The sequence below is a fragment of the Drosophila subobscura genome, chromosome J (assembly GCF_008121235.1).
Source record: "Drosophila subobscura isolate 14011-0131.10 chromosome J, UCBerk_Dsub_1.0, whole genome shotgun sequence".
Taxonomy (NCBI): Eukaryota; Metazoa; Arthropoda; class Insecta; order Diptera; family Drosophilidae; genus Drosophila; species Drosophila subobscura.
The window spans coordinates 809,259-931,154 of NC_048532.1; the positions used below are offsets into that span (position 1 = coordinate 809,259).

The 121,896-nt window shown below is 44.9% G+C and overlaps 20 protein-coding genes across 42 annotated transcripts; 12 read left to right on the forward strand and 8 right to left on the reverse strand.

Annotated features, from left to right (window-relative positions):
• The first annotated feature begins 8,705 nt into the window (after positions 1-8,705).
• On the forward strand, positions 8,706-11,017 carry LOC117893680 (endoplasmic reticulum-Golgi intermediate compartment protein 3). Its single transcript, XM_034800369.1, has 5 exons — positions 8,706-8,875; positions 8,945-9,296; positions 9,366-9,703; positions 10,521-10,725; positions 10,782-11,017. The coding sequence occupies exons 1-5, from the start codon at positions 8,779-8,781 to the stop codon at positions 10,915-10,917; spliced, it is 1,128 nt and encodes a 375-aa protein (XP_034656260.1). The 5' UTR covers positions 8,706-8,778; the 3' UTR covers positions 10,918-11,017.
• Positions 9,724-10,360, reverse strand: LOC117893681 (reactive oxygen species modulator 1). The gene is made up of 2 exons (XM_034800370.1): positions 10,072-10,360; positions 9,724-9,968 (listed from the first exon to the last, which is right to left on the reverse strand). Exons 1-2 carry the CDS (start codon positions 10,200-10,202, stop codon positions 9,860-9,862), a joined length of 240 nt encoding a protein of 79 aa, XP_034656261.1. The 5' UTR covers positions 10,203-10,360; the 3' UTR covers positions 9,724-9,859.
• LOC117893679 (U4/U6 small nuclear ribonucleoprotein Prp31) lies at positions 10,927-12,725 on the reverse strand. Its single transcript, XM_034800368.1, has 3 exons — positions 12,550-12,725; positions 11,432-12,493; positions 10,927-11,372 (listed from the first exon to the last, which is right to left on the reverse strand). Exons 1-3 carry the CDS (start codon positions 12,646-12,648, stop codon positions 11,037-11,039), a joined length of 1,497 nt encoding a protein of 498 aa, XP_034656259.1. The 5' UTR covers positions 12,649-12,725; the 3' UTR covers positions 10,927-11,036.
• Positions 12,726-15,701: 2,976 nt separating this feature from the next.
• LOC117893531 (probable DNA mismatch repair protein Msh6) lies at positions 15,702-19,886 on the forward strand. Its single transcript, XM_034800173.1, has 5 exons — positions 15,702-16,764; positions 16,827-17,156; positions 17,225-18,832; positions 18,895-19,380; positions 19,439-19,886. The coding sequence occupies exons 1-5, from the start codon at positions 15,769-15,771 to the stop codon at positions 19,580-19,582; spliced, it is 3,564 nt and encodes a 1,187-aa protein (XP_034656064.1). The 5' UTR covers positions 15,702-15,768; the 3' UTR covers positions 19,583-19,886.
• Positions 19,887-20,796: 910 nt separating this feature from the next.
• LOC117893533 (glycoprotein 3-alpha-L-fucosyltransferase A) lies at positions 20,797-26,192 on the reverse strand. 3 transcript variants are annotated; one of them, XM_034800176.1, is made up of 5 exons: positions 26,022-26,192; positions 22,806-23,003; positions 21,980-22,735; positions 21,713-21,896; positions 20,797-21,618 (listed from the first exon to the last, which is right to left on the reverse strand). In XM_034800176.1, the coding sequence occupies exons 2-5, from the start codon at positions 22,889-22,891 to the stop codon at positions 21,103-21,105; spliced, it is 1,542 nt and encodes a 513-aa protein (XP_034656067.1). In that variant the 5' UTR covers positions 22,892-23,003; positions 26,022-26,192; the 3' UTR covers positions 20,797-21,102. The 3 variants fall into 3 exon arrangements, with proteins under 3 accessions (XP_034656067.1, XP_034656066.1, XP_034656065.1); XM_034800175.1 differs by lacking the exon at positions 26,022-26,192 and adding an exon at positions 23,277-23,448; XM_034800174.1 differs by lacking the exon at positions 26,022-26,192 and adding an exon at positions 23,101-23,448.
• Positions 26,193-26,915: 723 nt separating this feature from the next.
• LOC117894384 (peroxisomal biogenesis factor 3) lies at positions 26,916-28,917 on the reverse strand. Its single transcript, XM_034801390.1, has 2 exons — positions 28,741-28,917; positions 26,916-28,602 (listed from the first exon to the last, which is right to left on the reverse strand). The coding sequence occupies exon 2, from the start codon at positions 28,487-28,489 to the stop codon at positions 27,329-27,331; it is 1,161 nt and encodes a 386-aa protein (XP_034657281.1). The 5' UTR covers positions 28,490-28,602; positions 28,741-28,917; the 3' UTR covers positions 26,916-27,328.
• Positions 28,918-37,993: 9,076 nt separating this feature from the next.
• On the forward strand, positions 37,994-38,837 carry LOC117893326 (pyroglutamyl-peptidase 1). The gene is made up of 2 exons (XM_034799916.1): positions 37,994-38,308; positions 38,375-38,837. Exons 1-2 carry the CDS (start codon positions 38,096-38,098, stop codon positions 38,828-38,830), a joined length of 669 nt encoding a protein of 222 aa, XP_034655807.1. The 5' UTR covers positions 37,994-38,095; the 3' UTR covers positions 38,831-38,837.
• A 6,899-nt stretch (positions 38,838-45,736) lies between these two features.
• On the forward strand, positions 45,737-49,578 carry LOC117893696 (protein disulfide-isomerase). Its single transcript, XM_034800385.1, has 2 exons — positions 45,737-45,984; positions 47,759-49,578. Exons 1-2 carry the CDS (start codon positions 45,840-45,842, stop codon positions 49,093-49,095), a joined length of 1,482 nt encoding a protein of 493 aa, XP_034656276.1. The 5' UTR covers positions 45,737-45,839; the 3' UTR covers positions 49,096-49,578.
• Positions 49,579-52,139: 2,561 nt separating this feature from the next.
• On the forward strand, positions 52,140-56,299 carry LOC117893206. 2 transcript variants are annotated; one of them, XM_034799731.1, is made up of 6 exons: positions 52,140-52,335; positions 52,422-52,694; positions 52,782-53,141; positions 53,214-53,544; positions 53,811-54,741; positions 54,796-56,299. In XM_034799731.1, exons 2-6 carry the CDS (start codon positions 52,426-52,428, stop codon positions 56,049-56,051), a joined length of 3,147 nt encoding a protein of 1,048 aa, XP_034655622.1. In that variant the 5' UTR covers positions 52,140-52,335; positions 52,422-52,425; the 3' UTR covers positions 56,052-56,299. The 2 variants fall into 2 exon arrangements, with proteins under 2 accessions (XP_034655622.1, XP_034655623.1); XM_034799732.1 differs by having other exon boundaries at positions 52,141-52,298.
• Positions 56,300-56,313: 14 nt separating this feature from the next.
• On the forward strand, positions 56,314-58,349 carry LOC117893188. The gene is made up of 3 exons (XM_034799698.1): positions 56,314-56,465; positions 56,522-58,265; positions 58,328-58,349. The coding sequence occupies exons 1-3, from the start codon at positions 56,444-56,446 to the stop codon at positions 58,347-58,349; spliced, it is 1,788 nt and encodes a 595-aa protein (XP_034655589.1). The 5' UTR covers positions 56,314-56,443.
• LOC117893213 lies at positions 58,285-59,764 on the forward strand. Its single transcript, XM_034799747.1, has 2 exons — positions 58,285-59,419; positions 59,487-59,764. Exons 1-2 carry the CDS (start codon positions 58,399-58,401, stop codon positions 59,687-59,689), a joined length of 1,224 nt encoding a protein of 407 aa, XP_034655638.1. The 5' UTR covers positions 58,285-58,398; the 3' UTR covers positions 59,690-59,764.
• LOC117893205 (centrosomal protein of 135 kDa) lies at positions 59,749-69,308 on the reverse strand. Of its 2 annotated transcripts, none has more exons than XM_034799729.1 (12): positions 69,004-69,308; positions 68,772-68,898; positions 68,563-68,715; positions 67,096-68,503; positions 66,822-67,032; positions 66,643-66,758; positions 61,257-61,382; positions 60,943-61,096; positions 60,743-60,873; positions 60,391-60,658; positions 60,052-60,237; positions 59,749-59,988 (listed from the first exon to the last, which is right to left on the reverse strand). In XM_034799729.1, the coding sequence occupies exons 1-12, from the start codon at positions 69,178-69,180 to the stop codon at positions 59,827-59,829; spliced, it is 3,219 nt and encodes a 1,072-aa protein (XP_034655620.1). In that variant the 5' UTR covers positions 69,181-69,308; the 3' UTR covers positions 59,749-59,826. The 2 variants fall into 2 exon arrangements, with proteins under 2 accessions (XP_034655620.1, XP_034655621.1); XM_034799730.1 differs by having other exon boundaries at positions 59,750-59,988; positions 60,743-60,849; positions 69,004-69,307.
• On the forward strand, positions 62,896-65,905 carry LOC117893212. Of its 6 annotated transcripts, none has more exons than XM_034799743.1 (4): positions 62,913-63,841; positions 63,905-64,345; positions 64,408-64,745; positions 64,816-65,718. In XM_034799743.1, exons 2-4 carry the CDS (start codon positions 63,912-63,914, stop codon positions 65,604-65,606), a joined length of 1,563 nt encoding a protein of 520 aa, XP_034655634.1. In that variant the 5' UTR covers positions 62,913-63,841; positions 63,905-63,911; the 3' UTR covers positions 65,607-65,718. The 6 variants fall into 6 exon arrangements, with proteins under 6 accessions (XP_034655637.1, XP_034655634.1, XP_034655631.1 ...); XM_034799744.1 differs by adding an exon at positions 65,747-65,905 and having other exon boundaries at positions 62,914-64,345; positions 64,816-65,556; XM_034799745.1 differs by adding an exon at positions 65,747-65,905 and having other exon boundaries at positions 62,914-64,345; positions 64,816-65,503.
• A 1,161-nt stretch (positions 69,309-70,469) lies between the features above and the next one.
• On the reverse strand, positions 70,470-72,918 carry LOC117893211. Its single transcript, XM_034799739.1, has 7 exons — positions 72,396-72,918; positions 72,180-72,334; positions 71,952-72,096; positions 71,432-71,839; positions 71,089-71,362; positions 70,920-71,026; positions 70,470-70,854 (listed from the first exon to the last, which is right to left on the reverse strand). The coding sequence occupies exons 1-7, from the start codon at positions 72,802-72,804 to the stop codon at positions 70,559-70,561; spliced, it is 1,794 nt and encodes a 597-aa protein (XP_034655630.1). The 5' UTR covers positions 72,805-72,918; the 3' UTR covers positions 70,470-70,558.
• Positions 72,919-73,297: 379 nt separating this feature from the next.
• LOC117893208 (CTP synthase) lies at positions 73,298-85,547 on the reverse strand. Of its 3 annotated transcripts, none has more exons than XM_034799734.1 (4): positions 85,194-85,547; positions 75,550-75,720; positions 74,991-75,492; positions 73,298-74,911 (listed from the first exon to the last, which is right to left on the reverse strand). In XM_034799734.1, exons 1-4 carry the CDS (start codon positions 85,357-85,359, stop codon positions 73,813-73,815), a joined length of 1,938 nt encoding a protein of 645 aa, XP_034655625.1. In that variant the 5' UTR covers positions 85,360-85,547; the 3' UTR covers positions 73,298-73,812. The 3 variants fall into 3 exon arrangements, with proteins under 3 accessions (XP_034655625.1, XP_034655627.1, XP_034655626.1); XM_034799736.1 differs by lacking the exon at positions 85,194-85,547 and adding an exon at positions 77,356-77,605; XM_034799735.1 differs by lacking the exons at positions 73,298-74,911; positions 74,991-75,492; positions 75,550-75,720; positions 85,194-85,547 and adding exons at positions 75,813-77,041; positions 77,129-77,278; positions 77,356-79,908.
• Positions 85,548-85,691: 144 nt separating this feature from the next.
• LOC117893207 (glycine--tRNA ligase) lies at positions 85,692-88,217 on the reverse strand. The gene is made up of 2 exons (XM_034799733.1): positions 88,162-88,217; positions 85,692-88,077 (listed from the first exon to the last, which is right to left on the reverse strand). The coding sequence occupies exon 2, from the start codon at positions 87,856-87,858 to the stop codon at positions 85,819-85,821; it is 2,040 nt and encodes a 679-aa protein (XP_034655624.1). The 5' UTR covers positions 87,859-88,077; positions 88,162-88,217; the 3' UTR covers positions 85,692-85,818.
• A 287-nt stretch (positions 88,218-88,504) lies between these two features.
• On the forward strand, positions 88,505-91,960 carry LOC117893209 (putative mediator of RNA polymerase II transcription subunit 26). Of its 2 annotated transcripts, XM_034799738.1 has the most exons (3): positions 88,505-88,759; positions 88,844-88,910; positions 89,656-91,960. In XM_034799738.1, exon 3 carries the CDS (start codon positions 89,720-89,722, stop codon positions 91,559-91,561), a length of 1,842 nt encoding a protein of 613 aa, XP_034655629.1. In that variant the 5' UTR covers positions 88,505-88,759; positions 88,844-88,910; positions 89,656-89,719; the 3' UTR covers positions 91,562-91,960. The 2 variants fall into 2 exon arrangements, with proteins under 2 accessions (XP_034655629.1, XP_034655628.1); XM_034799737.1 differs by having other exon boundaries at positions 88,505-88,910.
• Positions 91,961-92,931: 971 nt separating this feature from the next.
• LOC117893204 (pericentrin) lies at positions 92,932-115,198 on the forward strand. Of its 10 annotated transcripts, none has more exons than XM_034799723.1 (14): positions 92,932-93,296; positions 97,695-99,824; positions 99,888-100,789; positions 101,112-101,253; positions 101,457-101,690; positions 105,866-105,991; positions 106,074-107,264; positions 107,449-107,616; positions 108,434-108,457; positions 108,616-109,287; positions 111,058-111,762; positions 111,833-113,982; positions 114,054-114,164; positions 114,258-114,366. In XM_034799723.1, the coding sequence occupies exons 1-14, from the start codon at positions 93,270-93,272 to the stop codon at positions 114,325-114,327; spliced, it is 8,652 nt and encodes a 2,883-aa protein (XP_034655614.1). In that variant the 5' UTR covers positions 92,932-93,269; the 3' UTR covers positions 114,328-114,366. The 10 variants fall into 10 exon arrangements, with proteins under 10 accessions (XP_034655614.1, XP_034655610.1, XP_034655611.1 ...); XM_034799719.1 differs by lacking the exon at positions 114,258-114,366 and adding an exon at positions 114,524-115,198 and having other exon boundaries at positions 92,933-93,296; positions 99,888-100,790; positions 101,122-101,253; XM_034799720.1 differs by lacking the exons at positions 108,434-108,457; positions 114,258-114,366 and adding an exon at positions 114,524-115,198 and having other exon boundaries at positions 92,933-93,296; positions 99,888-100,790; positions 101,122-101,253.
• On the forward strand, positions 103,068-105,096 carry LOC117893214 (putative odorant receptor 71a). 2 transcript variants are annotated; one of them, XM_034799749.1, is made up of 3 exons: positions 103,079-104,425; positions 104,487-104,753; positions 104,833-105,096. In XM_034799749.1, the coding sequence occupies exons 1-3, from the start codon at positions 103,592-103,594 to the stop codon at positions 104,884-104,886; spliced, it is 1,155 nt and encodes a 384-aa protein (XP_034655640.1). In that variant the 5' UTR covers positions 103,079-103,591; the 3' UTR covers positions 104,887-105,096. The 2 variants fall into 2 exon arrangements, with proteins under 2 accessions (XP_034655639.1, XP_034655640.1); XM_034799748.1 differs by having other exon boundaries at positions 103,068-104,425; positions 104,487-104,895.
• Positions 115,199-119,615: 4,417 nt separating the features above from the next.
• On the forward strand, positions 119,616-120,299 carry LOC117893794. The gene has a single exon (XM_034800538.1). It carries the CDS (start codon positions 119,656-119,658, stop codon positions 120,265-120,267), a length of 612 nt encoding a protein of 203 aa, XP_034656429.1. The 5' UTR covers positions 119,616-119,655; the 3' UTR covers positions 120,268-120,299.
• The last annotated feature ends 1,597 nt before the right edge of the window (positions 120,300-121,896 follow it).

Sequence of the window (121,896 nt, forward strand, 5' to 3'; positions counted from 1 at the left end):
CAGATCACCGATCCGATTGGATCATTATTATGGCCACAATGAAGAAATTAATTTGCAGTGGCTAAACCCACCCCGTCCCGCAGCTTATTTTTGTTTTTACACATTCTTTCATTCACAATCTGCTTCGCGCAGTTTGTGGCCTCTGCCTCTGCCGCGTCTCTGCCCTGACTCTGCAGTGTGTGGCTCTAGGGGATGGTGGCTAGCTAAAGGAGCGAGTTGGCGTGAGTAGTGTTGTTGATGTAGATGACAGATGAAGAAAAAATGTAAAATTTGACAAAACACCGCTAAGGTGCAGATGTAGTACTGAGTGCCGGGTATAAACGTTGTGACGCTTAAGAAGCGTCTCACACGTCCCTTCTCGTTTTATTTAGGGTTGGTTAACCAATTTTAGCTCAGGCGTCTCTACATAGATTTTGATGAGCAATACCTGTCAATTAAAAAATAGAGAACACAATATATAATTTTTTTCAAATTTTCCCGAGCTCTTTAAATTACAATTTCAAAAAAAAAAACCTCACAAAAATTAAAATTTTTTCATTTCAAAGCTTAATATATTCCAGACGGTATGCTAAAACCACAAAGTGTTTGGGTTGACTTTTTAGCTGCATCAATCAGCTTTTCATTTAAATAAAGTTCTTTACAACCAGATGTAAGATTCTTAAGTCATGTGAAAAAACAAACCGCTAGCTCTGAAAAAACCGTTACAAAAAATTACCCATAATTCATTAAAAAATTTAAATGCCCGATATCTATCAGAAAAAGTCGGTTTGGTTCCTTGAGGAAAAAAAAAAGTTGGATTTAGTCAAGCCATTGTTAATTGAAGAAGTGAATAAAAATTCGAATTTTGTATGAAAGCAGGAGGAGTTTTATTTTATTGTGGATATGGAGCTTGGAGGATAGCAATGCATGGAGAAAGCACCGTAATTCCGCAATACCGCAATTCTAATGGATAATTCCGTTGCAATAAACATGTGTTTTATATCTTTATAAATTTATAAAATGAGTACTGACAATAAGATTAATATATTATATTATCCATATAATCAGTTTCGTTCGAATAAGTTTTAAATCGTCTTCATTTAATGCTCTTTACTAGCGCTTGTTTCCTTCCTTGTTTCTGGTTTCTGTCGACAAAAGATATATTTATTCTTTCTTTTGCTGCCGTATTTCTAGAATTTAAACGTCCGGTTTTCTGGAATATTTTTTGCTGATCTGAGTACTCTGCAAAATTATGGCGGCTATACCTTCTGTCGAAAAAAAAAAGGGTTGATGTCTTATCGTTTGTATGGGCATTTGTGCGTCTTAGTACTGGGCTCTGGTACTGGGAATGATTTTGCAATTGCAGCACAAATTTGAAGGCGCACAAATGAGAAATTTTCAAAAATTGGAACCGACCATTTTAATGTATTGCCGGCTGTGAAATTAGAACGTGTGGTTCTCATTTCTGGAAGATTTTTTGAATTGACTACGCAGTTTTGCCATTTTGGTAGAAGTACAACTAAAACTGGGTTTCCCCAAGTTATTCGTGGTCTTTCAACACTTAATACGCTTGTTTAGATTAGTTTCTGATGATGACTAAAGGTCAAATTACAAATTAAAAAATGTAAGCTAAGGAAGTGAAGCAAACTTAAAATGTTTGTCTATGAATTGAGTGAAATTCTTTAAATCGTAAAGTTAAATTTTTGTCTGTACGTTGATGGGCAATGACTGCACCATTAAGAGACCCATGCGACAGCAAGCCAAAGACTGTTACACGCGGAACCCAGCAGAACGCAGCCCACCTCCCGCCCAACTAACCGAGAGCGCTGCCGCATGACACGTTGCGCGTTTTACCGAACAGGTCGCGAACATGCAGGAAAGATAGATGTTAGGCTAATATTCGCGGAAAAATAAAACTAACTACGGCAGAGGTAGGCTAGCATAAGTGATTTATGAAGAGGAAGGTAGTTAGTGGAGGATATAATTTGATAGAGGGAATTATAATCCGAGCATAAGGAATAATTCAATCTACAAAGTAGAAGGAACAAAGGGCTAAAGTTTCTAGTGGGTCTAATGGGAATCGTAAAGTATGCGTAATGTATGCGGCTCAATAAGTGAGGGCTGTCTACATCCCCCTTGATCAAGTTGTGCATAAAAATTACACCAAGCTGTTTTCTACGACTAACTAAGGATGGAAGGTTTATTAAAAGTAATCTACTACGGTAGGATGGCAGTCTCACAGTTGCATCCCAGTTGAGGCCACGCATGTCAAAAAGTAAAAAGTTGTTTGCACTGATTCAATACGGTCCTGATGTATGTTGCACTGAGGGTACCACACACATTAGCCGTATTCTAAAATCGGACGAACAAGCTAGACATAGAGAGTCTTCGTTATATAGGGGTCATACAATTCCTTTGACCACCTCTTTATAAACCCAAGCACGCCTATGGCTTTATTTACCATGGTAGAAATGTGTTCAGAAAACTTTAACTTGGGGTCTAGTTTAACACCAAAATTATTAACCATTACCTTGGAAGCCTTTAATGACAAAGCAGGGGAACTCTAAAATATTAGTGGTTGTTGATCGTCGCCTTATAAATCCGTGCTGAGCTGGAGATATATGTACATAAGTGATTTGCAGAGATGTTACAAGTGCGGAGTTAAAATTTTCTCAAACATTTTAGGAATAGCGGTTAACTTAGATATACCTCTATAGTTTTAAGCGTCAGACTTGCTACCTTTCTTATGGATAGGAATTATAAAGGATTCCTTCTAGAGGGGGGAAAGCTAGAAGAATGGGTGGATAGAATGAATAGTTAAAGCAAAGGTCCGTACAGACACTCGGCACAGTACTTGAGTACACAGCTGGGAACTCCGTCATGGCTCGGCGAAAATACCCTCTTAACTAATTATAGATCATGAAGTAGGGAGCTTTCAGTTAGCAAAGGGCAGAAAATGACGTTCGACCTTGGAAAACTGTATGGATACACATGACCTGGGTGGCTTTCCTGGGAGGAATAAGTTGTTTGAAAAAATTGTGCAAAAAGATTAACGATTGCCTGAGCTTTTTATGCCGAAGGATTTAGAAATGATAGCGAGGATGGAAGTAGGGACGTTCTACGCTTACTCTTTACAAAGCTTTAAAACTGCTAAGGGTCCTGTGAAAAACGTATTCTGGTCAGAGTAGGTAGTTCTTATAGCACTGAACATTAATAATAGTGAAATTTGGCCTAGCTATTTAGTAACTGAATAGAGAAGAATGAACCTACTTCTTGAGATTTCTTTTAAATAGTCTAGTTTAGGTTCTTTAGACTGGATAACTCTTTGGTGAACCAAGATCTTGTCGGACACGAGAGTGGGACAATTAATGAAATATTTATAAGTCAAAATTGTTTTGCTTAAAAATATAGGCAAAACTATTTTTATTGTTTTATTTAGCATTTTCTAAGCAAAAAAAATTTTCAGAAATAAGAATTTTTCGGAAATAAGAAATACTCCAGGAACAAAATGATTCTAATTTGCGAAATTCTGCTTCATTTTAAATATAGTATTAACGCATTGAAGCGACTTGCGCGCACACTCCAAGACAACCAAACATAATTAGGTATCCGTCATCTGCTTTTGCAAAAACGAACAAAATACCGTTTTTTGCATATGGATCTGTGTCATATTTGCAGTTACGCACTACGCCGGGAAGATAATTGCTGTCATAACTATGAAGTGCCTGCAGAATGCCTAAAGAAGACAGGGCCCAATCGGACGTGCTTAAGTTCAGCTGCAGAAGACAATATGTTTCATGAAGTTAATAAATATAACGTTTTAATACTCCATCGTTTTTTTTAGAAGTCGTCAACATTTGTAGCTTTTTCTAGGTTTTTTCAATTTATCTCTTTTATGACAACACTGATAAAAAACGGAAAAAAGCATAAAAACTTGGGGAATTCTCTCCGTTTGCTAAGCAGTCTGGGAATTTCTCTCCTGTTAGACGCTCTCCCGTACTAATTTTTGCGTTTCAAATATGAGAAAAAGACACACCTGAAAAATACCAAAACTAATATACTTTCACACTTCAAAATATACCGAATCCTAAATCAATATCCTCGATTTTTATATTCCGCTTAGTATTACCATCTAGTTAGGATTCTCAGCCACGAAACTATAATTTTATCCGATTCTTGAATATATGACCTGTAGGCTGTGATTCTTAGCTAGTAATGTTAAAGCCCAGTACTCAGACACGGAAAATATTCCTGAGACAGAATCAGGGATGATTTTCCCATACAAACGATTAAAAATCAACCCTGTTTTTTGTTCGACAGAAAATTTTGCCGCAAGAATTTTGCAGTTTGCAGAACACTTAGCTGATTAAATAGTTCCATCGTTAAGCGAACGATAGATTTGGTTTATTATTTGTCGACAGAATCAGGACACGAGGAAGGAATTAAGCCTAGTAGTCAGATCGAAAAACACGTTTGCTAGCAAACTGTGCAATATATTTTGCTTGCATCAGAGTGCGACCAGAGGTGAAAACCGCATTCCGTACGGTTACACTTCACAGGCAGCTGTGTTGTTTAGTTTACCTTTATGAAAATGTGTGAAAATTGAATAAAAGGTTTATAAAACAATGAATGCAAAATGGATCCATGCAGGAGATTGCTTTAAGTGGGATTATCATCTAATATCATCCCTGATTTTTCTAGCGGCCCCTCTTTTTTCGATCTGAGTAATAGGCTTCAATCAAAACAAGCGAAATAGGGCTCAAAAATAGGGCTAGAATATAACGTTAAATTGTGACGATTTAGAACTTATTAATTCAGATGAACGAAAAATTATTCTTTGGATATATAATTTATTAATCTTATACTCGGTACTCATTTTATCAATTTATAAAGAGATAAAACACATGTTTATTGCATTTCTGTCCCGCCGGACTTATCCAATAATGTTGTGCTTTCTACATGCATTGTTGTCCTCCATGCTCCATGTCCACTCTGAAATAACACACTCCGCTATATTTTATAGAAAATTTGAATTCCTAATGGGTTTCATTTAGTAAACAACCACAAAACAGTGTACCCAGAGATCATGCACTTGGGTCTACTTTGGTCATACTGGGCTCAGAGCGAAATAAATTGAATCTTTCTGTCGCAAGAATATTTTTCGTTTCTAAGTACTTCGCTTTTACATGAGTAACTCCGGTTATAATTGTTTGAACGATGGAAGGTGCACCTTTAGACGTCACATCGACAGTCAAAGTGGCTCTGTGTTGGATTTGACCTTTTCAAACTGCACCGATAATGTCACCTGGAGCTGCAATTCAATTTTTGTTGGAGGCAGCCACCATCATCCTATTTCCATAGAAATTCCGGAGTGCAAAGAGAAGCCCAAGTTCTTTCTTGCTAAGAATAGACTGCTTCGAAGGCTAACAGGTGCTATGCCATCAGGAGACATTTCAAACATCACAGAAAGCTTCACAAACAACATTAGGGCCTCCACCTACTCCTTGAGCAGCAATAGATGCCCCAAGACTTGGTGGAATCCAGAACTGCAACTGTTGTATTCTAAATATACCGAAGCACAGATTCAGGCACAAAGAGTTCCAAGTCTGTCAAGCTACATAAAAGCAGTTAACTTGAGAGTAGAATGGAAGAAGGCAGTAATACTTGCGAAAAGAAACGCTTACGCCCGCAAGATCGATGTACTTAATCAAAAGCCAAACTCAAGGAAAGCCTGGCTTTTCTTGAGGAACATTAAGTCCTTTAATGATCCCGTTAATTCCAGCTTTAATGCGGAATGGTCCCAGCCTTACCTTGACTTTCTTAAAAGCCAAGTCTCTGTGTTGGCGAAAGTTCATACCTTCTCTGTCAGGCCAGCTTCACTCAACATTGATCCCTTTAACTTAAGTGATCTGTCTGCTGTTGTTCTCAATAGGGGCAGAAACACTGCGGGAGGAATAGATAGAATCACATATGACATGATAAGAGCCCTCAGGAGCCCAGCACGGAGTAATCTTTTACAAGAATACAATAGGTTATTTACAGAATGTAGAGTCCCTGATCAATGGCGTACAATCAAAGTCATTCCCATCCCAAAGAGGGGTAAGGATCTCCATATCTATCAAAACTATCGACCTATCTCACTCATCTCGGTATTGGCTAAAACTCTTAATCTTATGATCAAGAGTCGCATAGACATGTTCTTAGAAAAACGTAACACCATGCCCAGACGATCTTATGCCTACCAAAAGGGTAAATCAGCAGCCATGTGCATAAATGATCTCATCAATACCATGGCCTGTGAGAAGAAAAAGGGGAAAATTCGTTGCAATTGTAGTAGTAGACATCGATAATGCATATAACTGCGTTAATCTACAAACTCTACAAATGCTAATGGATTATGAACACATTCCCACGCAATATACTCACTGGATTGTCAATTTCTTTTCGTCTAGATTCCTAAAACTGGGTAACTTCATTAAAGAAATCAATGGTGGGTTGCCGCAAGGCTCCTGTCTCTCACCTCTACTTTTCAATCTATACACCAAAAAGACTGCATCAAATTAATGATTCACATACGTCCATTATTCAATTTGCTGATGACTTTGTCATCATCTCAACAGGTAACAACATAAATGATGCTAGCAAAACTTACAGTTAAAGATCAACGACTTTCACCTTCTCTGTCAAGATCTAGGCCTCAATTTCAACCCCAGCAAATCCTCAGTTATGTTTTGCAGTAGGGGAAGACGTGATAATATTGCAGTTACATGTAATAATATCACTTTCCCAATAAAGGAGTCAATTACCTTCCTAGGCAGGGTCATTAGTGCCAACATGTCAGACAAATTGCACATTGCAAAAATTAGGGACAAATCAGACAAAAGTGAGCTTTTGTTGCATGCTGTAACTACCATCAAAGCGGGACTCAAACCCAAGGTTTCATCCAACATCTTCAAATCCTTCATCAGATCTCAGCAGGAACATGCCATTACTAGTTTTTCGAACCTTAACATTAGCAACAGCAAGTCTCTTAACACTGCACAGACGGACTGCCTTCGCCGTTGCGTGGGTGTGCCTCAAAAACATCTACGCATCTGATTTTTGCTCTGGCTGGTATTTTACCTCCCAAACACAGAGCTAAAATTCTCACAGTCAGAGAACTACTTAAAGTAAAGTCTCTAAACCCGACCTTGTATAATGATGTCACTAAATCCACTGCAAAGACTGCCTACACAGCTGTGTACCAAGAATATAGTAGTCTTTTCGACAATTATAATGAAGCTAAGAAGTACAAACACAGTTCCAAAGCCTTAATTTGTCTGTCAGTCTTTGACAGGAAAAAAAACTGACATCTCAAACGAAGAATGCAATGCGATATATCAAGCTAAGCTTGAAGAATGGGTGTCAGGTGGATGGAACATTCTTTCCACTGATGCATCCATCAATGGTGATAAGACAGGTATAGGTATCTTAGATTACCCTAGTAACTTTAGCTATATGTTTAGGACTGAAAGTAGTTCCTCATCTGTGTTTGCAGAGCTTGTAGGTATATTAACGGCAGTTAAGATATCTAATATAAAAAGATACAGTAAAACTGTAATTCTCTGCGATAGTCAAGGCGCCTTAAAGGCTCTGAAGAGAAATGAATCAAATTCATACTTAACAGACGAAATCCACCTCAACATGGACAATTCCTTCACGAGCAACTTTATTGTGCACTGGATACCCGGTCACAAGAACATTGCCATCAATGAAAAGACTGATATACTAGCCAAATCAGCCACTAATGTAGGCAAACTATTTAATTTACCCCTAACATTCGATGAAGTAATAAGAAAAGTTAAAATAAAAGTTCAGACGGATTGGAACAATGAATACAAGGAAATATCAAAAACAAAAGGAATTTATTTTGCGTCAATCTACAATGAAATTCCAGTCAAACCATGGCACTGGGCTCTCGACTGGAGTGCAAAAAACATAAAGGTCATAAATAGACTGTTAATTAATCGAACCTATGATAACGTTTTTTTTACAAAATCAAAGCCAGAAACACCAACATTTGCGAAGTTTGCAAAGTTCTCGACAATGCGGAACATGAAATCTTCTCCTGCCAACGACATGCTATTATCAGGAAAAAATATAAAATTTTTCATCGCTTTAAAGATCTTAAGGAGTTATTGCTCACAAAGGAGCCTCTTTTTGAGAGAATTGGCCAAATTTATTAATGAGGCTAATTTGGAGTTGTGAATCGAAACACACTGAATTTTATTCAGGTCGGGTTAACTCGGTGCCAACGGAAGTCACCTTGAGGAGCAACCTTCTGTTGCTCCTACTTTCTGAGGCAACCTTCTGTTGACCTACACACCTACACCAACACATACACATCAATTCATTTCACTACTATATATTTTGTTAAACTCTTACACACGACCACACTTTAAACTAAGCATCATATTGTTTAAATTATAAGAATTACCAATGCAACACCATGCACGGTCTCACTAACAACCATCGATAGTCAAGAAAATATCGACAGCCCCATCATCGAACTGAAGTACCTGGTCAATGCGGACTCATCGTCGTGCGACCATCCAATATCGCGTCAGCGATTAAATACCAAAAAAAAAAAAAAGTACTTCGCTTTAAGCTAAAATAAATATCGTTTCACTACTCTAGCGCTTTTTCTTAGCTAACAATATATTTCTATTTTTTATATCCGTGTGGCAACACTGCAAACACGTCACTGCTACAAAATCATGTAAAATGTTTACGTTTTAAATCCATTTATAATTCGTTTTTATGCCCAAAATGAAGTTTGCTGACGTCTTGCGTCGCCTAGACGCCTACCCCCGCACTTTGGACGATTTCAGTGTGCGCACAGTGGGTGGCGCCGCTGGTGAGTGTTTGTTAAACATAAGCTTATATACGAAAATACAACACAACCAACCGGTATTATATTTATCAGTAACTATCATGAGTACCAGCATTATAAGCCTGCTGATCTTCCTCGAGTTTCTAAACTACATGCAGCCCGCACTGAACGAGGAGCTGTTTGTGGACACCACAAGAGGCCACAAGCTGCGCATAAATTTGGATATCACACTTCACAACTTGGCCTGCAACTATATATCACTGGACGCGATGGACTCGTCTGGCGACACACACTTACGGGTGGACCACGATATATTCAAGCATAGGCTCGACCTGAAGGGTGAGCCACTCAAGGAGACGCCCATCAAGGAAATTGTGGCCGTCTCGCCGCCGAACAAGAATGTCACATGCGGCAGCTGCTACGGGGCCGAGCATAACGCCACGCAGTAAGCTAATAAACCATAAAAAAGTATTGCTGGGAAAGCACCTAAAAACGATTATACATGATTTCCCAGTTGTTGCAACACGTGCGAGGAAGTTCTGGATGCCTACCGCCTGCGCAAGTGGAACGTCCAAGTAGACAAGATCGAGCAGTGCAAGGGAAAGTACAAACGCACCGATGAGGACGCCTTCAAAGAGGGTTGTCGCATACAGGGACACCTTGAGGTGAATCGAATGGCGGGAAGCTTCCATTTTGCTCCCGGCAAGAGCTTCTCCATACGCCAGTTCCACATACATGACTTCCAGTTTAGCAATGTTAAGCTCTCCCACACAATCAACCATTTGTCCTTTGGGGAGAAGATAGAGTTTGCCAAGACGCATCCCCTGGACGGTCTGCGTGTGGACGTTGCAGGTGTGTACACATCGGGAGGGTTCATTTAAAGTCTCTATTGAAATAACTTAGCGTAATTTAAACAATGCTTGAATAATTATTAGTTTAAGTGTGTATAGTCTAAAACTTCGCCAAAAATGCCAGCAGAAAGGTATCTCTAGAGGCTGCTATGTGCGATCAGCAGCGAATTCCTGTACCAATGGCCATGAAGGTGCCAAAAGTTCCACCGCCCTGTATCATCACCTTTCCCACATTGTTGATAAGCTCGCGTCCACGCAGTCCGTATCTACAAAAGCGAGTTTCAGTCGTTAGTTAGCCGGCATAATTACATAACAAAGTATCTGAGCTTGCGTCATTTTCCAGAGTGTATTGTTCTAAAGCCAACTCACCTGAGGGCCGAGAAGCCCCCGAATAATGCTCCACTGGCCATGCCGACGCAGAAGCCAATGATAAAGCCAGTCTTCATCTTATCAAAGCATGTGGGTCCCTGCTGGGAGAAGGAGCTCGAAGGCAACGGCATACCGTTCTCTTTTTATTGTCCGTAGATGTGTTGTTGGCGAGGAAACCAAAGTCGCGAGAGTCGCTTCTTCGGTTCGTGTTGTAAAAGCTCGTTGAATTGATCAACAGTCAGTATATTTTCGTTGTATTTTATATTATTAGTTAGGCTTTGTGAACGAACGAAGCGACTGTGAAGTGAATGTGGATGTGAATATATACATATGGATGTGTGTCATTGTGTGTGAGCTGTCAAATGGGGCAAGGGTTGCCACGTTGTTTAATAGCTGCCACTGAAATATCGTACAAGCGATATAACATTTATTAATTTAATTTTTTCCAGAAACCAAGAGCGAAATGTTCAATTATTACTTAAAAATCGTACCTACACTATATATGCGCCAGAGAGATGGCCAGCCAATTTACACAAATCAATTCTCCGTCACGCGATATCGCAAAGATCTTACAGATCGCGAAAGGGGAATGCCGGGCATATTCTTTAGCTACGAACTATCGCCGTTAATGGTCAAATATGCACAAAAGCACAGGTTAGTTAACATCATAGCCCTGATCAAAAAATAATTTGCGGAATTTATTATACCAGCTCCTTTGGCCATTTTGCCACAAACTGTTGCTCCATTATTGGCGGTGTCTTCACGGTGGCCGGCATTTTGGCTGTGCTGCTGAACAATTCCTGGGAAGCAATACAACGCAAGTTGGACGTGGGAAAACTGAGCTAACAACTAGAATCTCCTTTACAGCTTTATTGCAGCTTTACAACGCCTATCTCATTTTAAGCCAGACAAATATATTAATAAAAGTGCTTCATTTGATAGTATAGACAAAAAGGACCATTATTTTAAGTTGTTCGATTTCCAACAGAGAGAAACCCGGAGGTATTGGAAAAGTATTTTGCGTTGGCTTCCGTTTGTGATCGTTCCGCCGCCTGCGGATTCACAATCTCCAGACCCTGCAGTGGCGTAAAGGCTACACTAGAGGCCGTGCCAGAGATTTGGCGCTTCACCGTTGTGTTGCCGCCGTATACCTGCTGTTTCTGCAGGTTTTTGTGCAGAGTCTTGCTGATGCGCACCTTAGTCTTCTCATCCACCTGGGGCAAGCGGATACGGCCAGTTCCGGTCTTTCCAATTGTGCCACGGGAGTAGCCCAAATCGCCCTGGTAGGCATCCTCTTCGATCTGGAATACAAAAAAAAAAAGATTACATCAATTCTAAACGAATCTCGGAGTCCGCCTACATCACCAAAATTCATGCGGTTCGCCTGCTTCCGGAACTCAGTCAGGGCATACCGCTCTTTCATCTTGCGCACGCGTTTTCCTCCGCGCTTTTTCTTGCTTCCCTCAATGGGCTTGGGGAGCGGCTTGATAAACTTCACTGGCGGTGGCTCCTGCAGCTTGTCAAGCTTCTTTTCAATGTCCTCTTTGAACCGCAATCCAATCTCGCCATGGACGCTCTCATGACAGGCGTCCACACGAGCGGCCAGAACGGCTTTAGCTGCAACCAACCTAGCCGCCTTACGTCGCAAATCCGGAGCCGTGTCCTGGACAATCTGCGAGTAATAAACATAGCCCGTATGCGGAAGCATCTGTGTCTGTGAGAAGCCCGAAAGTGTTTTCCTTTGTGATCCCAAGACCTGAACATTGCAGGCCGGCATCTTAGAGATCTTGGTGAGACCGCCAGCGATTCCTAAAAGTTTGGCCGCCGTGGAAGCACCGATTATCATGGAAAGATTTGGGGCTATGAAGGTCATGCGGCTCTCAACGTATTCATAAATTTTAGACTTGAAGTTATTTAGCTCAATGGCCATCTCACAGGCTTCATCAATTTTGGCCTTTTCCGCCGGCGTCAGCATGGTCCCTTGCGTAGTGGAGGCTGTCACAGAGACAATCATAATGGTGGCCTGCGTAAGTATGGCCTGTAGCTTCTCGTTGCTTTTCACCTGGTCCAGGTCATTGCCCAACTCCTTGACCGCAAGCAAATACTCAATTTCGCCAACTATCAGCGAATCTAGTTCTGGGAAGCGCTTCTGATACTTCTCCTTGGTGAACTTGTGCACGATGGAGATCTCATTGTCGATATCTACGGCAATGGCATTGGCCTCCACAATTAGGCAGTATTCCGGGTCGGACTCCACGCTGCCCAGCATTTCGGCGGCGGTCCTCTGTCGACTGGCATAATGTTCGATCTGCTGGAGTGTATCCTGCAAACGCATCGAGTCACGTAACTTGCACAGCTCGCGCACCGACTGCACTGTGACATCCACGTCCGTCAAATTTGGAGCTAGTTTTTCCGCCAATTCCTGTGGGAGGTACACCTTTCAAGCTTGTTACTTTGGGGCATTATAATTATTCTTACGTTTTCAAATTCGGCATTTCCCATTTCAGTATCATCCTCGTCCAGCTCATTGTCGTTGTCCTCCTCAAGGTCAGCCAGTAATTCATCCGCAAGCGACATTTTCCTTTCTTTACAAATTCTTTAGTTAGTGAAATTGTTTTTCAGATTAGATTGTTGATTGTTGACTTAGTCCCGCTTGTTACACACGCTTGTTACATAGGGTTGTCAAAAATATATCAATATATCGATATTTTTTCCAAAAAAAAATATATTTATATCGTGATATTTTTTTGCCGAAATATCAATATATTGATATTTTTTGTTGACTTTTTTGATATTTTACGTTTGTTTATTCAAACCAAATACACATTTCTAATTCTAGTGTTCGTTCGGCAAACAACTCTTTTTTGAGTTCAAAATTTTCAGTAACTTTTTATAATATTCAACATAAGCTGAAGTACCAGCCCAGCTATTAATTGTGTGGTATGTGACACGCGCAGTCGCATGACTGATAAGCATATAAAAGAAAGAAATGTTTTTGAAATTCTTAAAAAAAAGAGTTTTGGATGCTTCCTTGGTAGGTAAAGAAAAAGAATAAAAGTTAGGAGAGTATTATATGTATATGTAAGACGAACTATGGTAATGTTATAAACAATTGTCAGACTGAAATAAGAATAAAAGATGCTATAAACATATGCAAGGGTCTGATTTCTATATGGCAACTATGTATTTCTGCATCGCGGAATCGAATTTCAGCAAATACATTCAAGCAAAAAAATATCAAAGTATATCAGTGATATATTTAATATCATTTTTATATTAAAAAAAAAATATATCATTGATATGAAATTTTTAAAATATTTGACAACCCTAGTTCGAGGTTGGGTCTTTCTTGTCAGGGAAATCCTCTCCTGCTACTGAAAGGTCAGGGAAATCCTCTCCTGCTACTAAACGGTCAAGTGTTTTTATTTTCTGCGGCTCATACCAGCTGTTTGACCGCGGAATTATCGATAAAATATACTGTCAGACCCTCGAAAATATACCCTTTAATTTTCAAAGTATACCGTAAATTTTAAATCATTTTCCTCGATATTGCTATTTTATTTAATACTACTAGCTTGTTAGGATTCTCATCGCTAAAAATATATTTTAATGCAATTCATCAATCAATTTCCACAAGATTGGCTAGTTTACATGACTTATTTTTATTGGATTGCTAACAAAAAAGGATCAAATTAAAAAGGTCAACCAAACTAAAATAAATAAAATATAAACGTTACGTGAGTGGAAATGAAACCGGTAGTAATTTACAGTAAAGTTCCATTTCCCAGCTGAATTCAAACATTGAACCCAGTACTTAGATGCGGTAAACTTTCTTGCGACAGAAAGTGCCATACGCGACGCAATTTTCCATATTTCGTTCTGTGCCCAGTATGTAAATTTTGTATCAAAGCAGGAGGATGTGTGTTATTTCAGAGATGATATGGAGCATGGAAGACAACAATGCATGTAGAAAGCATAGTATTATAGGATAAGTCCGTTCCGGCGGGACAGAAGTGAAATAAACCAGTGTTTTCTCTCATTATAAATTGATAAAATGAGTACCGAGTAGAAGATTAAAAAATTATATATCCAAATAATCATTTTTCGTTCGTCTGAATTAATAAGTTCTAAATCGTTAGATTTTAACGTTATTTTCTAGCCCTATTGCGCTTGTTTTGATAGAAGCCTAGTACTCAGATCGAACAAAGGGGCCGCTAGAAAAATCAGGGATGATATTAGATGATAATCCCACTAAAAGCAATCTCCTGTGTGGATCCATTTTGCATTCATTGTTTTATTAACCTTTTATTCAATTTTCATACATTTTCCAAAAGGTAAACAAAACAACACAGCTGCCTGTGAGGTGTAAACGTACGGAATGCGGTTTTCACCTCTGGTCACACTCTGCTGCAAGCAAAATATATTGCACAGTTTGCTAGCAAACGTGTTTTTCGATCTGAGTACTAGGCCTTAAATAATGTTAATTTTTAGCCCACTTGAGCTTGTTTCGCTTGTTTCTTTCCGTGTTTCTTGTTTCTGTCGACATAAGATAGGTTATTTGTATCTCTCTATGAGGGATTCTAGTATTTAATCGGCTCAACTGCAAAATTCTTGCGGCAACATTTTCTGTCGACCAAAATATGGGCGCACGAATGAGAAATTTTCAGAAACTGAAACCGACCATTTTAATATATTGACGGCTGTGAAAAATGAAAATGTGTGGTCCTGGAAGAAATTTTGAATTGACTAAGCAGTTTTGCTAATTCGGTAGAAGTAAAACTAAAACTGGCTTTCCCCGATTTATTCGTGGTCTCTTAACGCTTGATACGCTTATTCAAATAAGTGTCAGATGATGACTAAAGGTCAAATTACAAATTACCAAATTTTAGTTTAAGAAGTGAAACAAACTTCAAATATCTTTTTATGAATTGAGTGAAATTCTTTATATTGTTAAGCTAAAATAATGAAATATTTATAAGTCAACATTTTTTGGTTAAAATATGCCTGGCGAAACTATTTTAATTAGTTTATTTCGAATTTTCTAAGCAAAACAAATTTTGCTCTTAGAACTTAGAATTTTTCGGAAATTACAAATACCTCTGGAACTAAGTAATTCTAATTTGCCAGATTTTAAATGTAGTGTTAATGCATTGAGGCGACTTGCGCGCACACTCCAAGACAACCAAACATAATTAGGTCTTGGTCATCTGCTTTTGCAAAAACGAACAAAATACCGTTTGTTGCATATGCATCTGTTTCATGTTGCATTTACACACTACGCCGGGAAGATAATTTCGGTCACAACTGTGAGGTCCCTGAAGATAGGACTTACAACAACTTACAACTTACAAATAGGACAATCGGACTTACTTCAGTTCAGCTGCAGAAGACGATATGTTTGACGAAATCAATTAAAAAATAACGTTTTAAAACTTTATCGTTGTTTCTCATCAAGATTGTCTAGCTTTTTTATGTTAGTTTTTATTCTAGTTCTACTGTTTTATGACCCGAAGTGTTGGCAGCACTGATACCATTGCCGACAAAACCCAATATTGCCAGTAAGCTGTGTTTTTCATACAGTGGCAGCGCCTGTCTCTCAGCTGTATCACATTTGTTTGTCCATCTGGTAGCCCCACGCAGATTTTGGCGCATATTTTTGGCGTCAGCGAGGCAGTTTTGTCAGGAATTTATGTTGAAATGTCTAAAAAACTGAACACGAGCGTGGGCGGAACTCCCACAAACACGTTGTTTAACTATTTCACCAAGTCACCAGCCGTTGACAAAAAAAATGTTGTCCCCACCTTAAAAGCGGAGCTAACGCACTCTGCCAGGACAGCCTATGAAAAGGAGAATCTCAAGAACGGCAAGAACTTGGAATTGGAGAATGAGACCAAGCCTTCGGCAAAGAGGAAGCTGCCTGTTTCAGCTGCGTCTGATGAGGAAGAGCTGGGTGGTCGGCGCAAAAGAAAACGCATCATTCAACCCGAGTCGGAGAGCGAAGATGAGATGGAGGAGACCAAATCCGAAGACGACTTTTCCGGCGACGAGTCTGACTATGAGCCGGACGAAAAGGAGGATGCTGCCAGTGAAGAAAGTGAGAGCGGAGACGATGAGGTTGATGAATTTATAGAAAACAAAGACTTGGAAGACGATCTCACGACCAGCAAAGGCTGCAAGAAAGACAAAAACTATAATAATAACAACAATGAGCCTGTGGGACAAAAGGTTGAACTGGCTGAAGGCTCCACTTTCCAGGAGAAGCTAAAAAACATTCAGAGCAATGTGAAACAGGACGCGGCCTACGATGATATAGTGACCACTTCCTCCAACCTTGATGAGCCTGTGGTGTGGCCTCATCAGAAACTCGAGTTCTTGCAGTCGGACAAAATTAAGGACAAGGAGGGCAGGCGTCCAGACCATCCGGACTACGACAAGAGCACTCTGTATGTTCCCGAAAAGTTTCTGAACTCCCTGACGCCAGGCGTGCGGCAGTGGTGGGTTCTGAAGTCAAACAACTTTGACTGCGTCCTGTTCTTTAAAGTGGGAAAATTCTATGAGCTGTACCATGGTGATGCCGATGTGGGTGTACACGAGCTGGGATTTACCTATATGCGTGGCGAGTTTGCTCACTCTGGTTTCCCGGAAATATCCTTTGACAAAATGTCCACCATCCTGGTAGACAGGGGATACAAAGTAAGCATCTTTCCTGATTTTTGTAATCAAATCCATTTTATATAATCATCCGTCTTCCGTAGGTGGCTCGAGTGGAGCAAACGGAAACTCCCGACATGGTGACAGAAAGATGCAAGCACATAAAGGCCACCAAGTTCGAGAAGGTCGTGGCACGTGAGATCTGCCAAATCACAAATCGGGGAACTCAGGTTTTCGGGTCGCAGTGTAAAATCGGTCCCAATCATCAGCCCAACTACATGTTGGCCGTAGTGGAGCAAGACGAGGGCACGTTTAGCAACTATGGCATTTGCTTTATAGATACAAGCATTGGGGACTTTCACCTGGGCGAGTTCGAAGACGATAAGAACTGCTCTCGATTACTTACGCTGCTCTCCCATCATATGCCTGTCCTCGTAAGTCATGCACATACGTCCATCATCTTGCCAGTCTATCATCTGTCAAAACCTTCCTACCGTTTTAGCTTCTCAATGAGAGATGCAGCCTCAGCTTGCGCACCCAGCAAGTCGTACGCACCGTTCTTGGAGGAATACTTAGGGAACAGCTGCCTAGCAATGGTGCTCATGTCTGCAGCGCTGAGAAGACACTAAAGCTGTTGGCTGAGCGATACTATGCCGGAAATGGATCAAATGACAACTGGCCTTTGGTTCTCCGCACTATGCAGTCCGATTTGGATCACTTGGGTCTTACGCCCGCCAACAGCTACAAGCTGGCATTGAAGGCTCTGGGTCAGTGCATATTTTTCATAAAAAAGTGTTTGCTGGAGCCGAAAGTACTTCCTATGGCTCGCTACCAGCTCTATGTGCCGCCCGATCAGCTGGCGGAGGCAAAGCCAGCAGTGGCCTCTACCCTGAGACGCTTGCACATGGTTCTCGATTCGACAACACTTTCAAACTTGAGGATCATCGGCGAAGAACATACCCTGCAGTCCACCCTGGATCATTGCTGCACCAAGTTCGGAAAGCGGCTGCTGCACCACTGGCTCTGTGCCCCCAGCTGCGATGTAGAAGTGATAAAAGAGAGACAGGCTTCCATCGGAGAGCTGTTGCGGCTGCCTAGTGAGCTGCAGGAGATGCGGGCAATGCTGGCTCCCATGCCGGACTTCGAGCGCAATTTAGCGCAAATTCATCTGTTCGGCAACAAGCAAGTCAAACAGATGGCTCACCCTGACTCACGGGCTATTCTCTTCGAGGAGAAGATTTACAACAAACAGAAGCTAGTGGGCTTTATGGCGGTTCTCAAGGGATTCAATTCCCTGACCAAGCTACCTCTGATGTTCCCGCACTGTGAATCTCCACTGCTCAAGAGAATTACACAGTTGGCTCCCTCAGGAGGAGTATTTCCCGATCTGTGCGAGGAGCTGCGGTACTTTTCCACTGCCTTTGACCATGATGCAGCTGCCAAGACGGGAGTAATCGCGCCTCAACCCGGAATGGATGCAGAATATGATTTGGTCATGGATCGCATTGAGGAGATTGAGAAACGCCTAAAGACCTACCTCGTGGAGCAGGAGCGTCATTTTGGATGCCGTGTTACCTACTTTGGTTCCGATAAAAAACGGTACCAATTGGATGTTCCCGAATCGCATGCCCACAAGGCCAATAAATCGTATTCCCTGGAAGGTCAGGCTAAAGGTAAAAAGCCGTCGCGTCGTTACACAACGGCAGAGACCAAGGTCCTCCTCAAGGACATGCAGCAGGCAGAAGAGGCCAAGAACGTAGTGCTGCAGGACCTGGCCCGCCGGCTCTTCGAGAAGTTCTCCTATCATTATGAACTGTGGAAGCAGTGCATCGACTGTGTCGCCAACCTGGATGTGTTGGGCTCCCTGGCGGAGTATGCCAGGCAACAGACTGTCATCTGTGTACCAGAGCTGGTCTCTGGAGTAGATCAGCCGTTCATCGAACTGGAGGAGGGCTATCATCCCTGTGTGAATGCCTCCACCTACATTCCCAATGGACTGGAATTGGGTACCAAATCGAAAGCCCCCCTATCCCTGTTGACTGGGCCCAATATGGGTGGCAAGAGTACCTTGATGCGCGAACTGGGACTGCTGGTGATCATGGCACAGATTGTGAGTGTCTCTCCATCTTTCGGATATGAGAAAAATGTAACTATAATCTATTGTGATTTCAGGGAGCTCACGTACCAGCAGCCAGCTGCCGACTTTCCTTGGTGGATCGAGTTTTCACGAGGCTAGGCGCCCAAGACGATATTTTGGCAGGGCATAGTACGTTCCTGGTGGAGCTAAATGAGACTTCTCTTATACTGAAACATGCCACATGCCATTCGCTGGTGCTACTCGACGAGTTGGGCAGGGGTACAGCCACTTACGACGGAACAGCCATTGCCGCTTCTGTGGTCAATTTCCTTGCGAACCTCAAGTGTCGCACCCTCTTCTCCACGCACTACCATAATCTAATCGATTACTTTCACAACGACCGTAGGATCACCCTCGGTCACATGGCCTGCATGGTGGAAAATGAGGGTACCACAGACCCCACTCAGGAAACGGTTACGTTCCTCTACAAGTACACGGCTGGTGCTTGTCCCAAGTCGTATGGCTTCAATGCGGCTAAATTGGCTGGCATGCCCCAGGCCATTATAAAGCGGGCCTTTGAGGTGGGTGATGTTTGTGTTCTCAAATGAAAATTTATCTGAACAAATTTGTCATTTGCAGCTCTCCAAGAAAGTGGAGGCCATTGCCCTGCAACGCAAGATTACAGCAAAGATCGTAGCTTCCACGGGTGAAAAGGACTTCAAGCAGCAGAAACTAAATACGTTAAAGGACTTATTGCAGCAGTTGAAAATGTGTCATGTCTAAGTAAAATTAGGATCAAGCGGATACATTCTGAGCTTTAATTTGTTTGTACTAATTTTGTTGAACATTGTCAGAATTGGTAATTTTATTTTTGTATTTTTATTATTAATTTTCGAATATTTTCCCAATGCCTGTTCGGCTTTTCCCCAAAATGCCGTTGAGGAATACGTTTAATTTTTGTTCATTCTGTAATCCATGAGATATTTCTTTCGTCTGAAACATGTTCATAATTGTACTTAGGTTAATTAAGATTAATGTTTTTCATTTGAGTAGGAGACTGGATTAAACATTATACTTTGTCCTACCATCAGTTGTTTACAATCTCCGTTCCACGTTATTTCTTACTTAAAATTGATCCTATTTTTTGTTCTTTGAATTTCAGTTGAAATTAAAGTTCACAAGCGTCGTTATTTTTTACATTTATTATTAATTCTTGTATCACAGTAAAAATTAAAAATTAATAAGTTCACAATCAAAATACACACAGACAGATGATATTACTCATAGTTCTTATAAATTAAATGACATACAACAAACATAAACACTAAGTCTAAGAAAAAACATAGCTTGCTCGTTAATCTGACAGACATCATATACATATGTACACACACTCACACACATACAAGATGTAAATTGATTGTGTGTGAAAAGTAGGAATGGTGCTTGCTTTTGGACTAATTCAGAAATGGCTTTTGGCGAAGGACTTGCTTGTGCGAATCGGTCCTAAAATAGTTAATTGGTTAGCTAACAGGCTAAGTAAGCGCGCCGAGTGCTACTAACGGTCCAACCAAGAGCCAATCTTGGTAATATCTAAAACACATATTAGCTTACAACTCATTAAACATATACATTTACACGAAAAATATTTTATGGCCATCCATCAGTTGTTTGCTTGCCAAAAGTGCTTACAAAAAGTCTATTCACTTACAAAGCTACATACATATTTATCGGATGGCTCATCCCCGTTGCAGTTAAGCTAGTAAATACATACTAATGTATGTACATACATATGTATATGTATGTTGCTCTACGGAATACAATTATTTTTAACACGCTTATATTTGCATCAATTTGTCTTTCGTCTTTCCTCTCGTTATGCTCTACATTGGACTTGCTTTTAGTTTAAACAACTATACAATATATAACCTATGTACGCATTAATGGTATATCCACATATAACTAATCTAAGTTTCTAGATTCCCTTATGTATGTATTTGTTGTATTGTATATGTTACATCAAACTGCCGGGAGATCTTTTAGTCTATGGGCTAGTTGGAATACACTGCTCTGCTTCTCTGCTTTTTGATTTCCTCATGCAAGTCTAGTGCTAGTTTTGAGCTCTCGTTAACTTACGGCTAGCTAGTGAAAAAACATTCACTTGAACCTCCCATAAAAAGTAAGCAATTCTTTACACATGTATAGCGCATAATGACAGTGAATAGTGGTGGAGGATGGTGAATAGTGATAACTTCAAACACTGAAATCTAAATACCAACGCCCACTATCTGGACCGACTCAAGCACTCAATCGTCGATGATCACATCCTTGCGCGCCTTGAAGTTCCTCCATGAGCCGTTGGTGCAAACGCCTGCGCCACGCCACCAATCGTTTAGGTCGCTGTACCAGCGAGGCTTACGGAGCTGCTCCTCGTTGTGGAGCGTGGCGCAAACCCGGCACCAGTAGTACGTGTTAATGAACTCACCCGTGCCCTTCCATTTGAAGTACGAGTTGTAGAGTTCGTCGTCTCCATCAAGAATACGCAGGTATTCGGCCAACTCCTTGGGAGAGGCGAACTCATCCACGTGTATGTAAGAGCGACGCGGGGCGCTCACCTCATAGTCCTCCGGCCGGGCACCCATCACAATGGGCAGCACCCGTCGGTTAAGGGCATTGACAAAGAATTTCTCCGTGATGTAGTCCTTGCAGTTGGAGTTTTCGAAGGCCAGGTAGAACTTATAATCGTTGTCAAGTATCTCGAAGCATTTGTCTGCCGTGCTACGCGAGCACTTGAAGTTTCCGCAGGCACCATATATATCAACCTGTTGGGACAATGGAAAAAGTTATTGGATCAGTTAGCCGGCAAAAGTATGTTAGTAAGTATCTTCTCCAGATCCAATCCAATGCCATCTCTACCTCGATGTGTTTTTGCAGCTCGTGGGCATACCGGAGTCGGCCATTCCTGGCGCCACAATTGGACACGAACCAGGCCACCTTCTTGGTTTTGTTCACGGCATAGTTGTGGTCCTGCTCCTGCTGCTGCAATTTGGTATCGTAGTACTGCCACTTCTCATAGGGCGCAACTATGGTGCTGTCGCGTCTGTGCATACAAGGAGAAGCAAAAAAGTGTTAAAGTATGTGCTTATCTGATTGAACAAGAACTGTGGGGAGTCAAGGAGTCACCTGTAGGTGGCCGTCCAGTTGATAGCATCAGGTGCCTTAACATTCTGAGTGTGATAGGGACACTCGAGATAGTAGAGCATGCTGACCTGCTTGGCATTGCTGGGGCGTCGTATTGCCGTTGGAATGTAGTGATCTTTGTAGAGGATCATATCGGCCGTGCTGGCCATGTCTCGGTTGGCAGTTAATTCGCATGTGTCCACCGGACACTTGGCGTTCAGGAAGACTTCGCGCCCCTTCTTCACGTTCCACGGACCCAGGCCGTTGTAAAGGAGGATAGTTTTCAGCTTGCCGCTAGCCTTGATTTCCTCATAATTGTGTGGCACGTACATGAGCTGATTGACAATTCGGTCGTTGTGCGAATCCTGATGCGGCAGCAGCTTGGGAGCATATCGCTTGCGTTCTCGCCGATTGCCGTAGGTCTTGGCTGGGCTGGGATAGTATTCACCATTGCGGAAGAACCAGGGCTTAGCAGGTACCGGCACCGACTCTGGCTCCAGATGTCGGTCGGCGTCGATTTCCTCATCCTCGACAGCCTCCGTCTGTTGACCGTCCACTGATGGAGCTTGAGCTGGCGCTGCTGGTGAGGCCGAAGTGGCGATTAAAGGTGCTGGATTAGAGCTAGATGTTTCAGGACTTTTGCTGAGCTCCTCGGAACAGTCCACTTCCGTCGCTGGAAATTGTTGGGACTTTTGCCGATGTTGCTGCGTAGTTGTCTGTATTGTTCGGGGACTGCGGGTCTTCCATATTTCATATTCCCTGAAGGATAGGTTTTTTAAATTACGCTTAGATAATGACAAAATGGTATCATCACGTATTCATTACTCACTTGAGATTGAAACCATATATGAGCAGCAGAGCACAGATCAGTGTGAAATAAAAATACTTTTTCAACGAAATTTTTGGTCGTCGCATGGTGAATTGTGTACGCTACTCTAATCCTTTGATTCGGCTTGGACTGCAGGTTCGATTCCGATGATCTGACGTCAGTTGCGTCTTCCACATTCAGCTGGCGTTTGTCATTCCGCTGTGCAAAAAGGTAAAGCAAATATTCAAGTAAACACTCTTTGACTCTTTACCCAGCCCTCGTCCCCAAACCACAACAACATTGTTCTACTAATTACTCATGATAATTATCTCGGACTCGTTTAACTCTGCTCTAGTTCTGGCTCTGGTTATACTCCATTACTCTCTACACAGAGTCCATGCTTCTTGCTTAGACGCGCACTGAAAACTGTTCCCGAAATCGACAATGAGAACTGTTTCGACCCAGCGACCGTGTGACGGTACAAGTACTCACGCGTTCATAAACTGGCCTGTGTAATCTATTTATTATAATATTGCGATACTCGTATGCATACGCAATTCTCCAGGGGATGTAGATTTATTTTTTTTATAGTTAGAGTCGTGTGGCCGGTGAGCTGTTACTGATACGATCTCTCACCAAAGCGAAGCCCATCGAATCCATTAGATGGCCGCCATTAGTTCCATTTCGCGTGGCATAGCCTGCCGTGTCTGGAGCGCCTAATAGTGTGGCACACTCAATCAATAAGTATTCGGAATTCTTTAAACTAAATTAAACTGAATTCTTTAAAAACTATATCTATTTACTTATCGTTTGTATTCCACTCATTCGAGTTGTCTTGTCTCGAGGGTTGTGCCACATCGAGCAGCGGGGCGTATACGTAATAAAAACGAAAGAAGAGGCGGAACCAGCAGTGGTGGTTGAATGTGTCGATTCAGGGAAGCTGGGATGCCGGGAGGCAGTGTACTGCAATGAATGAAGTTAAATCAGGCTACTTACAGAAGCTTTTTTGAGTTTGTTCGTAAAGGGCGCCTAATTACGGGTGTGGAAAGAGAAGGACCGGGACATATTCTACTTTATTTGTGGTGGGCACTAGCAGGGTCTTATCCCAGGCAGCACCACCAAGTGTCCATCCGTCTATCGCATATCATTTATGGCTCTATTTACCTCTTGCTCTATGGTGGTGTGGCGTGGTGTGTGTTCTTCTGCTTGTGGTTGCAACATCATGTAAGGATTGAGGTTCCGGGTTAGACGGTGCGCTACTTTGGTAGCTATGCAAATAAAATAGGGGCGATGTATTGGGGTTGGCACTGCACTCAAGTCGACTTCCCCATTCCGAACATTTGCCCCACAGCCACAACACAACTGCTACTTCATTTGGGTCCTCACTATCGCACATTTTGACGTTTTTGACAGGCAAGCAGAGTAGCCGCACGGTAAAGGAGATGCAGGGGAATGGGTTGCAACACAGTTTGCATGAAAAATGTAAGTACATTCAGTCATTCTTGTTGGAAAAGTAGGACTCCAATAAAACACGAGCCACGGGAAAATATATCGCATATAGATATGTAAATATGTACATATGTAAATACATATGTACACATGTATGTATGTCCATGTGTATGTACATATGTACATATAAACGGCTATAAACTGATGGGATTGACTGTGGATTTTGCATTCTTTACAAGGAGTCCAAATTCAGCATAGACTTCTTCTCTTTCCGTTCAATTCAGTTGTCTAGCATTAGAAAGAAAGTATTAATTACTATTACCTAAATGAAGACCTATTTTAAAAATCAACATATACAACTGCAACGATTGCCTTTTTTACACCCGGTACTCGAAGGAAGCGTTTCCGACCCCACAAAGTATATATGTATGTACATATGTATATTCTTGATCAGCATCAATAGCCGTGTCGTCTGTCTGTCCGTGTGGGCGTCCTGATGAGCGCCTAGAACTCGGAGACCATAAGAGAGAGAGCGTAAACAGGTTTTGCATCCAGATTTCTGTAATATCGCACTGTTGCAAGTGTATTTAAAAATTTCGCCTCGGATCGGATATTTATGCAGATCAAACTCGATGGGATCGGACATTCTTTCTGCTGGCTTTTACACATGTACATACACGAGTCTAATACATATGGATGTGTACATACGCCTACACATTGAGTTCGAAAAAAAACCCTTAAATACCTATCCCCAAAATCATCCATTAAGGAAAAACGGTCTTTGCCCAAACGGTTTTTTATACACGGTACTCGAAAAGTAAATAGGGTATATTGTGTTTGTGCACGAATGTGGACGTATGTATGTATGTAACGCACAGATGGAAATGTTTCCCACCCCACAAAGAATATATTCATGATCAGCATCAAAAGCCGAGTCTGTTGTCCGTCCGTCCTGATGAGCGCCTGGATATCAGAAGCAAGAACCACCAAAATTTGCAGCCAGATGGCTGGGATATCACACAAGAGTATTTTAAAGCCCCCTGAAAAGTTACTTAGAGGTTTTTTTCAAATTTTACATTTTTTCTTCATCTGTCATCTACATCTATGTACATCACATCTCATGCCAACACGCTCTTTTAGCTCGTCCTCCTCCCTTATCTAGTAGGATATGGGAGAAGTGCCTACTGTAAAGGCACTTAATCTATGACTTCAGTGTGTCAATATGCCTAGAGAAGAAAAGACTGTGAGCATGGGTGGAGGCCATGCCCAACACTTGACTTGCATGCATTGTTGTCCATGGATATCATAGCCCATAGACGTTTCCTGGGAAATGTTCATTGTTCACCCACTCCACACGTTTTGCCCCAACAAAACCTCTTAGTCGAGTTAAGCTTGGGCCAAACCTGCGGTCCTTTTTGAAGGAGGTTCTAGATTGGAGGACCTCTGACGAGCCCCACTTTTTTTTCGTTTTCTTTATGTATGTACATATGTATGTATGTATGTAGTAATAAAATGTTTTTATTTATACTTATTCGAGTCACATGAATAGAAGCCGCACTGTATGGGAGGGGGGTGTCATGCCTATTCGGCCATCCGTCCGTGTTTTCACCCTGCTCGACCAGGCCACGCCACGCTTTACGCACGCCGTCTGTCTGTCTGCCCTGTGCGTTATGTCTGTCCCGCTCTCCAAATGTACATTGTACATACATATGTACGTACATATGTATGTGTGCGTCAGGTCTGAGTGTCGTGTGTCTTTCTTGGAACCCAGTTGGCAGTTGCACTTACACAATTGAATCAAAGTTGTTGTTCCTCGTATCGCCAGTGCTGCTGCCTCAAACTCTTCTTCTTCCGAAGGCTTTGCTAATTCGAACACATTTTTCATTCTTTGTCATATTTGCACTTTCCAAATGGAGCTTAAATTGTTCCAGGGTTTTGTTATATATTTTCAACACATACGAGATTGTCCGTGCATACATACATATGTATGTACATATGTAAATGTCTATGAGGCGCAGAGATTGTCCTTGCCTTTTCACGTAACTTTTGCAACTGCGCTGCCCACCCAAAGTATAGCTGCGGTGCTGGCATCGTCATCGGCTGAGCTACCTTTGCTTTTGACTAGACAGCTGGCACCCGGAGAGAGAGAGAGAGAGTAAGAGCGAAAGAGTCATTGTTTTCGCATACAGTTTGCATGCAGCTGTTGAAACATCTAGTTGTGCGAAATATTATTCTGTTTATTTATCACATAGTGCTTAGGAACTGCGCCTAAAAGATGCTTTCAAAGTTTATTCTTTTACTAAGTTTTCGTATGAATACTCTGCGCAGGCTCCGTTACCGCCTCACAGCTGTCCGGGGCACATTTTTTCTTATCAACATTCCCAGGGCGGTTTTCTTTTCTGGTGGTGCATTAGAAATGTTATATCTACATAGGGCTGCGTTCTGCTGGGTTCCGCGCGTAACAGGCTTTGGCTTGGTGTCGCATGGGCCACTTGATGGTGCAGTCATTGCATGTCATCGTCCAGACATATGTACATACATATGTACATATGTCGTTCGTACCGGCAATAACTATACTTTCTCTCTAACTGAGGTATTTTCAAATTTTGCTTTTCTTTGAATTTCTAAAGATCCCTTAAGATCTCATTTACGCTTTTATTGTTGTACATACATACATACATATGTATACAGTATTACAGTTTCCGTTTATTATAAAAGGCCTTCCAGTTGCTCGCTTTGTAGGTCCCCCGTTTGCCGGTCAACTTTACCAAAGGATTCCAAAATGCGCGAACTTCTTATTGCTACCTTACATACAAGGTTCTGATTAAATATGCTTAAGAGAGAGTTAGACTTAACACGGAATTTGGGACAATGCCTTTACAAACAGGTTTCTGTAGGTAATTATCATGCTAAAATTAATCAGTAGTATTTCAATGTGTGAATGCATGTATGCATGTGCATACTACCTTACTACACTCAAATCATATGTAGTGCTAAAATTATATTAAGACCCTGCTCAGAACAGAGCTATACATATATAGGTACATGCACATGTATGTTTATGTGTGAGTGTCCATATGCGGTACCGTCGTAGCTTAGGCAGAACTGAAAGTCTCGTAGACATTGGCCCCCAACGTCTTCGACTTCTCCGCCAGCAAGTAAAAGGAGAGCAACTGGGTGGGCAAGTTTGTAGTCCGCGACGCGCTGTCATAGCCTCTTGAAGTGATCCCACTGATTATTGGTATCAGCTTGGCCATGGCCATCAGAACCGTGTTGATGTTGAGCATGTTGTTATTATCGACCGCCTCGGTGCTGGGAAGGGAGCCACAGCTGTTGCTCTGGTTGCACTTCAAGGGCTGCTGGGGCTCCGGTTGCTTCTGCACTTCTGCTGGGGGCAGATGCTGCAGGGTCTCGCCAAGGGACTCAGCAATGACATCGCAGGCCAGCACAAAGCCTCGAGTCACATTATGCGAACACACGCCTATGGCATCTTCGCTCTCCAGGAGGTCTAGAGTCTCGTTGTACATCTGCTGGAGCAACGGCGAGAAGCTTGAACTCTGAGAGGGCAGCAAGTACTTCGTCATCTTGGAGTTGGGATCTCGACGAGTGTCCGCATTGATGGCCATTTGTAGAGACCAAAACAGTTGCTCCAGGTCGTTGAGGGAGAGCTGACGTGAGAGGGGCATAGACGACTTCACCACTGCGATCACCTGAGTCCGTATATACCGAGTGAGATCTCTAATACCGTCTTCTGTAATGAAGTGTCGGATAAGCGAGAGATATTGCTGCTTAATCTCATCGGTGATTCGAGTCTGCTCTAACGTGATGTCACGGTAAATGTAGCCACCTAAGAGATTCATCTGCACTCTGAGGGCAATCACCAACATAGACGAGGCGTAGACAAACGTGGCCAGACGGGTGAACGCCACGACCTTCATCTCTTCCCACAGTTCCACTTTGTTTTTCGGATTCTGGCGAAGCTGCTGGAGCAACTCGTCCGTGCTGCACTCTCTCAGCACAGCATCACACATCTCTTCGCCCATGCCCAAAATCACTTGGTTGCAAGTCTTTTCCGTCGACTCGAAGTGATTCGTTCGCCTCGTCCGCTCGAACATCTCACGCGCCTGCTTCTCGTGCATCTCCACCAGCTTGCGTTGGGCGTACCGGGCCGCATAGTAGGCGCCACCCACCAGTACTCCCGTCACGATAAACTTCCTTCGGTGGCGTGACAAGAAGTCCTGCAGGCGTGACAGCATGTTTGTGATTGAAAAGGTACCCTTTTTAAACGTTCTGTTCAATTGCGTCTCCTCCGACCTGGCTTGTGCGTGTGAAAAGCGCCAACTGCTCGTGCCACTTTCTCGTCCGACGGCTGCAGTCCAAAAGAGAGTTCAAATTGAATACATTTTTAATGTACAAAGTTCATTTGTGTGAGTTAGCTAAGCCCTGACGACGGCGTTGCCGTGGTGCCTTGGTTAGACGCATAGATTAGATTAGCCGGAATACTTACAAAATTCTGCTAGATCGCTGTGGCTTGCTTGCTGGCTCTTGCACGCTTTTTATCGATTCGATTGTAAGTTTTGTTGTTGGTGCATTTGCACGGATTTTTTTTTTGGAATGTTCGTAAATATATTTGTTGATGTTAAAGTGAGCGTTTGCTGCTTTGTTTGTAGTGTTGATGAACGATTCACTTTAGCGAGAAAATTGTATGCGTTATTTTGTATTGGTAACTACACGGTGTATTAGCACAACGAGGTGAGTCCATCAATTTTCAGTTATATCGTTATTTTTGTAAACAATCCAATAAAAGACGTTATAAAAAGTAGGCTAATCTTGTGGCGAATGTATTGTACAATCGTAGAAAATTGTAGTTCCACGGCTGAGAGTCTTAGTTGGATGGCAATATTAACCAGAATATTAAAATCAAGTGAATATGTCGATGACTGAGAACGATTAACCTTCTGTTGACCAATGGGTGTTTAAGTGAAAACTAAGAAATTAATGAAACTTAAGGATTTTTAACTCAGTTTAGCTGAATGATATCGTGTCCATTCGAATTTATTAGTAAGCAGTTGGGATGGGTGGCTACAATAAACATTTACAAGCAGTATTATTTTTCCAATTTGGACAAAGTGTTTAACTATTTAAATGGCGGGCGTTCAGCTGGTTAAATTTGAGCAGTCACTCGGAAGCGTTTGAGCCATGCCCCCAATTCAAAATAGAGATCAATGGTTTATCGGATAGCTGCTGCCCCCCCTGCTCCAATAACGAAATACAAATTAATTCTTTAAAGAAATCGGTGTGGAGAAGACCATAAAGGATTCCCTAAGTTCGGGTAGTTCGTCATAAGGATGACGGTTCGTTTGCAACAGCTGGTGGCTAATTTCTCCGCCTTTTTAAGTAAACAATTTTTCCTCTTGTAGATTGGCATCGAATGGAGGCTGTAATAATGGTGAAACCAGTTGACATTGGTTAGTAAGTGATCATCTGGAAGCGGGAAAGATTAAATTCCTTGTTCATTGACGTCCAAAATGCAGGACCAAAGCATGGCCAAAGGCACAAGCTGACAATGTGCATCACAAGTAAGTAAATGACATCGCTTCAATGGTGCCAAATAAACGTCCTGATCTTCTTATAGGATATTGCTGCTGCTGATGCAGGGTGGGATAGCGCAGCTGATCCTCTTCGCTATCGTCGGCAGAGTCCAAATCCTCCTCATTAATGGTGGCTACCACCATTGGGTGCGACATTTTCTGGCTCTAAGTTGCCCAGCTTGGATGGAGGAGAGTGCCGGAAACAAGGGGCTCCGATCTCCGCTATCCATACACCTGGCAGGAGCAGCAAGTGGGAACCTTGAAAATTAAAGTGATTAAGAGTTTCCAGAGAATACCGTTGTTTCCTAAGTGTTTTGGGGCAATCGCTTTCGTTTCACCGGCAGTGACTTTTGGCCAAGGTCTTCTGGCCTGTGGATCCTCCGGCAAGGCCTTCTCGCCGCTGTTGCGATGTAAATCCAACCACTCCAACTCAAACAATCCAACCAGTGCCATTGAGATAGGCAGAGGCGCGATCCATCCACATAAGATTGATTACTCCCAGCGAAGGAGCTTGAAGGAGTGCCGAATGTTACTCTTCACCAGATTGGCCTGCGGACCTGAAAAAGACAGTTAGAGGGTAACAGTTTGAAAGTGACAGTTTCAATGTAGAAATGACCTGCCATCCAACCTGTTGTCTGCGATCGTGTCCCTCTTTGGCATTAATCTGGATAGCACAAGCAGAGTAGCCACCTCGATTAAGTTATGACCCTAGGTCGAGCCTTGGCCATAAAGAAACTATATAAGGAGGTCTCGTCGGCAAAAATAGGCAGAAGGTGCGAGTGAAAGAGCTCTCGCTGTAAGTGTGAGGGCAACGACAATGGAGTGTGCTGATTAACCATTTGAAGGCAATGTGAAGGAAAATAAACATAATAATTGTTTCATAATTTAATTTTTAATAGTTTGCCACACGACAGTAGTCTTTGTTTTAAATAAATAAACATTTTGAAAATATTTTAAGAAAAATTTTGTCCGCAACCAACCTTCCGCGTCGACAAGCAAACGAGCACTGAAAATAGGCAGATGTAGCGAGTAACTCTGCCACCGACGAGACCTCCTTATATAGTTTCTGCATGGCCTTGGCCAGGCCATGAACTCGCGCCAGCACCATTGCACCGTCCTTATGTCTGGTGAAATTTCTGGAAGCCTCCTACGGACAATTGACGCATAAGACATTGAGTACATATGTACATATAAAAAGCGTATAATAAAATAGATATTCTTTTTTCTTCTCGGTTGTTGGTTCCTCTTTCCTTATATTCGTGTACAGTTTTGCCGCGAAATAAAATATATCATCTGACCATTTCTAAGCCCTTTCAGAATAAGTTGGCTTGTTTCCTTGAGGGAAACGTGTGTTGGGTAGTGAAGATTATGGTTTTCAAATATTCTCTACATTTAATTTACTAATTGTATTTTCCCTTTCATTTTTTTAATATTTTTCGTACGTCTTTGCATGAACTTTCGTTCAGCAAATGGTAACAAATTTCTGTAGCATTTCCCAAATATAAAATTGGCGAAATTACAGAAGATGCAGTTGATCCAATTGAAAATAATGGAGATATTGCGATGGGACCCATTGACATTGGATAATTCCCAATAGTTGATACACATTCCACAGTTGATCCAATTTTTATACCCGGTACTCGAAGAGTCAATGGGTATATTGTATTTGTGCACAAAGTGGATGTATGTAACTCACAGAAGGAAACGTTTCCGACTCCACAAAGTATATATATTCTTGATCAGCATCAATAGCTGAGTCGATGTAGCCATTTCTGTCTGTCCGTCCGTCCGTCCGTCTTGTTGAGCGCTTGGATCTCAGAGACTATAAAAGCTAGAGCCACCAAATTATGCATCCAGACTTCTGTATGCTCACAATGTTACAAGTGTATTTCAAAAATGAGCCTAGCCCCTTTCCGCCCCCGCCAAAGGTCGAAAACCTCCCAAAGCTACAATTTTGAATATAAAAGAAAACTATTCCATTCCAAAACTTTTCCGTAGGGAATGACCATATCTATCAGATCGCCGAATTGGGATCAGATGGGATCATTATTATAGCCACAATGAAGAAATTAATTTGCAGTGTCTAAACCCATCCTGTCCAGCAGCTTTTGTGGTTTTTTTCACATTCTCTCATTCACACACTGCTTCTGCAGTATGCGGTCTCTGCCTCTGCCGCGTCTCTGCCTCTGCCGTGACTCTGTAGTGTGCGGCTCTAGGGGAGGGGGGCGAGCTAAATAAGTGTGTTGGCGTGAGTAGTGTTGTTGATGTAGATGAAGATGAAGAAAAAATTTAAAATTTTATAAAAACCGCTAAGGTACAGATGTAGTACTGAGTGCCGGGTATAAAAGTTGTGACGCGTAAGAAGCGTCTCACACGTCCTTCCTCGTTTCAATTGGATCAGCTGCTATGAGACCCATTATTAATATTGAAACAGATTTAAGACAAATTTATGAGTCGCAGTCCGTCCTCGTACACGAAAGTGGGAGAGTCTGCAGTCAGGGTCCGTCTGTGTTTCGGTGGCCTGTGAGGAGCTGTGAAGGTTGGCTCGCAGATGCACGGCACTGAGGGATCTGGAAATGTAGGAATCCACAAAGTAAATTGTTTTTTTTGTAGTTTGTGTTTAAACTTATCTGACAGAGGGAAGCCGGAGCTCTCAAATGGGTTTAGGTTGGCACTGGCTGAGGAGAGTTCTCAAGCCAGTTAGCAACCGACCCGTTGCCTGGCGGACAAAAGAGAGCCTGGAAAGGAAAAAATACCCAAAGTTAGATAAGATGAAGTTTGTTTTTTTGGTTGTATGTTTGTATCTGAACTTAGCTGACAGAGGGAAGCCGGAGCTCTCAAGGGGGTTGAGGTTTGTCACTGGCTGAGGAGAGTCCTCAAGCCAGTTAGCAACCGGCCCGTTGCCTGGTGGACAAAAGAGAGCCTGGAAAGGAAAAAATACCCAAAGTTAGTTAAGTTCGTGTAGTTTTTTTGTGCTGCTTCCCCTACTTACCGCTGGAGGACACCGAGAAAGTAGTATCTCGTAGAGATTTGTTTTGCTCTAGTTGGCCCGTGGGGACATTAAGTCGGCCACGCTATGCACCTGGAGCAGCTACGGGATCCCGAAGAGAGCTTCCAGTAGAGTAGTGGGCTAGAAGGTAGCAGAGCTAGGTAGCAGTGTGAGCGCCCTTGACTCTTAATCTTCTGTAGAAGATGAGAAGTCAACAGCGCTCGCAACGACGAAGAAGTTGTAGACGTTGGACAAGGAAAGACGTAGGGAACCAGGTGCAGATGGCTCCAGTAGCAGTTGTAGTTACTTTCCCCTCTTATTTCTGAGATTGCAGTATTTGGAAGTTCCGTGTTTAGTTTTTTTTTGAGGTAGTTAGATTTTCTGTAGAAGAAGGAAAAATTAGGTAGATAAAGTATATGAGCACTCATAAGAGACGGCAAGGGTGAAAATGACTCGCAGGACTCTTCAGTGAGGGAACCTGACAGGACAGATGCGAGGAGGAGTTATCCAGGGAGCGGAAGGAGGCGTAAGCGAGAGCTGGAATCGTCCGAAGACGAAAGAATTGCCGTCCGAAATTATTTCGGCCATTAACGTCGCCATAGCTCAGGCGCAGGAGACGCAGAGCAGAGCTATGACGGACACCATCCGCGGGACGTTGCAGGAGGAGTTCCGTCGTGGTTTTATGGAGCTGATGGCTGCTATAACGGAGGCAATGACGCCCCTGCGCCAGGAGGGAGAGATAATCCAGGATCTGATCTGGGAGGATGATCCGAACGGCAGGGAAGGCGGTCAGACGGCTCCAGAATGCCAAAAGCAGAGCACCGGCACCAAGCATAGATGTTCCGGGGAACACCAGGAGCGGATTCCCCAAGAGCCTCCAAGGAAGCCGGAGAAACGGGGACAAGATTGGTCCCGCATAAGGGATGATGGCGAACTGGATAAGAGACCGGGAAAACAGGAACGGAAACCAGCTGGAGACGGCAGACCACGCAGGTGTAAAACGCCCTACGAGAGGCGAGAAGAATGGAGGATATCGAGCCAGAGTCGCAGCTGTTGGAAGGAGAGAAGAAGGATAAAAGGATACTCACGTGGAATCCGAGTGGGTGTGAGCCTACGTTGGGCGCTGCAGCAGCCTAGAGGAAAGCCGTTATTATCATTTCCTTCGATTGTTTGCGAATAATTCCTGCGTCCATGTACGCCTGAATTTTCGCCAGGTGTTGCAGTCGAAGGAAATCAATCGGCAAAATACCGGATTTGGCAGTATTTTTTTTGGAGATTGGCAGGTCGATAGGCGAAGGGGCAAGGCGATCAACGGTGCCGGTGAGAGAGAGAGGGGAGAATTTTAAGAGAGGCTCGAATATATTGCGGGATCCACTAGCCAGCTCACCCACACCCTCAAAAATTACATGCCATGCCCTTGAACTTGGTTCAAGGGCAATAGAAGAGAACAGATCAGCTGCATTATGAGGGACTGCATAGACTCAGCTACGCTGAGCATGCAGTTAGTGGAAGAATAAATATCGGCAGCGGTAGATCGTTTGTGTGTGTGACCGTGGAGAAGAAAATCGGGACCAAATCGGGAAAAAGAAAAAAAACTGCCGGGCTGGATAATCGAGAGGACTTTTTGTTATCCCCATCTGAATAAAGTGAGTCCATTCCAAAGGGAAAGAATCACAGATTTAATATTTTTAAAACTCTTAGGGAAAATATAAAACCTGGATTTGCCTCCTGCATTTGGCCAAATTTCCATTCCCCTGCCCGCGGTATTGGTCACACCCCTGCCCGGGCGCGAGCCCGCCTCAACAGCGCCGCCAACAACAGATAATTAAATTGATTAAATACGCCCACCTAAATACATAAACATGCATACATAAACACCTACATATATTAATATTTAATTTATTAACCGCCCCACATATATTTATCACCCATATTAATGTAAACATTTAAATGTAGTATTTGTATTTATATTTATTTTATTATTTATATTTATTTGCTGTAACCCATTTATTTCCTCCAATTAAGTTTATTTGAAAGGCGGGAGTAGGTGGACGCGCCACCAAATTTTAGTGTAGGGAATATTAATTAAGTATGTGTTAAGTTTTTGAGTTACAAATTATAACGTTGATATGAAGTGCTAGTTTGTTTAGTATGGGGGGGAAAGGGGACCACAGCGGCGAAATGGAGATCGGCCGCTGCACTTGAAAAGGAGATTTGTAGTTGTTCTGCGTCGGAGAAATGATTGTCCGTGGGGTGTAGAGTAAAGTCCGTTGTATGTTTTTGGATTATCGTTTGTTTGTTTGTTTCTCCTTCTTTCAATTTCGCTATTCACCTATTACATGCATGTTCTTCCTCTTTCTCTATCGATATTCACATATTACATGTATGTTCTATAGCACCAAACTTCTGTAAGCATGTCAAAATGCAACAATTCAATATCTTAATGCTACAAATTCATTTTACTTATTGCCAAATACTTATTGCTCCCGGCCATAAGCCCTTTGCGCAAATTTGGCGTAAACAATGCCCTTCACAGTTATCACGGATCACGCCAGCCTGAAATGGCTCATGTCGTTGACGGACCTAAACGGACGTCTTGCGAGGTGGTCATTGCGATTGCAGAGGTTTGATTTTGGTATCGAACATTGGCGGATACACTCTCACGCTGCATCGACGAAGTGGTGATAGATCCAACGGAGATCCTCTGATTCCAGACGACAGAGTTTGAGTCTTCAGAATATCAGGAGCTGAAAGGAGTAATCGGCAAGAATCAAGACATGTTGCCCGACTTACGAGTGGTAGGGGAAATGGACGACCAAGTGGAAGGGTCCATTTGGAAATTATGGATTCCCGCGGCACTGACGGAAACTCTCATCTCCAAGGCCCGCGAAGACCACACAGCTGGACACGGGTGCATCGGCTAAGAAGGCAATTCTACTGGCCAGCGATGAAGACACAAGTGCGGGAGTATGTCCGGAACTGCGATGCATATAAGGAGTCCAAAGCACCCAATTATCGAAGCCAGGTAGGGATCGGTCAGGAATTCGTAACGGAGAGGCCGTTCCAGAAATTATACATCGATTTTCTGGGGAAGTATCCTCTGTCGAAAAGGGGACAAGCCTGGATTTTTGTCATCGTAGACCACTTCTCTAAATTCACCTTCCTGAAAGCGATGAGAGAGGCGACCGCGGCGAACGTAGTTCAATTCCTAGTACAGGAAGTGTTCTACAAGTTTGGGGTGCCCGAGGTGATCCACTCCGACAACGGAAAGCAGTTCCTGTCGAAGATCTTCCAGGAAATGACCAGCACCTTTGGTCACCTTTGATCAGCACATCTGCGCACAGCAGTCTACTCACCACAGAGCAATGTCGCCAAAAGGGTGAACCGGACAACATAAGCTGCAATCAGGACGTATTTAGAGAAAGATGATCGAGACTGGGATATGCACCTACCGGAGATTGAAGTGTCGATCCGTAGCTCAGTGCACGAAGCCACAGGCGTGACGCCGTTTTTTGCAGTTTTTGGACAGCAAATGTTCCTTAATGGGAACTGCTATAAGCTGGCGAGGAAGCTGCAGTCGCTGACGGAGCATGAGGTGCACGCTCTAGACCCCGCGGATAAATGCCACATCATCCGGGAACGTATTAAGGCCAACCTTCACCAAGCGTATGAGCGCAGCAGCCAGCGCTACAACAAACGGGCCCGAATATTCTTCGCCAAACCTGGGCAAGAGGTATACAGGCGCAACTTCACCCTCAGTGACTACAACGAGCTACAACGCCAAATTCGCCCGGAAATTCCTGAAGTGCCGAGTCGTACGCCCAGTAGGAAATAATGCCTAGGAGCTTGAAGACCTGGCGGGGAAGCCGGTGTGGATTTTTCACGCCAAAGACCTGAAATTGTAGTGGGACTAGGGAAAGCTTTAGAAGGAGAAAGGAAGAAGAATAGGGCACTCATGTACAAACCGAGTGGGTGTGATCCTACGTTGGGCGCTGCAAGATCTTAGGGTAAAGCCGTTAGGTTTCAAGTTCCTTCGAGTGTTTGCGAATAATTCTTACGTCCAGGTACGCCTGAATTTTCGCGAGGTGTTGCATTCGAAGGAGATCGATAGGCAAAAGTTTTTATATTTATGTTTAAATATGTGTTGAGTTTTTGAAGTGTGTTTAGTATGGGGGGGAAAGGGGACCACAGCGGCGAAATGGAGATCGGCTTCTGCACTTGGGAAAGGAGATTTGTAGTTGTTCTGCGTCGGAGAGATGTGTATTTTAGATTGTAGAGTAAAGTCCGTTGTATTTTTTTTGAATTATCGTTTGTTGGTTCGAGATGTCTGAACAGTTGGTTTGTTGTGCGTCCTGGGGGCCTGGGAAAAACCTATCCCTGGGATGACTGGCTAGCCGGCCTTGCCCCAACACCAATACAGGTTCGTAACAAGTCTAAGACAAAGTCATTGTTAATTATTAAAAGCAGTATAAGTATAGCAAATATATTTTTTTGGTTGAACTTTTTAGTTTTAACCTTATTATGCAATAAATTGAGGAAAGATTTGTCATACAATCAGCAAATCCTGCGGAGAATATAATGATCATTTGAGTAACCAGTTGGTAATATTATTTTTTTTTTTTTTGATATTTAATCGCTACTGCGAAATTGGTTGGTCGCAGAGATGAGTCCGCATTGACCAGGTACTTCAGTTTTGTGTTCAATATTATAAAAAAGTTACTGAAAATTTTGAACTCAAAAAAGAGTTGTTTGCCGAACGAACACTAGAAATAGAATGGTTGGTAATATTAAATTGAACATAAAAATCGAGGAAAATGATTTTAGATTCACGGTATATTTTACGGTATATTTTGAAAATGAAAAAGTATATTTCGGTATATTTTTGAGGCCCTCACGGTATATTTGATCGATAATTCCGCTGTCAGTAACATTTTATTTCTAATATTCAACATAATCAAAACAAAACAAAATAATAATACATATTCTATTCTAGTGTTCGTTCGGCAAACAACTCTTTTTTGAGTTCAAAATTTTCAGTAACTTTTTATAATATTCAACACAAAACTGAAGTACCTGGTCAATGCGGACTCATCTCTGCGACCAACCAATTTCGCTGTAGCGATTAAATATAAAAAAAAAAAAAAAAAAAATAATAATATTCAACATAAAGTACCTGGTCACTGCGGACTCATCCAACCAATTTCGCTGTAGCGAGATTAAAAAACAAAAAACAAAAAACATAATAATTCCGCTGTCACACTGAAGATTGTACAAATCAAACGATGTCGTCGTCGGAGCGAAAACTAATTGTTGTCTCTGGTTTCGGACCATTTATTGGACATGAGGAGATCAATGCCAGTTGGGAGGCTGTAAAGTTGCTGCCGGAGATGCTCACTCACAATGGCATTGAATATGTCGTGGAGAAGCGCCTGGTTCCCGTCGAGTACAGAGCAGTGGATAAGGCGTGTAAAGAGATATGGAGCCGCCAGCCAGAGGCAAATATGTTTATTTTATCCCTAGATCACGTCAATTGCGTTGCTGACGTTATTTTTTCAACACAGATGGTCATACATGTCGGAGTGTCGGGTATAGCTAAATGTGTTTATGTCGAGAAGCTGGCCTATAACCACAAGTTCAGGCGGGCAGACAATTCCGGTCAGTATTTGTCCAACGGTAGTTGTATCCTCCCACACAATGGCAGGGCAAATGTTTTGCGCTGTGGCCTTGACGTGGATCAGATCGTAGAGGCTGTAAATGCAACATGCGAGGCGTGTGTGGCCCCCGTAGTTTCGAACAGTGATAAGCCTTTGGGTGCTACAAGGGCCTCCAAAAATGTGGGCGACTTTCTGTGCGGCTACATATATCTGAAGTCTCTCGACGTGGACTCCAAGAGGAGTGTGTTTGTGCATGTACCACCAATAAATAGACCATTTAGTACCGTCCAAACGGCGGATATTGTTTTGAAAATCATTCAAGAATGCGTTCAACAAGTGGACGCTTCTGCATGTGTAAATTAAATTCCATTTAAATTAAACTTTTCGAAACTAGTTTTGAATAATAAAATTCATTTCATGTGTAAATATTATTTTCTATATAAAATATACAGTATGCATACATGAAAGACGAATTTTACCATTTTCTCTTGTAATAACGCTTCTGTCTCTTTCGAGTCATGGGACGAAGCAGAAAGAGTCAACGTTATGCGGATAATTCAATTCCGAAAATAAATCCATATTTTTCCATTAAGTCATTTTTTAAACAAACCAACGCTTTTGATTCAATTTACCTCCAAGAAAAAAATATTTATATTAGGCCAAGGGTTCCTCACGGGGCTAAGAAAGGACTTGATTTCGTTGCATAGGCTAAATTTCCGATCTCATCAAAATCAAAATGTAAATTTATGCACATACAAATTGTATGTACATATGTATGTATGTATGTCTCTTAGCTGCATTACAGATAGATATAGATAGTACGAAAATTCGGGAGGACTGACGCTGTTGATAATATTTCATTTGTATGGAATCAAAGTTTGATCATTAAATGCATAAATGGGCAAAAACTTGTCGATTTTTTTTGGGCAAGCTTCTTCATAAAGTCTCAAGTTTGAATGAAGGGTATGTGAGCTCAGAAGCAACACAAAAATGCCAAACGTCTCAAGCGCTAAAACTGAAAACGCATATGAAGTCGAGAATAGATACACGCATTGCCATCATTTATGTATTTGTCACCGCACACATGAAATTACGAAGCAGACTTGAAAAGGAAAAACGCAAAGCGACTCGGAAAAACAAATCCGAGTCGCTTTGCGTTCAATGCTCAAGAGAGCCAACTCCCTCAGCCGAAGGCTCTCTCAGCAAGAGCCGAAGGCACTGGGAGCCAATCCGCTATACTGATTATGCAGCCAGTTTTAAGTCAGTTTGACCTCTCTATGAGTTGTTTGCTTAGTGGTGGTACTACGCAGGGACTAAACGTTATGAAGGCTAAATTGAAGTAAATAAATCAATGTGCAGGATATATATATGTTACAGCAACATAAAATATACCGAAAATTATATTTCAGTCATGGCTATCAATATCAGCCAAAAACTTATATTTACGATTTACATATATATTACAAATTATTTTTAATTCTTATTTTTAATTTTTTCAATAAAAATAAGAATTAATTATGATTTTTAAAATAAAAACGAGAAGGGACGTGTGAGACGCTTCTTACGCGTCACAACTTTTATACCCGGCACTCAGTACTACATATGTACATCTGCACCTTAGCGGTTATTTGTCAAATTTCACATTTTTTCTTCATCTGTCATCTACCTTAACAACACTACACACGCCAACACGTTCCTTTAGCTCGCCACCCTCCCCTAGAGCCACACACTACAGAGTAAGGGCATAGACGCGGCAGAGTCAGAGGCAGAGACGTATCAGAGGCAGAAACTGCGCGGAGCAGAGAGAATGTGTAAAAAAAAAACAAATATAAGCTGCGGGACGGGGTGGGTTTAGGTTAGGTTAGGTTGAGGCGGTCGCCGGGATTTCACAATCCCGACCCACTTAGGCCGGTTTCGGCCCGTTGTGATTCCGCTTGGATCTTTTCCTCGTCTCCTCCCGTTTTTCAGGGTGTGAACAGTGCTCCCATCCAGATGCTCTCACAAAGTTTGCTATCTTCCTGGGGCCTATAGTAGCCATTTCTGAAATGTCATTAAGAAAAGGTGAGCCCAGATATTTTAGCCTCCTTCTACTGAGAGCCGGGCAGGAGCAGAACAGATGTTCTACTTTCTCCTCCTCGTCCTCGTCTCTACAGCTACGACAGTAGTCGTTGTAGGGGGCACCCAGCCTATTTGCATGGTTGCCTATCAGCCAGTGCCCAGTAAGAGAGCGAATGACTACGCTGCACCTCTGTCTGCTGAGTTTGCATAGTTCAGCGGTGCGTTTTTTCGAGATGTCTGGCCACGTTTGTCGGGTGATGCGACAACCCGTGACCATTTGCCATCTTTTGGTTGTTTGCAGGGTATAGTACTCTTTTATTTTGAGCTTGCAAGTGGCCATTGGCATACGTATTTCCTCCTTATCTTGATTAAGGGGGAGTGTAGTGCCAGATCTGGCCAACTCGTCTGCTATGCAGTTGCCTTCAATGCCCTGGTGTCCCGGGACCCATATTAGGCTAATAGCATATTGCCCTGCCATCTCGTGTAGAGATTTGCGACAATTAGCCACTGTGGTCGAATTCGACGAAATCGCATTTAATGATTTCAGTACCGCGTGGCTGTCACTATATATATTCAGGTGAGTAGCCGCGACTGAGATCTCTTGAAGGCATCTTAGCGCTTCATCTATAGCAATGACTTCCGCTTGGAAGACACTGCAGTGGTCTGGAAGGCGAAATGCATGCCTCATATTTAGCTGTCCGGAGTAGATTCCTCCGCCAACTTTGTTGTCTAATTTGGATCCATCTGTAAAGATGTTTATGGCCCCCTTTGGGCCAGGTGTGCCCTCGAGCCATTCCTCTCTGGGGGGGATTACGGCCTCGAAGGGGGTGCATGTGTACTCTCTCGGAACGCAATAATCAGTCCTATAAGGTACTATATTAGTGTCCCTAAAGATCGCTGAGTGACCATATGGTCGTGACGTCCATAGGTCCGAGTCTCGCAGACGTATTGCTGCCCGTTCTGCCTGTTCCTTCCCTGCAAGGTCTATGCCCTGCAGGCATAGGATGGCATTTAGTGCATCATTTGGTGTGGTGCGGAGAGCGCCAGTAATGCAGAGAGTGGCCGTTCGTTGGACTTTTGCCAATTGAGCGGTGATTGTCTTTTTTGACAGAGCCGGCCACCATACTGTGACTCCGTAGAGCAGTATTGACTTGAGCTATAAGAGCTAGAGCCACCAAATTTTTGCATCCAGACTTCTGTATGCTCACACTGTTACAAGTGTATTTCAAAAATGAGCCTCGCCCCCCCAAATCTACAATTTTGAAGATAAAAGAAAACTAAATACGCCGATCCATAGGGAATGACCATATCTATCAGATCACCAAATTGGGATCGGATTGGATCATTATTATAGCCACAATGAAGAAATTAATTTGCAGTGGCCAAACCCACCCCGTCCCGCAGCTTATATTTGTTTTTTACACATTCTCTCATTCACACTCTGCTTCGCGCAGTGGCAGAGGCCTCTGCCTTTGCCACGTCTCTGCCTCTGCCGCGACTCTGAAGTGTGTGTCTATAGGGGAGGGTGGCGAGCTAAAGGAGCGTGTTGGTGTGAGTAGTGTTGATGATGTAGATGACAGATGAAGAAAAAAATGTAAAATTTGACAAATAACCGCTAAGGTGCAGATGTATGTAGTACTGAGTGCTATAAAAGTTGTGACGCGTAAGAAGCGTCTCACACGTCCCTTCTCGTTTTTTTTAATTTTCCCGAACAACAATTTAAGGAAGTTTGTTAATCAATGCAATATTATGCAATGCAATTGCAAGAAAAAGCGTGCCTCGATTTAAAAGAAATATTATTTTAAAATAGAGTTTTTGCCAAAAGAAATGGTAAAAGTCCCATAGTGCATTGCAGCGATGCACTTCTTTATGTCACCTTCTTCGTTACTGAAGTTGTAGCATATAAGCTCTTTTCTCGCGCTCTATCCAACAGTCGCGCTATCCAGTCTCAGTTATATTAATAATAGTGTTATCTCTTAATCGTTGGAGAGTCTCAAGTTAAGGCTTACTAACTTACTGACTTACTAACTTACTTACGCATTGCTTGTGCAGTGTACTTTCCTAACGCGTGGTATAAAGTGAATTTTTCGTAATGGGCCGCAAGCAACATACTATTCAGCGAAATTTTTTCGATTGTGTGCTAGAAAGAAATGAGTGTGTTTGCAAGATCTGCCGGCGCGTATTCAAGGGCAATTATTTAACCAATTTAAAGAGACACCTTATTGAGGAGCACAAGTCCCAGTACGAGAGAAGAAGTGAGCCCGTGGAGAAAAAGAAACGAGAAGGGACGTGTGAGACGCTTCTTACGCGTCACAACTTTTATACCCGGCACTCAGTACTACATCTGTACATTAGCGGTTATTTGTCAAATTTTAAATTTTTTCTTCATCTGTCATCTACATCTACAACACTTCTCACACCAACACGCTCCTTTAGCTCGCCCCCTTCCCTAGACCCACACACTGCAGACTCACGCCAGAGGAAGAGCCAGCGGCAGAGGCAGAGCCAGCGGCAGAGCCAGCGGCAGACGGCCAGTGTGCTGCTATAAGCTGCGGGACGGGGTGGGTTTTGCCGCTGCAAATTAATTTCTTCATAGTGGCCATAATAATGCTCCAATCGGATCCCAATTTTATGATCTGATAGATATGGTCATTCCCTACGGAATGGCGTTTTTAGTTTTAGGTTAGGGCTAATTTTTGAAATACACAGAAGTCTGGATGCAAAATTTGGTGGCTCTAACTCTTATAGTCTCTGAGAACTAGCCGACAAACAAGACGGACAGACAGACTCTATCGACTCGGCTATTGATGCCGATCACGAATACATATACTTTATGGGGTCGGAATCGTTTCCTTCTGTGCGTTACATACAACTGTTATTCGCACAAATACAATATTCCCTATTTACTCTTCGAGTAGCGGGTATAAAAAGTTTAAACTAATTCTCAGATTGCAATTTTTACTTTAAAAGTTATAACAGTTACGGTCTCTGGTACTAGGTACTAGCACTAAGCAAATAATAATTATACTATTATATTACAAATTATACTATTTGGTTAGTGGTACCACTAACCAAATAGTATAATAGATATCCAGCTTTGAAGAAGCAAAACGTCACCGCAAAATGTGCGCCTTGGAGTCCCAGGCCTCTGCCTGGAGTCCCGGCTACAAGTATTAGTGCGTATAGAACACGCAGCAGAAGCCCAAGCTACATGGGTATTAGTGTTTGTAGAGCGCGCAGCTAGAAGCTACATTTGTATAAGTTCGTGTAGCCAATGATTTTGTAGCGCTCCAAACCGGTTTCACACGGACACTGCAAGCAATGTATGTGTTGGTGCGTTGACTTCCTAAACTGTGATGAAACGAAAATTCGTTTTGATGATTTGATTTTGTTTTCGGGGCTTGGCGTATGAACCTGACCTGCATAGACCCACCGCGTACTTATTATTTTGTATATAAATATACATATATATATGTTTATATATTTATATATATATTGTATATATATATATTGTAGTAGTAATAGTAATAGATGAAGAATATATATATACTATATATATATATACTGTATATATACATTCTTGATCAGCATCAATAGCCGAGTAGATTAAGCTATGTCTGTCTGTTCGTCCGTCCGTCTGTTCCTTCCTTCGTCCGTCCGTCTGTACATTATACATACATACATATGTAAATTATGTACACAAATAAAACAAAAAAATAATAAGTACGCGGTGGGTCTATGCAGATTTTAGTGCCTTGCTTGGGCATCAAATTTGAGGTCAGTTGTCCAAATCTCGATTTGCCGATGGAAGACGGAGGAAAATGTGCAAGTGTTAATGTGTGTGTACATGTGCAAGGCAGCCGCCTTGCCATCAAACATGTCTCCATGTCCCGTTCCGTCAAAACTTCTTGCTTGTTCACACCGTGACTCTGAATACTCTAATGGGAAATATTTGTATCGCAAAGTCGATTGCCGCAATTCATTATTTGTATACATATTCAGATGTTAATATCCGTTACCCCTTTCACCCTAAATTATATAAAGCATATAAAGGTCACACAAAACAAATTTATTTTGATATTGAGGGGCAAGCTACTTCATAAAGTCTTGAGGGTTTTCATTTTAAATGGTATGAAAAATGAAAAGGTTTCAAGCGCTAACAATTAAAGCGCACATGAAGTCGAGAACAGAAACGACGACGAAAACAGCAGTTGAAAAGTTGTATGAAATGAAATGAAATGATTTGTCTGTAAAAGATAGATTTGGTAACAATGTTGATAATACGGCAGCAACGAAGTCGAGAAGCGACGGCGTTTCCATAATATGCATACAATTTTGAATAAAGCAGTATAAAATCTGCATTTAAAACAATTACAGCATTCAAATACAATAACAACTTTTATTGGTATATTTATTTTTTCCAACCCCCAAGGGTCTGGCCACCAACCCCCACCCCTCATTCTGCACATGTTGCGGCAGGTCAGGTTCATACGCCAAGCCCCGAAAACAAAATCAAATCATCAAAACGAATTTTCGTTTCATCACAGTTTAGGAAGTCAACGCACCAACACATACATTGCTTGCAGTGTCCGTGTGAAACCGGTTTGGAGCGCTACAAAATCATTGGCTACACGAACTTATACAAATGTAGCTTCTAGCTGCGCGCTCTACAAACACTAATACCCATGTAGCTTGGGCTTCTGCTGCGTGTTCTATACGCACTAATACTTGTAGCCGGGACTCCAAGCAGAGGCCTGGGACTCCAAGGCGCACATTTTGCGGTGACGTTTTGCTTCTTCGAAGCTGGATATCTATTATACTATTTGGTTAGTGGTGGTACTATGCTATCAGTTAACATACATGTGTCTCTCTACATGCTGCATACACTGACATACTGAACACAAATGAATGAAAAATTCAAATACAAATTTGTAAAACATAAGGTATACAATCCAATAAAAATAAGTATTTAAAATACGTCAAATTGATTCCTAAAACGGATTAAATTATTGATTCAGTGTTAATAGTTTTTTGCAAGCTAGTAATATTAAATAGAACATCAAAATCGAGGAATGGCATTCGAGATTACGGTATATTTACAGTATATTTTGAAATGCAATGGTATATTTACGAAGGAATAGGAAATCCCTGACGGGATGTCTTATCGATAATTTCGCGGTCACACAATCACACAGCCCCGAGCTGAAATTTTAGCTAAAAACTGTTGACAGTCAGCCAAGCACCACCATTTGCAACAACGGCAGAAGTGTGTTATATACCCCAACATATTACTTAGCATATACAAGTGCCCGCGATGAAATTCCTAATCTGTGCACTGCTCGCCGCGGCTTTCTACGTGGCCGCTGGCGAAGTCAAAGTTGAGGAGGGTGTGCTCATTGCGACAGTGGACAACTTTAAGCAATTGGTGGCTGACAATGAATTTGTGCTAGTTGAGTTCTGTAAGTATTGCAAATCTTAAGTAAATACATATGTATATTTACGCGCCGGCTGACGCTTCAATCTGGCTGATTCATACGATTTCGCGGCTACGTGGTCTTTCGACCGGGAGCAAGTGGAACGAAAACGAAGCATCAAAAAATGTCTGCGTGGCATTTGTTAGCCAAAAGAATTTGTTGTTTCATGGGAGTATACGAAGCCTGTGCGAATTCGAGGAATGCAATTGGAGCTTAGCCTAAAGAAAGAAAAAGTCTATAGTTATTTTTCAAACCCTTTTATCGTTTTTTAAGCGTTTTTATCTTTCACATCAATGAGAAACGAGAGAGAAATGAGAGTTACGCTCTCTCAGACTTTTTCCTCTCTCTTCGTTGGTTTGTGCAACTGTCATCTCTTTTCCACGCGTACATTTTGCACCTGTGTGTGTAAGGGGAATGGGTGTGAGAGCGAGCAAGCAAATACTGTGTTGTTATTGTTTCTGTTGTTTAGTTCCCATAAAAGTGCCATAAATTCTAAATGTTAAATGCCAATCGAGACAATGCTTATGCGCACTATTAACTTCAAAAAGCCCATTTTTCTAACTGCTCCCTCTGCTTCAGATCCTATGACTTCGTGATTGCATTCTTGTTTTGTATTTTTCACTTATATCAGCAACTTCAATGCTGTCTGCTTCCCTGGGCGTGGCCAAATCTGTGCCCACGCATCCGCTCTATCAATCCCGAATTAGAAAGAAACAAAAGTAAATAAAAGTAGTCGGGCAACTCTTCTTTCGAATCTAGGTTAGATAAGCAAGATATTCTTTATGCGTGCGTTTTTTGCTATTGCTTTCTATTCTGGTTTTGGTTTCCGTTCTGTGTGCCCTTTTCTACGTCGGCGCGGCCACGCAATGGAGAGTTCATTCAACTCTTTCATTGCGCCTGCTTGACGGCGCTGTGGCTGCCAGTGCTGTCCCATGTAGAGGATTAGATTTGGATTAAAAAAATTCCAATTTTACTTGTACCACGGAAACATAATGCCTTTAAGTACTGTATCCGACAGCGAAGAAATAAAAAATCCATCCTTATCTTCCCGCAAATTAACACACTTCAGAGATAAACAAAATTTAGTGATATTAAAAAAAAGTCCCGTCTCCGTAATTCTTCAACCTTAAACATCAGTTATGTTTGGCCGGCATCTCCATTTTCGCCAATATGGCGACGGTGCATGGTTTGTTTATGCTAGGGTTTACGTTTGGTTTGGGTTTGGTGTGTGAATGACAACGTCAGCTAACTTGCTTATTGGTTATGCGGGTCATCCGCATCAGAAATCTTATCTTCGAATATTGCCTTGTTGTGTGTGCCTGTGCCAATGGCAATGCCAAGGCGAATGGCCCGGCCACGTCACCCGAAGCCATGCCAAGCCGGTGATAAGCAGGGCCTCTTAAGACGTTGTCAAGGCGGCATTATGTCATCTCGCCGTTGTGGCTGTGTGCGTGGATGCGTGTTAAATTGCAGCTGGGGCTGAGGCAATGGGAATCCACCACGTGGAATTTGCATAATGTCAAACAGCTGCTGGCTATAGAACAATGCGAAGTGCGATGGGGCCCTGCTCCAGATCCGTGTCAAATGTAGCGACTTCAATTACAATTGACAGTCCAAAATTAGAATTTTCCGTTTGGGCGCCAACTGTAAATGTCCGTTACCATGCATATTACCATGAGATATAAAAAGTACGATTTAATTTTAGATATCGGAACTCTGTTTCTAATTGCACTCTCCCCCTGTTTTGTAATCCTTCCAGATGCTCCCTGGTGCGGACACTGCAAGGCCCTCGCTCCCGAGTATGCCAAGGCTGCTCAGCAGCTGGCCGAAAAGGAGTCTCCGATCAAGCTGGCCAAGGTCGACGCCACCGTCGAAGGAGAGCTAGCTGAGCAGTACCAGGTGCGTGGTTACCCCACACTCAAGTTCTTCCGGAGCGGTGCTCCAGTGGAGTACAGCGGAGGTCGTCAAGCCGCTGACATCATTGCCTGGGTAACCAAGAAGACTGGACCACCTGCCAAGGATCTGTCCAGCGTGGCCGATGCTGAGCAGTTCCTCAAGGAAAACGAAATTGCCATTATTGGATTCTTCAAGGACACCGACTCTGAGGAGGCCAAGACCTTTTCCAAGGCCGCCAATGCCCTGGACTCCTTTGTCTTCGGCGTGAGCAGCAATGACGATGTGATTACCAAGTACGAAGCAAAGAACAATGATGTGATCCTGTTCAAGCCATTCGATGATAAGAAATCTGTGTTCGAAGGCGAGCTCACCGAGGAGACTCTGAAGAAGTTCGCTCAAGTACAATCACTGCCCTTGATTGTGGACTTCAACCACGAGTCGGCTTCCAAGATTTTCGGAGGCTCCATCAAATCCCACCTGCTGTTCTTCGTGTCCAAGGAGGCCGGACACATTGAGGCCCACGTCGATCCCCTTAAGGAGATTGCCAAGAAGTACCGCGATGATATTCTGTTTGTTACGATCTCGTCTGATGAGGAGGATCACACCCGCATCTTTGAGTTCTTTGGCATGAACAAGGAGGAAGTGCCAACTATTCGTCTGATCAAACTGGAGGAGGACATGGCCAAGTACAAGCCAGAGTCTAATGATCTGTCCGCCGAGACCATTGAAGCCTTCCTGAAGAAGTTCCTTGACGGAAAACTGAAGCAACACTTGCTGTCTCAGGATCTGCCTGAGGATTGGGATAAGCAGCCCGTCAAGGTCCTCGTTTCCAGCAACTTCGAGAGCGTCGCCCTCGACAAAAGCAAGTCCGTCCTGGTTGAGTTCTATGCTCCATGGTGCGGCCACTGCAAGCAGCTGGCTCCCATCTATGACCAGCTGGCTGAAAAGTACAAGGACAACACTGACATTGTAATTGCCAAGATGGACTCTACTGCCAACGAGCTGGAGAACATTAAAATCTCATCCTTCCCCACAATCAAGTACTTCCGCAAGGATGACAACAAAGTCGTCGACTACAACTTGGACAGAACTTTGGACGATTTCATCAAGTTTCTCGATGCCAACGGTGAGGTGGCTGATGCGGAGCCAGCAGAGGAGACCGAGGAGGAGGAAGAAGCGCCCAAGAAGGACGAGTTGTAAATCCAACAACAATAAAAAATAACAACAAAAGAAAATCCAACAACAATGAACAGCAACATCCCTACAGCAAACAACAGAACCAACAAATAGCAACGTACATTCTGTAGTTTATTTCTATTTTTATGGGTTGTGCCAGTGCGCGGCCAGAATCTCCTAATCCAGCAAATGAGTTTTTGTCATTTGGCTATTGGGTCAGCTGGTCGCCCGACCGCCATCCCAGCATTTGCCACTCACATTTAATCTTCGCATTATCAATTTTGTTGCTTGTATTTGTACTTGCAACGCAACTTTCAACGCTCTCTTCAGATGTTCCGACGGATTGCGTTAAATTAAAATTCAGTTTTATTGAAGAATGAAGCAAAAGCGATAAATTTTAATATGTAATTCTTAAAGTTTTCTATTTTGGAATTTTTAGAATCATTGAAAGAACTGATTAAGAACTTAACAAATAAAGTTGGTAACAACATTAAAACCAGAAAAAAATACTTTAAGGGCCAAATCTTCTAATACCCTTGCAGATCGATCGATGCAGGGGACACTTACTTTAAGTTATCGTATTACTTATAACAATTTGACCTGCTCATTTAGAGTTCGCGCACAATGTATCTAAAAGCGAAGCTGAATCAGCTTGCTGATAAAGGGCAACATTGATAAATCATCCCATCTTTCAGCTCAGTTTTTGTATTTTTCGGATACGCTTTCAGCTACAGTGTGCACAAAAATGGGAATGAAGTTCTCAGATGATTTCAAAATGCAGATCGACCATTTTCGCTGACTCCTCAGAGTTGCTTTCATCTGCATGTATACGGAAAGAAAACTCCACAGGCTAAAACATCTATAAAGAAAACTAACAGCTCTTCTTTCGTTTCAATGGATGTGTCATCAAAGAAATAAATAAATCAAACTTTAGAATTAAAGATAATTTCGATAAAAACGATTAAAGGGTCGGTTTTCAATTCAGACTCAGGGCAGACTTAAAAGCTACCGCGGAATTGTCGATTAAATACACCGAGAGACCCTCATGACATCCCTTTATTGGAAGATTTTCAAATTAAGTTGAAAACTAACGAGAAGAGACGTGTGAGACGCTTCTTACGCGTCACAACTTTTATACCCGGCACTCAGTACTACAAATGTACCTTAGCGGTTTCTTGTCAAATTTTAAATTTTTTCTTCATCTTTCATCTACATCTACAACACTTCTCACGCCAACACGCTCCTTTAGCTCGCCCCCCTTTCCCAGAGCCACACTGCAGAAGCATAGTGTGAAGGAGAGAATATGCAAAAAAACAAATATAAGCTGCGGGACGGGGTGGGTTTAGCCACTGAAAATTATTTCTTCAAATTTCTTCATTTTGGCTATAATAATGATCCAATCGGATCTCAATTCGGTGATCTGATAGATATGGTCATTCCCTACGGAATGGCGTTTTTAGTAATCTTTTATCTTCATTGTAGCATTGGGAGATTTTCGCCCTTTTGCGGAGGTGGAACGGGGCGGGGCGGGGCTCATTTTTGAAATACACTTGAAACAGTGTGAGCATACAGAAGTCGCGATGCAAAATTTGGTGGCTCTAGCTTTTATGGTCTCTGAGATCCAGGCGCTCAACAAGTGTGTGTGAGCATACAGAAGTCTGGATGCAAAATTTGGTGGCTCTAGCTTTTATAGTCTCTAAAATCCAGGCGCTCAACAAGACGGACGTGCAGACGGACAGACAGACATGGCTCTATCGACTCGGCTATTGATGCCGATCAAGAATATATATACTTTATGGGGTCGGAAACGTTTCCTTCTGTGCGTTACATACAACCGTTATTCGCACAAATACAATATACCCTATATACTCTTCGAAAACCGGGTATAAAAAGGTTAACCAACATAAAATAGCATAAAACTTTACGTGAATAGCCAGGAGCAAGAAGGAGCAGCACAGTTCCTCTTGCTTGCAATTTGCAAGTTGTTGTTGTTGTCCACGAGTTGTTGCTGTTTTGTCCCGAAAAAATGTTTAAAATGTTAAACGGACACCACTGTTTCTGCTAACGTATTTATTTTGAAATTTCATCTTTTTTTCATACAACTAATTTGCTGTTCAATATAATCTGTTAACCATTTACTGTTCATGTTACCTTTAATATTTTAATATTACTTAAAGGATCGGACGGCTGTACGAATAATTTATGTGCGAAATAAAAGTACTTTTTTGTTTAAGTTAATTTTAATAAGGATACCATAGAAGAAAATTAAAAATATAGTAGATATGTTGATCTTCGATACAAAATTAACTTTTTCTGTTTACGTTGACCGTACGCCAAGTTATAGGGGTTCAAACTTGGGTGATGACGGTGTACGAATAATATGTGGTCTTACTGTATGTACATATGTACATATGTATGTATGTATGTATACCCAATCGAGATACATTCTCGGTATCTGACCTCTAACAAGATTTTTGCATTCATTTGAGCCTGAGATTTCAAGAACTCCCTCAATTCGAGGATATCCTTTTTCCCAAGGGTATCATGGTGTTGATCATTTCGTCCCCATGTTGGGGTACAGTGCTGATCACTTTTCGCAGCATGTTGCTGGTCCATGCAATTTATGTTTCTAACGGTAAAACACGCAAGGTGTGATTTAATTCAGCGTACGGATGGAATAAAGACACACTGTTGCGAGAGTGAAACATCCCTCAAGAGACAAATAGAGAGACAAATCATTACGGAGAAGAGAGACTAAATCCTCGAGGATTATTCTCGAATATACTTTAAAAATTGATATAATTTGAAATTCCCTACCGTAAATATTCATTGAAATCATCTTCATAGCTAAAATATCCCCAACAAATAATTTTTAGCGTTTATATGAGATTGCTAGGTTTCTACGGAGGCTTAAGCCACCAACCATACAGTATATGTATGGTATATGGGGTGCCCATATCCGGTACATTATATACTTTTCTAAATATTGTAAGCAATATAATGAGATCAATGTATATTTTGGTATATTTTTGAGGGTCGTGCGGTGTATCTTATCGATAAATCCGCGGTCACACTTTCCTAATCGCTTCTCTTAAAGTATAATAAGTATATATATAAACTACCTTTCTAGAGCATATTACAAAAGTAACATGCCTAAGCACAATCTAATGTGTGCTGTATTAGTATCTTGCCTTGGGGTGTCGAAATTTCCAGTATAAGGCGTACTTGTAAGTACGTCGGTTCTTCGGTCGTATTCAGATTTGGGTATGTCTCCCAATAAAAACTGAGGGACTTTCACTACAATAACGGGTTTAACCTGTGATTTCTTTTTGAACAATTTGCATTCGCAGAATTATGAGCTTAACACAAAGCAGCTGCGAGCAAAGGAGCAGCGGCAGGAACAGAAAGAGTAGTAGCAGCATGTTGGACGACTTCGATAAGGCCAGCATCGTTGCCCATGCCGACGACAATGAGTACATATCGCCGGCCACTCCGGAACCCCAGCCGGAGACGGAATTTGCACATTTGACTGAAACTAAGCGAAAGATTCATGATGCTATAGCTGCACTCAACGATGACAGTTACGACAAACGCATCGCGCGCCTTCTCCCGCAGTACGAAGGGTGAGTGTGGATGGAATAAGGGTGATGTGGAAGGGGAAACGAGCTCGGTGCTTATTCAAATTATTTATTGGATACTTAATTGGATAGAGCCATTCGGGAGGAGTTTGAAATTGCCCAGTACTCGCCACAGAGATGTCGGAAACTGGCACGCATCCTCACCGGACTCACTGATGTTATTCACACCATATTCAGGTCGGTGCGACAGGAAAATGCCTATCGCCAACGCATGTGCAATATTGTGGCCTTCTACATATCCTGTGAACTGTGCTCTGCCCAAGAGCCTGTCGAAAAAGAAGAGTTTATCATCAATCGAATCAGCAGTTGCCTCAAATTTTTTGTGGAATACGGCAACGGCGGCGTTGGCGTCCACAAGGAGCATGTTCTCCGCACTCTTCTTGCCGCACCAAAGCTGTTTAATCGGGCTAGCATTCTATCAGTGTTGTACAGGTACAAGTTATAAGACAGCTGTGTTTTTCTCTATATACGCTCGTTCTATTCATTTTTTTTTATTTTCTACAGCCGCCTCTTTTCTCATTGGTCCATGCCTAGCATAATGATCCAAGCAGAGCTGCCGGACAAACTTTACATCGAATATATTCTAATCTTTTATTACTGGCAACGACTTGAGCCCGATGAGGCAGTCAAGGAGAAGATTGTCGAATTCGCTGAAAAGTTTATGCGGCCCTCGAAAACATTGGCCACAAGAAGCAAATACGCAGAGTACTTGCCCAAATACAGTGCCCGGGGCACGGCCACGCGTTCTATACTAAATCACCTGCGCCAGAATAGCTGCACAAGTCTGCATATGGCGATCAAAGTTGAGAATCGACCGCCGCAATCCAGCGAAGTGGTGAGTTGTGTTCAGTTTGCCTTCCATTACTTTCTTCATTCGGTTTAACAATGATGTCCCAGTAAAAGGTCTGATTCGGACAAGCAGATGGGGCAATAGGCTCTGCCGGCGCAGTTAGTCGCGTGTCAGGCAGAGGCTGGCTCCACTCGGCTATCCCAAAGTGACTACAATCTTAGCTGAGTACCGAAAATAGCCACCTTGTGGTGGCACTAGACATGTCTCTGGTTTCCATAATTGTAATACAAATATTTCCATGATTACTGCAGGTAATCAGTTCGGATGATGAGGACAGCTGCCCGCTGTGGAGCAGCGTTAGGTCGAGGACGCCAACGCCATCGTCCAGCCAGCTTCACCCTGCCTTTCTCCAGAATCTCTGCAAGAATGCCCGCCAACTGGAGCCCTGTGAACGAGCGTCGGCTTTGTTTAGTGGTATCGATAACACCATAGAGATTGTGGATCTTCGTGATTCCGATGATGAAGTGGAAATGTTCTCTCTGGACTTCAACGTGCCAGCCAATGTGGACGGAAACAACTCAAACTCAAATGATTCGGCCAGTCAGTCTATCGCGGAAGATTACTCAGTGCCCGTCACGCGCATATATCCGACCAACCTCAGGACCTATGAGCGAGGTCCAAGTGCAACTGCCATCTCTGTCTCTGTCCCACCCACCACGTACATAGTGCCCCGAATAGTCAATAGCTATAGCTGTCGGAGAGACAGCCTCCACCTGGTGTCCACAACAGCCCCGCATCTCGTAGATCAGTCGGTACAAACAACTGAGGACGAAGAAGAGCTGGAGGAACAAGCACAGGAAAAGGATGCACTGCCCATGTGCCCACTCTGCTCGGACAACCGGCTACCGGCCACAACCACAACTAAAACCACCGACCTGCTTTACTCAGCCCATAGAAAATCCCATAGTCACTTTCAGAGGAGCAGCAGCGCCAGTAGCAGCGAAGCCAGCAACAACCAGCACCAGCACGTACACCACTGCCACCAACCATCTAGTCAGAATAGCAACAGCAGTGGGAATTCGATGCAGAAGAAACAGGTTACCTTTAGTCCCCAGCACCTGGGCGTAACTTTCTCGAGAGCCAGCGTAGTCTCATCCAAGAACCCAGCTATCAAACGTTACGAGACAATGGCAGCCTCCAAGGTGGACCGCATTGATACTCTTAAGTGGATGGCTCTTAAAGGTAAGAAGATACTACTTTCGATATTTCCGGTTACCTGACTGATATCTTTTGCAGAGCACATTCAGGCTAGTGCCAAGATGTTCGCCAAGCTGAACGCAAATAGTAACAATTGTGATAAAGAAAAATCTGGAAGCTACGCAGCGATTACAAAGCTTCCGGGGAACAAGGCCTCGCCGGTCAGAAGTGCGCCTAGAGCGGCCCAACTCACCTCCTCGCAGCTAACGCCGACCACGAGCAATGCCTCCAGCTGCACGCCCACACGCATGAGAGCTACACCCCGAGGGCGAGGGGAATTGCCCACGCCTCCAGCGTCTACGCACAGCTCGGCCAGTCCATATCAGATACTCAGAGCATCCACCGATACCCTGGGCTCCATTGACATGGAGAAACTCGAGGTGAATGCCAGAGTCTACAGCTTCAATCGCCGCCTGTTCTCCAAGGCAGCCAACGAGCATGTGGGCTTCTATAACCAGCTGTTGAGCGTGCAGCGGAAGAATCTCCGGCAACGGAGATTGGCCAACCGCACCAAAAACCGCAATCTTGTGGATCCGAGGCAAGCGGAGCTTGTCAATAGTGCCAGGCAGCGGTGCCTACAGCTACGTGCTCTTAATGCCAGTATGCGAAACGAGGCAGAGCAGCTGCAAAATAACCTGACTGCCATTAAGAATTATGCCATGCGGCATGCCAAGCCCATCGTAAGACTGAAACGTTGTAATCTCAATTTCTTGGCTAGAACTGTCGAAAATTCTCATCGCTTATCAACCTCGTCAATGGATCCAGTGAACGGTAGTGAATCGGATAAGGAGGCGTGTGGGGATAATCAGCAGGAACAGAAACAGCAGCAGCTTGATCAGAGTCAGGTCAAGCAAAGACGCCGAAGGGGTCACAGCGTTTGGAAGCACATCAAGAAAAAAAAGAAGATTTGGTTGCAGGCTCCCGACGTAGCTTCGGACACGGCGCCAGTTGAAGTTCAAAATCCATCCCCAAAGTCAGATCGTGGATCAATGACCGAGCCAGATTCAAAAGATCCAGATCCAATGCCAATGCCAGCTTCTAAAGAACCAAAATCTCAAATTCCTGAGATTGGCATGGAGCTGGAAATTCAGGAAGACGGTCTGGAGACGGATGACAGCAGCGCCGTGCCCTCCCCTGCCCACAACATTGAATTGGTGACCAGCAATGTTCCGGTTTACCTGCTTAACGGGGAGAGCCGCGATGTGAGCACCCCTCTATCCAGCCAATTCAGTTGCAGCGGATTCACTGAGCCGGCAGCGGCCAGTGATTCCTTTGGCCTATCGAAAAAAGATTAGGCCTTCCTCCTTTCCTCTCCTTTTCTCGTAGCCTGGATAGTATTTTAGTGTTTAGAGAGAAGAGAGTATCTGTTGCACAGTCTAGGTATATTACCTAAATGCGGTTTAGAGAATTACGAATTGTTGAAAGTTTTGATTATTATTTTTGTACATCTTGCAATATTTCCCCTAAACTAAACACGAACACGAACCAAAATGTTGTCAATTTAAAACAATGAAATTAAATAGAATATATTTATTCAATTATAGCCGAAGCAACACACTTGACACTTTAGGGCGGAGCCAATGGGTTGGGGCTAGTCGATGTAGTCGTGTCAGCATGCTAAAATAGACACACAAAATAATATAATTTTGTAAAATTTCAAGATACTTCATGAGAAGTAAATGTAAATATGAACAGCAAAAGCGATAAGGGTAGGTAAACCATGTAATTTATATAAATATGTACCGCTGTATCTCGAGTCTCACAGGCTGCCACATTCTTTACGAGAGACAGGAACGCATCTCGAAAGAGAAGGGCCAGCGCATCTACATTAAAAACACCCAGACCGAGGTGCGTGAGCTGTTTCGTCGCACTGCGGATAAAAACAACACTGCAAGCAAGAAAGCGCGGGACCAGATCCAGCAGAAAGCCTGCAAGCTGAACCAGCAGATCAAGCAGGAAATAGAACAGCTGAAGCTCTTAAGCCACAACATTTTACAAAATCCCGTCGAGTCCAAAGCTTCAGAGTCGGATATGGAAATGCACGATAATAAAGCCGAAGCGCGACAGTCCTTGTCTCGAAGCCAAGATAACGACACAGAATCTTCCCAAGAAGACTTGAGCTACCGCACAGTGGGCCTGATAAAAAAGAGGATCACGCGGGTTGAAGGCGGCTGTAATTACATAAGCCGGCAAAGGGGCACCAACCACGACCAGAACACACGGTCTGTGTATCAGTGTGATTTCGGAAACCCCTCAAGATTCATCGCCTATTTTCCCGGTGCACAACGACAGTTTCGAGATGATGACAACTGTGTATGCTGCGCTCTGCGGGCAAGTGTTCCCATACCCCTATTGACTAGTCAGAACTGTCGGTATCAGCCTAGCTGGGAATGTGTCAGTTCACGTCCGTTAAGTCCGCGAACGGCAACCGATCCTTACACTGAGCTCTTCTGTCGGAATTGGTGTTCATGCATTCCGCCCGTTAGTACCCTGAAATGCAAACAGAAAAGCCGGCGTAATTCGGAGGAACCGTGCGGGTCGAAGAGCCGGAGCTCCTCAAAAGCTGGAAAATCGCTGGACGACAAGATGCGCAAGAAGGTTAAGAAAAGCGGAGCCAAAATCGACTCGGCTTCGTTAGACCAGTATAGGGTCCAGAGTTCCGAAAAGCTTCTTATGGTCACCATGAAAAAGGAACCCAAGTCCCTATCAGCCGCACGCCAGCGTCAGTCAAAAGCTCGAGCTGGAGAAGAGATTTCCCAAACAGGAATGGAAAAGTCCACTTCCGCGGACAAGCAATCAGATGAAAGCAAGGATAGCATGTATCGCGACTACATGGACAAGTATAGAAAGGAAAACGGGAACGCAGAAAAAGATAGGCGAGCAGCAAACCTCGCACAAGATTACGCACAGGTTGATGGGTTTTCAGATGGTTGCGGTCCTGGCTACTGTGAAACGGATCCAATTTGTTCCGCTGACAAGAGGATTGGGTGGGGCAGAGCCGAGTGCCACACAAAAAAATGCGTTTGCATTGCACAAGAATCACAAACTGATGAAGAATACACAGAACATCGCTACGCACAGGAACAAGCCCAGGTTGATGGCAGTGAACCGAAATCTGGACAAGAGGGAGTCCGTCCAGAAGGGAATGTAGATCTCGAGGAATCCGCAAATGACGAAAGAGGGGACGGGGACGAAAGGTATGTCGATCGTTGCGGTCCTGGCTATTGTGACAAGGATCCAATGTCCAGCCCTGATAATCAAGTTGAGAGGAGCAGAGGCGTGTGCGTTTCCCAGGAAGTCCAGACTGATGAAGAATCAATCAAGAAGGAGACGACGTTAACCCAAACGGATCTACAGTCGCTAGAGAAACCCACTCAAACCGATCTCCAGGGAAGTAAACACGAGACACTCACCCAAACGGATCCAGAACTCAGCCATCAAATTAGCACCGGTATGTCGCCTATATCGGGGGCGACTATCAAAGAATCGAACTATGATTTCGTACGGCAGTCGCCAAATGATGTCAAGGAAGATGTAACATCTGCATCTCAGAAAGAGACTCTCTCAGCAGGTCAGAATCAAATTCAAGGTAGCTATTCGCCAGCAGCTGCATCAAGGAAAAGTGCTCAGACAAAAAAATATATGAAATATATTAATCGAGGATGCCTAACAGAGGGAGCTCAGGAAGAAGCATACACAGTTTGCAGTAGCAAATGTCCTCGCCATCGGGCTAGGCAGTGCCAGTGTTTGGCAGTGTCCCCTGGTCCAAGTCAACGAACGGACGCAATCCAGGACTACAAGGAGGAACAGTACCAAGCTTACGACGGAGACAATACAGTTGTTCATCAAGTATCCTCGCATCATGATCTCGAAATGCGCACAGCAGGTCGCACGGAAAAGGCTTCGCCATTTTGTGCTCCATTGACGTGGGAGGATAGCTGTGAGCCTCACACAGTTCAATGTTACTGCGACTTCAGCCGCAATGTCGAGAAATTAAACTCTTCTTGCTACACTGAGTATCCAGGACGGTCTATGGCTTCGTCGCCCGAGAAGTTACAGGAGAGTGTCCCCGAAAATACCGATCAGCATTCCCCCTACGAATCAACGTATCAGCTAAGCTACGGCAGCTCGGCGGATCCAGGACGCGTACACCGGAATGTAATTACCAGCTGTTATGACGAGGATAATTGTACGTCTGCTGAGCGCAGCCCTGATTACTCAAGTTTTCCAGGCCACAGTCAGACTCGTCAGTACGGGTCCTGTGCAACTGATTGCACAGGGCGTAAACGCTCAGGACGTAATTTCTCCAATGACAGCTATCATGAGTCACAGGCAGCGTCAGGTAGTCTTGGGTATGAACAGTACTCGGATGGCAGAGCAATTAATCCGCCCATGCAGTCACCAGTTCAAAGCCAGCCTAACTATGCTGAGGCTAAGACAGGACTGCCGATTATGATCTGCGAGAAGCGTACGCGCACTGTCACCTTCGAGGACGAGAGCGGAAAAGTGCGCAGGATGCGCAATGTTGTTGAGCACTGTCGAAGCAAAATAGAATGGGAGCAGGTCTTAACCCATCGAGATTGCGATGCGGACATCAGTCACTCGGATGCTGACTTCGGAGGAAACAATTCCACAGATGACGACGATTGCACTTGTACTTGCCGTAAGAAAAAAGACATTTTAATTACACTTTCCACCTTCAGCATTTACTATTAATGGTACATTCTCAGGGTCAAGTAGCTCTGCCGGCACCGAGATCACCTGCATAGAGTCAAACTGTGATCTTCATGATGACTTCTGCAACAACGAACATGACTCTAGATCGCAGCCAAACTGCGGTAGCTTGCCGAAATGTAATCACTGCCCCTGCATGCTCAGAACCTATGTCAGTCTGGCCTCCATCTGCACGCCAAACAGCCGATCCATTCAGTAGGAGCAGCCTTGGTGTCAGCACAAATTTTAGTTACGTTTTTACAATCTTTATTATACAACTTCGAGAGCCCTAAGAACATTAAATTTGAGTTGAAATAAAAAAAAAAACATAAGGAAAGAATAGAGGGATCGAACTAGCTACAATGTTTCCGAAGGCACCCTGGGACTGACTTCACGTGTACGTGCCCGACAGAAACGATCCTGGTCGAGGTTCTTGCGTAGTTCACGTGCCTGCTCTTCGTACTTGGTGGCCATTCGCTCCTGCTGAGTGCAGCGGGCACGCTCCTCCTGCAGCTTTTCCTTATTGCGGCAGAGTACAGGCTTATGAGTCTCGTCTATCAAAGTTACTTGACGCTTGCTTACCATGGTCTGTTGGTATAGATGTTGCAGTCGATCCATCTCGTTGTTTGTCCTGATGCCATTGTCATCCTGACGCTGCTGATCCTGGTGCAGGTTCTCCAGCAACTGATACGTGGTCTCTGTGGTTACTTGGGTGACGTTAGCCGTCCGGTGGAGTTCGTCGCGCAGCTTCTCGCATTGCTTCTCTAGCTGCGAAGTTGATTCTAGTTATTGTGATACCATAAACTACTACGCACTTACTAAGTCTGACAGTTAGTAAGCTTGGATTAGCATGCGATGAAAACTAAGACCTTAGCAAGGATACTGATACAGATAAGCTTTGGGGACCGGGCTAAAGCTCACCTTCTTTCTAATTTCATTGACTTCATTTAACTCGGCATTAAGCTTCGCCTTTTCCACATCCAGCTTGTCACACAGCTCTTTGCGTGCCTCAAGATCGACCTTCTGGATGCGCAGATCGTCGCGGACATTCTCCAGCTCCCGCTCCAGGCCGCGCGCAGTGGCTCTAGCGGCAGTTAATTGTAGTTCCATCTCCTTCAGATTGCACTCACAGCACTGCAGATGATCCTTGAGGATGCGCATCTCGCACTCCAGCTCGCAGATCTGACGTCTGAAACGATTTTACATTAGTCAATGCCGCAATAGAAAATGAGAAACTGCATTTTTTAATGCATAATGCATAATGTTTACTTACTTTGACTCGGCTGCCTCGCACTCCAGACTCTGATTGTTTCCCTCAAGCACCACCTGCTCGTTAGTGAGGCTGTGGAAGTTGTCCAAGAGTTCGTCCCGCTCCTTTTCCTTTAAGGTTCGAGTAGAACACACCTGTCGGCATTAGCTAGGCGGCTCGAGTATTTGGCTCTCATCCACTATGTACTTCAAAGATTGACTGACCTTTTTCAGGAGCAGGTCCTCTGCCTTCTTCACCTCCTGGACGTACTTGTGTAGCTGTTCCTTCATGTTTGCTACCTTCTGCTCCGACTCCTTGAGCTTTTTCTGCAGAGTCCTGGCCTCCACCTGGGCATCGCTGAGTACGTCCATAAGGCGGCTGATCGATTAAGAAATGTGAACATATGTATGTGTGCATATACATTGTATTAGTGCCATAAAAACTACATATTAATAGTCGCCGCTGTGTGAGGAAAAACTTTGCCTGAGCGCGGAAGCAGTTCTACGATCTCAGCTGCGGTAATGTCTTTTTTGCTCACCCATTCTCTGCTATGGCCTCATCGCGGCTGGCCTTAAGTGCCACAATCTGTTGCCGCAGCGCTTTACTTTCTGTTGAAGTATCATTCAGTTCCGAGTCGCACTGTCGATTTCTGTTGTTCAGTTTGCTGTTTGGGTAGAGTGAAAAATCAATTATTTATAGATAGAAATTCCTGTCAATCCTCTCTTAAAAAGGATAATGGGACACCTGGTTCGCATACATCAATTAATTTTGAATTATTTGTATTCATGGGACATTATGGCAGCTTTGTTCAAATCTGTACCTTACTGTTTTTATACCCGGTACTCGAAGAGTAAATAGGGTATATTGTATTTGCGCACAAAGAAAGGTATGTAACGCACAGAAGGAAACGTCTCCGACCCCGTAAAGTATATATATTCTTATTCAGCATCAATAGCCGAGTCGATTAAGCCATGTCTGTCCGTCCGTCCGTCCGTCTGTCCGTCTGTCCGTCTTGTTTGTCGGCTAGTTCTCAGAGACTATAAGAGCTAGAGCCACCAAATTTTGGCACCAGACTTCTGTATGCTCACACTGAAACCAGTGTATTTCAAGATAACCGAAAACTAACTAAACGCCATTCCGTAGGGATCACCAAATTGGGATCCGATTGGATCATTATTATAGCCACAGTGAAGAAATTAATTTGCAGTGGCCAAACCCACCCCGTCCCGCAGCTTATATTTGTTTTTTACACATTCTCTCATTCACATTCTGCTTCGCGCAGTTTATGGCCTCTGCCCTTGACACGTCTCTGCCCCTGCCTCTGCCGCGTCTCTGCCCTGACTCTGCAGTGTGTGTTTCTAGGGGAGGGTGGCGAGCTAAAGGAGCGTGTTGGCGTGAGTAGTGTTGTTGATGTAGATGACAGATGAAGAAAAAATGTAAAATTTGACAAATAACCGCTCATCAATAAATATCCTTTATGGGGTCGGAAACGTCTCTTTCTGTGTTTTACATACATCAACTTTGTGCACAAATACAATATACCCTATTTATTCTTCGAGAACCGGGTATAAAAACTTAGCCGAAACTCTAAATATAACAAAGAAACGGACAAGGCAAAAATATGTTGCTCATTTTTAGAGAGAGACTTCGTCGGTCAACAGAGTTCCACTAATGCCAAAGACTAGAAGAGCCTGCCCCTATCACAGGCGGTAGTCCCATAAGAAGAGACACAGAGATATACACAGAGGTAGATGTGAATTCCAGGCACGTAGCCACACATCCGCGCTTCGGCTTGAAGCTCAAGAACACACAGCTCACAGAGCAATGAAGTACCAGTCAAAGTCGCCATCGACGTCTTTGTCTGTCAGTCATTAAGGCTAAACAAAGTTCAAATACCTGACGCGGACTGACGCAGAACCGAAAAGGCTAAGAGAAAGAGAATGTTTATATGTATAGAAACATGTACATATGTATGTAATTAAATGCTTGTATGGACTTGTGTGTGCTCGATGACTGACATTTTGACGCCCGCTGCTTGCTGTTGGCTTTACGTCCAAAATAGTTAAATCATTGCTACTAAATCTCTGAGTAAACTATGGTGCTCTGCCTGGGTAGTTTGCCGTTTGTAGTTTCCATGGAAGAGCGCGCTGGACGCAAAGAGCGAGTCAAGCAGACCAGCAGAAAGTTGGCCGGGCTCAGATGTTTTTTACCTGCCTGAGCGAACGGACGGCTCAGTCGGTCTATTGTTTGGGTCGGTCGCGTCGAGTCGGTGTTGCCTTAGGGAATTCAATTGTATATCGTTTGGGTGACCGCGTTTTGAATGTGTTATTGTGGAGAGGACGCTATTTTTCCCTATAACTAGTTTTTGAAAATTCACGAATAAGTTGCAAAAGGTGCCTAAAGAAATATGTAATCGCTAATCATTGTTGTGTGTCGAGCCAAGACTCACAGGAGAGGGAATATTTTGATTGGATGTGAACCGAGCCCCGAGCCCCAAATCAAACCAAACTGAATCCCAAACCTGTTGCTTTTACAGCAGCTAACAAAACAACATAAGACTGGCCAGAAATCACGCAACTATCCAACAGCATGGATCGGAAATATATACATATTTGGGGAGCTGGTGCAGAGTGTGGCACTTCTCGTGTCCACCGCTTGGCTGGCTTCTGCGGCTGCGGCTGCGGCTGCTGTTGCCCATGTAATGCTTGCCACTGTTGCAGGTTTCGTCATTTGCTCTTACATCAAAGGCGCTTCGATTATGAGCAGCAGAAGATTTCTGGCCAAGCAGAAACAAGGCAAAAAGAAGTCAAGATAAATGGGGATTTGGGTCATGGTTAACAGCGCACGAACCACTCTCTGGTTTTCTGTTGTGGTTTTTGGTTCGTCTCGGCGCTGGCACGCGGTCGGGGTCTGGCTAGTTGGAGTCCACGCGCACCGATAATCAGATGCCCCAAAGAGTTGGCTAATTCAAATTAGGCCCGCTTCGGGGCCTGTGTCTGCGACTTTGACAGCAAAAATTAATTGATTTATTAACAGCTGCCCCGACAAGAGAAAAATTATCAATCATTCGGTATAATGAGAGCCGAGCCTCCGTCTCTTTTCCCTCCTCTGGCATACAATAGCGTAAATCCATTAGTCGCCGTCGCCGACCCAGCTGATGCCAAACTATTGAACTTGCTCTTCCAGGTCCACCATGACACGACGAAAGCTGCTCATCTGCTGGGCAGCCCTTCAGGCGGGCTCAACAATGATTACCTGCCTGCTGCTGATGCTGACCACCTCACAGCCCGGCGGCAATCAGGTGGCTGCCGGAATTGTGCCGCCACCCTGGAGTGATCCGGCCACGAACCCCTGTGCCAGCATGTCCGGGGGCTGGCAGCTTCTCTATTGGACGCCGCTAAAGAAGTGCTTCAAGATCTTCACTTTGGGCTATCCCTGCCCGGACACCATGGAGCTGAGTCCCACGCCAAGTAATGCCAAGCGCAAGAATCTTCCTGCGGCCGAGTGCCGCTGTCCGCCAGGAACTGCTCTCAGTCCTCTGACCAGCTCCGTTTGTCACAAGCTTTACGAGCGGGGTCCGTGTCAGAGAACAGAATATTTCCACCCCCTACCAGATCAGGCCAAGAGGTGAGTCTCCGGAGGGATTTGGCTCATTCATCATTACTTCAGTCCCAATTTCCTCTTCTTAGGACTGGCAACCGGTGGGGCACCTGCAAGCGTCCGTTGCAGTGCGTGGATGGAATGATCTTTTGGCCGAGAGATAACAAATGTTATGCCCGGCATAGGCGTGGGCCCTGCAGCCGGGGAAAGTTGCTGGTGCGCAACGAGGAAGGGCTGGCCGAGTGCCGATGCGAAGATGCAGGCGAATTGGCCTCGTACTACTCCCCAGCGGAGGACTCCTGCCATGAGCACTATACCAAAGGACCTTGCTCTACGCCGGGTCACATTTTCATGCCGGGTGGTCGGTGCGACTGCCAACAGCATCTGCCACAATACTATGTCCCTCAGCAGATGTGTTTCGAACTCGGTAGGACTACAATTGACAGCACGGTAGTCCCCCCACCCCCTCCTTATTCACAGTTCTCCCCTCATTTCAGATACTCCGGGACCCTGCCCACCTGGACACATATTTCGCATACCCGACAATACTGAGGTGGCGACAGGCGGTTCTTTGCAGCTACTTCCTCGGGCCAAGTGCCTGTGCAAGGAAGGCTACGTGCCCTGGGCCGATGGCAACTGCTATCGTTTGTACACACGGGGACCGTGCGGTTCCAACGAGTTTCTAGTGAATGCCACTTCCTGTGTGCACAATTTTTGTGGCAAGAGTCGTCTGTACTTCCCGGCCGAGGACTCTTGCTATCGTATTGGCTCCCAGGGCCCGTGCTCCCTCTATCAGGTGGTAATCTTCGACTTCACCGCACGCCCTTCGCTCGACGGCATCTCCTACAATGGAATGTGTGGCTGTGCGGGAGCGCTCACCAACTTGGACCAACACTGCTCAGGCTTGGGCTCTGGCTTGGGTTCGGACACCGACAAGGAGCAGAACATCTGCGAGTCCACGCCTGGAATGGTCGAGATCAACGGCCAGTGCCACAAGCTGTACACTCGAGGACCCTGTGGGGCTGGCCAGTGGCTGCAGCCACTCAAGGCTCACTCACAGACGAATACAGCGACTCTGGCCTACGCCAGTCGCGCCAAGTGCGTCTGCCGTCCTGGCTACACGCCCACGGAGGCGGACCAGAGGGGCCAGAGCAACTGCAGTGCTCGAAGCGTGAGCCTGGCGAGGTATTTAACGAGAGAGCGACACAACTCAAAGTTCCTCAATGATCTACACACTGGTACTCCCTCCCTAAATGTTAACACGAGCTTTTCCAACTATCCTTTGTAGTCTCTGGGCCTGGCTTTGAGTCTCCCGCCTGTCTCCTTTCATCATTCCCCTTTTTTATCTTTTGTGATGCATGCTTAGTGTTTTTAGATCGCAGTAGTTCGGCTGTTATTTCATTAACCATTTTGTTTTTGTTATTTTAGGTGGCTTTTAGACATATTCGGGTAACCTTTTCGATGTTTTCGCAACCTCGGGGGATGGGATTGTGCCATGAAGTTATTAAATCGACTTATGTATGAGTTGTATTTAAGATAAATCTCGATAAGACAATTAAAATAAACTCAAACTATATGAAAACTAAAGAAGATTGCTTACATGGACAGATAGATTAAATTCAGCGTTGACTACTTTCGACCCTAGACCCGGAATGGCTGCGCCACCAAGGGGCCCAAGCGACAACGAAGCCTTTGCCGCTTAGACATGGATCCTAGGCAGATCCACAGGCCCACCACAAGCGACCGAGGGGCGATCAAACATGACTCGCGATAGTTATAATCGTACCAGTCGCGTTCATGCAGGAAATGTAGATGAGAAACTAATACTTGAGTAACTTATATTTCCCCGTCCTAACCAGCCGCACACTGCACGCGGTAGATTTAAGCTAGCGAGACAGAATGATCAAGCACAAGCAGGCTGCTGGAAGGGGTACGGGGTAGCCACTGCAAATTAATTTCTTCATTGTGGCATTAACAATGATCCAATCGGACCTTCATTCGGGGATCTGATATGATTGTCGTGTCTGCTGAATTGTGGATGTCACAGATTTGTTTCCTTTGTGGAGGCGCAGCGAAATTTTGAAATACACTTGTGCCAGTGTGATATTACATAAGTATGGATGCAAAACTTGGATCCTCTAGCTCTTTTAGTCTCTAAGAACTAGGCGCTCATTAAGACGGGCAGTCGGAAATGGCTATATCAAGTCGGCTATTGATACTTTATACTTTATACTATAAATACTTTATGGGGTCGGAAACGTTTCCTTCTGTGTGTTACATTTACAGATACATACTTATGTAAGTATTCAGCAATAAGTACTCACCGCACTTGGTCTTCCAGCTCCTTGACGCTTTGTTCCAGACAATTTCGCTTCTCCTTGCAATTCTTCAGCTCGTATTCTAGTTTATATGCTCGCTCGGTTTTGCTATCCAGTTGATGCTAGAAGATAGCGAAAGTATTACGGAAGATAGTGGAAAGGGGAGCAGAGCTCTGGGGTTTTACCAGAAGAGTGTCCTTTTCATTTTCCAGGGTAATGTAGGTCTGACGCAGGGCACCGATTTCACTGCGCAGGTGGGTGACCTCATTCCGGTTGGATTCGCGACTGGAGTCCAGTGTGCTGGCCCGGACATCTGCAGACTGTCGCTGGCGCTCGGATATCATCAGTTTACTTTGAAAGTCGGCTATAATTCGTTCATTCTGCTCATTGAGCATGCTTCCAGAAAGAGTTGTCGATTAGAAATGCTACTCATCTTGAGCAATAGAATAGTTGACTCACGTTATCTGTTCGTTCTCGGTCTTTAGCTCGTCGATTTCGGCTTGAAGCGAGGCCACACGATGCCTTAGCTGGGTTATGTCCTCTTTGAGCAGAGCCATATTCGTTTCCCCTGGAAGGCGAGCTAAGTTCAGGTCCTTGTTATCGCGTTCCAGCTGCCGTAATCGGCCATTGAGATCCTCGTTGCGCTGCCGAAGGGCCAGGAGCTCCTCTGCATGCAATTGAACGGAACACAGCTGCTTCTCCCTTAACATGTTCCGCTCGCAGCGCACTCGCTCCAGCTCCGACCTGGCACAGTCGCGCTCTCTTTCGACACGCCCGATGGCCGCTTGGACGCAGTCGCTTCGATTGCTGTTGGTCTGACAGTTGGAACCACTGGCGGTGGATGGAGGCACGGTCTCGTAGTGGGTACTCTTTTGGGGCGAGTATTGAAGTTTGTTGGAGCACAGTTCATTCCGCAGTGTCCGTAGCTCTTCGTCCTTTGACTTAATTTGGGCACGCAGGAAGGCTATCTCCGAGTCTGAACCGGATCTGGCCATCATCCGTAGATATTCCTTCTGGAAGAAGTCCCGCTCCGACGCCAGCCGGATTTTCTCTTCATCCAGGCTCACGGAGCTGTTTTGGTTGTGGTCCTTCGCCTCCTTTTGCATCTCCGATATCTTGAAATGCATTTTGCTTAGCTTCTTCTTCTGCTTATCAATGATGCTATTTAATTCTTCCTCGCGACGGGTTAGCAAATTAAAACGTTCGTTCAGATTACGCTTGTCACAGGGGACAGCAAAAGGAGCTGCTCCCGCCGCCAGACGTACTTCGTTGAACTGTTGTTCGTTTCGCTGCTTCAACTGCTTCAGCTTGTCCTGGAGATGCTTCACCTCCAGCTCCCGGGCATCGATTTCTAAATTAGCTTGCTCTTCGACCTGGAGGGCTGCCTGTTTGAGCTCATCTAAGCTCATTTGAAGCTTCCGGTTGTCTTCGTCTGAGCTTACGGCCCTCTGCATTGCATTGTGCATTTTGTCTTGGTAATCGCGCACCTGCATAATAAGCTCACTCTTCTCTCGTTGCAGCAGGTCAATGTCCTCCGATAAGGCACCCACTTCCTTATAGCAACAGTCCTTGGCCAAAGCAGCGGGCGGCCGTCCCCCAGTCAGCATATTATTTAGCCGTTGAATCTCCCGATTGCGCGACTCAACTTTTCGCTTGAAGAACTCCAATTGTTCGATGGACGTGGCCAGATCATTTTGCAGCTTGTCCAGCTCCTCCTGGCCGCTGGTCTGTATGACGGTCACCCCATCCTTGGTGGTGTTCGTGGCCTTAAACACTCCCGCATTGCATTTCGTACATTTCAGTGTAGTGCCAAGAGCGCAGGGCAGAACGTTTCCCGAGCGTACTGTGGTTATAAAAGGTTTCTTGGCTACAAAAAAATGCCCAGCATTAAAAAACATTTATCAGTGGATGAACCTAATAACATACTCTGGCGGGTTGTCGACACTTGCGTCCGTTTGCCTGTCGTCGAAGAAGCTAGTTGCTTGGAGATCAAGGCATCCAGCTGGTTCTGTAACACCACGTTATGGCTTTGCAAGTGCTCCTTGTCTGTCTCCAGACCTCTCACCCGTCGTTCGGACTCTGAGGACAAACATTTTATAAAGTTTTTCCAAGATCAAGTTGTCCTGATAACATACCACACAAGCGAAGCTCGTAGTCCTCGCGATCCCTAAGAAACTGCAAGTGGAGCTCATTGCATTCAGCTATCAGGCGGGAGTTGTCGCATTTGTAGGGTTCGACGCCCAGTTCCCAACAGGTTTTCTCCTTTAAAGACACAACAAATCGTCGCTTAGCAACGTCGCTTGACCCATTTCCCCAATGGTAATCTTGACAGGCTTAGCTACTATAAACATATTTATATATTCGTACCTCTAGCAGAACGGAAACTTGCTTCTTTGTGTCCCTGAGACATTCCGTCGTCTTGACCAGGTCGCCGAAAATTCCTTGAACCAATGGAATGGCCAGGACGGGCAGCGTCTGATTGAAGCCCATGACATCCAATTTGGACCGCAGATCCTTGAATTCGCCATCGTTAAAACCATTCATGGATATCTGATGGCTAAGCCTTTCTTCTATTGAATTTACTCAGTTCAATAGTTGCAATATTGATTGCAAAATATACAAATAAAATATAAAAAACGAACAAATAATGCGCCAAGAGTTAAAAAGGTGGTAGCGTAGGTGGTGTGACTGTTGACTTATCGACCAAATATACCGAAAATATACTTTTTGGTATATTTTGATACCATGTAATTTTCAAAATGTACCGTAAATATACCAAATAAAATCATAAACTTTATTTTATACCCGGTACTCGAAGAATTAATAGGGTATAGTGTATTTGTGCTCGAAAGTGGACGTACGTAAAGCCCAGTACTCAGATGCGAAAAATTTTCTTGCGAAAGATATTTGCGATGATATTTCCATGCAAACAATAAGAAATCAACCCTGCAGTTGAGTACTCAAATCAGTAGAAAATATACCAGAAAACCAGCCGATTAGATACTACAAATACCGTATCGAAAAAAAACGAGAAGGGACGTGTGAAACGCTTCCTATGCGTCACAACGTTTATACCCGGTACCACCAACAAAATAGTATAAATTATACTATTTGGTTAGTGCCGGTACTCAGTACTACATCTGTACCTTAGCGGCTTTTTGTCATATTTTACATTTGTTATTCATCTGTCATCTACATCTACAACACTTCTCACGCCAACACGCTCCTTAGCTCGCCCCCCTTCTCTAGAGCCGCACTCAGTCCCTGCTCGTTGAGTGAATAAGAGAGAGTGGAGAATAAAAGCGGTTGCTTTTCTAGTATTTTCTTTCTGATATGAATACTCAACAGCGAAAATCTCGCAGCGAAGTTTGAGTTCGAACATAAAACATAAGTGATTTCTTATCGTTTCCATAGGACTATAATCCCTGATTCGTTTGACAGAAAATTTAACACATCTGATCACTGGGCTGAAATATAAACCAGGAATGATTTCTTATCTTTTCCATACCAAAATCATCACTGATTCGATCGACAAAAAATTTATCACATTTAGGTACTGAGCTTAAAGCCTTGTTTTTGATAGCAAAACTCAAAATCGGGCGCTATCACACGACCGATATACCGGTAATATAAAATAATAATTATTATACTTATTTTGTAAAATTGCAATTGATGGAATAACTTGGAATACACCCGTCAAAATGTAGGTTTAAACACCACATGCTTAGCCTTCTTATAATTTTATTGTCTTGATTTCATGATTTTTTATTTCGACGTGAGCACATTTATTATTTCAAAGGTGCTGTTTACTTAGATCACTTTAGATTAGAACCAAAGAAAGAGTGGGCAAACGGGTTATAGTGAATATGAATTCCCACTGGCTCAAACGGAAATTACATTTAATTTCGAATTGAAGTAAATCTCACTCGACAACAAAACAGTAAAAGTTCTTAAATATGAAAGGAGCTTCGTTGTCCGATATGAAATTACGCTCTGGCTTCTCAGATGAGAATGGATTTGTAGTAGGAGGCAACACAACATTCAAATGACGATTCGATTGACCGACGAACTTTGCCATGTCCAAAGGAGCTTCGTATTTGGTATAGGAGGTGACCACAATGGGGCATTTAAGATTGAGAGAGGACTTTATGGTGTCAGGCCAGGTGTCCTCCAAAGCATATCCCGTCGACCGATACAAACCCGCATTGTAAAAACAAACTGTTGATTAGAAACTCATAAAAAAAGCGTGCCTAAGTACAATATACATATTACTCAGGTTATACCCAAATCTGGTTGGAGAAACTGCGGCTCGCGGCAGTAGTCGTGATAGAGGCTATTCTCAAAGTAATAGTTCACTTTTCTCTGAGCCTTGCGGCACAAGCGACAGCATCTAAAATAAAATAAAACTCTCATTTAGATCCAAATATTCGAAACCTAAGACTCTCCACTCACTTGATCTTCTTCAGTTGCTCAAAAGAGATGTTATTGGGGTTCAGTTCTGGTCCCACGAATACCACATTTAGGCATTTCAGAGCTGGCATTATGTGCAGAAAAAAGAGCTCCCATTTCTGCAGCATGTCCACCTCAAACTCGATCTCAGCTCCTATTAGATGAAGAGTCAGCTCACAGCTTCTCAAGCGTTCGCAGAGCTTCAGAGCAAACCAGGCCGTCAGGGGGCCGGTGGAGACCTGCGTAAGGGCAGCATACTCACACTCATCAACGACATCTGGCAGGGAAGTAGGTGGAGAATATGTTCGAGATCACGAATTTGTTTTTGATTCATAATGATACTCACTTAAACTAAGTTTGTTCATAATTTTTCTAGAATTGCAGCAGGCCATGGGCAGCTCCTGGAGGACCTTGTTGGGCAGCGACGGCTCCAGCCTTCCGAAATTGGCCTGGAACATGACAAAGGCCTTGAACAGTCTGTAGGACCCGCACCACTTGGCATGCTCCGGACTCCGATGGTCTGGCTTGTCTCTGCAGGAAGCAAATTCCCCACAGCCGCCACAGAGTTGAAGACGCCTAAAGCGATACTCCCGGCACTTCTGGTCCCCGCAAATGAGGGGAAAGAGTAACACCTCTTGTTCCGTGGGCGAGAGCGCTCGATTAATTTCCTTCTCCACCTGCCGTATGCACACAATCCGATACGAACGAAATTGCTCGGCACTGAATGCACCGCACTTGTAGAACATCTCGTGACCTACATACATATGTAGATTTGAGCAACAAAAGATAATTGGCAATTAACTCAAATTATGGCTTGTGAACTGGGCCGGCGAATGGTACCTGTGGTACCTTGTGGCAACGCTTACCGTTGTGGTCCATGGCCTGGCGCAGGGAATAGCACAGCTGGCGGTGCTCTTGATCCTCCCTCATATGGCTGTTACTGCAGTAGTAGCTCAATCCGCAGCGGGTACAAGGTAGGGAACTCAGTCCGCAGAGATCAGCTGCACATAGCTGCAACGACAGTAAAGTCGGGGGTAAAGGTGGTTTAGGTCAGTGGGTGCCAACTGGCGGTGGCGAAACTGTCTCTCACTCACATTGCATAGTGAGGCCATGAAATATTTCCGCGGCTTGTATATGTATTCAATGTACTCGGCCTCATCGTCGGAGGAATCCACATCGCTGAGAGGAGCCTGGCTGAAGAGCTTGCCCAGGTTGCTTAACATCGCGTCCGTGGGCGATTCCCCGTCTCCTAAGTGGGATGCACGTAAAATGTTACAGATAATATCAAAATGTAGGGGAAAATCTCGAACCCTTCTGCAATCTGCTGCCAAAGCTCTTCAGCATGTCGTTCACTTCATAGCCTCTGAAATCCTTTGATTGCTTGGCACTTGAAGAGGCAGCTGCTGGAGTCTTCGGCTTCCTTTCATACTCTTTGGCTTGCTTTGATGGCATCGCTGTCGCTTGGTGGGATCCAGCCGGCTCGTGTTCCCTGGAAATAGGAACTGCGCCTGGAACTGCCCTCTTGGCAAGTAGTTTCCTTCGCAACAGCTCCTGTATCAACCTGATTGGATCGCTCACAGTCTCCGCCTCCTGTGTTGTGACCACTGAAGGAGGTACTTCCTCTGTTATGTCCTTTTGTTTGCTGACCTGATTGCACTTGTTCCTCGAACGATTCCGATGCCTCGGATTTTTTCTCTTTTCTCCTTTCTGCTGCTGCATAGCTAATTTTCTGCTTTTCTGGGTTCTTAATTAGCCTGCTTGCGCACGTAACTCAATTGAACGACAACGAGGAATGAGCATTGTTCTTGGTTTGCTGTACGCTCTGCCCCGAACTCAATTGGCCAGCAGCCATCCACCGCAAGTGAGCCCAAATGTACGCCCTGCCCTGGCTATTTTTGTTGAGCACGGGGCACGGGCCTCCGCACCGAGTACAGACAGCAGCAGGCGGCATGGGCATAGGCATAGGCTAGCATATACATATTATGTCAAACAGGCATTTGATTATTGCTGTTCTCATCCGAGTGTGGTCTCAACCGTGCACCACGTAAAAGTTAGGAAAGAACTAATTCCATTTGATAGTTTTCAAACCCGAAAAAATACGAGTCATAAGTTCTAAGTCTTACAGTTTCTTCCTTGCGACTCTGTTGGAAAAGGCGGAACTATGTCATTATTCTGTAGTTGCCCCTTGAAGGTTTTTTTTCACATGCTCTGATCGGAAGGGTAAGAGTATTTATTTAAATGTAGCCAACCAAAAAATACAGTATGTATTGACAACAGCTATCGATTAAACAATATTGTATCATATTTTCATAAAAAAGATCCGTATTTCATTTAATTCAAATCTTTATTCAATTTAAACATGGCGCCAGGAGTTTTCGTTTATCCGCTTCAGTCTACAGATCAGATCACCAAAGGAGCATCTCGACTTCAGATATTCGTAACACTGAACTGCGTAATTAAAACCAATTAAAGGAGAAACAAGCCATAATTTTGAAGTGCTTCACTGTCTAAAAGTCTAAAATTATTTGTACGTTTAATTTAACGGCTTAAATTTCGCCTTTTTTCGAATTTCGTATGGTTTAAGTTGGACAAAATGACACTATCCGCTTAACTATTTGGGGCACAACAATGTACCATCCATAATGGTAATTGTAATTTGATCTATAAACTGACGAGATTTGTGACTAAGGGGATTAGTTGTTCTCTTTCAATTAAGAAGACTCTGGATTACTCTTCTTCAATATCTCCTCCATGGCCATTAGTCGCCCCAACGCCAGCCCCCCCCCATGCGCCTGCAGTTTCCAGCAGTGTGCTGGTGATGCTAATGTTGCTGTTGCAGTCATTTCGCGAAAGTCCATTGCTCGAAGTCGGCGTCGTCGTTGCAGGTAACGTTAGAACACTCAACGATTTCGTCGCACCTGCTAGTCCAACGACAGTTTCCTCCTCGTCTGACGAGGCGTCTGAGAGCTGGCGGGGCGATAGGCGGCAACCGCGCTGGATATACTGCGTAAGCCTATCTACGGAGGCCAAGATCAGGCCAAGGAAAGGTGGCGACGGCTTAAGTGGACGCGACAGATACTCTGGATGGTATTGGGTGGCCACGAAATACGGATGATCGCGCAGCTCAATGATTTCCATGCGTGTCTTGTCCTCGTCTGTGCCGACAAACCGCATCCCGTGCTCCTCCAGCTGTGGCACATACTTAGAATTCACCTCGTACCGATGCCGGTGCCGCTCCTCAATGGACTTCGGGTTGCCATACAACTTCCGGATGATGCTGCTGCAGCCTTCGGCAAAAACTGTTGTCCGCTTGCCCAGGCGCATGGTGCCGCCCAGCTGGCCGGTGTGATGCTCTGGCATGTCGATGACCAGGGCATTGCCCGTCTGTGGATCGATCTCCGTGGTGTTGGCATCCGTCAGACCAAGCTTGTTGCGCGCGAACTCTATCACGGCAGCCTGCAGACCCAGACAGATGCCCAGCATCGGCTTGCGGTTCTCACGCGCCCACCTGCAAGCCCGTATCTTGCCCTCCATGCCACGGGATCCAAAGCCACCGGGCACCAAAATGCCGTCGCTATCGCACAACCTCTGCCATTCCTTGTGGTACTTTGACGGCTCGCTCACCAACGTCTCCTGCTCCAGCTGGCACGACTCGATGAACACCAGAACCAGCTTGCGATTAGCCGCCAGTGCAGCGTGCTGCAGGGCCTTCACCACTGAGGCGTACGAGTCCGTGAACTTGGTGTACTTGCCAACAATGGCGATGCTTACCTCCCGCCGCACCGTCTCCGTGCGTCGCGCCAGATCCCGCCACTGCTGCAGACACCTTAAACGATACAATAGAGGTTTAATTCGAATCCGAGTGAAATTCACAGACAAGGAGCTTGCACCGTCTGCCCACTTACTTGGTTCGCTTGCTCATGTCGATGTTCAGCTGGAGCCGCTCGTTAAGATACTCAATGACTCCGTTCTGCTCCATCAGCAGCGGGACATGGTATATGGAGTTAAGATCAGGGATGCAGATCACCTGATCTGGCCCCACGTGGCAGAAGTTGCTGATCTTCTCCTTGACCTCCAGTCCGATGGGCTTCTCCGATCGGCAGACAATCAGGTCGGGACTGAGGCCGCAGCCGCGCAGCTCCCGCACCGAGCTCTGTGTGGGCTTCGTCTTGGGCTCCCCTGTGGCCTTTGGTAGCGGGACCAGCGACACATGGGCCACACAAAAGTTCTCGCGCTTCACCCGGAACTGAAACTGCCTGAAGGCCTCGACGAAGGGCATGCCCTCGATGTCGCCAATGGTGCCGCCCAGCTCTATGATGCAGACCTGCGGCTTCGACGAGCCCTGCACGGGCGTCTGTGCCACGCGCTCCACCCACTCCTGTATGGCATCCGTGATGTGGGGCACAACTGCAGACGATGGAGAGGAATGAGTTTTTTCAGGTTCACTCAAGCGGCTCCACTTACCTTGAACAGTTTTTCCAAGGTATTCACCAGTGCGCTCCTTCTCGATTACAAGCTTGTAGATCTTCCCTGTGGTAATGTTGTTGTCCCGATGCAGCGTGATGTCCAGGAAGCGCTCATAGTTGCCCAGATCCAGATCAACCTCGGCACCATCTTCTAAAACGTACACTTCACCTGGGGGAAAATAGGGTTCGTGAATTAGCAAATGCCATCCATTGATCTGATCCGGGACCCATGCCGTTCCTCCCATAGATCTCGAGAGATTGTAATGTTTACAGTTTGTGGTGTTTACTGTTTATTTTCAAGGTATTTGAGCTTAGGCGTAAATGGCGCATCCCCGGGATGAATCCCCGGTGAGTGGCGCTCAACTAGAAGTCAATCAAGTGGCATGGCATGGACAAGTTCGGTCTAAGACTAAATGCTTACGGCTACTCTACGAGGGAGAGGGGGAGTGTGTGTATGTACAGTCTTATGGCGGGCGTTACGCGAGTCTAGGGAGGAGCAGGGGTGAAGCCCTACTTTGACTCCTCGAGATCCTCTTTGTAGAGCTCCTTGAAAATAAGCTTTTGTATCTTGGTGCGTATGCGCAGCTTCTGGGCAGCCGTCAGCTGCTTCATGTACGGATGCAGACTGAGCAAGTAGTGGTAGTCGTCGTCCTCTGGCACCAGAGGCCCATCCATCGTCGACGAGCCATTGAAGTTGCTGTCCTCGGATAGACGAGGTCGCTTCAACTTTAGCGCGGGTATCAGCCCATTGGCATAGGAGTGCTGGTTGAAGCTGAGGTGTTCGGCACTCGCCCCGCCTGCTGGGGCTGTCGCAAAGTCATCGCAGGGGTCCTTGGACGTGTGATGCCCTGCAGCGATTGTGGCCACCGGATGGTGGGCCTTGTTGTACAGCGACGGCGGGGATACCGAGCGCTTGGCGACCAGAGTCCCCACATTGCTGGAGACCGAGGAGGCGGACGTGGACGTGGTCGAGGCCGGAGCGAGGACAGCATCTGATCCGTACTGCGCCACTTGGGATGAGGTTGTGGTTACCATCGGCGGCGGGGAGCAGTTGGCGGATGGTGTTTCGAATAGTGTCTGTACAGCCTGAGCCTGAGACGGGGGCGGCTTCTTGCTCAGGTCCTCCGCCTCCTTTTCCAGCTCCATAAGCTGGGCGCGCAGAAGGCCTGCCTTGAGCAGGGCATGTTGATGGGCCTCCTCCTGGGCCCTCAGGACGCCCGTGGCCAGCGGCGTGGTGCTCACTTGGTTTGTCTGGTGGGCGGCTGGAGGCGTGGGTATGGCATCCTCTAGGGTGACCTCACTTTCATCGCCATCTGCCTCGCCCTCCATATCATCCTCGTCGTAGTCCTCGTCGCTGTCCTGCAGTCTTCGTATAAGGCCGTTCGTCAGGTCTGGCTCCACCACAGTCTTCTCGCAGTCCTCGCTCTGCTGGTTAAAGTAGAAGGACTGATCCTGCTCGTTCTTGGGCAGGCGATGACGCATGTGATCGGCTGGGGAGGAGGAGTGGAGAACATGAACATGAACAGGGACTTGGCCATGGATTGTTTCAAGCCCGATTAGCTGCTGGGATAACTCACTTAGGAAAAGCAGGGCGTAGTAGTGCAGCCACTTAGACTCGAAGGTGGCCGGATCTACCAGGAAGTCGCCGTTGTCGGCTCGCGGTATCCGCTTGTACTCCACCCTAAAGTTGTCGCGCAGCCCCTTCCACTTGGCCTTGAGTACAATCTCTGGCAAATAGAGAGCAACATGTAGAGGTTGATAGAGGTGGGTGGTGAGCCCCCTGGCCTTCCAAAGCGTTACTTACTCGGCAGCTTGTGCGCTCCGCTCAACTCGTCCCACATCTGCTCCAGGAACGCCTTGTTGCAGTGGAAATTGCGATTCCATATGGCCGGCCGCTCCTCGATGTCGTGAATGAATTGCTCCACATTAAGCACAATTGTTGATTTTTTTGGCGCCATCTTTGCGCGTCCTCCGTACAACGATTCTCACTCTCTCTTTCAATGCACTTTTTGTTTTTTTTTGTTTTGTTTCACTTGTCAGTAGGCCAACGACTAAATGCATGTTTATTTCAATAGTACACAAACACACACTGCCACCGCCACCATCAACATCAACGCAGATAGCTCTCTCTCTGTCTCCGCCCCACTCACTGCTTCGCACCGACCTGAGTGCTACCGCTTCCACTCATACCCATGGCCAAAGCACATTGTATTTCCATACCATCACTATCGCAGCAGGAATGCTCGTTCTGCTCACAACTCTTTGCCGATATTTTTATGTTTCTAGATCGTCATAAATGATCTCGTCGGTTTCTTGCACTTTCAGCTATTCTTGGGACAATGCCCGATATAAAGAAGATTCGTTATTGAGTGCAGATCTGTAGAAATTGCAGCGTTCTGCTACAGTGTCCGCATGTCCTTACTCCTGAATACATTGTACATATACCCCTGAGATTTTAAATAAGTTTATAAGCTTCGCAGAATAATTGTTAAAAGCGACTTGCATATCAAGAAGGTCTGCCAATAACTATGGCAGATAATGAGGATTTACTTATGCGGTAGATAATCTATCATAGATTGATTTTCTTAACCCTCAAAGGTTTTGGACAGTTTTGGCGAAAAGTTTTTAGGAGTTAGGTATGCTTTGGGTATGAAGAATATTTTTGCTGTAATCCAGCGCTTGGCATTTGTCCAACTATCAAGATTATGCATATGGTACTGTGAGTGCAGCTAATGGCAGTTGTGTGAGGACGCAACACAATGACTTCATTAAGATTCCTTCGTAGGCCTAGCCAATTCGAGATGAGCGACAGGAAATGCTGCTCTGCTCTCCATTGCCATCCATCGAAAAAGCCTGGCAGAGAGCAAGCAAGCAAGCAAGCGAAGAAGAGAAGAAGCGAAATCAAATTATAAACACGCCAGACCAGAGACAGAGACAGACGGAGACCGAGACCGAGACGACGACCAAGACCATCCAACAGTTACTCTACCCCGCCTCCTAACCATCACAACCATTACTCCCTTCCTCCTCATCACACTCCAGCACCATCACTCCTCGCTAGCGTCAGCGTCTGGTCTGGCCCGTGCATTTGTGTGTGCTTGTGTAAGTGACTGAGGCGCAGGCGGCTTTCAGTCAGTCATGCAAAAATGTTTGCAGCCGCCGTCGTTGTCGTTGCCGTTGCCGTTGCCTGGCAGTCGACGTTGCCGTGCACAGAGTGCGAAATACTAAAAACGGCAGCAGCAGGGAGCGAAGCATGGAGAGGAGACAGAGAGGTTGATGGGGAGACTGAGATCAGGAATGGGACTGGGACCGTGAGGTGGCAGAGAGTGTGGTTGCGGAGGGCAGGCAGGCGGCCTGGCTGGCTATATGTACATACATATGTATGTATTCCAGCGGGCAAAAGCAATTTCTGGCGGCAGCTAGCTTTTGCAGCAGACGGAGGCCAGGCCAGTCCGGCCGTACAGACCAAGCCAGACAAATAATGCGTCACGTTGCGCAGTCGTTAAATTTTCGTTTTCGTCGTTGCCTTTGCCGTTTTTATGTGCACAACGGCCGGCGACAGCGTGTTGGGTGAGGGCACGGGCAGGAGCCCAGGGTTGGAGGAGGGGGTGGATATGGCTGGAGGGGCTTTAGAGCAGTCGCAGGCTTTAGAGCGGCTGTGGCTGAGGTGCTTGAGCTTGTGCTTTTTCTGCTGGTAGCCAAGAATTTCGTAAGTTTGGCAGTTGCTGAGGAAAGTTGTGAAGCCTTACACAGACACAGACACACACACTCAACTGAACTGTGGAGCTGGTAGGAAATTCGTATCGAATCGAATGAAATAGTGGAAACTGTTAAGAGATGTCGATAACACCCTGAAACACTAGATCATTTGGATATTTTTGAAGGGATTTCACTGTACCATACCGAAAGCCTTTCGGAAAGTGCCATTGAGATAGGAACATCCTCAATTCTCCGCGAATATTTCTAGGTCAGATCTTGAACTGCACAAGGTATTGATCTGACAGAGGCGCCAACATCCGTTATACTTCTGCAACTGATTTCCCCCTTCCAACACCAATGGGTAAGAAATTGTGTTTCTTTGCTTTCGCGCAATCATCGTCATATTGCTCTGGCCTGCCCTTTCTTCCTCTCGGATTCAATCTAATTGCTGGCAACTGTCGCTAAAATTAGCCCAGAGCCAGAGAAGGAAGAGAGGTCATCGGACAAGACCAGTCTGAGGAAAGAGCTAGTTACCCCACTCCTTCTCCTTCCCCATCAAAACTACAGTTCGGAAAGTTGCGGCTGTTTTTGAAGCTCTTTAAAATCGATAAGACACACACACATATGAACCTAAACACATGCATACATACACATGTATGTTCATATTCACTTGAATGCATATGTACGTATGTATGTACATATGTACAAGTATGTCCATGCATGTGCAAAATTTGGGCGCGAGAAGCAGAAAGCAGCTAACGGTGATGTGGTGTGGCGTGGGTGTTAGGGCGGTAAGGCGCCAGGACGGCTGTGGGCGTGGGTTACCGTTCAAGTTGTTAAAAATTAAAAAAGGTTATGCGCTCGGGCCACTGTCCGCTTGGCCCGTATTCGACGTTATCCCGTTGGTCAGAGAGCGTGTGCGTGCCGGACGATGAACGCGAGAAATTACAGGCGCCAACCGAAACGGACAGCAAGACCCAATTCGAACCAATACGAACCACGAACCACTGCTGATTGCAGTCAGCTTACAACTGAAATTGAAAATTCAGCAGAGCAAAGTGCGAAGCGCCGTTGACGCGGCTGTTGCCGCTGCCACCACCACGCCACTGCTGCCACGACAGGCTGCAGCCAGCCCAAGTCCAAGCCCCCAAAAGCCAAGCGAGAGCCAACAAAACGTGCCAACTTGCGGCGGCAGCTGAAACGACGACAACGAAAAAAAACAACAAAAAACACGCTCAAACGCAAAAACGCCAGCGAGACCCAGGCCCATGCCGTGGACAGGAGAGTCAAAGCCACGCCACAAGCTCTTGCCGGCGACACACGGACACACATACATTCATGTACATATAATGTACTATGCATACATATAATGTAGCTGTGCATGTGTGTGGGGTTGGGTGGCCAGGGGGCCAGCGCGCACAAACGCTAAAAACGGCCGACGCCATCCAGCCTGCTTTGCTTTGCTCTGCTCGCTGCTGCTGTTTCTGCTGCTTTTGGGCATATTATTGCGCGATGGCGACGTTTGCCGGCTAACCAGCACGCACACACACTGGCGCAGAGAGAGCCCAGCTGTCTGTGTGGGGTGGAGCCGGTGGAGCAGCAGCAGCGGCAGCAACAGCAACAGCAACAAAAACAACAGCAACATCTGCGCCAACGACAATCAACGCGCGGAAGCGAGCGAAAAGCATAAACCATGAAGAGGTGGCAGGAGATACATAGGTGGGGAGGCTCGTTAAAATCACGCGACAGGAGGAGGAGACGGAGTCAATGGCAGACAGAGAGGCGGAGGCGGAAGCAGAGGCCAAGCAGAAGCAGAACCAGCAGCTAGGCCGTGGCAGGTGCGGGTGTCGGGGGCGGTGCAACGCTGCTAAAGCGAATCGATGCGAATTTGGCTGTAGACGGCGCCGGCTTGCCCCACACGCCCAGGTATGAACAAGTGCGACGGGTGGAGGGGGAAATGGGTGGAAGGTTGTAACATTACTGGAGGGCAACATAAGAGGGCAAGTCCAGGCTGTGATCCGTATTTGTTGTCTTAGGTAATTAAATAACAGTTTGATGGTTAAGCTAAAGCATACAATACCGTAGAAGAAATTCGATAAGCTTATGTAATATGTAATTTTACATAAAGCCATACATATGTACATATGTATGAGCGATTCTCTCCCAAGCGTTATGTTATTACAAAAACAGAGCCTTCGCTTCAATGTCTGAAAATTGCCGCAATTATCAGGTATCCTGCGATGTCCTGATTGTAACCGAGAACGATCGAAAAAGCAACGCGATCAACGAGAGATAAAGTTATGGCTTAACTGTATCGCCTAAAATTGTTCGTGTGTATGTACATATGTACATATTTATGTAAATATTTTTGCATGCCTGTGTTGACAGCTGTTGTGCGTGTGAAAGGGAAGTGGGAGGGATCCAAAGGAGGCCCTGAACCTCAGACGCCAGTCAGCGCGGAGCAACGGTCCACATCCTGAAGAGTAGAAACGAAATGGCGTTTTCCATTTAATTTTTGCACACACACACACACAAACATGCGAAGCACATGCACAAGGCAGCTACGAATGAGGAGAGGAGTAAAGTAGAGTGGAATCAGAAACAGGCGCAGGCAGAAGCTTTACTGCCGTCGCGAAACGTGAGCGTAAAGAAAGCGCAAGCAGAATAGCAACAGCACAACTGCGCCAGCAACAAAGCAAATGCAGGCCAAAAAGACGGGATGGAACGGGGGACAGGGGCTAGGTCTAGGTAAGGGGCGGCAGTTAATGGCAGAGCAGAGCGTACAGAGCAACAGCTGCGAACGATGTTGACGCCGATGACGGCCCAACGAAACAAACACACACTAACACAAAACCAGACGGATGGAAAGAGGAACGAAGCAGCAATACCAGCAGGCGGTTCAGTTGCGCTGCCTCTTTTATGGCTAAAAACGCTAATGTGATGGCGACCATGCTGCTGCGGGGGAGATGGGAATGACAGAGCGCAAAAACACGCAAAAGCCTCTGCGGGAGCAGGCACAAAGATGAAGAATTAGAGGCAAGAGAAGAAACATTGACAGCTACAGCGACAGATGATGGCCAAGACAAAAACACACAAGCCATGTAGAAGGCACCCTCGTGGAGTGGAGTAATTCATAGAAGGACGTCAGATGGAGAGTAGCTGAGTGGGCCTGTAGCCAATATGGCAACCAAAGCCACATTACGGTAAAACAAATGAAGCACACGCGCACGCATGTGCCGCAGTTGGTGTTGACGCCTACCAACCCCGACGCTCTTAAACTTCCTCTGGCTCTCGCTCCACTCACACCCTCCGCACCCAGAACCCCTAACCGCTCCAATACTTTCGCCGTACTGCAACAACAACAATAAATCAAATGAGAAGAGATGCAGAGAATGCAATTCGACCCCAAAAACGGAGAGAGCAGGCGAAAAATGCAAATGACAGTAATCTGGTGTGGTGGCGTCGCGATGAGGTGGAGAGCAGCACTCTGGTTCGATTCACGAAAAACACTATTGAAACTACACAAATTGACTAATAATATTATTAATATTATATTAAAACTATTAATAAACGTGATAGTGAACGTTAATAAACTGGTATACCCTTTTTTGCGGACAAACGATCGACGCATACATACATACATATGTATGTACATATGTATGTATACCATTCTCTCAGTTCGTTTTTATGCAATAGAAACAAAATATATCAATGTATGTACATACATAATCTACATACGTACATAAACAACATACATACATATGTACATAGATTTTTTTTTGTATAGATTTCTTTACATATTAGCCTTTGCACTTAAAGCAGCGCTCGGCACGGCCCTATCTATTGGGTATAGGACAAGCGATGCTGCTGCGCTGCCGCTCACGTACACGCGTATTACAGTGATTCGGACCAATATCAATATACTTGAATGAAATGAAATGTTCCGTTTTGCGTGCGTCTTCACACACAAACGCAACGAGAAGGGACGTGTGTTACGCGACGTGTCTCACGCCAACACACTCCTTTACGGCACGGCAGACGCAGAGGCCGCACACTGCAGACGCAGAGTGTGAATGAGAGAATGTGAAACGAGAAGGGACGTGTGAGACGCTTCTTACGCTTTACAACTTTTATACCCGGAACTACATCTGAACTACATCTGCACCTTAGCGGTGTTTTGTCAAATTTTTCATTTTTTCTTCATCTGTCATCTACATCAACACAACCCCCCTTCCTTAGAGACACACACTGCAAATCCACGGCAGAGGCAGAGGACGCACACTGCAGACGCAGAGTGTGAATGAGAGAATGTGCAAAAAAAAACGAGAAGGGACGTGTGAGACGCTTCTTACGCGTCACAACTTTTATACCCGGCACTCAGTACTACATCTGCACTTTAGCGGTTATTTGTCAAATTTTACATTTTTTCTTCATTCCCTACGGAATGGCGTTTTTAGTTTTCTGCTATCTTCAAAATTGTAGATTTGGGAGGTTTTCGCCCTTTTGCTGAGGCGGAAGGGGGCGTGGCTCTTTTGAAATACACTTGTAACAGTGTGAGCACACAGAAGTATGGATGCAAAATTTGGTGGCTCTAGCTTTTATGGTCTCTGAGATCCAGGCGCTCAACAAGACGGACGGACGGACGGACAGACAAACATAGCTCAATCGACTCGGTTATTGATGTTGATCAAGAATTTGTGGGGTCGGAAACGTTTCCTTCTATGCGTTACATACATTCACTTTGTGCACAAATATAATATACCCTATTTACTCTTCGAGTACCGGGTATAAAAACGGAACTTTTTTTTAGTGAAATAAGTGCACGGCATGGTACTGTATGGTATGATGATTGTGTGCTGCGGAGAGTGCACCTGATTCTCAGAAACTGTGGCTGCTTGTAACATCTCCAAAATTTTAATGAACAATATTATCAGATAAAACCTTATCCTTGCAGTGCATGAGGAACGATCAGTTAATATAAATCTGCTCTTTATATGTTATTTCTTATTTATTCTTAAATAGCAAATGCCACCTCAACAGGCATATTTCGTCGCCACCACACCGCCACATATTCCTTCATTCAGACAACCTGCGACAACAGTGAATGCAAGAAAAAAAGAGAATAAGCACAAAAAAAAAACAAACAAAGCAAAGGCTAAAACAGGAAACCAAAGAGTAAAGAAAAACTTTCGTTTTCAATGTCAAGTACTCGAAAAAAAGCAACAACAGCCACCGGATGCCGGCTGAGGGATGCTTTCCGAAGGAGAGGTATAAACAGAGAGAAAGCGGGTGGTGAGATATTTAACTTTTCCCCCTTCCTCGTGCTTCACAAAAGCTTTCAACCATTGCATATATGTACATACACTATAAAGTAAACGCCGTCACAAAGCTCTAATATTGTAAGCAGTTTGTTTAGCCGCGACGCAGTTTTTAATTGTATTAATATTCTATTACATTCTTTTCGCAACTTGTAACGTTTACGAACAATAAAAGCTGCTGCTTTCAGTCAATGAAATCATGATAATTGAAATTAAATGAAAATACTACACCAAGACACGTGCGAGCTCTATTTTGCGAGAGGTGGAAACAGCTGATAGGCAGCCACGCTAGTTATCTCCCTCACACTCCTCACAAACAGCATTCGTTGTTTGTTCCCTCCCATGTGGTGGCGAAAGTGGTCAAGTTGCAACAAGCCGCGTGACCTTCGACAACAACAGAGCCACCTTCCGCCAATGCGACTAGAAAACTCTTCTTCTGCATACATGTACCGAGACAACCATACAGATGGCCGCAAGCAGGCAAGATATATACATACATATGTATGTATGTACATACATAGATATGTATTTAAAATTTGCCACAGAAAATGTATGTGTGCATATCTACATACATATGCACACGACTTCATAGTCACTATTATACATATGAGACCCATTAACTCACCATGCTCGTAAGGGGAAAAAGTTCCAGCATCTATATTGATGTACGGATCAATTTTAATAGATGTCACATCGAGTTGGCACGACTTGAGCAGAGTACCAAACGAGGATGCAATGACGCCCTTGCCAACACCGCTAATAACGCCGCCAGTGACCAGGATATATTTCATATTTGCCAACGTTTATGCCTCAGATTCGATGTGTAGACAGATAATCGATCTTTCTCAACCTTTCGAGACACACACTTGCGCTAGTACCGACAATTGCGTTGTTTGTTTGGTTTTGGTTGCACGTGGCGGCGTGTTAAATAAGTTGGATTTTATTTGTACGTTTCTGCGGAACAAGAGCGGCGGCGGGATGCGGTATGACCAAACATTGATAGGCGCGCAATGCCGATGACTTAGCGTTAACATATGTGTGTTGGTTAACGGCAGAGAGACCGTTAGGTTCAAATCACGACGCTAGCGAGGATGTGTGGCGATTAAATTAAAAAGTACACATGTAGCGTGCAAAGCATTTTATTGTTGGTAGGGCTGCTTCAGAGGCTGGTTGGCATATAAAATTATTATAAATTGGATTATTCTGTAAAGTTAAATGCATGTCAAGCATTGAAATCTCGCGACCCCGAATTACTTGGTGGCCTCCTGCTGCTCGAAGACAGGGTACTGCGCCACCACCTGCTCCCAGCTGGTACGTGCCGTGGCCAGGTCCTTGACCACACCAACAACCTTCTCCAGACCCACGCGAACCTGCTTCATGCTGTTGCGGTCCCGCAGAGTGACCGTGTGAGGTTCCTTCAGCGTGTCAAAGTCCACTGTGATGCCGTAGGGTATAGCAATCTCGTCTGTGCGGGCATATCGCCGACCGATCGAGCCGCTTGAGTCGTCCACCTTATGCGACAGCTCGGCCTTGGTTAGGAACGAGGAGAGCTTTTGTGTGAAGGGCTGAAACTCGGCATTATTAGAGAGGGGCAGGATTGAGCACTTGAGAGGAGCCACCAACGGCGGCAGGGTGAAGTAGCAGCGCTGCTCATCGCCTTCGCGGCACTGGAAACTGTGTTCCAAAAGGGCGTACATAATCCGACCGATACCGAAGGACGGCTCTACCACACTCGGTATGAATTCCTCCACGTGGACCGTCTTTGACGAATGCTTTACGCTGATGGTGTCCTTAGCTAGCTCGTGAGTGTTTCCATCGGCCAGGATAAGCTTGCACTGTCCGTTCGCGTTGAGCTCTTGCTCCGCCCTGCTGATCTCCTCGAGGGACAGCTTGGCCAGGGCCTCTGTTATGGTTTTAGCATCCTTCTTAAAGGTCTTGCCCAGCGCTTGCTTGTTGGGCACGATCTCACTGACCTTCACCGTCTTGGGCGCGGGCAGACGCTTCTCGGCCACCAGCCGGACACCGGTGGCAGCTGTATGCTGGCCCAGATCGTAGGCACTTCTGTCCGCACAGCCCACACACTCCACCCATCCGTATGAGGTTAGGATCTCCGCGTCCCAGCAGTCGCAGGCGTAATGTGCCATCTCGTTGCTCATATGCTGCCGGAAGCGCAGGCACTCCGGCTTGATGCCAATAGCCAGCAGGAACTGTTGGATGCGAGCCATGTAGTAGCCCAAAGTCTCGTTGGCCACCAGCTTGGCGGAGACTGCCGCGCCAATGGCAAACTGGGTGGCTGACTTGCCGTCCATCTGGTTACAGGCGGAGTACAAAGTCATCTTTTCGTCCTTTACGTTGCCGAACTTGGGATGGTCTTTCTGCGTGGGATCACAGAAATGCTCGATTTCCGCCATGGTAAATTCGCGCACACGTATCAGACCCGACCTGGGGGAAATTTCGTTGCGGAAGGAGTTGCCGATCTGGGCCACTGCGAAAGGCAGCTTTCCCTGGTTGAATTCTAGCAGGCGCTTGAAGTTCACAAAAATTCCCTGGGCAGTCTCGGGGCGTAGGAAGCCCTTAACAAGGCCCGTTGGTCCGATCTGTGTGGCAAACATAAGGTTGAACTCGATGGGCTCGGTCAGGTCGTTGCCAGTGAGTGGCGACTTAATGCTGTACTTGGCCAGGACATCGGCCAGCTCCTGTTTGCTAAGACCATCCAGCTTGATGATGATGTCCTCGCACTCTGCTTGCAAAGCGGGGGTGGCATCCTTGGCTTTCAAAAGCTTCTCCAGGGCCTGCTTGATGAGATGATCCAGCCGGAAGCATTCTCCGGTTTTAACGTCCTTCACCATCAGATCCGCAAAGCGCTCCACATGCCCAGAGGCTTTCAGAACCGGCTCAGGCGTGAGTATTGAGCAGTCAACCTCAAGCATCTGCTCCTCCAGAGCAAAGTACTGACGCCACAGCGATAGAATATTTGACTTGAGGGCACAGCCCATGGGTCCGAAGTCGTACTGGCCGGTGATGCCGCCGTAGATGGCAAAGCTCTGGTCGTAGAAGAAGCGACGCTTCAGTAGATCCTCCATCTTGGCGCGGTCGAAGCTAACCACGCTGGGAGTCAGGGCCAACTCCTTATCCTCTAGCATCTTCTTCCTTGCCTTCAGCTCCGCCACTGCCTTCTTGACGTCGAGTTCGGCTGCACCGGTCTCTTTGAGCGATCTCACCAGATTTCCCTGCTCCTGCACCCGCTCACGAAGCGGTGCCAGTTGGGCTTCAATCTCTGGATTCGACATGATGAAATCTTCTGCCTTCGCTCGTAGTTTCACGCTGCGGTTCTGCTTCTTGGAGCCCCAAGTCCTTGGCTGTGTCGGAGAGGCGGCGGCGTGGGAGGAGGTTGTGCAGAAGAATAAATTCGAGTGTGCCCTGCTGGCAATGTGCTCGCTCCACGTTGCTATGTGTAGGTGGTAAATGAGGCCTCTTGCTCTGCTCTGATAGATGAGCGCTTTTAATAACTGCAATGACATAAAGACGAATTTACTTTTCCATCAATGGCTCGCGAATTTATATAATAAACGTGCAAATGACTGTAGAAATACCTTCACTTGTGACTGCAATTTTTTACTTTTTGATTCTCTGCGGGTGTGCAGCACTGGTCTTTAAATTAGAGCTGGAAAAAATCAATCGATGGAACTATCGCTTGACAGCGGAAGAAGTAAAATATTTATAGGTGGAAAATAAAAACTTTAATGCTATATGCAAAGAGTTGTATGTATTCTGGTGACTTCCATACGGTACAATTATGGGGGAGGCGTTTTTAATTTTAATCAGTAAAATTATCTTAAGTCTTCGTGTAAGAGATATCGATGTTTTTCCCATTCAGCTCTCCTTTACATCAGTTTGTGCGCTTTCCAACACCTATCGGGTTATGTGTGTAAGTGCGTGTGTCGTGTTGTTTTAATTATGTAGGCGCAGCATTGCAGTTTAGTTTTTCTTGCGCGTTTTTTAAGTATAATTTTATACATTTTTAATTTAGTTAAGCAAAACTCCGGGGTGAAACGCATGCAAATATAGCACCTGATATCAAACACGGAGATAAGTCATCCAGAGTGAGAGGACGCCTCGTTGCAGTGACAGTGACGCTACGCTGCATTACTTAGGAGGAAGAGGAGCAGCTGCAGCAACAAAAGACACAAGGTAAGCACCAGATAGGCAGTGTTACTGCTTCATTGGTGCTTTTGTTGCAGAAAATCTAAATCCTTTACATTCCCCCATCGGCAGGCAGCCCCTTCCTTAAACGAACGCGCTGACGAAAAATAACACCAAACTACAGTCTAGGCCTTTTTTGGTGAGTTTAAAGTTTTATTTTTTCCAGCTTGACCCGGTGGCCTTATTCACTGCTTCATGAGTGGGTTTTTTTAATCGATCTATGTGAATTATGCATAATCTTTCATTTGTTAGTCATAGAAGTAGTTGTTCCGTTTCCATAGTGTGTGGTTGCGTTTGTGTTTGTGTGGGTCACACTCTACTGTTACACTGTTTACAGTTTTTAACAGTGGAGGCTCACTAATTAAAAACCGACCCTTACAGGGGCTGGCTTATGAATGAAATGCCAGAAGGTAAAACATCCGTTTGGGCGAATAGACCCACCGTATTGGCATTTTTGTCGACTTTCGCACGTTCGATATTAAGTCGTCGCCGGAATAGTGTCTTGAGTGGTGCGTCAACGAAATCTACAACGAATGCAGGTAACATATACATGTATGTACATAAATTTGTACATATGTATGTGTATATGTGCTGTGGCTGGGACTGGTGATGGGATCTGCTAGGAAGGGAAAAAGCTCACAATAGCATAGTCTTATTTTCGGCAAACTCTCCATACTTCATGGTTTACAGTGGTTGTGGTGCGTGATAAAACTGGAAAAGTAAGAAGGAAACTTAAGTCTGTACATAAATCAAAAATGTTTCAACTAGTGTACGTCTCTAACACAGAAAGCTAACTCCGAACTAAAAAAATAAGCAGCAATATAAGAAACATAATGAACCAGGCCAAAAGGCGACTGATCAAAGACTGCTTATGTCCCTTTTAGGATCACAAAACACGCACCGCAACGCAAACCAACCCAACCAAAAGAAGAGCTCGCTGGCCTGGCGATGCAATTGAAAGCGCCCAAGACAAGAAACATGGCCAGTCTTAAAGATGAGGAACAGGCGGCGACCACAAGCAGCAGCAACAACAACAACACGAATAACGTAAACAATAACCACAGCGCCAGCAACAACCACAACGAGGATGAGCTGAAAGTGAAGCGGGAGTCTCTGGAGGCGCGTAAGCAGGCCCTGGAGCAGCGCCTAAGCGAGAAGAGTTGGCTGCTGCAGCAGATCCAGAAGCAGGAGTCAGCCATCATCAATGGAAACTATGAGCAGATGACCATTAACGAGTTCTTCTCCCAGCTGGCCCAGCAGTACAAGCACGAGCAGCAGCTCCAGGCCCTGACTAAGGAGAGCAGCTCAATTCTGAGACGCAAGCAGAGCACTACCAGTCGGGAGAGTCGTGAGAGCCAGCAGACCAGCAGCAACAGCATAAATAACAACATTCGGCAGTCGGAAACGATGTCAAATCGCAGCTCCGAGTACGACAACTATCAGCCGGCGGGGGGAGTGGGCGACATGTTGGTGATAGGTGTGGCGCAACAGCAGGCCCAGCAGCAGCATCAGATGGTGAAGAGCGCCCTCAAGAAGCGACCTACACCCACTCCAAGCCAAATGCAGTACATGAGGCAGCAGCAATCGCATCATCTGATGATGCCGTATCAGAGATCCCAGCCAGATGTCATATCCATGGTCTCGGCAAACTCCTCAAATGTGGCCACGCTGAGGCATCCTCCGCAGGCTTCGCCGCAGCAGCAGCCCATCATAGTGCATTGCGATAAGTACTACTTGTCACCCACGCATCAGAGCTACAACGAGTGCGGCTTCATCAAGTCCAGTCAGAACATCAAGAAGTACGTCTCGCCGCTAGCGTCTCCAAGCAACCACAGCTACGAGCAGCATGTGCCGCACAAGCACCCGCAGCACCGTCAGCTGGATGCCATATCCCTGGCCCCCAGCTATGCATCGGTGGACATGGAAGCGCAACAGCAGCAGCAGCAGCAGCAGCGCTGGCGATCCCAGTCCCACATCGCTCCTTTGACTCCTCCCCAGCTTGGGATCATTGAGGTAAAGTCGCACTCTAGCGATATGCTGGCAGCTCCTCTGCCCAGTCGCTATCAGCTGCACGATGAGATCTCACTGTCGTCATCCTCGACCACCATCGAAAAGAAGGCCAAGCCGAAACAGTGGCTGGAGTCCTCTCTGGATGGACCTGCTGTGATTCGCCAGATAGATTCTCAACCACAAAGTCCAGCCGGGAGCAGCAGTAATGGTAGCTACAGTCAGGCAGCGTCAGCCACCAAACCGCGGACCAAGCTCTCCTCCCAGTCCATGTCGGTCTCGGGGACCGGTGTTGGTCGTCACTTTTCCATGTCAAATCAGCGGCCAGTGCAAAACCACCCGAGTGCAAGTTATGCGGTGTGCAGCAGCTCAAAGGCGCTGCTCAGTCAGTCCACATCGTATCTGAATGCCATGGAGCAGACGATGGGCATATCGATTTCTTATCCCCTGGAACCCCTGGAAATACCACCATTTCGCCAGCTACCCCCCAAACCAAATCAAATGCAGCAAACACCGCCTCCGAGGCCGCCGCCAGTTCAGCAGAACCACAACAATGGAAGTGGCTTTGGAAGTGCTATACAGACAGCTCTGGTGTCCCCTCCGTTGACCGTTGCCACGGCCAGCTTGTCGCCGGATATACGTATAGAGTCGCCAAAGAACATGACCGTGGTGCAGCAGGCCACTTTTCAGCCCTACAAGGAGGTGACAAAGCCCTTCGAGATGTCCGATTTCTACAAGTACTCCACCAAATTCAAGCAGAAGGAGGTCGGAAGACCTGAGTGACCTCAAAGCATAAGGATCTATGGAACTGCCGCAATTTTTTCCCTTTTCATGTGATTAACAAAACAACAGTTGTAGACAACACTACAAAGCAAAAACCGCCCAAGAGTTGAACAAAACTACAATTGGTTAGATCCGGCTTGGGTTGCAAGTAAAAAAAAAAATTATATTTATGGACATTTTTAGGACTAGCTGAATGAGCATTAATTAATGTAATGTTCATTACATTATTATTCATGCTCATTGAAAATTTGCCAAAATTTACCATTGACATATCTAAAGCTTTTTATTTATACGTATGTACATACATACATAAATCTAACAACAAGTAGAACAATGTTATCCCCAAGGGGAACATACAACTTGCCTTAACTCTGTATTTCCTTGAAAGCAAAGCATTTACAAAAACATAACAATAAAGGAAATATATTCCGACTAGCCTTTGTTAAAGAGTGTTTCGCACCAGGTACATATGTACACAAATCTGAAGATATTTTGTATATAAATATACATGTATATGTATAGATATGTTTATATGTATTGACTTGTTAAAGACAAATCCGACTATTGACGAACAATTAGGAAATAAAAAAAAATATATTTTGTATGTATTTTCACAATGTGAAAATGTAAATTGTCTGTTTAATTAATATAATGCAAGCAATTTTATGTTGGGGAAAGAAGACTGCCCATTGGATTTCTCTTTTCTCCCTACACAGTAGTTGTTGAAGCATAATTAAGTAAATCGTAAATTATTGTGCTTCACAACTATTCCTCATTCCAGTTGTTGCCGCCACTTGACTTGTCAGTATATAAAAATACATAAATGCAACAATATCTGGAGATATTATCTTCGGGTTATACATACGGTTTATACATTGCAAGTAACGTTTTGTTTTTCCTTCCGTTAATCTTTACATTTGCATATATCTCTAATAGATCCAAACCTCTGCTTAAAACTTATTTTTGGAACTGGCTATAAAACTGGCCTCATTTTCTCTTTCTGCCATTCTTGCCCTTTGATTCTCTCTTCAGTAGAAATTCTCTTTATCTGCAAAGCGTCCAGTTTTTGTTTACGATTGATTATTTTTAAACAATTTGATGCTGCGCTTCAGTGAGCTGCAGCCTAAGAGCTCTCTTCCCCAAGACCCAAAAATAAAAGAGTAATGTTTGATAGATCGGCACGTCAGTTGCATTAGACCCGCGAGCGATTACATACGTGCAACTGTTCTGATCGGGTGCACTGTCCTCTTTTCTTTACGGCCTCTGGAATAAGTGAATTATTTCACTTATAACCGGGAAATGTTTGTCTAGTTTAAATGAACCAAATGTGTATCATAGCTAGTTCCCTTAAGTGTGTTGTAGTGTGTTCTTTGTAGTGTGTTTAAAGAAGACAAACCTGAAATAATTTGAAATTTTACGTAAAAAATGTGTAGAACATAACCTGCAACATATTTAGTGTACGTGTGGCCATGTATCCGTGTTTTTAAAAGTAAATCAACCAGAAATTGTTTAGAAGACGACAGAGTCGACCAACAATCGACAAGAAAATGCATAACACTCGGGACACATCTAAGAGGGAGCCGAAATATACCTAACTGATAGTCGCAAGTGTCAACCGAGACCCATAAAAGCAGACAAGTTTGCCGCTGTATGCACGGGAATACGAGGAACAGGCTGTCAAAGGCTATTTAGCTCAAGGCAGATCGCTATGAATCTGTATACTCTATATGGCTGGGTAAGACCACACAAACATACATATGTACATATGTACATACATATGTACTTGAAAGTAAGAAAAGAATTTGAGTTTGGGCAAGATATGTACTTACTTGTTAAAGACAAATCCGACAATTGACAAACAATTAAGAAATATAAACAAATATACATATAATGTATATTAAAACAATGTGAATATTCGATGACCCTCTTTTGCGCTACCGTATTGGTTCCACAATGCATAACATACAGTTTGCAAGCAACCACAGCGTGACGGCCTGTTTACAGAATAAATCGAAATTGTATGCGCTTTTGAACTTTCAAATACTCGTACAGTGGGTAAAATAACGTATCAAACTGAAGAAAATTAATTAATTAAACAAAATCAAAAGTTGGATCTTTTATTTTTGTAGTTTAGAAGTTAAACGAGAAGGGACGTGTGAGACGCTTCTTACGCGTCACAACTTTTATACCCGGCACTCAGTACTACATCTGCACTTTAGCGGTTATTTGTCAAATTTTGTCTTCATCTGTCATCTACATCAACAACAGCACTCACGCCAACACGCTCCTTTAGCTCGCCACCCTCCCCTAGAGACACACTTTGAAGAGTCAGGGCAGAGTCGCGGCAGAGGCAGAGACGTGTCAGGGGCAGAGGCCATAAACTGCGCGAAGCAGAGTGTGAATGGGAGAATATGTAAAAAACAAATATAAGCTGCGGGACGGGGTGGGTTTAGCCACTGCAAATTAATTTCTTCATTCTGGCTATAATAATGATCCAATCGGATCACAATTTGGTGATCTGATAGATATGGTCACGGAATGGCGTTTTTAGTTTTCTTTTATCTTCAAAATTGTAGACTTGGGACGTTTTCGCCCTTTTAAACACACTGGTTTCAGTGCGAGCATACAGCGTTACATACAACCGTTATTCGCACAAATACAATATACCCTATGTACTCTTCGAGTACCGGGTATAATGACGACAAATTGTATATAATTTGATAAAAACCGCTAAGGTACAGATGTAGTACTGAGTACCTGGTATAAAAGTTGTGACGCGTAAGATGCGTCTCACACGTCCCTTCTCGTTTTATCTCAATTATTTGAATTATCCTGTGAAAAAATTATTCAAATAAGCAAAAGTTAACTTTTGCGGTATTTTTTTGGTTTTTAACCAGGTTTTTGTGGGGCTGTGTGGCAGCCCCTGCAAATTAATTTCTTCATTTTGGCTAAATAATGATACAATCTGATCCCAAAACGGTGATCTGATAGATATAGCATTCCCTACGGAATGGCGTTTTTAGATTTATTTTATCTTCAAAACTGTGGATACAGCATATTTTCGCGATTTTCGGGGGCGGAAAGGAGAAATTTTGAAAAACACTTGTAGCAGTGAGAGCATACAGCCGTCTGGATGCAAAATTTGGCTCTAGTTTTTGTCTCGGATATCTGACGGACGGACGGATGGACAGACGTCCAGACGGACAGACAGACATGGCTCTATCGACCGGCTATTTATGGTGATCAGGAATATAAATATATACTGTATGGGGTCGGAAACGTTTTCTTCTGTGCGTTACATACATCTATTTTTCACCACAAATACAATATACCCTATGTACTCTGCGAGTAGTGGGTATAAAAAGTCCCAGCGCCTATACTCCATGTATAAATGTTGTTTATAAATAAAAATTGGGAGCGCGCATACGGTGCACGGAACCGCTTGGAACCGCGCTGTAAAAATGTTCTCTATCTCTCTATCGGTTGCTCTCTGGGGCCGCCTCGCCTCTCTTTTACAGTTTTTTCTTTTTGATTTCTTACGGATTGACTGACGAATTTCAATTGAATGCCTCTTCGGGCAGAGGGCACGGCGCTTTATTTATAAAAGAACTCGCACTGCAGGCGGTCGCAACTTTTCCGTCGCTCCTCCGAGAAACAGATAAAAGTGTGGTGCCTGTGCCTTTACCAGTGTAGAGTTGTAAAAAACACTATATGTGAAAATGCGTTTGGTTCAATTTGCATAGCTAACTTTCGCACAATGTGACACCAAAGAGCATTGAAATGGTGCATGGACTTTTTTAAGTGACTGTAAACTGTATTTAATTAAGATAATGTTATCATTGAATGGAATTGAATGAGAGACGAACATCAAAATGGGCAAATTGCATGTGAGTGTTTGTGGATAAGTGACCTTTAGCTTCTCAAAACGTGAGCTAGAGTGGGGTTCACGTCCGCTCTCGCCCACGGAACAAGAGATGTTACTCTTTTGCGGGGATCGCAAGTGCCGGGAGTATCGCTTTGAACGTCTTATACTCTGTGGCGGCTGTGGGGAACTTGCTTCCTGCAGGGATAAGCCAGACCATCCGAGTACGGAGCATGCCAAGTGGTGCGGGGCCTTTGTCATCGAGCCATCGCTGCCCAACAAAGTCCTCCAGGACCTGCCCTTGGATTGCTGCCATTCTAGGCAAATGATGAACAAACTTAGATACATTTCTGAGAAATCTTGATATCAAATATTATTATATGTTCTCAATGATGCATTTTATTTTGCAATTGCAAGTTTCTTCCAATTTATACACTTTCTAGTCCAGAATTTACATAACTTCCTTCATGGAGTATAGCTTAATGCCTCGTTGCATTTCCCACTTCCACACAATATTTCATTGTCACCTTTACGCCACGCGAATCGTTAATTTAATCATTATTTGCGAAATATGCGTGCCAATATAGAATGTATATAAAAAATATCTTACAGTAAAATCACAGCGAGAAACCCCATTAGCGGCAAAGTTGGGCTAGGTCCTCATCCGACATGACAAAGGGTGTGGTGGCATTGTTGTTATTAGTTGGTAAAGTCCCAAATCCGCAGACGCTCCACCTGGAATCTGGAATGTGTGTCACACCCAAACAACAGCCCAATGTAGGACCAAGCTATAGCAACAAATTTCAATTTGTAAGCAGAAAAACGAGAGTCTTTCCCTGCCCCACGGCGTGCCCGTTGTCATGACTATAAGGGCAAACTGTTATCCTGATATGCGTTATGATGGGCTGGAACTTCCTACCTGGCTTGTTTATCTTTGTTCCGACAAGTTCAAGGACGTTCAAATTGGTTTGTTTATTGGATTAGATCGCTGACTGTGGTTAGACTTCAGCAGCATATTATTAATGGAATACATAAGTCCGAAGAGTTTGTCACACGTTGCACACTGACCCACATAGCGTATGCGTAATGTTGAAAATACCGCTTCAAATGCATTGCTTTGATGCATACCTCGATATGTACATACATATGTACATATGTATACGATACGAGTTTTTTCAACAAAAGATTTGAAAAGATTTCCAGCTGTAAAATGTAATTGGAAAATGCCATATATGTAAGTACTTCCACACACCACTCGAGAAGGGATTCCTACTCATGTGTGGCACACGTTTCGAACAAACACCTTCTCTTCCCCAGTCTCTGTCCCTGTTCCTGCCCCCATAGATCTGTCAAGTGGGCAGAATCTTATTCTTAATTAAGTATTGCGGGCAGGTCTAAATATATCTAAATCAACCATATGCAACTTCTCTCGGGGAGCTGCACTGTGTTGCAACTCTATTGGCAAACAGGAACATTTTTCGAATGTTTCTAATTATAATATAACATCCCAGAGATCCCAGCAGCAGAGCAGGACAGAAAACATCTGCAATCCATCAAAACAAAAGAAGCGTGGTCAGCATCCCACTCCAGCAGAGGTGGAGGTTCCATGGCAGCTGATACACACTTGAGATACGGGTCAAGTGGAGATTGGCAGGGGCTCGAAATCGTATATAATATTCCCATTATTTGTTCATATTATTTGATTTTTCTAGTGCCATTCGCCCAAGTTTAGTGTGCCACAGACATGATGGCAGACCCCGAAAACGAAAAAACATCCCGACAATGCGTCTCGGGCGTCGAAAACTGGGTGACATCATTAAGTGGAACTATAATCTAGAAAAATGTAACATGAAATGTGGCAACACAAAGTCCATTTGTTATTTTCAGTGGCTAAGATAATACAAACTAAAGTAAAATTAGCTTCTTTCACTATAAACTGTAAAGGTTATGCACCTGTGCCCTGTCCGTTTTCCCCATCAACGCCAGCTAGTCTCCCAGGTAGACGTAGTATGTATGTCCCAGGTAGACATACATACAAACTTATTAACATACATACATACATATACATAATATTATAGAAATAATCGAAACCGCTAAAGAACTTGTAAATTAAGTAGCATCAATCAGCCAAACAGCTTCCAATTCGGTTCTTTCTTGTAGCTGTCATTGAAGCGATTTGATCTGCAAGGGTACTTCGAGACTCAACCCCAAAAAATCGGAAGCCTTCCGTACTAATCTGTTTTCTTGTGTCCACGATGCTTTCCATTACAGATCACTTCATTGCTGCGCACGCACAACGGCAGCGTCAGCAACAAGGCAATCGAGTCAGCCGAAGAGTTGCCAGAAACATCCCCAGCAACATCCCCGGCAACATCCCCAGCAACATCGCGCGTGACTGGAAAGAAACATCCAGAAAAACGAGGCGAAGCGGCAACAAATGTGGAAGTTGAGTTCTTACCCACGCTAACTTTTTTGTTCGAGCAGCGGCCGAGGAAGGCAACAGCTGAAGAGGCCCAATCGCAATTCACAGAGGAAGTGCAACATGCTGTCAGCGACGCTGATGGCGAGGCCAATTACGCATATGATTTTGATAACGATAACGACTCCACGCACACGTACATAATCTCTAGGAGCAGCTTGACGGCGGCCACATGCAGCTCCAGCAGCACTCCGTACGCTGTCACATCAACAGACACCGAGGAACTATTAAGGCGGCAAAACAACCTCAGTCTCACGGAGGAGGACCAGTCCTCGTTTAGTATCGAGCCGCCCACCAGTTCCATGACAATTGAGATGGCCGAGCAACATTCGGCCCCAACAACAGCAACAACGACTGCAACAACGACAGCCACGGCCACAGCAACAAGCTGTGCAGAGATGGCAGGAGCTACCACCACAACAACGACGACCACGACAAGCAGCAGCATTGAGGAGGACATCGAAGAGGCCATCGAGATCAGTGAGGTGGAGGAGCAGCTCAGCTCCCACGTCGAGTCTCTGTCAGGGCCGGCTGCATACCGCAGACCAAAGGAGCAACCGGGTGCCAAAAGTTTGAGTAGCAGCAATGATGACGAGGAGGAAGGGGATGCGGGTGCGGTTGCGGATGCGGATGCGGAACAGTTTCGCATAGATGATTCCCAGCTCTCGGGTGAAGAGTTGGCTCAGCACTTCCTTACGCTGAACGATGAGAGCGAAGCCGACAATGTACGTCACGATGTACGTTCCAAAGTAGAAGTTAGTCTTTGCTCCTCAAATGATGATGATTTGGACATAAGTCTGCCGCTGGGGCAGTCGAAACCAATGCACTCCCGCCACGAAGACGAAGATGAAGATGAACCAGATATCGTGGACCAGAGCCTGAGCAACCAAAGCACCACAGATGATGTCTCAGAGCTTGCTGAGGAGCCGGTTCAGGCTAGAGGCGAGGAGAGAAGCGAGGCCATTATGAGTGCAAGTGATGCACCGGAAACGCAGGTGGATGAGGAGCCTCAGCTAACCGAGGAGAAGGATCATTCAATGGAGGAGATCGTGGCCAGCAACGAGTCCATCGAGGTGACCTACGAAGCCGACGAGACTGCCAACACATCGCACAAAGTGGATCAGATAACGGATTTAGATGAGGAGCAAGGGCAGGAGGCGTCCCAGACGCAGGATGAGACGGTACAGAATGCGGTCAGACCCACAGCCAAAGTGGAAACGCTCATGCTGCCAATGCTCCAGGAGCCTGTAGTTATGGAGAACAAAGCTGCCAAAGCTTTGGACACTCTGTACCTTCAACCAGAGCCATTCAAGTTGACCATGCTGGAATTGGACTGCGATGATGTGGAGGACGATGATGAGGAAAGTTCCCTGCAGCTGATGAAACTGCGCTTGATGGCCATGAATCAACAGATCCTCAACGACAATGGAGTCAAACTGTCACCCACAGAAGCGGACGAGCAAATGAATAGTAGCTCTAGCAGCAATGCGGAGGTCAAGCAAATGGAGCGATTGCCCCTGTCAGAGTTCAGCAAAGATGTGCTTGAGGATATAACCGAGGAGAGCGAGCGCCTGCTCTCCCTCAGCACCACTATCGAGGAGGAGCGAGAGCAGGGGCAGGAGCAGGACCCACCATCCCTATCCCCCGATGAATCCAAAAAACTGCTTCAGCAGGCGGCCAAGGGAGCAGAAGGCAGTCATTCCAGTTTGGCGAGCTACAACATGCTGAAGCAGTTGGAGGCCAAAGTGCAGGAGCTGCACAGCCAGCTCGAGATGAAGGACAACTGCCTGGCCTCCCTAAATCTGCAGCTGGAGGCGGTTCGCCGCGAAAGCTGTGCGGGGCCAGCCTCTGCTCGAGATTCCAGCTCCATGATGACCAATTCCACGGAGTACCGAACACTGCAGGAAGAGTTCGGGGGCCCGGTAAGCGATCCTTTCAAACTAATAGACCTGTACTCGTATTAAGTTCTCCCACAATTTCCACAGACGCTGGACATGTATCTGGAGGTGTCCCGCAGAGATGAGATGATTGCCAAGCTGACCGAATCACTGCAGCACTCGATGAACGTTCGCGGAGAGCTGCAGGCAGACGCAGAGCGCCTGGGAGGCGAGGTGCAGAATCTGCGCAGGCAGCTTCACGAGGCCATTGATGCAGTCAAGCGATCGAGTGCCGTGTGGCCAGATCAGGAATGCAATCCCGGCCAGCGCATTTCGGAAATATCCATGGATCTGATTAGCGAGAGCGACGACGACCTGGATCGACACTTTCTTACCGACAACGAGGAGCGAGGATCGCGCAGCTCCAAGGAGCGACAAGTTCCCCTTCATTCCCTCGACGACCTTGGCCTCCAACCCCTTCAGCCTGAGTGGACTCCGGCGTTCACCAAGCAGATAGAACAATTCCAAACCTACCTTCTGCCGCAAGAACAGCGGCTTTTCCTAATGGTCCAGCGCAAGTTCGACGACTACCTCGGCCAGCAGTTGAGCATTGTCCGCGAGCAGTGTGCGCAAGAGTTGAAGATTGCCCGTGATCAGTGGGAGAGCGAGAAGCAGAGTAATCAGCAGTCCCAGCAGGCTACACACGCAAGGGAGGTGGAGGAGCTACGCAAGTATTTTGAACACAAGTGTGCCGAACTCGAGAAACAGTTCTCCGACGATGTCTTCTCACACAAATCCCAACACCTGGCTGGCGACAGCTCTTCGGAGTGCTCCGAGGTGGATCAACTGCCAGAGGAGGCCGTGGCCGTGGCTGCCTCCTCCGCCAAGGAGACGTCGCCGCGCAAGCGAAAACGGGCCGAGCTCTTGCTGAGTCCCAGTCACAGGCAAATGACACCCTGCGGATTAGATTCCCTGGGGGAGTGCAGGAGTTCAGGGCAGAATGACAAGGAAGTAAGTGGATTAAATGCGGGTTTTAGATAAATATTAATTGATATGGATCTGGAGGCTAGACCTATTCCTTTCGTATTTCCAAGCAGTGACTTTCTCTCCTCTCAGTTGAGTTTCGCAAATTACGTAATTTGTTTATTGACTCCACCAGAGACGATCATATTTAATATTTTGTCCTAAATTCGATCGATCCTGTAATGGTATATCCATGAATGACGGACTACTATAATCGTCCAACTGAATCTAAATTGATTATAATTATAGAAGTACATTCGAATAAGGTTTATCTGTTGTACTTGCATCGTCAAAAGAATTCCCCATTTCCCCATTTCAGGACATAGCCGAGCTAAAGATATTCTACCAGACGCATATGCAGGATATGAAACGCGACCACGAGCTGACGGTGCGCAAGCTGAGCGATCGCATTAAGTTTTACGAGCGCAGCCAAGGTGACGACGACTATAAGGTAACGATCCATTTGTACGCTGACTGAGACTTACTCGAAAAGTATACGCACTTAGCCTGGCTTTGCTAACTTGCTAACGCATGTCCATTCCTGTTCTCTCTGTCGTTTATAATCCAATATAATAAACCACTAAACCACACCAATTGTAACTACCTGCATCCACGCCCTACCTTGGAAACAACAACTAACCTGCCGACGCGTAGCCTGCTGTCGAATCTCCGCCACGTACCTGTCAAGGTGCGGGAGCGGCAGAGGTGGAGGGTTCGAAGTCAGCAGCACCCAACATCTCGCTCATCATCATTGACGAGGATGAGCTGAATTTCAACAACGAGTCTCAGGTTGTTCAGCGCATTATCGAGGAGTACGAAAGGCGATTGCAGGAGCAATTGGCGTTAGCCCGCCAGGATATTGCCAACGAACTGGAGCGGCAAATACAGGTGAGTGCATGGCATGGCACGGCATGGCAAGTCTTGCATTCCCCGACACTTCCCTGAATGCTCAGTGAGTGTGATTCACATCTCATTTTCCGTCTTCAAAATGTACCGCTTTATTTTTAACAAATCTCGCGCGATCGTAAAAGAAAAACGTGCGAAATCTTGTCAAGCAGCCAAAACAAGAACCAAAGCAAAATCGAGTGGAAACGCTTTTTCCGTGGCGGAGCAGCATGAAAATCATGCTGCGACGAACGGTTGCGAAAAGAACTTTGGATTTGTGCCTGTGGAATCACCTTGCATCACTGTAGCATTAAATCAGCCTGCGATTTCATACCTGCGCCGTCTTCTATTTTAAGGCCCAGTCAAAAGTCAGTAGTCAGTCAATGATCCCAACGGGAACGTTGACTTGAGCGGCTATCCTTCCAGCAGATCCATAGCATTCACAGATCATTCACGGAGGTATGCTGTACTAAATATACACACATATGCAAGAATCTACAAGTGAACGAGATCCCTCCACAAACAAAACCGTCGTAGTTCAAAAATATTTCCTGTCCCACTTATGCTGTCAAAAGATGGGGGCACCTACTTATCTTTCTGTCTGTTTGCCAATTGCCAACAAAATTTCGCATACATTCTTTGACAATTGTTTGAACCAACACAAAAATGTAAGCTGTATGTATGTATGTACATGTGCCATATACAGACATATGTAGTTAAAGAAGATCGGAGAACACATTTCACACTTCTTTAATATCGTCCCAGCCGGAAGTGTTTAAAATTCTAGCTCCCTTTGGTATTAAACAGTTGTTGGATCAGCTATAGAAAAGAGAGTGGAGAAAGGAGAACCACCAAACATAAGAGTGCATGCTGTTGTTATTTTGGATGCTTGGACCCCGTTTGAAATTAACGCTCATAAATTTAAATATACTTCAACACACTCATACTCGTACGCAATATGCACGCACACATGTACACCATTGGGAGAACGATCGGAGAACGAATTTCTCGCTCTCTATCGACCTTCTCTCTTTCTGTTTATAAATGGGTGGTCTGCTTGGGTGCCCGCTCATTTTATTTCGTTATTTCAACGCGTGCGTGCGCGTCTGTCATTGTCGGTGCTTTATTCATTGGAATTTTCATACATATATACATATACATACATATATATGTACAAATGTACATATAGTGAAAGACTTTGCGACTTTCCCGGCGTAAATTAACGAGATCTTCAAGTGGTTTTGCGGAAAAAATAAATCAAATCTTCTAACATTTTAATACTTTGATTAAGTTATTCTTTCGAGTGCTTTAATCCAAATAATAACGTTGTTTCGGTGATCGAAGTAAATTAAAGCATACATAAAAGTAAGAGAGGTAAAGATACGATGTGAGGAAAGTCAATGGGCAATCCACTTGAGATTCCCTGGTCTAAACACAACATCTCTCAAATTCATACAAATTTAAATCCTGTTTAAACAAAAACAGCTAGACTGCACGTTGTCAAAAAACTTTTACATCTGTGTGTATATACCCATATGTATCTTCTTCAAAAGAGCAGAGAAGTCGTTGCCCTTATGACAAAAAAAGAAACCAAGAAGAAGTGGTCCCGTGTTCAGCTACAATCGCTTTCCTGCCTGGGAGTTTATTCTTGTTTAAGGCTCAAACTTAATTTCCACCGAAATCTTTGTTATTTATACATATTTATCAGCAAACGCACAAGATACCGTTCCATAGCGGATATCGATTTTCATATCAGTGGAGAGTGTGCTAAGTGAGTTTTAATTGAAAAAGTCAAGGAGCCAGGACCGCCCCTTCGATTAAGCAATTAGCCAAATCAATTAAAACGCGCATATATAAGGGGGTGTATCGGCATTCAATGAATCAATCAAAGCTACAACTTGCCCATGGATATCGACCGAATTCGTCCAGTGCGGTTCCTACTCCGCTTACTCGGCTGGTTTCGTCTCTGGCCCACATCTGGGGGACCGAGGCCGCATCGTGGCTGGACCAACTGGCAGGGTTATCTTCTTCATTCCGGTTTCACCTTTCTCTTCACTGTACTGATGTGGGTGGAGGCTATCCTTAGTACTGATATGGAGCACACAGTGGATGTTCTGCTAATCTCTCTCACCATGACGGCTCTAGCACTAAAGGTGCTGAATAACTGGAGCTATGCTCACATGGCGCAGCGCATCCTAACCGAGTGGAGCAGTGTGGACCGCTTTCGGCTGAAGACGCTTCAAGAGGTGGACATGTGGCGCATCGAACACCAGCGCTTCGGCCGCGTTGTCTGCGTCTATATAATGTGTAGTGTGGGTGTCATCCCCGTGATCGTCATACCATGTCTGTTCAATATACCGAACAGGCTGCCATTCTGGATGTGGACCCCCTTCGATTGGCAGCAGTCTGTGTCCTTCTGGTTTGCCTTTATATATCAGGCGGTGTTGATCCCCTTTACATGCCTGTGCAACGTAACCATGGATCTGGTCAACTGGTACCTAATGCTGCATCTGTCTCTCTGTCTACGCATGCTAGGTCAGCGGCTGGCTGCACTGAATAACAGTGGTATCCAGCAGGGCGAGGATCAGCTCTGCGCTGACTTATTGGATCTGGTGGCCCTCCACCAGCGACTCAAACAGCAGGCGCTCGACATTGAGAAATTCATTTCGATGAGCACGCTGTTTCAGCTATTGGTCAGCTCCCTGATCATCTGCTGCACCATCTACAGCATACAGATGGTGAGCCAACCCGAGTGTGAATGGGAGTATCTGATCTCCCTCCGTGCCACTCACCTTTCAGACTCCCGTCATGCAAGACCTGGGAAAGTTTGCGGCCATGATTCAATATTTGTTCTCGATGGTCATGCAAATCCTACTGCCCAGCATCTATGGCAATGAGGTAACCAACTCCGCCGCTAAGTTGACTGATGCCCTCTACAGTTCCGCCTGGCCAGACCTTTCGCCTCGTCTGCGTCGCCTCATCCTGATGTTTACAATCTATCTGAATCGGCCCATGTACCTGCGGGCCGGCAGCTTTTTTAATGTGGGGCTGCCGATGTTCACTAAGGTACTCTTAAAGGAGCGTTTAGGGCCCATGGACACTAGAACAGCTTTGGTTTGTGCAATACTTTTGTTTTCCATTGCAGGTCATTAATCAGGCCTATAGTCTGCTGGCCTTGCTACTCAATATGAACAATTAGTGGAGGGGTTTGTTCTCACCTACCCCGGAACAAATCATTTATGTTTTGAATTAGCCAAGATACTTCTCCGCTCGTTTGGAGATTTTTTTCGTCGATACTTGTTGTGCGAAAATCTAAAAATACATATTCTAGTATTGCACCAAACACATGCACTATTTATGTACATACATATACATACATATACATACGTATGTACGTACACGAGCACGTGCAAGTGACGAAAATAAAGAGAAAATTGTGTTTCCCAGTGCAGAAAACATATGTAGGGTAGCTGGAACACCCTCCTTTTGGGGGGAATTTTAGAGCAAGCAGGCAGTGCGTTTCAGTACTTGTTTTAAGGGTTTGGGGTTTTAAAATGGGATTGTGGATGTAAAACGTGCTGTAGTCCAAACCGACGTAAATATTGGAAAACATCGAAACAAAGAAAACTCGTTATCTGCTGGGGTCGGGACCCTCGGAGAGAGAGAGAGAGAGACGAAGAGAAAGAGAGATTTTATTCGATCGCTTTTGAATCGTTATCTCTGGGCACTACTTAATTGTACTCAATGCGGTTTTTAATGGCTGATTTATAGGATTGATTCGAAGGGGCAAGTAGCAGCAACACCATCTAGAAATAATCCATCCTCTCCAGTCATCCGCTACTCGGAATGACGGATGCGGAGGTTTTTATTAAGATTTATCTGTCTGTGGTGCAGTGGGCTCTGGTCTAACTCCACCCTCAAAAATGGAAATGAAATGTAAATAAAGTGTAAATATTTTGGATGAGAGCCATAAATATTTATGCCTTGGTGAAGGCAGAAAAGTTTACTTGAAAGCTACCCTATTATTTTCTCTGTTTCATGTGCAACTGACTGTTCCATGTGCAAACGACTGTTCCATGTGCAACCGACTGTTCCATGTGCAACCTTCATTCGCGAGATGCAACAGACCTTACACAGACTTCAATCTTATCAATTCCGTATACAAATTGCTCTTACAGAACCTGCTATCTGAGAACGCTGTGGATGATCAGCACTGGCCCAAGGAGCTGATCTTGCTGCGGGAGAAATTTACGGCCAAAAGTCAACTGGAGATCACTCAGCTGAATATCAAACATGCCGATGAGGTAAGTCGAGAATGCGGCAGGCAGTGCCTCTCTCTTATGAGAATGCCGCACTACTTTATTTCCGATTGGGGGTCCCTTGCAGATGTCGCGCCTGAAACTGGAGTACGAGAAACAGCTGAATCGCAGGAACAAACGCCACTTGACCTTCGACTCGAGCCGTGACCTAGAGCAGGTGATCAACGAGCGCGATGGACTTCGGGAGTTGTCGAAGAGCTTCCGCAGCGTGCTCTGCCGGCTGGCCAAGTGCGTGGCCAACTGTGAGGAGGATCTGAATGCCACGCTGTCTGAGGAAGTGCAACGTCTGCTGCTCCACAGTCACAATCACAGTCACAGTCGCAGTCAGGAAGTCGGCGAAGAGTTGGAGCAGACGCTGAGCAGCTCCCTGAACAATACGCGGCCTCTGCGTCTGGTCCCGGATGTACATAGTCTGCTAGAGTTGGTGGAGGATCCCAGTCTGGTGCAGTTCATTAATAGCAAGAGCAACGAAGACAACATAGAGGACTTCGACCTGACCGACTGTCTGGAGCGCCTGAAATCAGAGGCCACCTATCTGCTGCAACTCTCGGAGGACCTGCACAAGCAACGGGAGCACGATTCCAACGATTCCCTGGGAGAGCCGGAGAAGCAGGAGCATGAACTGTGCTGCGAGGCGGAGGATGGCCTCAAGACAACGGCTGCTGTGCAGCAGCAATTGCTCTCCAAGTTCGTGCGCACCAACTCCCTCAACGACCAGCAGCTGGGTGTGGCCAATCGGCGGAAGAACAGCAGCTCGGAGGGGGCAAAGACGCACACCTCCCTGCCGCACGATCTGCAGCAGCACGCGGGCAACGCCTCAGAGATCTCCTTCCAACTGGTGGAGCTGAAGAACCGCTTGATCAAATCGGAAACTGATCGACAGAAACTGCAGCAGCAGTTGAGCAACACCATCGATCGCAATGCAGAGCTGGGAAATGAGCTGCAGGCCCTGCGCGATCAACTTTCGCAGTTGAACTCGCTCAACCACACGGATTATAATGAGGGCTACGGCTTGGGGCGGATGAAAAGCCTCCAGGAGCAGGGCCTAGTCCAGTCGTCGGCCAGCTTTACTGCATTGCAGGACCGGGCCCGTCACCTGCTCTCCTCGTCGCCCGGCAGCCAACAGGATCAGCTGGAGCAGACTCGTGACTCGGGGAATGCCACCGTCATGCTGCTGCAGCTGATCGAAGACTTTTGCCGCGAGGGCGACAAGGTGGTGGAGTGCAGCAAGAAGGATCGAGAAGATCTTCAGTCACAGGTGAGTGTTCGGGTCAGAATCTACGGATTGATCTCGATTTCCTTTACATACATACATATACATATCTCGTTTTTGTGAGTGCTAAACGCATGAAAAGTACACTTGAAGAAGTCGATTAGTTTGTAAGCCAGGTTATTACCCAATCAGAGCCCTTGTTACAACCCTTCCACTGACACACAAACAGATCGATACCGCTGACAAGCAGCTCAAGGATACACGCCGATTCCTGGAGGATCAGGCCGCTGAGCGCGAGCAGGAACGCGACGACTTCCAGCGTGAAATCGAGCTACTAAAGTCGCAATTGCGCGATAAGGAGAAGGAATGTTGCTCCTATGCCAATGCCTCCGAGGAGGTGAGTCCTGTCCACTATCTACGATCGCTAAGATCTCAATTGGTTGATTTTGGGCACGGTTTTAAAAACTGTTTACGTTTAAAATGCCTCTGCATTTACCTATCTGATTATTCTATTTTTGATGTATTCTTTCTCTTTCGGATTTTTGCTTAGTTATAACTTCTTAAGTTTTGTAGAAATTTGCCGAGTTCTAGTAGTATGCCTTCCTCAAGAAGAATTGTATTAACTGACAAACACTAACAATAAGCACTGTCTTAGCTAAACTAAACAAAACATTTGCTCATAAGAATTCCATGAAACATTGAACGGAATATGGAGATTTTCACAACTCGTATGTGGGTGCCTCTGTGGGCATTGAATTTAAATCAAGGGCACCATCTAAGGTACATATTCAAAAGAGATTTTCGTAAGCTTGTGCCGACATATTTATAGACCCCCGGAGGTAAATATATACATATGTACATACATATGTACATATGTATGTGTATGCAAATGTACATATGTATGTGTATGCAAATGTACATACATATACACACACATTAAAAGCGCGCGAGTCCGGTCCATTCACTAAGATTTTTCTTGTCGGAAAATGAACTCATTTTCATTTCCTGTGGGACTGAATTGTGTGGATAATTTGGAATTGAAGTTGTATGAAAGTTTATTAGAAACTTCGATTACATAATATAAGTTTTTTTAATATTTCGGTGTGGTTCTGTGTCTACTTCTCTTTTCGCATACATCTAATCGAGCAAATTGCCTATTTAAACTAATTCTGCACCCTCTCCCCACTACCACACTGCGCACCCGCAATTAATAGTTGAAGTTCAGAAAGAAAAAGCATGTAAGTTGTCACTAAAATGGGAACGCACCCGGACACTGCTCCTCATCACACTTTACCAAAATTTCACCATACCACCATACCACACCACACGAAAATAGGAGTCATTTTTATAAATATGCTATAATTTGGGGTTTCTCTCCCATATACCCTCTACACAGTACGCCCAATTGGAGGCCCAACTGCGTGCGGCAAACCTACAGCTGAGCCAGTCGATCGACAAGAAAGATAGGTTCGAGGTTGAGCTGAAGGCATCCATTGATAAAATTTTTGTGCTGCGCGAGATCATCTCGGAGCTGGAGACCCAAGTGCAGACCAAGTCACTGAACGAGCACGTGCTGGACGAGAAGACGAAACAGCTGGAGGACTATGTCAGCCTCCAGATGAGCGCCAACGATGCCTTGCAGCAGGAGGTCCACAGCCTCCAGAAGGACATCGGCGAGGGCTATCAGTCTCGGATTCGCCTGCTGGAGGAGAAGCTGCAGCAGGGCAGGCCATCTGCAGAACAGAGCCTTGTCCTCGTACAAGTGGCTGAGAAGCTGCGGGACATTGAAACCACGCTGGAGCAGAAGACAAAGGTCCTGGAATCGCTGCACAACTCCAATACCACCTCCAATTCGGCCAGCCTGAGTGTCACCGAAGATGTCTCCGTCCATGGTGGCGGAAGTAGGCCACTAACCGCAGTGGGCTCGCCCTCGCATTCCTCTCTGACCGTTGAGGGTGTGGAGCGGGTCACCCAAATGCTGGATAGACACACGCGCGTTGAAGAGGCCGCCATTAAGCGGATCCGCGATCTGGAGATGCAACTGCAGCAGATGCGTTCCGGCTGTGTGGTAAGTAAACGTTCATCTTTACTCATCTGAAACTAGAAGCGGCTTTCCTTTGGAGTTCAAGCGATTGGTTGATTAAATCGAGCACCCTCGGGTTATTTCTAAGCAGTTGTGAACACATACATACGTATATTTTATTTCAAAATGTAACCTAAATCAAGTTCAAATTCAACGGCATTAGTACATTTTTTTTGCAGCCTAGACCGCTCGTCTTACATTTTTCAATTCATATCGATAGCAAAAGTATCGATAGCATAGCCTCGCTAACATTTATCATTCGCTGCAAAATGTTAACTTAACATTCTCTTTCTGTGAACCAGATCTGCTCAACTATTGAGCTCAACGGATCGTTCGTGTCTTTCTGCTTTTTATCTTTCTTTCGTTCCGTGTAATTGAAAGGAAATATTGAATATATACAGCAAATAAAGAAAGGGACATGTAAATGAAAATGTGGGAAAAGTGCTTAGTGTAATAATTTAATCAAAGAAATCGTGTGCTGTGCTTGTTCCTGATATGTTTAACGGCCCGAAAACGCTTCCCATCTTTGGTCCGTTGCGAGTGAGTTTCTTTTAAGTTTGTGGACTTTAATATCTCACAAGGTTCCTCGCACTGCCAGAGAGTCTATCCCCCCAGTGGCTCTGTGTGTGTGCGACAAGTGGCCCCGACAATTTATGGTTTTCAAGAATGTTTTTACATATGTACATAAATATGAATGTAAATATGTAAATACATATGTATTTGTACATACATATACTCGTACATTATTTATTTGATGTATTCTACATGGTTCATAGTTCATGGCGTGTTCTGCTGCATACCATAACAATATAATATAACTGTAAATAATTCAATTTGTTGTGCCACAAAATTATACAAATGTTTTGCTTACTTCGCTCATTCTAGCTATTCCGATTTACATATATTCCGATTTTTCTGTAATTTATGGCAGGTGTGTTATCAATGTTCAATGTGGAACACGCTGTGTCAGAAATAGCCGTCTCCTGGCTCCTTTAATTTATACCCGGGCTGTTCTACTTTAGAAATAGACGCCATTCCCGTTCCTCTTATTCATACTCGTGTTTCCCTTTCCGTAACATACCCTGATATGAGTAGCGACTCTTTTAAGCCAAATGAAAATAAAAAATTTGGCACCCGTTGCACCTGAAAATCTGCATTATACCTGGGGCAGAGCACCGCAGTGAGCGGGGCAATTGAATGTCAAACATGCCTTAAAAATGTTTTTATGCTACGACACACATGCCGCTGGATACGGAATGAAATCTAGTGCCAGAGAGCACTAGGGGTAGCTGCGTAAGAACCCGCATAAATATGAGTGCAGCAGGGCGAGTAAACAACATCATCAGCTCCAGCAAGATACAAAAAGTGCAAAAGCAAGAGATACAGATACTGAGCACAGTGGACCGAACTGCTGTTCGAGTTAAAGTTTATCTTTCTACCTTAACTACAAAAATATGTTTGCATACGCAATGATGGATGGAGCATGATGTTTCTGGCAGCTATGATTTTATTTGAATATGAGAAGAGTCCATCAAATTGTCAACTTTTTCGCCGAAAGACAAACCACTGTGCACAGTGCATACATAAGTGTATGCATGTCCATTGTAATTGATGATGGAAAGGGTTAAATGCAGATTAAGGGAACGGTCAAACGGTCGGTCGGTCATTGCCCGCTACAGACACAACACGCACCCACTAAAAAAGATATTGTATGTAGCACATCTAACCATTTATAATTTTCGTCCAAATGTATAGGAGCTGCAACATGAGCGGGATTCCCTGCAGGGCCGCATAGATGAGCAGACCCTAAAGATATCCACACTGCACACGCGACTGGAGGAGCAGCGACAAAGGGCGGAACAACTGCATCGAGCTGGCACCTCTGACCTGAACACACGCGTCAACGAGCTGCAAGGAGAGGTGAAGAATCACATCGAGCAGCTGGCGGCCCGGGACAAGCAGATGGCCACCATGCGACAGCAACTGCAACGCAGCAAGGAGGAGATCACGCGCCTAGAGGCAGAGCTGACGGTGCTCACCAAACCCGATCGCACTGTGGTGGAACGTCTCCAGGTCGAGCTTCAAAGGAAGGGTGACGAGATTTGCAAGCTGAGGGAGAAGATACGCACGGAGATGATCAATCGATTGGCGGTGCCGGACCTGATGGAGACCATGTTGGCGGACAAGAACGATGAGATCGATCACCTGCGCGACCAGCTGGAGGCCAAGGAAAGAGAACTGCGGGTGGCTCATGAGAATGCCAGTCAGAACTCCTCGCCAGCAGCGGGCCCGGCTGAAAAGCAGGAAGCCAGTGCCAAGCTTAGTGCACGCACCCTCAGCGACATAGGATCGATTACCGAGTTCCCCGAGCCGGATGTGGATCGCCGAGCAGCCATGCTCAGTCTAAGTGCTCCCCTGCAGATGGGCGATGGTGCGGGCGGCTTTCTGCACCAGACAATGGTAAGTGCCCTATCCTTACCCTTACCCTTAACCTTAACCTAACCCTACCCTTACGCTCTGACAATTGAAGGAAACTTCCAAGGAGGCTGTGGCCAATCTCACGTACAAGCGCACTGATGATCTCAGTGGCTTTGCGGCTCCCTATCCGATCAACACGTTCGAGCATCCTCATTACTTCCAGGCCACGGGCATCACGGCCCAGAGCAGCGATGGTCTAACACCAGGTCTAGTGCCAAGACAGATCAACTTTTCCAATTTGACAGAGGATTCAAAGCTAAAAACGCCCAGTTTGCTGATGCGGACCCCGGAAATGCCGAAGACCACTACCCCCGGGGATGTACAGCAGCTGCAAAAGAAGCTAACCGAACTGGAGCGACAGAAGGAGCAACAGCAGAGCGAAATGGAAGCGAAGCTATCTGATCTAGAAAAGCAGCTGCAGCAGAAAAAGGAGCAGTGGATCCGACACGACAAGACTCTGCGAGGTCACGAGGAGAGCGAGGAAAGGTATCGCCTGCGTATCGAGTCGCTTGAGTCAAGGATTCTGGAGGCGGCTGCCCAGGAGGCTGCCGAGAGGCAGAACCTACGCATGGAGCTGAACTGCGTGAGCGCGGCGCACCATCAGTGCGAAGATGCGGCGGCTGCAGGCAAGCGAGAGCTTGAGAAGCTCAACAGCGAGGTCAAGAAGAAGGCGGAGCACCTGCAGACTGCCCTCAGGCGGTGTGCTGACCTGGAACTCCAAGTTCAGACTCTGGAGCGGGACCTGGAGCGACTGAAGCATAGCGAAAATAGCTCCAAGCAGTACTCCGTGGATGAGATTGCACAACAGGTGGAGAAGGAGCTGAACTATTCGGCCCAGCTGGACTCAAGCATCCTTAAGGCCATTGAGAGCGAGGAAGAAAATAATCTGGACAAGAAGCAGCAGCAAAAGGAGGCTCAAACGGAGGAGGAACACTCCCCGGGTACTGGAAATGGAACGGACGACGAGAACTTCACCGGAGAACGGGAATTGCTGAACCAGCTGGAAGCCTTCAAGACCCAGTTGGCTGTGGAACGTGACCAATGTGAGGCCTTAAGCAAGGAGCTGCTGAGCGAAAAGCAGCACTCGCAGGACATTCAAGAGCAGGACGTCGTCATTATCGAGGCCATGCGAAAGCGTTTGGAGACTGCCCTCGATGCCGAGGAAGTGCTGCACAAGCAGCTGGACCAGGAGCGCGAGCGATGTGAACGCCTTCAGACGCAACTTACCTCCCTCCAACGGGCCGAGAGTCGTCGCAACAGTTCGCTGCTCTCGAAGTCGCCCGGCGACTCGCCCCGCAAATCGCCACGTGCCGACTTCGAATCTGAGCTGGGAGAGCGCCTGCGTAGCGAGATAAAGCTGTTGGCTGCACAGAACGAGAGGGAGCGTGAGCGATCAGCGGATGCTCAGCGTAGCAGCGAGCGGGAGCGACAGCGCTACGAGAAAGAGTTGCAGGAACGAGTGGCCTACTGCGAGCGTCTGAAGCAGGAGATGGAGAAGCAGGCGCGCGACAAGGAGGCGGCAGAAGTGGAGCTGGAGCACTTCAACGAGCGCCTCACGCTGCAAGCTAGTGAGATCCAGAGCCTCGAGGCGAGGCTGGTCACGCTGCAGGAGGCGGAGACCCGCAGGGCCAACACACGCACACGCCAGCACCAGGAAAACGTCAATCTGCATGCAGAAATTCACGAGTTGAAGTCAAAACTGTTGGCTGCGGAGGCCGAACGGGATTGTCTTGACCAGAAGGTCAACCACCTGCGCTCCGACGTGGGTCGATCCGGTCATCGCGAGGCCAAACTGGCCGAGGCCCTGGCACAAGCTAACGATCGGCTCGCTCACAGTACGGACGATACCGTGCCGGCGCAGTTCCTCCAAAAGATGAAGGAGATCAATACACTGCTGGCGGAGAACACCCAGGAGAACCGTCAGATGGCCGAGACAGTGCAGTATCTGGTGGGGGAGCGGATTGCTCTTCAGAGGAAGTGCGAAGAGCTTAGCGGGTCGGGCAGTGGTAACGTTGGAGAGCTTGAGGAGCGCTGCCGCCAGCTGCTCGGACGCTATCTGCGCGTTGAGTCTCATCGTAAGGCTTTGGTATATCAGAAAAGATATCTGAAACTAACTTTAGAGGGATACCAGGCCAGTGAGCAGCTTGCCCTGCGAACCATGGCCGGGGACGCACCGCAGCGAAAGTCCAAAAAGAAGTTTAAGTGTGTTTCATCCCGCATTTTCTTTTATCGATCCCTTTTTAACTCAAACACACTATTATCTTATTTGACAGGACTGCTGCCCTAGCCATAATTGCCATACAACGCATCAAATATATTGGACGCATCTGGCTCACAGGAAAGCGGATTGTGAGCAAATCTGTTTTCACCATAACCCAGCAGAGGTAAGACCCGCTCAGAAATACCCAGACTATTCCGCTGTATATATAAAAGCCTCATCATAACCAACATTGATTACATTTTCTCGTTCCCTTAAGCTCTAAGATGCCCCTAGTGACGGTCAATATGAAAGTAAAACTAAGCAAAGGCGATTCAGCCAAGAAATAGGTTGCCCAAGGTCTGCTCCTCTCACGAAGCACTATAGTCTGTTTCACTTGCATATAACATAGTACTAACAAATTTAAATCTTGACCTCGTCACCAATGTAGATAGACCCAATCCCACTTTCAATTGGCTTGAACCCACCAATCTTAAAATTCACATATTCTGATTGACCGACGACTAATCGAAGCTTTTTTTTCAGAAACTCGCATGGCCTCAATCTGAATGTGCCGCCTCCCCAATCTCCACTGCCTGTGCCCAACTCGAACCTACCCACCAAAAACATCATTTCGGAGCGCCTCGGTTATGCGCCCATCTCTCCCCCTCTGGTCGACTTTAGCACCCTGCAGCCAATCGTGCTGTCACCTGACTACACTCTCCAGGAGCCAGCCCCTTCAATGCCCAAGAACCACAACAACCAGAGCAGTCTACCATCGCTGGCCAGGCTGGACTGGCCTACCATGCAGAAGCCAAGGCGCGCGCATGCTCGGCATCATTAGAGACTCGATCTGAGACAATCCGAGCCTAATCCTGTCGACCATGCTCAACTGGAAGCCTTAGCTTTTAAGCGAAGCCATATCATAAGACTTTCAATCATCGCAAGGGCCCCCCATGTAGTTTGTATTGCCATTTCCCACAACTAAGTGTTAAGCTGTTGAAACCTACTTTAAGAATGCCCTGCCCCTTTGCTCCACGCCCCTTCCTACTTAGAGTTGTAGTCACGTCTGTAAATGTTATTCGTAGGTATACCAAAACAGTAATCCTAATCCGTTTCCCAGTATTTTTTTATTGGCTGACCGAACCTCCAGTCATTTATATTTAGTTATTTCCTACGTTTGACTCAATAAGTTTATTAAACCAAGACCTATTTTAACTTAAATGCTTTTCTTTTTCTGTTGATTTATTCAGAATGTTCAATAGCTACATATATAATTTGTACTGTATGCCGTGGATTGTGCCTTGCAGGAGTGAAGTCAATGGAGAACACAGAATTTAGTTTTGAAACATGGAGCGTCATTGCGTGCAGGTTGAGTGCCAGAGGGATTGTTTTGCCTTGGCTAACAGAAAACTCTGCACCTGATGGCAGCTTAAGGCGAAATGTACGTTAAAAGCTTTACAGCCCCTCAACCACCTCACCAGAATTATAAGCAGGGATACACTTTCCCTGCAAGTCCTTTTGATTTGCACTATCAAGCTGCAAACCATCAGAAGCGAGAAAGCCGCGATGTGGTCACAGTTAATGCATCCTTTGGCATACCCTGCTAATTGCTGCCAAGTTCGTTATCAATCGTCGCTCACCCACCCGCTGATAAGAGGACAGAACCGAACCAACCCGAAGGCTGGAAACGAAAAAGCGGAGCTTTCCGTGAAATTGCTAACATATGGAAGCATTGAATGGCGCATCGTCTAGCATTGGCTATCCTGGCGTTGTGTCAACCTCAGTATCTGCGCTACTGTGAAGGCGTGCGGTTCGCTGATTCTGATTCCCTGTTTTTGTTTCCCGCTGGAACGGTGTGTGCAGAAAAGTTTTAATTTTAAAATAAATATTCGTTTGAGATATATTAAAAGTATCTTGTATCGATATCCATAAACGATAAATGTAAGTGTAAAGGTGTGTTTTGCCTGTGCTGTGCGCGAGGAACACAAATATATAAACAAAAATTTGATTTAATTAAAAAAAAATAAGAATTAAAGTGAAATTAATTGCCGAAAAGACGGCGGGAAAAGGGTGAGACATGTTTCAGACAAAAAATATTCTGATTTTTAGAATTTCTTTAACCTGACTTATGTCAACTGAAAGTCTTATAGCAGCGAACCATGTGAGGAATAATTGAGAGAGGAAATGTAATTTTAAATTTGTCTCCAACTATGTCTCTAACCTGACATACATACCATACTGAAGGTCTTATAAAAAAATGTAATTTTAAATTTGTCTCCAACTTAAAGTCTTCAACAGAAGTCGCAGCCCCGAGACAGGAAAGGCCAGGCCGATTAAATCCAATTTAATAAGTAATCGCATCAGCCAAATCCTTAAAATTACCCCGGTTAAAGCTTGCAAGACATTAAAATACTAAATGATCCAAATAAAGACAGAATTTGTTATGGCTGTTGAATGTTTGCCATTAGGATGGATATTGTCTTGTGGGTTGGTTCTGTTATTCTGTTTGCACTGGGGCAGGGTTTCTTTGTTTGGCCAGGTCAAAGGCCAAAGTAGTTCAATAAATCTTTGAATTTGGTTCTTGTAGCAAGCTGCCTGCATTTCCTGCGAGTGAAAGTTTACTTAGCTGTCCAACATCTGCGTGTTGTTATTGTTATTGTATCTCTAACCATTGGAGGGCCATATATACGAGTATGCAGTATGTAGATAAGATTACACCTTATCAACGCTTTATTTCTCTCTATATTCGTTACGCCCTTGCAGATTTGCCATTTGTGGTGGGCGTTACAAAAAGTTGCAGTTGTCTTTTCGTCTCTTTCCCTTTTTTGGTGTCCGCAACGCTCTAATGACGTCAAACATACGATTACGGGCGTTTTTTGTCTGACAATTGAAGAAATTTAAAGATAAACGAGCAGGGACATGTGAGACGCTTCGTACGCGTCACAACTTTTATACCCGGTGCTCAGTCAGTATATCTGTGCCTTAGTAGATCTTTTCGAACTTTACATATAACAATGTTTCCACATCTGTCATCTACATCTATATAACTTCTCTTCACCAAGTGACCCAGTGAGAAAGAATGCAAATAAAAAGCAAGCATTAGCAAAGCTGCTGGATGGAGTGGGGGTAGCCACTGCAAAATAATTTCTTTATTCTGTCTAGAATTCAGATGCAATCAGTGATCCGATAGATATGGTCATTCCTACGTAATTGCATGCTTAGTTTTCTCTTATTTTCAAAACTGTGGATCCAGCAGATTTTCACCTTTTAAGGCGACCGTGCAAAATTTTGAAATACAGTGTGATATCCTAGCTATCTGGATGGGAAATTTGGTGGCTTTAGCATTTATTGTCTCTGATATCCAGGCGCTCAGACGGACAGATGGACGGACGGACAGACATGGCTATATCGACTCGGCCATTGATGCTGACTGAATATATTTACTTTATGAGGTCGGAAAAGTTTCCTTCTGGGCGTTACATACATTTACTTTCCACCACATACACATACATACATACAATATACCCCATTTCTTCACTCTTCGAGTACCGGGTCTAAAAAAAATGGTCGGACGGACTCGCAAGGAAACAAAGGCATCAAAATGTTTAAAATTTTTGATATTTTCGAATTTATTAGTTTACACAGTTGCCGAATCTCGACCATGCTCCACTGAGTTTTTCTTATGGCTGGGAATTGAAAGGAGGGGCTTGCTTGCATAGGCTTGCATAGCCTCTGTAATAGGCAGGAGGAGGACCGAGTGCAGAGACTAGGACGATGGCGAGACAGCTTGTCACTTTCATGGCCCGTGGAAAGGGGCTTGTCCGGGATAGAGTTTCGTATTTTGCTCCACAAGTTTATTATTGCTGGCGCCTGCTGTTCTGATGAAGCTCGTCCTTTAAGTTTTTTAGTTGAGCCACATGACGCAAAGGCAAAGTAAACCTTTCCCTAATCCGTGGGATAGGGAATCCAGTGGGATAACACATTTTTGATTTACTTTGCGTTTGTTGTGGAGTCGAGCTGGGAAGCCTTTTACTGGGGGTTCATTGGTTCAAACTCTTTGATAGGTTCTCTTACATTCTGCTCTTTATGAAGCTTGTTTTTCCTCGGCGCTCGATCTTACTTGAGTATACTGTGCTCATTTTTCCCACTCTTTCCCAACGCTCTATAAGCTTAATTGGAACTGCGCTTCGAAGCCAGCATATGGAAATAAATTTCCCACTCTCGACAACTCCTGACAAATAATCCGCTTGGGAAGAATTTTGCCTTAGTTATTCATAACTAATTGATTTACCCACCTATTAACTTTGAAGCCTCCCCCAGCTTACGGTTGCTGTGCCACTTCTTATGAGCAGCTGTTCCGAGACGATAAAATCCTCACATGTACGACGCACGAGTGCAGCTTCTTCTGACATAATCAACTCACAGTTTTCTATAAAAACGAGCAACGAAACCATTGTTATTTAGTTTGTTTTTCTAGCAATGCATTTTCTGCTGATATTGGGTATTTTTGGTCTTGCTTTCCTCGGCTTGGGTACTGTTACAAGTGTGCCGGAGGACTTCTACATAGAGGAATTGCTGCGTGCAATGAACATTTCCACTGAAAATGACTCTAGTTCAGTAAGAGAGGAGTCTGATTACTTTGAGAACCCCTTGGATACGTCAGAAATGGATTACTATGGTTAAAGTACACTATTCTTATTATACCATGGAAATATTAGAAAAGAAGTGCAAAATTGTTTATCCATCTAGATAATGGATAAAGTATATGGTTATGGCTAAGGATTAAATACATTCTAATGTATTGAAAAGAATGTGATGCTAATGAACTTAAATGTTCTCTTGAATTTAGGGCCAAGGGACTATCTAACAAAAACAACTTTTACACCCGGTACTCAGTAGTACTCCTGAACCTTAGTCGTTTTTTAAAATTTTATATTTTAAATTTTTTCTGCTCACATCACTTCTCACGCCAACACGCTCTTTAAGTTCTAATGTGCAAAAAATAAAAAAAGCTCATGGACGGGGTGGGTTTGGCCACTGCAATTTAATTTCTTCATTCCGGCTATAATAATGATCCAATCTAATCCCAATTGGGTGGTCGAATATGGTTCTTCCCAATATCCCTGGCTATATCGACTTGATGTTGATCAAGAAAAAATATACTTTATGGGGTCGGAAACGTTTGCTTCTGTGTGTTAAATACAATATAACCTAGTTACTCTTCGAGTACCGGGTCTAAAAAGTTGATGGCGCATTACAAATTTTCTGATCAAAGAAGCCTGAATACAGGCTCTCGTATCGCCTTCGTCAAATACTTTTGCAAAATGGATTTTATATTTTCAAATTCTATCAGACAATGGAACAGTTGGGAACACCAAACAACAAAAGACATAGCCGTTAATGACAACCATTCAGAAAAATCTGTTTCCAACCCCCTCGCTGCGGACTCCCTTCGATCCAACTACGCAAATATAATAATGAAACTACGCAAACGCGGCTAACATTTTTGCACGGATTCTCAAGGCCTGGCCTGCTGAAAAGACAAAACTTCAATTAACTTATTTGCTTTAATATTTGAGCTGATCCATTTGTAAGCCACAAGAGAGGCGGAGCGCTATAAAAGCGGGAGTCTGGACCCGTGAATTACCACTTGAAAGAAGTTGATCGTTGACAAAATGTGTTTTTTCGTCACCCTGCTGTGTACCGTTTTGGTGGCATCGGTTTCTGGCCAGGTCTCTGTAAGGGGAAGACGAGCACATTCCGCTCAAATCAAATTGGCGGTGGAGCCGCTGGAGTTAGAGCCACAGTTGACGGTGGACCAGTTGGGAGTTGAGCCCACTCTGTTTATAAAAAATTCCCGTGTTGTTCCTGCAGTTCTGCCTGTAACGGACACCAAAGACTTCCTTCCCAAGCCAACTGCGGGAAAGCGTCGCTTCATGCCCTTTGCTGGCTACCCCCGCTATTGGCCTGACTACGGTACACCTTCTGATAACTGGTACGGCTGGAATTCGGGTCCTCGTTACTGGAATGCCCCTCGCACCTGGATGGGCTACCCTGGCTCGGCCTCATATTGGCCCAGGCGCAGACTGGTGAAGCCCCTGGCTAACAGCACTCCTGAATTGGAGGCCAACGCCGCTGCGGACCTCGATGACACAATCGTTTCTGATGTAGTTCCCGATCCCATTCCCGAAATTGCTGTTATTCCTGAGGAGCCCGTAATTCCTGAGGTCGCGGTTCTTCCTGAGGAGCTGGCTGATCCAATAGTGACTGCCCAGGTTATCAGCTAAATTGATTTCAAATAAATGTTATATAAAGCAAACCTTCAAGCATTATTAATGGTTCCTAAAAAGGCTTCTAAAACAGGTTCCTAAACAGATTTCATTGTGAACATATTTCAATTCCTACAAGTAATTTCATTTATTGTGGAACCCAATCACAAAGCAGAACGAACAATTTGTTATCTTATCGAGGTTGTATTGAAAATGATATTTGTGGTATTGAGTAGAGTGCAAACGCGTACTCAGTCGGGCGTTAAAGGTGATAAAATAACGGCTAGCACGATATGACCAGCAATAGCTACATGCACAGCACCAACCCGAACCCGAACCCGAACCCGAACCGAATCAAACCTCGCAACCAGTAAACAATCTTCCATATGGAGCAATATTGAAATATCCAATCAAAATGTTAATTCGAGGGTAGAGTAAGCAAAAAGTTAAATTCAAGGAGCATTTTTTCGTTCACCTTACGGTGGCGGCGTTGTTCAAATGGATCGTCTAAGCTGAACCGAAATTGAATGGGAATATATGCAAATTGCACAGCGTGAGCGATAGATTCCAGACACCCTTTTAGCACTTGTTGATTCATTAAAAACCAGTCTGATGAGCCCCGACAACAGAAAGGATATTATTGTGTTCACGAGCATATTCTCCCCGGCTTTTGCGCATTTTGTTATGTTTATGTAAGTTGAGCATATTGAGGAACAATCTATGCTGGGCTGGCTCGGAGGGAGGGCTGTTGGCGACGCCGTTTTTGCTGCTGCTTGGTTATTTTTAGAGCTAGCTGGATCTGGCTCCATCGGTCCACTCCCACTCCCATTTTCATGCCAGACCTACACACCATATGCGCGCTTTCTTACAAAAAGCTTTGCTCCATGCAAATGAATGAGGTGTGAGTGAGAGTGCGCCGCTGGGATAATTGCATCAATTTGACATATGAATGAGAAAATTAACAGAAAAATTACTTCTTTAATTCACAGAACTTATCGCCACTACTTTTTTGTTTATTGTTTATTATATTCGAAATGTACGAATTAATAAGCGGCATGTAATGAATTAACATCAGATTCGATAAGTAGCTTAAAACGTATTACTTCCTATGTGTATAATTACCTTGCACATAACAGCATAGAGTCAGGATGGTGGAGTCAGGCACCATTTTCATTCGTTGCACTCCATCTATCATCATTGACTTAACAATTGCAAGAAGCACAGTGACAGCGAATCCTCTGACTCTTTCCGCCTCTTTTTGAGCAGTCAACCCGCAAAGTCGACAAATAATAATATATAAAGGGGCCCGGGTCTCCCCCAGGCAACGAGATAAACTCTTGTAATGTTTTGTTGTATGCAAATTAAAGGACATGGGGGTCTTAGACTATACACTGGAACTTCTACCAACACATGTCTGTCCATTTTGTCAACAAGAATTCTACGAATTGCGCTCCAGAGCGAATTTTGTGGGGTCCACATCGAAGGAACTCCAGCTGATAGCTGTATGATTTGTATATTCAATCCACAGGTCTTCTTCTGCAATTGGCTTATTGGATAATTGCAGTCAATTGTGGGCCAAATGAGGGAATTACTTTAATTGCCATCACCCGACCAGACAGACGCAGTCAACAGGGATCAGTGGAGCGA

What these genes read in the sequence shown, in the direction of transcription:
- LOC117893205 (XM_034799729.1), bottom strand. Translation starts at nt 69,180, where the DNA reads ATGAATGGTTTTAACGATGGCGAATTCAAGGATCTGCGGTCCAAATTG. An exon ending in AAGTTTCCGTTCTGCTAGAG is followed by an intron (nt 68,899 to 69,003) that starts GTACGAATATAT and finishes GTGTCTTTAAAG; the next exon opens with GAGAAAACCTGTTGGGAACT. An exon ending in AGTGTCGACAACCCGCCAGA is followed by an intron (nt 68,504 to 68,562) that starts GTATGTTATTAG and finishes ATTTTTTTGTAG; the next exon opens with CCAAGAAACCTTTTATAACC.
- LOC117893188 (XM_034799698.1), top strand. Translation starts at nt 56,444, where the DNA reads ATGAACAGCAAAAGCGATAAGG. An exon ending in GAACAGCAAAAGCGATAAGG is followed by an intron (nt 56,466 to 56,521) that starts GTAGGTAAACCA and finishes CGAGTCTCACAG; the next exon opens with GCTGCCACATTCTTTACGAG. An exon ending in AACTATGATTTCGTACGGCA is followed by an intron (nt 58,266 to 58,327) that starts GTCGCCAAATGA and finishes CTCTCTCAGCAG; the next exon opens with GTCAGAATCAAATTCAAGGT.
- LOC117893214 (XM_034799748.1), top strand. Translation starts at nt 103,592, where the DNA reads ATGGATATCGACCGAATTCGTCCAGTGCGGTTCCTACTCCGCTTACTC. An exon ending in CCATCTACAGCATACAGATG is followed by an intron (nt 104,426 to 104,486) that starts GTGAGCCAACCC and finishes CTCACCTTTCAG; the next exon opens with ACTCCCGTCATGCAAGACCT.
- LOC117893211 (XM_034799739.1), bottom strand. Translation starts at nt 72,804, where the DNA reads ATGCAGCAGCAGAAAGGAGAAAAGAGAAAAAATCCGAGGCATCGGAAT. An exon ending in TCATGGCCTCACTATGCAAT is followed by an intron (nt 72,097 to 72,179) that starts GTGAGTGAGAGA and finishes CTGTCGTTGCAG; the next exon opens with CTATGTGCAGCTGATCTCTG. An exon ending in CCAGGCCATGGACCACAACG is followed by an intron (nt 71,840 to 71,951) that starts GTAAGCGTTGCC and finishes ATATGTATGTAG; the next exon opens with GTCACGAGATGTTCTACAAG.
- LOC117893680 (XM_034800369.1), top strand. Translation starts at nt 8,779, where the DNA reads ATGCCCAAAATGAAGTTTGCTGACGTCTTGCGTCGCCTAGACGCCTAC. An exon ending in GCCGAGCATAACGCCACGCA is followed by an intron (nt 9,297 to 9,365) that starts GTAAGCTAATAA and finishes ATGATTTCCCAG; the next exon opens with TTGTTGCAACACGTGCGAGG. An exon ending in AAATATGCACAAAAGCACAG is followed by an intron (nt 10,726 to 10,781) that starts GTTAGTTAACAT and finishes TTATTATACCAG; the next exon opens with CTCCTTTGGCCATTTTGCCA.
- LOC117894384 (XM_034801390.1), bottom strand. Translation starts at nt 28,489, where the DNA reads ATGCTGTCACGCCTGCAGGACTTCTTGTCACGCCACCGAAGGAAGTTT.
- LOC117893209 (XM_034799737.1), top strand. Translation starts at nt 89,720, where the DNA reads ATGCAATTGAAAGCGCCCAAGACAAGAAACATGGCCAGTCTTAAAGAT.
- LOC117893681 (XM_034800370.1), bottom strand. Translation starts at nt 10,202, where the DNA reads ATGCCGTTGCCTTCGAGCTCCTTCTCCCAGCAGGGACCCACATGCTTT. An exon ending in GGGGGCTTCTCGGCCCTCAG is followed by an intron (nt 9,969 to 10,071) that starts GTGAGTTGGCTT and finishes TCGCTTTTGTAG; the next exon opens with ATACGGACTGCGTGGACGCG.
- LOC117893212 (XM_034799740.1), top strand. Translation starts at nt 63,912, where the DNA reads ATGACACGACGAAAGCTGCTCATCTGCTGGGCAGCCCTTCAGGCGGGC. An exon ending in CTACCAGATCAGGCCAAGAG is followed by an intron (nt 64,346 to 64,407) that starts GTGAGTCTCCGG and finishes TCCTCTTCTTAG; the next exon opens with GACTGGCAACCGGTGGGGCA. An exon ending in GCAGATGTGTTTCGAACTCG is followed by an intron (nt 64,746 to 64,815) that starts GTAGGACTACAA and finishes CCCTCATTTCAG; the next exon opens with ATACTCCGGGACCCTGCCCA.
- LOC117893208 (XM_034799734.1), bottom strand. Translation starts at nt 85,359, where the DNA reads ATGAAATATATCCTGGTCACTGGCGGCGTTATTAGCGGTGTTGGCAAG. An exon ending in CCTTGGAAAAACTGTTCAAG is followed by an intron (nt 75,493 to 75,549) that starts GTAAGTGGAGCC and finishes CATCGTCTGCAG; the next exon opens with TTGTGCCCCACATCACGGAT. An exon ending in GACATGAGCAAGCGAACCAA is followed by an intron (nt 74,912 to 74,990) that starts GTAAGTGGGCAG and finishes GTATCGTTTAAG; the next exon opens with GTGTCTGCAGCAGTGGCGGG.
- LOC117893326 (XM_034799916.1), top strand. Translation starts at nt 38,096, where the DNA reads ATGTCGTCGTCGGAGCGAAAACTAATTGTTGTCTCTGGTTTCGGACCA. An exon ending in TATGGAGCCGCCAGCCAGAG is followed by an intron (nt 38,309 to 38,374) that starts GCAAATATGTTT and finishes TTTTCAACACAG; the next exon opens with ATGGTCATACATGTCGGAGT.
- LOC117893679 (XM_034800368.1), bottom strand. Translation starts at nt 12,648, where the DNA reads ATGTCGCTTGCGGATGAATTACTGGCTGACCTTGAGGAGGACAACGAC. An exon ending in GAAATGCCGAATTTGAAAAC is followed by an intron (nt 12,494 to 12,549) that starts GTAAGAATAATT and finishes TACCTCCCACAG; the next exon opens with GAATTGGCGGAAAAACTAGC. An exon ending in ACCGCATGAATTTTGGTGAT is followed by an intron (nt 11,373 to 11,431) that starts GTAGGCGGACTC and finishes TTTGTATTCCAG; the next exon opens with ATCGAAGAGGATGCCTACCA.
- LOC117893207 (XM_034799733.1), bottom strand. Translation starts at nt 87,858, where the DNA reads ATGTCGAATCCAGAGATTGAAGCCCAACTGGCACCGCTTCGTGAGCGG.
- LOC117893794 (XM_034800538.1), top strand. Translation starts at nt 119,656, where the DNA reads ATGTGTTTTTTCGTCACCCTGCTGTGTACCGTTTTGGTGGCATCGGTT.
- LOC117893533 (XM_034800176.1), bottom strand. Translation starts at nt 22,891, where the DNA reads ATGCGACGACCAAAAATTTCGTTGAAAAAGTATTTTTATTTCACACTG. An exon ending in AACTGGACGGCCACCTACAG is followed by an intron (nt 21,897 to 21,979) that starts GTGACTCCTTGA and finishes TTGTATGCACAG; the next exon opens with ACGCGACAGCACCATAGTTG. An exon ending in AGCTGCAAAAACACATCGAG is followed by an intron (nt 21,619 to 21,712) that starts GTAGAGATGGCA and finishes TTGTCCCAACAG; the next exon opens with GTTGATATATATGGTGCCTG.
- LOC117893213 (XM_034799747.1), top strand. Translation starts at nt 58,399, where the DNA reads ATGAAATATATTAATCGAGGATGCCTAACAGAGGGAGCTCAGGAAGAA. An exon ending in CGATTGCACTTGTACTTGCC is followed by an intron (nt 59,420 to 59,486) that starts GTAAGAAAAAAG and finishes GTACATTCTCAG; the next exon opens with GGTCAAGTAGCTCTGCCGGC.
- LOC117893206 (XM_034799731.1), top strand. Translation starts at nt 52,426, where the DNA reads ATGAGCTTAACACAAAGCAGCTGCGAGCAAAGGAGCAGCGGCAGGAAC. An exon ending in CTTCTCCCGCAGTACGAAGG is followed by an intron (nt 52,695 to 52,781) that starts GTGAGTGTGGAT and finishes TTAATTGGATAG; the next exon opens with AGCCATTCGGGAGGAGTTTG. An exon ending in TAAGTGGATGGCTCTTAAAG is followed by an intron (nt 54,742 to 54,795) that starts GTAAGAAGATAC and finishes TATCTTTTGCAG; the next exon opens with AGCACATTCAGGCTAGTGCC.
- LOC117893531 (XM_034800173.1), top strand. Translation starts at nt 15,769, where the DNA reads ATGTCTAAAAAACTGAACACGAGCGTGGGCGGAACTCCCACAAACACG. An exon ending in TGGTGATCATGGCACAGATT is followed by an intron (nt 18,833 to 18,894) that starts GTGAGTGTCTCT and finishes TTGTGATTTCAG; the next exon opens with GGAGCTCACGTACCAGCAGC. An exon ending in TTATAAAGCGGGCCTTTGAG is followed by an intron (nt 19,381 to 19,438) that starts GTGGGTGATGTT and finishes TGTCATTTGCAG; the next exon opens with CTCTCCAAGAAAGTGGAGGC.
- LOC117893696 (XM_034800385.1), top strand. Translation starts at nt 45,840, where the DNA reads ATGAAATTCCTAATCTGTGCACTGCTCGCCGCGGCTTTCTACGTGGCC. An exon ending in ATTTGTGCTAGTTGAGTTCT is followed by an intron (nt 45,985 to 47,758) that starts GTAAGTATTGCA and finishes TAATCCTTCCAG; the next exon opens with ATGCTCCCTGGTGCGGACAC.
- LOC117893204 (XM_034799719.1), top strand. Translation starts at nt 93,270, where the DNA reads ATGAATCTGTATACTCTATATGGCTGG. An exon ending in AAGGTGACGACGACTATAAG is followed by an intron (nt 101,254 to 101,456) that starts GTAACGATCCAT and finishes GCCGACGCGTAG; the next exon opens with CCTGCTGTCGAATCTCCGCC. An exon ending in GAGAAGATCTTCAGTCACAG is followed by an intron (nt 107,265 to 107,448) that starts GTGAGTGTTCGG and finishes ACACACAAACAG; the next exon opens with ATCGATACCGCTGACAAGCA.